The 144,179-nt window shown below is 40.6% G+C and overlaps 1 long non-coding RNA gene across 1 annotated transcript; it reads left to right on the forward strand.

Annotated features, from left to right (window-relative positions):
• Positions 1-7,701: 7,701 nt before the first annotated feature.
• On the forward strand, positions 7,702-47,816 carry LOC140523624 (uncharacterized). Its single transcript, XR_011973428.1, has 3 exons — positions 7,702-7,838; positions 46,491-46,619; positions 47,381-47,816. It is a non-coding gene; the product is annotated as an uncharacterized lncRNA (long non-coding RNA).
• The last annotated feature ends 96,363 nt before the right edge of the window (positions 47,817-144,179 follow it).

The following is a 144,179-nucleotide window of genomic DNA, read 5'->3' on the forward strand; positions in this document are numbered from 1 at the left end:
GCAGATGCTCAGTAAATGCTTTTGGGTAATTGAGAAAAGAGACTGAGATCAGTTGCATCTCAGTAAGAGGCATCTGGGTAGAAAAGAATAAGTCCTATCTTCAAATCCTGGATCTTTTACAGACTGTCTATAACCTTGGTCTAGTCACAATCTCACTGGACCTCAGCTTCTCTAAAAAAAAAAGAGAGGGTTGGACTTGATGCTTTCTAAGGGAACTTCCAACTCTAAACTCTGAGAACAAGACAGACTCTGCTGTCCCTTAAGGGGCGAAAGAAAGATGGGTTAAGGAAGGGGGCTGCAGAGAAAAACCAGATGCACAGCCTGGGCATGCTGCCCTCCTGAGCACAGGCACTATCTTGGGAGGTGGCTGCTTGGCACCCTCTCTACATGTCCTGGCAAGGGCCCAGCAGCAGGTGCTGGCTCAGTCTTTCACCCTTTTTCCACAGCTGACTTCCCTTTCTTCATTGTTGAGACTGTTATGCATTTTCTAGGCCCACACCTGCCTTGTCAGAGAGGTTGGCCACTTTTTTCCTACACCATCAGGCCTGGCAAGAACCCAGTGGGGATACTGGGCAGGGAACAGCCCCTCCTCACTTCTCCATTAGTGCTCTCCCAAGCAAGCTGTTGCTACTTTCTTCTGGCTGATATACACAGGGAGTGAGGGATCCTTTGCTGGAGGGGTATGGGAAAAAGAAAGGGCATGCTGAACCTGGGAGTTGATCCTCTCACCCTCTGGCTCAACCTCAGCCCCCAATCCATATTTGTGGCAAAATATAATGGGTGTTGGTAGTATGGGAGCTCTGGTCCTAAGAGATTGATGTAGCCTACTAGGGAGTGATGCAGTGGACGTGGAACCAACATCTTCTTGAGTTCAAATCCGGCCTAAGACACTTACTAGCTATGTGACTCTGGGCAAGTCACTAAACCCTGTTTGCCTCAATTTCTTCATTTGTAAAATGAATTGGAGAAGAAAATGGCAAAACACTACTCCAGTATCTTTGCCAATAAAACCCCAGATGGGATTATAAAGAGTCAGACACAAATAAAACAATTGAATAACAACAAATTACCTATGGACTCCAGGTCAAACTCTTTGACCAGGCATTCAAGGCCTCCCTCTCCTCCTCTGCAATACAAGCACTCTGCTCAAACTAGCTTGGTCACCTTTCTGTTCAAGGCTGAACTGACTCTTCCCAGGGGTATGACATCTCAGCTGGGCAGGTTAGTCTGCTGCTGTACCTGGGCAAACAAGCTGGTACCTCAGCTTCAGAACTGGTACCTCATGGAGGCAGCTGGGCTAAGTTGAACTAGTTGCTTAAGTTCTGGGCATGGCTGCTACTAGCCGGGGCCAGGCTTGTTTTTGGCCACTGGATAGTGGCTGTCCAGCTGAGCCATACGGGCCATGCTACTTCTGGGCAGCTGCTTCTAGACTAGTCCTGGAATGTCCCTCTGTTCCTGGGAGCTGCTTGCAACATCGTGCTGGGCAGATCGCTCATTTTCTGAGCTCCTCATGGGGCATGATGTCTGTGCTAGACAGATTGATTTCTCAGGATCACTCTTTGATGGGTAGTTGCTGTTGCTACCACTTCCAGTGTCAGGAGTATCTGGGCACTCCTATACTCTCTTCTGCTAAGAGTTAAAGTGCTTTCTTCAGCTGGAATGATACAGTGCTCATTTAGCCAGGACAATGAACGGTAGTCTAGGATTGACAGAAATCTCTTCTCTTTAATTTCTTAAGAATTAGCTCAATTTTGATGCTTCTAATCAGGAGGTAGAAGAAGTTTCCACTCTTCTGTTATATGATTCTTCCTCTCCAGAGCAAACTCCTTCAAGGAGCGACTCTTCCTTCACTTATGGTGATCAACCAGTTACCCTTCCCATATTCCTATGCAGATTAGTGGTTGAAGACAAAGACACCCTGTGCCCTTGGAAGAAGGGAAAGAAACAAGCATTTATTAAACACCAACTATGTACCAGGGGCTGTACTAAACTCTTTACAACATTATCTTAATTGAGCTTTGCAACAACCCTGGGAGGCAGGTGCTATTATGATCCCCATTTTACAGTTGAGGACATTGAAATAGCTGGGTCACACAGCTACTACGTGTCCTAGGCTGGATTTGAACTCAGGTCGTCCTGGCTCCAGGACCAGCGCTCTATTGACTGTGCCACTCTAGGGGAAACTTCACTGTGTCCTTGGCCTCTTCGTATAACACAGAGTTGTTTGAGCCTCAGACCTTTTCCAAGCTAAGAAATGTTTCTATTATATCTGAAAGGGCTTCCCTTTACATACCAATATTTTTGCTCCTTCTGACCATCAATTTTACTAAAGTCTAAAAGGGCACATCCTTACAATAAGAACATAGATTAAAAGATGAAAGGAGCAAAGTCTTCAAGGTCAATCCCCTCATCTTACATATGAGGAGATTGAGACCCAGATTTGCCAAATAAGTGATCTGCCCAAGGCCACCAGCAGGGCTGAAATTCAAACTCAGCTGCTTTTGTCCAAGGTACTAGGACTCAGATTGCCAAGCTTGCGTTTGAGTGAAGCAGGACCACGATGCCCAGTGGTTGAAAGGATGGAAAAGGGCAGGGCTCAAGGAACAGGAAAGTTTAGGGAGCAGTGAATTCTTTGGATAGACTCTAGGAGGATGAGCTGGCCTTGGGAAGCTAAGTGAAGCTGAGAATGGTGGGGTATTGGTTTTACCTAGAGACAGAGCCCCGACTTTGCAGCATCCTGCTTAGGCCTAGACAGCAAGGTGATACAGTGGATAGAGTGCTGGGCCTGGAGTCTGAAAGACCTGAGTTCAAATCCAGCCTTCAACATTTACTAGCTATAAGATCCTGGACAAATCACTTAACCTCTGTTTGCCTCGGTTTCCTCATCTGTAAGGATGATAATACTATCTACTTCCCAGAGTTATTGTAATGACCAAATGAAATTCTTAGTAAGTGCTATATGAATATTAGTGATTATCAGTAGCCTGATCCATTGTCCTTCTCCTTTTTTTCTTGCCCTTTGAAGTTACTTCTCTTCATTCATTCAGTCGTTGTCCAACTCTTTGCAACCCCATGGATTCTCTTGTCCAGCCCCCATCAAAATGTATTATATCCTATATAGCCTAGGGGTGTTAAACTCAGACTGAAGCAGGTAGCCATAAGAATCCCTATCCCTAAGGATACTGACTTAGAAAAACACATTAATATTATCTAGGTTTAATTGTATTTGTATGCTTTGCTTAATAGTCCCAAATTACGCTTTAATCTGGTTTGGGCTGTACTAGAGAATGTTGTGGGCTGGATGGAGTGGACCATGGTGTTTGACACCTCTACTGTGTCCAAACACATTCACCTGCACCTCTCCTCCCCTACCACCTCCCCCTACCACCCTACTCCCACTTTCTGAGAGTCAGTTACCTGATAAAGTAACACCCCCTCCCTCACTCCCTGAGTTCTCAGTGATAAACATGACAGAGCTCTCAAGTGACATATTCACCTGAAATTCCTTGGTGTCTCCTGGTTGTGTTGAATGATGGAGATGCTTGGGAGGCCCTTCTTCTAAACACTTTAAAATCGGGAGCCAAGATGGCGGAGTGAAAGCAACGACTCACCTAAGCTCCTGGAAAAACTCCTTTGGATATTTCTGGGGGGAGAGTCTGACCAGACTTTGGAGGTGTAGAATCCAGTGGGAGACGGACTTTGACAGATTCGGAGCCCAGGCTGGACTGGAAGGTCCACGGGAGGGATCTGTTCCGCGGGGGTAAGAGCCCGGCGCACAGCGCAGCGCGGTCGGCGCGGCAGGGCGGAGGTGACCCGAGGGGCCCGAGAGTGGCGGGCGAGACCAGCGGAGCAGGAGATAAGCCAGGCCGAGCCAACGATATCAGCGCAACAGCCTTTGAAATCTTCAGCCTAAAGACGGGACTTCAGTGGGTCACTACTTGAACATCCAGAAGCTGGGATGCAGGAGTGATCAGTAAGTGCTCTCCCCTCCCCCCCGATGACCGTGAGGGAACCATAAAATTCTTCCCCAGATTGATCCTGGATCAGTGGGAGCAGCAGAAAGGGGCGAGTGGTCTCGTAACACCAGAGGCTGGAGAGGTGGCAAAGGAGGATTCTTCCTACCGTGGTGGAGGCTATCTGGAGGGACAGACGACCCAGGGCAGAGAAAAATTCGCACTGAGACCCAAGCAAGCCTCAGCCCGGGAGACGAGCCCCAGGAGGGGCGGGAACACGCATTAGCCTCTAGGCGTGCCCCAGCCCTCCAGGGGAAAAGGGAAGACAATAGGGAAGCTGGGATCACCATCCCCCTGGACCTTGCCTTTGCCTCAGGCCAGCTGAGGAGATAGCCTGAGACCAGACCACACCTCCCACACACCTATCAAGCTAAACCCAGGGTTGATCTGGGAAACAACAACAACAACAAAAAAAAAGCCTGCTTTTAGCCTAGACAAACATCAACTCAACTTAAAAGATCTGTATCTTCTGACTGAAAGAACCAAAAGCTACAACACTCAGCCAACATCATGAATCGGAAAAAGCAGACGAAAAGTGAAAAAACCATAGAATCTTTCTATGGGGATAAGGACCAAAACACAAACACCAAAGAGGTCAGAGCTGAGACTGTACTTCCATCTGAAACCTCAGATGGGACTATGAATTTCTCGCAAGCACAACTAGATTACCTGGAACGTCTGAAGAAGGATATAAAAGAAAAACTGGCCAATGATTTTAAAACCATAAAAAAAGAATTCACTGATGAGAACATCAATCTGAAAAAGAAAATTGAAGAAATGGAAAAGGAAGTTCAAAAATTAACTGGAGAGAATAATTCCCTAAAAGGAAGAGTTAATCAAACGGAAAAGGAAACTCAAAACCTAATAGGGAAAATTGATCAGATGGAAAAGGAAACCCAAAACCTAACTGGGAAAATTGGTCGAATGGAAAAAGAAGTACAAAAATTAAATGGAGAAAATAGCTCCTTAAAGGGAAAAATTGGCCAGATGGAAAAGGAGATGCGAAAGCTAACTGAAGAAAACAATACGATCAAGATTAGAATTGGGCAAGTAGAAACTAATGACTCAATGAGGCAACAAGAGTCAGTCAAACAAAATCTAAAGAATGTAAACACTTTAAAATCACAGCATCGGCCCTCCTTGGGGCCGTGTGCATGTGCCCTGCACATGCCTATGTGAAGCTATGCAAGGGAAATACTACATAGGGCAGACCTGGCAAGTGGATGGTGTCTCCCTTCAGAAGAGATACTCCAAGAGGGAGGCTAAAATGCAAGTTCCCCGAAGGCAGGAAGTGTGTTCTGTGATGTCTTTGTATTCCCAGGACTGGGAATATACGCTGTTGTTGTAGTTCAATCTTGTCTGACTCTTTGTGAGCCTATTTGGTATTTTCTTGGCAAAGATACTGAAATGATTTGCCATTTTCTTCTCCAGGTCATTGTACAGATGAGGAGACTGAGGCAGATAGAGTTAAGGGACTTGCCCAGGGTCACACAGCTACTAAGTGTCTGAGCTCCACTTGAGCTCAGGAAGATGAGTCTTATGGTCTATAAGCCTGGAACTCTAATCCACTGTATTACTTAGAGGCCCAGGTAGGACACATATTGGGTACATAATAAATGCCTAGTATAGTAGAGCAGGAATTGGCTTTGGAGAGAAAATACCTGGGTCCAAGTTCATCCTCTGACAGTTACTACTTCTGTGACATTGGACAAACCACTTTCATTCTCAGGGTCTCATTTTTCTTTATCTGTAAAATGGAGGGTTTAGCTAGATGGCCTCTGAAGTCCCATCTACGATCCTAGAACTCTTTCTGATCCCATGGATTGGATTAGAGTAAGATGGGGAAAGGGAGCCCATGTACCAGATACTGTACTTTGGCACAGAAGGGTTGAGTTTCTTCACACCATTTGCTTGACAGGTGTTGGTAGTTTATTTAACAGTGATAATGAAGGGAGTAGAAGAAGGAGGGGCTATTTGCCTCTCACTTTATATTGAAACACCAATTGGCTCAGCCTTTGTGCCCTGAGAGGGGGTAATTAAAAGACATTTCATCAGGCTGGTTATTGCCAATTAACAAACACCAATATAAACAATTAATAAAGCCCCAGTGGGAGATGAGCCAGAGGAATCCCATCAGTAGTGAGTTAAACAGCTTCACAGTCTTCTGGTGGGCCCTGGGGCCATGGAACTCCTGTGGAGGCGACTGATGTTCACTACAGTCCTGGGGCTGAGCCACATGCCAGCCTGTAGCTTGCCTTGGTGAGTGTGGACTATGAAGAGGGAGAGGGAGCAGAACCAGGAGAACGCTGTACATAGTTACAGTCACATTGTGCAAAGACTGACTTTGATAGACTTGTCTCTTCTCAGCAGTGCAAGGTTCTAAGATAACTCCAAAAGACTCAAGATGGAAAATGCGATCCACATCCACAGAAAGAATTACGAAGTCTGAATGCAGATGGAAGCACTATTTGCTCTCTTTTTTGTTGTTTCTTCCTTCTCATAGTTCATGTCATTGCTTCTAATTCTTCTTTGCAACATGACTAATGTGAAAATATGTTTAAGTGAATGTATATAGAGACCCTTGTATCAGATGGCATGCCATCTTGGGAACAGGGGAGAGGGGAGGACATATTTCCTTCCCCCATTCCCCAAACAAACTTGCACTGGGTCACATTTACAATGAGGCACAGACAGTGAATTGTCCCCACCTGGACTGGATGACCTTAGATGGTGAGCCCAGCCACTTTACCAAAGACTAGCTTTCTTAAGTACTAGGTTTAGGTGTTAAACATTTTTAAACAGACTAGGATGCAGGATATCTTGGAAAGAAGATTGAACTGGAGGTCTGAGGACCAAGATACCAGTTTTTACCCTTCTGCTGATAGTCACTTTATAAATCTCAGTTTAAGTTTTGACCTATTGATTTGAAAGCTCCTTAAGGGCTGGGACTGTCTTGTTTCAGCTTTACATGCCCAACACCCAGCAGAGTGCTATATGCAGTAGGTGCTTAATCAGTGTCTGAGTTGAACTGACAGAGGTGTTTTGAACTGATAGTTGAAATGACAGAATTGAATGGTGTCTGAGATCTTGTTTGCCTGTGAGCTAAAGAATTATGTCAATGTTCTCACTGTCTTCCTAAAGACTGGGCAAAGTTGTAAGAGACAAGAGTTCATGATGATTTAATTGGGCTTGACATGGTAAGCAGATGTAGCCCCATCATGCACTAGGTCTTAAGGTCATGTGTATAGAGTTGGAAGGGAACTTAGAGACCACTGAGTCCAACCCTACCATTCTACAGACAAAAAACTGAGACCCGGTGAAATGAAGTCACTCTCCCAAAGTCATACAGACAGACAGTATCAGTATATATATATACACACACACATATATATATATCAGTATATTTAAACCCAGATCCTGCCGCGACAGCCAGTACTCTTTCCAAAGTACCAGGCTACTGTAAACAACTGGAGATCATCCAGATATACAGTACCTGGCCTAAACTTAAAATGCTTACATGATTTTGATAGGTATGCTGATAGACTCCAGTTATCCTGAAAAATCTTGGGTCATTTCTGACTCCACAGTTGTAGGATCCAAATGGACCTTCCTGAGGGTTCTAAGAGAACCTCTTTGTTTCCGTGTAACAGAATGTCCAGAGAATAGAGAAACTAGCTATCCCCTCATGAGAGGGGTGTACCTTGGGGTGCTGAGGTACCCAAGAGCCTCATCTAGCTCCTAATTCAAGCTCCAATACAGACCCAGGATTCAGGAGACTTTGCAGCACTGGTAGAAAGACAGAACAAAAAAAGGGACGAAAAGGAGGTGAGCAAACCTTGCTTCTTGAAAGAACTAAAAATCCATAAGGAGGTATTTAGCTTTCTTTGCTTTTAATGGGAAAGTGCTGTGGATCAATATGTGTGTCCACAGAGAGACAGACAGTAAGGATCGATATGGTCAACTTCCTACCTCTGCTAATGGAGGAGAGCCTCCAGCATGGATAATCCAGAGAGGCAAATACTCCAAATTTCATTCCACTTTGGCTCCATGCTGAATTCTGTATTTACCTTTGAATATGGGTGTGCCTGATATTTTGGGATAGAAAATAGGGAAGCTATGCTGTGAACCTCACTGAGGAGAGACCAGATATCTTTTTTCAAATTATGCTAAATAAACTCACTTTAGGGCACAGCTGACCATTTTGAAAACTTTTCTGGAATGTAATTAGTAGCTGAGAGTGAATGGGATACAAATGGCTAGAATGCATACAAATGTTAGAATGCCTCAGTGGCTCCTCAATCCATAGCAAATAAAATTCAAATTCATTATCCTGACATTTGAGGTTCTCTACAATGTGGCTTTACCTTACCCTTATATCAAATGATTCCCCTTCCTAAGTGACCCTAAGTGCTAATCCTTAGTCAAATTCTCCTGCTCATCATCCCTGGCCCTAGATGCATTCTCTATACGTTCCATACTTTCTACCTTTGATTGATGTTCTCTATGCCTGGAAGCAGGATTGAGGGCAGCAGTAGTGAAGAAGGCCCACCATATTGGTCAGGGGCAAAGCCATGGAAGTAAGTGATGGTAAAGACCAAAATCTTACCTTACCTTTGCTGTATTCCCACCCGGTGCAGGATTATGAGTTATGGGAACCATAGAGCTCTCCACTGCATGGAGGGGAAGGAGATTTTCTTGATTCTTGATGGAATTGTAGATAAATCTTTTCTGCACTTTTTACATTAAAAAAATCACTTCGACATTTGCCTTATGAACTTAAATCCTCACAAAGGATGCTATTGAAATACTGGATAATGTGGTTATACTCTTTTGTGGAAAGATAGAAAGAGGCACAGAATTTGGCAATGATCTTTCATCATGGAGTTGATAGTCTTGTGGGTTGACTATAATGTCATATGCATGACCCTAAATGTGGATCTTCAAGGTGAAGATGAAGGTTGGAAACATAGGCATGATGAAATGGAATAGGGAAACTTCCTAACTCAATAGGCACAAAAATAAGCAGGTATGAATGTTTGTGGTCACCACAGAGTAAGATCGTTCCTAATTAGCTAGTGGGTGTACATTTGAAGTTTCCATAGCTGTTTGAGATGAGCAAGACATCTAGCTTCTATCCATTTAGGACTGCTAAGAGTGACTGAAATTGATCCCCTCAGGAGGTTCACAGTAAGCACAAATTTTCCATTTCTTTCATCCAGCATTAAAAACCAGCTCTAGTAAAGCTCCCTACTGGGGTTGGGGGGAGAGTATGGAGAACTGAGGTAGTTGCCATTTTTGTCTTTGAATCTGTGCTTGGGATACAGTAGGTGCTTCATAAATGCTCCTTGCAAAAATTTTATCTAATTTGTATTTTACCTAGTTAAACTGCTTATTAAGGTATCTCATTCTATAGGAAGTTTTGATTGATTCAACATTAAGCAGGAAAGAAAGAAGAGAAGCCACTTAGTAATAATGGCTAGTATTGGTATGGTACTTTAAAGTCTGCAAAACATTTACAAATATTTCATTTCATCCTCATATACACTCTGGAAGGTAGGTGCTACTATCTTCATTTTACGGACGAGGAAATGAGATAGAGTGAAAAATAGTCCAGGGTCAAACAAATAGTATCAGAAGTTGTATTTGAACTCAGGGCCTAGGGCTCTATCCATCCAACTGCTCCTAGATAGGACCAGAAGTCAAATTTTTGGGTTTTCCTTCCCGATAAGGAAGGACTTGAGGTGAACATGGTAGCAATAGAAGGAACATGAGCTAGATTGACAGCCATCCTATCTGGAACTTGACTGGTAATAGAAGACCACACAGATGTTTCTGCCACATACTCCTGTTACACAATGTTCCCAAGCTTTACTTTCATGGGAACAGAAAATCCATAAAGAAAAAAAAGAGACTTCACAGTATACCTGTCTCCTTTGTGTGAAGGTTTCTGAAACAGGAGTTAAACCTAGATTGCAACAAAGAGTGTGACTAATGATTTCATGCTCAACTTGTGGACAAAGAGAACAGATGGTGTCTAGTGTGATCAGGCAGGTTCTGAACTAATCAAATCACCCAGATCAAAGGATAACCATGGATGATTTAATATCTACTGGAAGGAAGCCTTGAGTAGAGTCCTTCAGGCATCTTTCTTTGGTGGTATTTTTTTTGTTTTAACATTTTTATCATTGACTTGAAAGGGTGCATAGATCAATTGTTTATCCAATTTTGTAGATGACTTAAAACTAGGAGTGCCATTCATTGCGTTTGTGAAAGTCAAGATTTGAAAAGATCCCAGCCATTTAGAGCACTGGTCTAAATCTATTAAGATCAAATAATAGGGGTAAGTGTAAAGACTTGCTCTTAGGTTAAAAAAATCAATTTCACAAATGTGAAATGGGAGAGGTGTGATGTGATTCGTCAACAGGTTGGATGGGAAAAAATCATGGGTTTCACTGGACCATAAACTCATGATTCAATTCTGCATGGTTTAAGTGTCTCTTCTATGTGAAATAGCACAGCTAAGTGGCACCATAGTGCACAGAGTGCTAAGCCTGGAATCAGGAAGACTCATTTTGAGTTCAAATCTGACCTCAGACACTTACTAGCTGTGTGATCCTGGGCAAGTCACTAAACCCTTTTTGCTTCAGTTACCTCATCTGTAAAATGAGTGGGAGAAGAAAATAGTAAATCACTCCAGTGTCTTTGCCAAGGAAACCCCAAAGAGGGTCATGAAGAATGTGATTTCCAGTGATAAGCACTGGAAATAAAAAGACAAAAATATCCTTTCCCTCCCCATGCATTTGTATCCTGTGGCTCAGCATCCTCAGTTCTGGACCTCATCTCATGCGATCCCTCACACTTTTTGTCTTTAGCTTGTATTGCCCTCACCCAAAGTTGTCTCTGGGAAATTTCATAATATGGTTCTAATAAAGCTTATGTTTAGGTTTCCACAGATGTTGGTAAAAGAGGTCCCTAGATCCTGTATAAACACTGAAGTTATTGTTTTTTAGTTGTTCTGTCACGTCTGACACTTTGTGATCACATGGACGACAGTTTGTCCAAGTTCATGTTCATCATTTTCATGACAGTATCTATCCGTCTCATCTTCTGCCATCCCCTTTCCCTTTTATTTTCAATCTTTCCCAACATCAGGGTCTTTTCCAATGCATTCCATCTTCTTGTTATGTACCCACAGCATTTAAGCTTCAGCTTCAATATTTGATCTTCCAGTGAATAGCTTCGATTAGTTTCCTTAAGTATTGACTGATTTGGCTTCCTTGTTGTCCAAGGGACTCTCAAAAGTCTTCCAGCACCACAGTTAGAAAGTGTTGATTCTGCAGCAGCTGGCTTTCCTTATAGTCCAACTCTCATATCCAGGCATTGCTACTGGAAAAACCATGGCTTTGACGATATGGACCTTTGTTGGAAAGGTGATATCTCTACATTTTAGTATGCTGTCCAGTTTTTCCTTTACCCCACAGAAAATGCCAAAAACACACCAAGGACTCTCAGCACATAAATGATTAAGGCAACTCTCTTCTCTTTCTGTTAAGTCTCACCTTACCCCAATGTCCTAAAGTCCTCCTTGACTCATAAAACCACCCTAGAGTTTGAACTCCTCTCATGAGGAAAGAAATTTGGGGTTGCATAAGGAGGCAACAGTGTACTACCAGTGTGGTGGGTCCCTTTTCATCCTAAAGCCCCATATAGGCTTTCAAGATAGAGATACTCATTGTCAGTAGCTATGGGAACTCCATTAACCCAAAGGGTGATAGATCACTGGCAATATGAAAGCAAGATCACAATAATGAAAGGCACATAATTCAACTTCAGAGACTGGAGAGATTCTATGCTCTTTTCCTGCTGTTCTAGTTAAAAATCAAGACGTGTTCGCTAGTTATTTGATGTATGTGTATTGTCTCTTCAACCAGATGGCCAAGTTCTTAATAGGGAGAGGCAGGTAGGGAGGGATGGACTACTTCCTCCTTTCTTGTATCATATCATCACTAACTACTCTGGCACCTAAGCATCTAGGAAAGTTTGGTGAGTGTTTGAGGAAGGCAAACACTGTGTGTGTGTGTGTGTGTGTGTGTGTGTGTGTGTGTGTGTGTGTGTGTGTGTGTGTGTGTTTTGGGGAAGCGGTTCTGAAATCAGTGTTCAGGTACTTCTACAGCTCTTAATTCCCCTCCACTCAACAGGTTCAGAAGAGAATTCTCGCTGACTTTTGTATAAAGAGACCTTCCCTCCCCTCAACAGGCTTTGAGATGGATGTTCCTGGAATCATCTTCTCTTAACACCTGGTGGGAGAGAGTTGAGGCCTTTGCCTGGAAGGGGGAGCAAAACCAACTGGCTAACACAGAGACAGAAGTTACATAATAAACATTTGTTGAAATTGGAGGAAATTGCTGAAATAGCAATTCTGACCTCCATTAACACTGCCAGCTCTTCCATGAAGTCTTTCCAGGGTCTTTTACCCCAAGTTTGGTCACCATTTTTGTCCCTTCTTAGATACTCCAATGTGCTATCCCCTTCATACTTATCTGTGTACACATCATACCTCCATTGTGGCTGCTGTTTGTGTGTTCTCAAGGAGAACCAATGACATCAGGAAGATGATGTATTGGCTAGCAAGTGGATTGGACTGAGGAGAGGGAGGCTGTGTAAAATCACCAGCCTCACTCTCTCCTCCAGAGACATCTGAGTCCAGGATGACTAGAGATGGCTCCAGATGCAGGGGGAGACCTTGACCTTTTTAAGTTAAGGACATCCCCAGGTCTCAGTTCATCTGAGGCAACACCCATTCAGTGATTAAGGGTAGGTAAGAAATGAGGCAAAAAAGTGGCCTCTTACCGTCCATAAGCTCTACAAGGGAAGAGACCTCATCTAAACTTTGTCTCTCCCATCCTTTGCACAAAGTGAGTGTCCAACAAAGTTGTTCTAATCACTGAAGAAGTTTCTTTTTCTCCCTTTCCTCTCTCTATATATCAGATCTTCAATAACCATGATAAAGATGGTGATAATGACAATAGTAATAGCTATATAACAATATAATAAAAATAGTAATAGCTAGCATTTATTTAGCTAACTTTTCAAAGTTTGAAAAGTTCATTACATTTAGTATCTCACTTGACCTTCACAACAACCTGGAAGGTAGGTGCTATTATTATCCCCATTTTTCAGATGAAGAAACTGAGGTTTAGATCAGATGACTTGCCCAGAGTCACACAGTAAGTGTTTGAGACAGGATTTGAATTCGGCTCCAAAAGACTCCAAATCCTTCACTCTATCCATTATGTCACCCAGAAGCCTAACAGGTAACTACAACACCAAATAGAAGTTCTATCCCTAAGCCAGATCAATGAATTTGGGGACCAAAGTTCAATAGAAAGGGGGACTGACTAAGAAAGGGGGGCATCAGCCATGCATTTAGTCAAAACTTTAATCACCTCACATCTGGATTATTGCGCCAATCCCCTAAAGGTTGTCCCCATTTCCATCCATCTTGTGTACTCCAGGCTAGAGTGATCTTTCCTGAAATACAGCTCTGAGCACCAAGCTCCCCAGCTCAGATGTTTTCAGTGGCCCATTATCAGCTATGGAATAAATCCAGATTGCTGATTGTGGTACTGAAAATACATCATAAATGTGTCCCCATCCTCCTTTTCCTGTCTTCTTTTTCCTCCATTGCTCTAGGTGAACCCTGCACTAAAACTATGCTCACTGTCCCAACATATGAAACACTCATCCCACTTCTCTGCTTTACCCACATAGTTCCCTCTGCCAGAAATGCCATTTCTACCTTTCCACCCTATTGGAGTCTACATCATCCTCCCAAAGCTGTGTCCCTCTTCATTCTGGACTCCTTCTATGTCATTATATATTCCTCTGTCTCTATATCTGTGCCTATGTCCCTTTCCTAGGAGGAAAGAGAACTATGCTCTGCTGAGTAGCTCAGTTCAAGCCTCATCTCTTCCATGAAGCTTTCCTTGACCAATCTAATTCAGAGTAATCCTCCTCCTCTGACCTCCTGTGACCCTTCTTGTCTATACCACTCATTGAACACTTGTCCCAGTGGCTCCAAGATGCTGTAGCAGCTACAGTAACCACACCTTAGTAAACTGTCTTGGCAGACTGGCTAAACCAGGTTGAAGGTAATCAATGGGCCACAAACCCATTGGTGAGTTGGGGGGGGGGGGTTGCTGTTTACCCCAAGCATGTAAAAACTTCCCCAGTGGAATAGATGGAGAACAATTTGCTCCAAAGGCCATGAAGATAGTCAAAGCAGACACTGTGGAGTGCTTAGAGCTTGGTCAGACGTCAAAGATGCCAAGTTCATCCACTGTATCCCAGCCATCTTGACCTGTCTTGCCAATGGACTCCAATGACTCTGGAAGAGAGAGTGAGCTTGGTGACTTTGTGCAACTCTGTCTCACTTAAATCCAATTCATACACAAGTCAAGACATCAGTCTCTGATGTCATTGATCCTCTGAAGAAGAAGGGCATTATACTGTATTGTTATTTAACATTGGGTATATCCATACTTTCTCAGCAACTAGACTATGTCTCATACTTCTCCATACTCCCCATAGCAACTAACACCTAGAAACTGGGCTCACAGTAATTGCTCCATTGTCTTTCACTGACTTTCCTTGAGATGCAGGAGAGCTGGTACTGGAAGGCTGTAGTATCTACTACAGTGTTTCTTTAGGGAGATGACCACTGACTGGCTTGCTAGAAGACATTAACCTGGAGGGAATTGTTTGGACAGTACAGAGACAAGTTGAAATGTAAAATTCCTATTCAGCAATTCTGAAAATTGGATTCTATTGTGGTATTTTAAGTATCAACCTCCCAGAGTACAACAGTAGCTATAGTTGTGCTGCTGCATGTTTTAAGTTTTTCTGTCAATAAGTTCTTGTGGGTCTTATGTATTTTTTTAATTTAATGAAAAAAACATTTATTGAATTCCTATTCCTACCAAATTCCAAGGGCTATGCTCAGTACTGGGGGTGGATGACAACTACAGAAAGACAGTCTATGGTCAAGTTCACACTTGGGGAGGGGGAGAGAAAGATAACCTTATTAGAGCGTTCAACTGCTGAGTAAATGAAAAGATTTTTGAAAAGTTCTAAATCCTAAAAGTCATAAGAATGCAGCAGAGGGACAGATTGCAGGGCCCAGATAGGCATTTTTAGATTGTCAGAAGGTTCGATGATATTGGGATACTGTAGGGCATACAAGCAAGGCAAATAATAAAGCCAGGATATCCTTTAGTAAGCAGTGTCAGGGCAGATAGCAAGGTTTGTTTCAAAGGTCCATTTTACCTGAAGGAAAGGTTGGTGACTCCCATTAGCCCGAGTCATGTGAGCAGCCAAGCAGCCTGGATTGGTTTATAGGTAATTTGGGGCAAGAGTTGAGCAAGTCAGAGTTCAGTTGAATCTGATAAGAGATGTCTTTCTGTCTTTCTCTGATTACTAGCACCTGTGAATAATTTCTACAGTTGTTTATAGCATGTTTATATTATTGAAGAAATATTAAAATAGTGCCTAGAAAAACAAAGATAGGCATACAACACATACAACATACAACAGCTACAACACAAGGGTGGGGTGCAGGAAAGGGTAAAGAGACTGATTCAGTGATGATATTGTAGGGTTAAAGAGAATGACACTTTAAATTTCACCATCTGCAAAGTATTGATTGAGTGTTCTCACTTTCTAGTTGCTTTTCTGGCTAATCTTGGAACTTCAGCATTGCCTTCAACTTTTGAACAAGCAGGTACATACTTCTCTCTTGAGGAATGGCTTTTTCTCTCCATCCCCTTTACATTGTGGATACATTCTCTGACTACTTCTTAAAGAGGCCTATTCACTCAATGGGCATTACCTTCCTGGAAGTGTGTATGTCAAAAGGCCTAGCCTAAAAAGGCCAAGGTCTCCCATTGCATCCTCTGCCATCTCTAGTCATCCTGATGAATATCTGGTCACTGCATCCAGATGGCTCTGGAGGAGAAAGTGAGGCTGGTGAGCTGCACAGCCCTCCCTCACTCGAAACAAAGTCAAGTGCAAGTCATGTCATCATTGCTCTGATGGCATGGTCTTCTTCAGCAAGGAAGGAAGAACACAACAACAATACAGCAACAACAACTCAATGTTCATGTTCTGAGTCATATTTTCCAGCTTAGTGAATTGGTCTTTGTGGATGACATCTTTATTTTTACTTGTTTTCCAGCCATTTTCTTTCCAGTTGACAATCCATTCATTCATACCTTTGGCGATAAGTTAATTATCTGTGTACACAGTAAGTCTGTCCTTCTTTTGGGCCTTTGCTTTCTCAGTCCCTTTGGTAGCTACGGTTTGTCATTCAGAATGTGTACCAGTTCTGTTGAGGTCATGGTCTGGTCCCCAGTAGACATCAATACCTCCTTGTGCTCCTTCTCCTCCATTATTTTTGCAGGCACCCATGACATAAACAGTGTTAGGGTCTGATGCCCGGTATGGTTGCCTATACTGACTTTCAGAGTCTCTAGTCTCCCAGCCATAGTCATAGCTCCTTGGACTGTGTTTCCAACTCATCTTCAGTCTCTCCAAAGGACTGGAGAAAAAAGAAAACAAATCTGACTTCAGAGGTGGTGATGGGTCTTATGTATTTTCAGCAGTGCTTTTGTCTAGAAAAAAATAGCTGTCCTATACCTTATCAGCATAATACTGTATATCTTTCTATTCCTTTACGAACTCCCAAAGAGACCCTAGGCATGAGTCCCTGGGGTTTTAATTCTCAAGAGTCAGGGTATATAAAGCCAGAGGGTATTAGGCAGAACCTAATCAGAGAGGTCAGGTCCTACCATTGTTGAACCAGTTCTGTATGGGCATGTGTCCGGTTCTGAGAAAGATTTTTTAATGGAGAGGGAGAGGGCTTAATACCCCAGATACCCTGGGAGAATGGGAAGGAGAATACGTATTTATTAAGTATCTACTATATGTCATACATTGTATTTCACAAACAGTATCTTATTGATTCCCTCAACAACCCTGAGAGGTAGGTGCCATTGTTAGCCCCATCTTACAGTTGAGGAAACTGAGGTAAATTTAGGTTAAGTGACTTGCCCAGGGTCACATAGCTAGTACATGTCTAAGGCCAGATTTGACATGAGGTCTTCCTGTCTTGTTTCATCACTGTCCTCTGGGCCAGCTAGCTGCCTCTAGGGCAGCTGGGCCTAGGAGCAAATTGTTGTAAGGTTAGTACTTAATAAAATTTTAAGTGCTATGGGATCCCAGGCTCTCAATGTTGAAAGGAGTCTTGAACCAAATTGTTGTCCAGGCGAAGGTTGAACAAGGATTTCTTCTAGGACAAACAGCCCCAAAAAGTGGGCATTGGCCTCTCCTTGAAGACACCCTCTAAGGAGAAAATTATTGCCTCCCAAAGAAGTCCATTCCATTTTTGGACAACTTAAATCATGAGAAAGTGCTTCCTCTGAAACTTCCGCCCAATGCTCTGCTCTCTGTCCTCTGGGACAAGACAGATTCAGTCGAACAGGACAGCTTTTCAGCTATTTAAAGAAAGTCTTTAGGTCTCTACTCCCTCTAAATCTTTTCTTCTTCAGGCCCCAAGTTCCCAGGTTCTTCAATTAATCCTCCTATGGTTCCTTGAGCACCAGGTCTGTTAAACATTATCGCCTATCCAGAACACGGGAGTCTATGTACAGTGGGAGTGTGAATACAGATTCTGTTGTAAACTCTTAACAGTTTATCGGATTTGTAGAGAGAGGAGGGGAACAGAGTGTGCTGAGATGGAGAAGAAAGGAATGAAAGAAAATGAAACAGAGTGCTCAAGATAAACTTCAAGTCTTTCATCATTTGCATAGGTTTCATAGGATTTTTTTTTTAAGCTGGAAGGAATGTTAGAGAAAACTCTGGTCTAAACTTTTTGCTTTGCTCAGGGAAAGCCTTCTGTGGAGTAACTGTGTCCTAGGTCCTGTCACAAACACAGTATAGAAGCAAAATAGGTCATTAAGGGATGGAATGACCACACCTTCCCTCCCAAATACTGACACTAGCACTTATCAGGTCATAGATTTAATGCCAAAGGGAACTTAGAGGGCATCTGATCCATCTCCTTCATTTTTCAAATAAGGAAACTGAGGACTAGGGGGATTAAACAACTTTCTGAAGGTGGTGATGGTGGTTGTTCAGTTGTTTCAGTCATGTCTGACTCTTCCTGACCCCATTTGGGGTTTTCTTGCCAGAGATACTAGAGTGGCTTGCATTTCCTTCTCCAGCTCATTTGACAAATGAGGAAACTGAGGCAAACAAGGGTTCAGTAGCTTGGTCAGGTTGCAGCTGGTAAGTATCTGAGGCCAGATTTGAACTCAGATCTTTCTGACTCCAGGCCAGGCATTCTATCCATAGCTGCCTCAAGGTCACATAAGTAGTAAACAGCAGAACCAGAATTCAAACCTGTTAGGTTCGGTACTTTTATTGTTACACCCTCCCTCACCTGGACATCCTGAAGGTCACATATACAGAACTTCCCTCTGTTGCTGAGCACTTATTCCAGGATATGTTCCTATGACCAGAATAGACACTTGTCACCACAGCCAAGATCTCTTCTCATAGTCAGTGGTCTGACTCGACAATGTTTTGCTCCTATGGCAGGGTTCCTTCCCTGGGAAGGGTTCAGATAGGTCTCAGTCCCTATGGTCAATCAACTGAATCAATGATTCAATGAAAAAAACATACACACAAATATATACATGTACATACATATATGTGTGTGTATATATGTACATATATATACATATGTGTACATAAATATAAACAGATATACCCATACTATGTGCAGAGTACTGTATAGGTGCTGGGGTGCTAGGTAAGACCCAAAGCTAAAATCATATAGGGTTCCTGCCCTTAATGAGCTTACACTTTAGTATAGAAACCCTTCCATATACCTGGAGTCATCATCTTTTAATATTTAGTGAGGTATTGCCCTCACTCAGCTCTCCAGATTTTCCAATGTTTCTTTGAAGTTCTTTGCATGCGTGAGATCCCATATCCATGCTTCTCCATCCCTATCAATCAAAGGAGATAATATTTGTAAAGTGCTAAGCTTAGTGCCAGGCACAAAATCAGTACTTGATAAATGCCTATTCCTTTCTTTCCCTTTTTTTCTTCCCCCAAACCCATGATTTCAGGGACCAGACTAGATGTCTCCACATTTAGTAATTCCCTTGGATATCTGAGTGTATCTGGCCTTTTGTTTGTTTTTGTCACTGTGGGATTTGAAATGTCTCTGTCTGAGTTTCCTTGTTGGTGGTGAGATAAATTTGTGTTGCTCTGTGAGTGATTTGATCTGTATAATTCAAAGATCCTCATGAAATGACTCAAATCTCCTGGTAAACCTCATTTCACAAGCTTTATTTCTTGTTACTCCCTAACCAGGATGTTTTAGAAAACCTCTTTTCCCCCATCCTTCAAATATTATGTCTTTTGAAACTCAGCTCAAGCGCCACCTTCTATATAAAACCTTTTCTAATCTTCTCATTGCTAGTAAATCCTTCCCTTATCCATAGATGTGACAAGCAAAATATCTCCTCCTCTAATTTGCTTATGCTATTATCCTTTATGTCTAAATCATGTACCCATTCTGGCTGTATCTTGGCATACATTCACCCTATTGGAGTCTACCCCATCCTCCCAAGGCTATGTCCTTCTTCGTTCTGGACTCCATCTATTTCTCTGAGTCTTCCTCTGTCTCTGAGCCTGTGTCCTTTTCTGAGTAGGAAAAAGAACTATGTTCTGCTGAGTAGCTCATTTCAAGCCCCATCTCCATTCATCCCCAGATCACAGTAAATATTCCTGGCAAAGGAGTTGCAGAGGTGAAAGAAGCTAGAAAATCCCAATCTCCTTGGTGATGGCAGGAAAGTAACATTCATATAAATATATGTTATGTTCCTCAGTAGAACATACGGACCTCAGGGGCAGGGGTTATTTCCATTTTTATCTGTGTCTTCTCAACACCTGATACATAGTGGGGACTTGGTAAATGCTTGTTGATTGATTGATACATGGATTGAATAACCATCTTTTATTATGGTATAACAGAAACAGTATCTCCCAGGGTTTCCCTCTCCTTACAATGTGGAAAAGGCAACAAAACCAGGATGTGATTGTTCAGGGGTGGAACAAGCCATAAGCTGTGCCTCCCTTGATGCAGCATCCTAGTAGCTTCCGGATATGTTGATGAAACTTCCTGGTCACCTAGAGGTATAAAATGCCCTATTTATATGGGATCAATGATCCTTCCAACTTGGAGAATAGCTGAAAATATGCTGAGACACCACACCCTGCCCTGCTTACCAAGCAAATTTTCATATTGACACTGTGTCTACACAGTCTCTGCAACTACATCCTTGTTATATACCTTTATTATATCATGCTAGGGCTAGTAGACCTCTTTTTGTTAATTATTCAATGCCTAGTGAATTTTGTCCCAACATCAAACCTGTACTAACAGGGAGCTGATGTCAGCTCACTCCTATCATTTGGCATAGTCAGTAATTGGGACAAGATGACCTCATGGTTCACTTCATTTGAACTGTGAAAATCTGGAGAAGGTGGTCAAAGGATAATTAGATATGGTATGGTGGTACCTGGCCTCAAGGGCCCTTCTGGTTACCTATGGGATATCCAATCCATGGAACAGTAGCAGGATCTCGAAGGAGACTTCTAAAGAGAATAAACTGACCAATCTAGCATCCCCTGGTTGTCATTGATTATATTAAAGAAGTTGGGTTGACAGCAGGTTAATGAACTGGTCCAACTCGTTTAGCAATTAGAGATAGAACCCTTGGCTTTTAAGGATCCTGCAATTAGGGCTGCAGGGCAGCTGGTGGAATATAAACAGTTTGGGAGAAGAGATCTCTCCTGATGGGATAGAGACTAACAGATCAGAGCTAGAAACCCAATTATATGGTCTCTGACCCTGGCGTTTCGTTTTATCCCTACGAAATTAGTCATGAGTCAGGAGGCAAAGAACAAAACTTGGTGATTCAAACTAGTGGTTAAAATAAAAAGACCAAGATTTATCTTATTACTGCTCCCAGAAGGAGAGACATCTCCTCCACTGAGGCAGCGGGGGATGGAAAGGTCTTCACCACCTTTAAACTAGGTAAATAGCATGAAAAGTACAAAACAGAAATCTGATGAATCATTGGAGCAATGGCACCTGAGGGAATAGTCTAATGGAGAAAATGCTGAGACTCTCTCCTTAGCTGAGGTTCATGGTCGTCTCTGAAGAGTTAGTGCTAGAATCAGCTAAATCAATTAGTGTCCCTGGTCAGGGATGACCGATAAAGATGAGAGTAAAGTTCTAAAGGAAATAGGTTTGATAGATTAGATCTATGCTTGCCACCCTCATCCTCCCCCATGGCCACATGTCCCACACATTATGACCAATCTACCTCAGGGGCAAATTAGATCCTGTCCTCTGGGTAAAGCCCCATCAGAATGGCTTCAGACTTCAGCTATATGGTCTCCTTCACCATATAACTATAAAAGCATAGGGTAAACAACTGGTAAAAACTGATCAAGGACCGCTGTGACTTGTGCAAATATTACAGTCAGTATGAACTGATACTCTGAGCATGGGGTGGGGGAGGAAGACCAGAGTACAGTGCTTTGTTAGGTGGGCAGAAGGTAATAACACCTCTTTGGGTGTGGCTTCTGAAACATGGGGTTGATAAGAAAGCAACTGAAGAAAATTCAATGCCAGGGCACTGTGGGCACTTTAGCTGCACATAAGGCTAAGACAGTTAAGACCGTGCCTCACTTGTATTGATCAGGGGAGGATAGAGAAGGAAGACCATGGAAGAAAGAGTATCACTGGCTCTCTCTATGCATATTACTCTTAATGGAACCAAATGGAAACCCTTAGAGTTGCCCAAACTATCCCATGCAGATAACACCAAACAGTGTCAGGTCCCCAGGAGGGTAAACGATATTTCTTCTTCTCTATTTAGAATTTTATTTTTCCCCAACTACATGCAAAAACAATTTTCAATATTCTTTCCCAAAACTTTGAGTTTCAAATTCTCTCCCTTCCTCCCTCCCCACCCCTCTCATTGAGAAAGTAAGCAATTCCACATAGGTTGTACATGTGTAGTCGCACAAAACATATTCATTATATGGTGTGAAAAAATATATCAGAAAAAAAAAACCTCAAGAAAAATAAAGTAAAAAAAATGTGTGTTTCAATCTGTGGACAGGCACCAACAGTTTTTTAGTCTGGGGATTGATAGTATTTTTCATCATAAATCCTTCAGAGCTGTCTTTGGTCATTGTATTACTTAAAATAACTAAGTCATTCACAGCTGATCATCTTAAATCTTGCTGTTACTTTGTACGTAGTACATTTTACTTTGCATCAGTCCATGCAAGTCTTTCCAGGTTTTTCTGACAGCATCCTACTCATCATTTCTTATAGTACAGTAGTAATCTATCATAATGACATATCACAGCTTGTTCAGCTATTCTCCAGTTGATGGGCATCCCCTCAACTTCTAATTCTTTACCCCCAGAGAAGAGTTGCTATAAATATTTTTGTAAATATAGGTTCTCTTCTTTTTTGTTTTTAATCTCTTTCAGGAAACAGTTCTAGTAGTAGTATTGCTAGGTCAAAGAGTATGCATGGTTTTACAGCCCTTTGGGCATAGTTCCAAATTGCTCTACAAAATGGTTCACAACTCCACCAACAGCGAGTTAATGTCTCATTTTTCCCACATCCCCTCTAACATTTGTCATTTACCTCTTCTGTCCTATTAGACAATCTAATAGGTATAAGTTAGTACCTCAGAATTGTTTTAATTTGCATTTCTCTAATCAATAGTGAGTTTGAATATTTTTTCATATGGCTATAGATAGCTTTGATTACTTCACCTGAAAAATGATTATATCTTTTGGTCATTTATCAATTGGGGAATGGCTTTTATTTTTATAAATTTGACTCATTTTTTCCTATATGTTTGAGAAATAAAGCCTTTATCAGAGAAAGTTGCTTCAAAAAAATTTTTTTTGCACAGTTACTATTGCTAACTATATTTCCCTCCAACCTATTCAGTTCAATACTTTTAAAATTATTTCTCCTGGATCTATTTTCCAGGTCAGTTGTTTTTCCAATGAGATATTTCATGTCTTCTATTTTTTCCCATTCTTCTGATTTTCTTTTATTGTTTCTTGGTTTCTCATAAAGTCATTAGCTTTCATTTGCTCTATTCCAATTTTTAAGGAATTATTTTCTCTAAGGAGCTTATGTACCTCCTTTTCCATTTGCCCAATTCTAGTTTTTAAGTAGTTTTTTTTATTCAGTGAACTTTTGTGCCTCTTTTCCATTTGGTCAATTCTATTTTTCAGGGCATTCTTTTTCTCATTGACTTTTTATACCTCTTTTTACCACTTGTACTATTCTGTTTTTTCAAAGTATTATTTTCTTGAGTATTTTTTTGTGTCTCCTTTACCAAGGTATTAACTCCCTTTTCATGATTTTCTTGTATCACTCACATCTCTCTTTCAATTTTTTCCTCCACTTCTATTACTTGATTTTCAAAATCCTTTTTGAGCTCTTCCATGGCCTGAGACCAATTTATACTTATCTTGGAATCTTTAGATGTTAAGTTTTGACTTTGTTACCTTATTCTGAGTGTGTGTTTTGATCTTCCTTGTCACCATAGTAACTTTCTATGGTCAGAATTTTTTTTTTCCATCCTTTGCTCATTTTTCCAGCCTATTTCTTGACTTTAACTTTTTGTTAAAGTGGAGCTCTGCGTCCAGGGTGGGGTGCACTGACCCAAACTTCAGAGGTTTTGTACAGCTATTTTTAGAGATACTTCTAGGGACTAGTACGTTTTCAGTATTCCAAGATGGTATGAACTAAGTAGAGGTGCATTTACTACTCTTCTGGCTAGTGCTCTGGTCTATGAGTGACCACAAGCACTCTTTTCTGTCCTGGAACTGTAAGGAGTATCCCTGCCCCACTGTTACCACAAGCTCTGTTATGCTAGAGCTCCTCCTTGCCCTGAGACTGACACCTAGAACTACAATAATGATCCAAGTATGGTCAAAACAACAGTCCTGCCCCCAGTGCCAGTAAAGAGGCCTCTGTAATCTTCTGATCGACCACCTTACTGTCTGTGGGCTGAGAGCTCCAGAAACAGCTGCTGTTGCTGCTGATTCAGTGTCTCCCAAGGCCTCCTCCTGGCTGGCTGGGGCTGGGGCTGGGTCTGAGCTGGTGAGGCCTGCCTTGGACTATGATCCACTCTCACCTAGGTGCAACAGGCCTTGCGTGCTGAGCTTCTAAGTTGTCTTGGGGTGGAAAATTATTTCATGGGTTCTACCACTTCAGGAATTGATAGAATTATTTATAAGTGTTCCGAGGGGTTTGGGGGAGAGTTCAGGTGAGTCACTGATTTTTCTCCACCATTTTGACCCTGCCCCAAGATATTTCTTATTTAGTGAAGAAAGCTGGAGTACTTTGTTAGACCAACTCTTCTTTCCACAACCCTGTGTCGCCCAGGCATGCAAATGGCACCTGGCAGCTTCCAGTGGATTGCAGGGAGCTGAATAGTTTTCATTCTTATCACTACAGCTATTCCTGACTTTATCAGTAATGTAGACCATGTAGCACAGGCATAGGTTGAGTGGTATGAGGTTACTAACTTCACCAACGACGTTTTTCTATATTCCTGTGGTTGAAACCAGTCAGGAACAGTTTACTTTCAACTGGGGGGGGACCCTGGGGTACTTTCATAGTCTCCTCAGAGCTACCCGGACTCTTCATTATACTAAATCTGAAAAAGATAGAGACTAGGAAAAATGGTAGAGACTGGAAATAAAGCCCAGAACAGGCTGCATCCCTCTTTTTGTGGTATTGTCAAAAACCAGAGGTCTCCCACATTCCTCAGGGCAGAACCAGATCAAAATGTAATTGGGAAATAGTTTACCAAATAAATAACAACATGATAGTACACAGATAATGTTAATATGTGGTTTTCTAAGTTAATATGCTACCATAGGAATCCTTATGGAGTGACCCTTGTTTCTATTTTATTTTGGCATCATTTATGTGCACCATCACATTGATGACATTATATTAACTGGACAAGATGAAGCCGTGGTGACAGAGGCCCTAGATCATATGGTGGCCCATAAGAGGAAAAAGGGCTGGGAAATCAGGCCTAAGAAAATCCAGCATCCAGTCTTCTCAGTGGATTTGAGAAATAACAGGGGATAGGAAAACCCAGAGGATTTCAGTCACAGACCAGAATAAGCCTCTGACATTCACTTCTCTGTGACCTAAAAAGGAGGCTTATCAGACTCTTCAGGTTTCAGAGAATCCACATTCCTCACTTGGATATCTTCATGGCTCCATTTACTGAGCTACTTGCAGACTGGCCTCTTTCAAATAAAACCCAAAACAGGCTGCATCCCTAGACAATATAAAGCAAGCTGTCTGGTGCTCTCTCCCCTTGAATGCTTATGACCCTACCAGGTTCAAGTTTCTGGAGGTCTTTGTCCATAAAGACCGAGGCGGGGGGTGGCACTTTCGGCAGATACAAAGAGATGGCCAGAATAAACGATTATCATTTTCTGGAATCGCAGATTCCCTGAAGTAACCGCCTCCTTTGAAAAGCAATGGATTTGCTTGTTATGTTGTTACTGAACAGAAAACACAGAGTCATACCTTTGTCCAGAGTTGCCTGCTGTGGGTTGGGTAATGCCAGAAGGTCCCACTAACAAGACGAGTAAAATACAGGAGGATTCTTTCGCTAAATACAAATGATACATTCAAACTCATGTTGTTCCTGGGCTCTCCAGTGTTAGCACCCTTCACAAACAAGTGGTAGCTATGCCGGATGCTGAAGGCCCGTCTTTTTGCCATCAGAGGACTGTACATCCTGGAGAAATAGCTCAGGGCCCCCACTTGGCAAGATTGCTCTCCTCTGAGATAGTCTGGAAAACTCTTTCCCAAAAAGGGCTTGAAGGGCTGAAGGGGAGTATTATTGGGAAGTACCTTGCCATTTAATAGCATAAGAGAAGAAACACAATTGCTATATAATTATAATAAGCGTGCAGCTTGGAAGAAGCAATAGCTAGGAGGAGCATTGGATAGTACGCCAGGCCTGGGGTCAAGAGAACTCATCTTGAGTTCAGATTCAGTCTCAGACATTCACTAGCTGTGCAATGGTGGGCAAATCACTTAACTCAATATGAGCTATGAGTAGTTTGAAGGCAAACTACTCCATTATGTTTGCCAGGAAAATCCTCCAAAGAGGTCACCAAGAGTCCAATGTAACTGAAAAATAACCCAGCAACAACGACTTAGAATAAAGATTTCTCCTAGCTCACTTAGAGGTAAAATTCTTGATTGGCAAGGCCAGGGGATTGCAGATGGGGCGTTCTTACTTGACCCCTTTGGGAGTAGGGGGCAGCTGCTCCACAGAGGCCACTACGGGGGCAAAGATTCCATGTCTCTCCTCCGATATGGCTCCCAGAGAGAATGGTTTCCATTAGGTGAACCCAAAAATACTGAGGGGGTGATGATATTGGGAGAGCCTTGCTCTCAACTTAGATCCTGGGCCAGGTTGCATGAAAGAGGCTTATGTACTCTTAGTCACTTTAGTACAGATGACCCTGTTGTAGGATAAAGAATTGTTGACTATGCCAAAAATGTGATCATCCATTCTATGGCTGTGAGGCTCCTAGTGCTGCCCCTGCTCCTTCTCGCTGCTTTCTGTCAGAAGAAGAATCTGACCATGCTAGAGGTATCATCATCTGTACTATGGCTTTGGTATTTCTGGTGTTTCTCAGGCTCATCTGCTCATCACCATCACCTTGTATTAGGAGACCCACATTGAACTGCAAAGATTTAGGATCATCCACTACATGGACCAGACAAACACTCTGTATCTGAGACTTGGTCCTTCCAAATAGGGGAGAAAAGCTTAGGATTTTTGGCTTTTGTTCTTCTCCACACTTCTTTTTTGTCATTTTTTTTTCATTTCTTTCTGGTGATTTTTTGGGAATAGTTAAGTAGAGAAGCTACCTAGTTGTTGGTCTGTCATTTTCAATCATGTCTGAGTCTTTATGATTCCATTTGGTATTTTCTTGGCAAAGATACAGAAGCAGTTTGCCACTTCCTTCCCCTACTCATTTTATAGATGAGGAAACTGAGGCAAACAGGATTCAGTGACTTGTCCTGGGTCATATAGCTAGTAAGTCTCTGAAGCCAGATTTGAACACAGGAATATGAGTCTTCCTGACTTCAGGCATGGCACTGCGCCACCTTCCCCCAAGAGTACTTAAATGCTAGTTCTTTTAGATACTAAGAACCTTGCACTGCAGTAGTGGTATATGGTACCAAAGTTTCCTTCCTCGCTCCCTCCTCCTAACATAGGTTAGGAAAAGGAAATAAAGTCAGGATTTGATTGGGGAGAGGGCGTTCAAGATTCAAACTATGTCTCCCTTGAAACAGTTTCCTGGTAGCCTCTGGATGTGCTGATCACCTAGATCAGAGGTGAGGAATCTGCAGTCTCAAGGCCACATGTGGCCCTCTAGGTCCTCAAGTATGACCCTTTGATTGAATCCCAACTTCACAGAACAAATCCTTTTATTAAGGAGATTTGTTCTGTGAAGTTTGGATTGACTGGACTGCACTTGAGGACCTAGAGGGACACATGTGGCCTCGAGGCTGCATGTTCCCCACCCCTAACCTATATCTGCCTAGCTTGGTCGGTATCTAAAGCTGATACTGAGTTACCACACCCTGTCGGACTGAACAGACGCATTTCCATATGGAAATTATAAAACCAAGCCACTGTATACCAGTGCTACAGTAAGGCTAAGTAAACATCCTTTTGTTAACTATTCAGTGACTTATGAGTACTATATTTTGTCCCAACATCCAAATAAAACTATCAGGGTACTAGTATCTGGCCTTCCCCTAACATATAGCATTAACAGCTCTCACATTCTGGTTCCCTCCTGTCTTTTCAGTCTTATTTCCCTTTCCCCTTCTCTGTTCCAGTCAAACTTAACTATGAGTTCTTCCCTACATGTGATAATCTAGCCCCTTTGCCCAGGAATCTTCATATTTCCATGCCTGGAATGTATTCCCACTTCAGCTCGGCCCCTTAGACCCCCTTGTTTCCTCCAAAGTGTAGCTCAGGTGCCTACAGAAGGCCTTTCCTAATCCCTCAGATGTTAGTGCTGACCTCGTCTTAAAATCACTCTATTATTTTCCCAGTGCTTTGCTGTTGTTTTAATCTCAGCGCATGCTATATCTTCCCCCCAAAGAACTCCTTAGGGACTGAACTGTTTCGTATCTATCTTTGTAGCTCCAGCCCCAGCATAGTACCTGGCATATGTTTGTGGTTGTTCAGTTGTGTCCAAGTCTGTGACCTCATTTGGGGTTTTCTTGCAAGAGATGCTGGAGTGGTTTGCCATTTCCTTCTCCAGCTCTTTTGACAGATGAGGAAACTGAGGCAAACAAGGTTAAGTGACTTGCCCAGAGTCACACAGCTAGTAAATGTCTGAATTTATACTCAGGAAGATGAGTCTTTCTAAGTCCAGGTCCAGTGCTCTATCCACTGTACCACCTGGCTGCCCCACCTGGCAGGTGCTTAATAAATGTTTGTTGAATTAAAGAGTCTAACTACAGGCATTGAATAGGATAAGGATAGGGCTTGTGATTTCATTTGTATAGGGAACCCAGGTGATTAAATACTCTTTTGCCAAAGTAAATCTTTGCAACTTACATTCTTAGAGTTTTTCCTAGAGAAGCCAAAGGTCCAGGATCAAGCAACCAGCATGTGTCAGAAGCAGGACTTAAACCCAGGTCTTTCTGGTTTTGAGGCCAGTTCTCCATTCACTATGCCACACCGACTTTCATGTGACTCAGTGCATTAATGCTAATAATGAAGAGCTGCAGAGGCCGACAGATGGTTGCCTAGCAGACATGGAGGACTAGTATTAAAGTGCCAACAAACACTCATTCTATGCCCCCTACATGAAAGACACCATGCTCAGCATCAAGGCAGGATGGAAAGGGAAGGAAGACAGGCATTGTCTTCCTGGAGTCCACAAGGACTAGCATACCGGGTAAGAAAGCATTCAAGGGGATATAATACCAGGAGAGAAAGACAATCTGAGAAATAGCAAATGTATAAAGAGTAAAGAGGAAGCTATTTTAGAGAAAAGGCAGATTCCCTAAGTGCATGGAAACCATAGAAGAGACAGGATAATTGATGCTGGTGGTAGAGCTGCAGGAAGGCAGCCAGCAAAGAACTATGATAATAATAAAAGCAGCTGTTGCTATTACAGTGATTTAAAGGGCACACATCACTTTACATATGTTGTCTTATTTGATCTTTACAACAGCTGGGGAGCAGGGTACCACAGGTACTCAAATTATAGATGACATTATTACACATTATGATATAATGCCATCACATTACATGATTGCCCATTTTACAGATGAGAAAACTGAAGGTCTGAGAGGCTAATAATTTGTCTGTAGCCACCCAGGAAGGGAGAGTCATAGGTAGGATTCAGCCCCAGGTCTTCCCTGATTCCAAGTACTTTACTGCTCTACGAGAGGCATGACTTCCAAGAAAGTCTTGAAAGTCGACAAGGAGTGCTAGAAAAATTGACCCAAGTAGACCAAAACGCTCTGGAGAAGAGAAAACAAAGGAAGAAGCGAAGACCAGGAACCTTGTTGAGTCAGAGTTCAGCAGGCCATGGAGAAAGCAGGTTTGCTCTGAAGCTTGAAATGAGAATGTGAGACACAGGTAGAAAAGGGTTGCTTTCTTAGGATTTGGTGGATCTGTAGAAAAAGAGCCCAGGCTACAGCCATGGGTAGAAGAAAAGGTGAAAACAAAATATTTACAGTAGTATTTTTTATATTAGCAAAAGATTGGGGGAAAAGTAGATGCCCATTCACTGGGGAAAAAACTAAACATATTGTGGTACCTAAATGTAATGGAATATCATGCTACTGTTTTTGTTCCTGTTAAGTTTTTTCAATCATTCTTGATGACCCCATTAGGGGTTTTCTTGGCCAAGAGCCTGGAGAGTTTGGCCATTTCCTTCTCTGGCTCATTTGACAGGAAACTGAGGCAAACTGGGCTAAGTGATTTGACCAGGGTTCAACAGTTAATAAGTATCTGAGGCTGGATTTGAACTCATGATTCCTCTAACTGCACCATCTAACTGCCCCCATCATGTCACCATAAGAAATGACAAACATGATGAAATACACAGAAATATAGAAAGACATGAAACGGTGCAGAGTGAAGTAAGCAGAGCCAAGAAAACAACATAAAAAATGACTGCAACACTGTCCATGCACAAATCAAAAGTGAATATTGCAAAATTATAAAAAGCAAGCATGGGCCCTAAAGAATAGATATGAAAAGATACCTCTCCCCCATGTCCCCACTCCTGTACAGAGGTGAAAGATCCACAGATGTGGAGCACTGCAGAGATCTGCTTTCTTTATATATTGATCAGTTTGGCTCATTTTTTTTTCTCTTCTTTTTTTCTCTTTTTATTTTTGAAAAAATTCTTTGTTACAAGGAATGGCTTACTCTGGGAAAAGGGGGAAGATAGAGGAAGATGCTTAGACAATATAAAAACAAAAGATACAATTCTATTATTTTAAATGAATGGTTTTATGTTTAAAATGAATTTTTAAAAATGAATATAAAAAAATTGAAAACAATTTTGGCTTCAAAGAAGAGTCATGAGAAGAGCCTTCTTCTCCCCGCTCCTTTGCACAAGGGTGGGGGGTCCGCAAGCATGGAACTCAGCGTATAATGCCAAATTTTTTCAATGTATTGATTGGTTTAGTTGAATTTTGTTCCCTTAGGTTTTTTTGCTTAAAATATATTTTTTTGTTGATGTTGTCAGAACTAGCTCTCTGGGAGGGGGGAAAGGAAGGATACAGGAGGGAATTTAGGTAATGTTGAAGCAAAGGCATCAATGAAAAGAGAATGGATGGACCAGCAAAGATTGACTTGCTGTGGCAAGCTATGGGCTTGGGTGGAAATGAACTGCTTAGAGCCAATATTATTGTGTTAACCCAAATCAAGCCAAAGTAATGGGAAGATTGGATTTGTAATGGCTTATTCATGTATAGTTGACAAGTCAAGTTTGTACACTCTTAAGTACTGACTCAACTTCTGTCCAAAAGAAAATCCAATGGGAGAAGCAAATAGTGATAACTGACACGTATATGTGCCTTATAATTTGTAAGGCTACCCTGTGAAGAGATAAGTAGTGTGAATATTATTATTCCCATTTTCAGATGAAGAAACTAATTCTCAGAATGAAGGGATTTGCCCAAAGCCTCCTTTCTAGTGAGAAAGCCAAGATTTGATCTTGGATATTCTCACTTCAGATCCAATTTTTTTTCCAATAAAAGCACAGCTTCCCCTGTGGAAGAGAAAGGTTGAAAGGACACAGTCCCTGGAGGAGAAACCATCTGGTTCTCATAGGCAGGGATGGATAAAGCCAGAGAGACTTCTGTTTGAGGGATGCCTGGGCACAGGAGTGAGTGAACTTAGTGTGAGTTGGGTGATCCTGTGGTCATTTAACTTTCTTTAGACTCAGTTTCCTCATCTTTGAAATGCAGGCACATTTTATACATTTAGGCTACCTACCCCCATAGAATTATGTTGAGAATAGCATTTTTTAAAAGTTCAAATGACTATAAAATGAATTATGACTTATTAAAAATTGGTGAAAAGTAAGGATTCTCCCCTCTTTCATGGCTTTTATTTGTCAATGAATTGGAAACTATAGCAAATGATACAGAAAGGAAGGGAAGGTAGGGAGAATATTAGCATCAGAAATAATGAGGTCAAATATCATTTTTACAGATGACACGATACTGTCTTGATACATGTCAGGATAGAAAACCTAGCTGTCTGAACCCCAAAAATAGTGAAGACAAAAATGACTTCAGCAAGGTCAACTGGTATAGGATTAATCCACCAAAAAAAATTGCATTGCCATTTGCCAGGAAAAAAAAGACCAAGAAAGCATCCTAAAAACAGAATTGTGTCACAGAGTTTAGAGCTGCAACTGATCCAAATCTAATCCATTTCAGAAAATAAATCCTAACCATACTTACCCAATAAATGGTCATTTAGACTCTGCTTGAAGACCTCCAAAGATGGGGAATCCACCTCCCCCCAAGGCACTAATTCTGCCTCAGACACTTACTAGCTGTGTGACACTGGGCAAGTCACTTAACCCTGTTTGCCTCAGTTTCTTCATCTGTAAAATGAACTGAAGAAGGAAATGGCAAACCACTCCAGTATCTTTGCCAAGAAAATCCCAAATGGGGTCACCAAGAGTCAAGCATGACTGAAAAAAGACTCAACAAAAAAAGTTATGAGGAAATTTTTCATGATATCAAACCTAAGTTTGCCTTTTTGGCAACTTTCATATAGTTGTACCTGGTTCTGCCCTCTAGGGAATCCCTCCTCCATAAGATAGCCCTTCTAATTCTTGAACACGGCTATCATATTCCCCCTGGACTTCTCTCTTTTTCTTGCTTAACTCCTCTACTTCCCTCAATAGATTCTCATGTTACTTGGCTCCAAGACCCTTTAACCTCCTGCATTATTCCCTGCTTCTGAACTTTCTCCAGTTTTTCAGTAATTGTAAACCATGACACACATCAGACAAGTTACTGTCTGATCCCACATGTCTTCCCCATGCTGTACTTTGTGAAGTTGGTTTTCATTGATTGTTAATCATAGATCCAGTGCTATAGGAGCCACAGAGGTCATCTAGTCCAACCCCATGTTACAGATGAGGAAACTGAGGTCCAGAACTTGTCCAAGACCACCCAACATCAGAGGTGGGACTTCAGTGTAGGTCTTCTGTCTCTAAAGTCAGAGGCATTAGTGTTGTACCACATTTTTTTTAAACCCAAGTGCGAGACTTAATATTTATTTTTATTGAACTTCATTTTATAGATTCAGCCCAGTGCTATAGTCTGTAAAGATTGCTTTGGATACAGATTCTGTCATCCTGTAAGAGAGCTATCCTTTCTAGCTCTAGGTTATCAGCAAATTTGTTGAGCACACCATCTATGCCATTATCTAAATCACCGATAAAAATACTAAACAATGGATCAAGAGTTTTATTTTTCTAGCTTCTCAGTTCAGTGGGAGGGGATGGAAGTGGGAGGGAGACAATGTAAAATTTGAAGACAAATAAAATTTAGGTAAAAATATTTAAAAAATTAAATAGGAAAAGGCCAAGTACAAATCCCTGGGGCACCCCACTCCTACCAAATTGACACTGAATTATTAACAACTACTCTTTGAGTCAGCCCATTCAACAATTCCAAATCCATCTTGTATTATTGTTAAATCCATATCTCACCATCTTTTCTTTGAGAATAGTTGAGATACATTATCAAGTACTTTCCTAGAGTCTAGATAATACTTGTCTAGTAGTTGTTGGTGGTAGTGGTAATGGTCCTCCATTTGTGATATCACTAGAGTGAGGTCTTGACTTGCGCATGAATTAGATTTAAGTGAGACCAAGTTGTGTAAAGTCATCCAGAATCATCAAAGTCCAGATGATTTGTGATGGCCCAGGATGTAGTGGATGATTTTGGCATCCTCGTTGTCTGATCAAGCTCTAAGCATACATCTCCCACAAAGGGGGATATGTGCTAGCACCCTTCTGTGGGTCATATCCTCTGACTTCCTGCTGAAGAATAAGTACTTAATAAATATTTATCCATTAGTGAATATTGCCATTCTTTGCAATGCTACAGCAATTCAAGGAAACTAGGCGGCATAGTGAATTGAGTGTTAGGTCTGGAGTCAGGGAGACCTGAATTCAAATCTGGCCTCAGGTACTTATTAGCCATGGGACTTTGATTGAGTCACTTAACTTCTGTTTGCCTCAGTTTCCTCAACTATAAAAAGGCAATAATTGTAGCACCTAGCTCCCAGGGGTGTCATAAGTATCAAACGAGATATTTATAAAGCACATGGTATGCAGTAGGTGCTATATAAATGTTAGCTACTATTGTCATTGTTGTCATTGCTTGTTTTTGGTTCTCATCTGAGAGAGGCTGCATTAAAGTTAATTGAACACAGTGTAAGAAGGAACCTCTGCCCTCAGTAGACTATAAGAGCTTGTAGAAAACCTCCACTCTTTCTTTTTGAGTGCATCTCTTTGAGCTCTCTCCTAGACTTCCAATGGGTCAAAAAAAAGATAATTCTCTCCCCACCTCCTTTCTGCAAGAGCTGCAATAAGTACGTGGTGGTCAGATCATGTGCTTAGATAAACAAGACTAGACCTCAAGTCCCTGACTCCTTCTTTCTATGAGCTCCAGTCTCTGACCAGCAAAGGCCAACCCAGAGAGAGGGACATTCCTTGCTTCAGAAGCTTCTTCATGAGTTCAAGAGGTCAAAGGTACCTCATTCTTTATTCACTAACTAGCATTTCTTGGAGAAGGTGATCAGCAAACAGAATTCTGAATCAAACAGGACTAAAGAACCCTGTCTAGTTGGCCAAGAAATCTGACCCTTCTGGGCATTGTGGATGTGCCTCTGCATGTGAGATAAATAACAGCTCCAGTTATCTCACCAGTCCCACAGAGCTGTCTTTGTTTCTCAGCAGAGAATAATGAGTGTGATAGGTTATTGTTTTCTGTTTTGAATATTTGTTCATGCAGGCTTATGAGTCATGTCATTTAAGCGTTTCTTTTGTGGTGAAGAAAATAAATAGCTATTCTATCCCTAATGTCTACTGTGCATATTGGATACTTTTTCACTCCCTTTTGGGGAGATCCTAGACCTAAGCTTCATTTAGGAGATTTTCCTCAGAGTTCTACTCTAGGGTCAGGGTGTCATGAGTCAGAGAAAGTAAGGGATTCCTGACTCCCTTCCTTCCCACACTCTATGTGAGTCCAGAACTGGGGTCCTTGTGGGAGAAGCCTCCCCTGGGATACATATAGCTACAGGATTCTCCTAGTCTACCAATTTAGTTACCTTGTCAAAAAAAGGAAATAAAATTAGTCTGGCATGACTTGTTCCTCGGAAAGCCTTCCTTACTGGCACTTTGTAATCACCACTTTTTAAAAAGATATTCACTAACCATCTCTTCAATGATTCATTACAAAATTTCCCTAGGAATCGAAGCCAAAATTCAGAACTTATGGTTTAAAGACTTCCATTTAAAAAAAGAAATAGGACATTTGACCTTCTCTATTTTTGGAACATCTATTCTGTGTGATGTTTCAAATATAACTGACAGTGGTGTAGCACTATCATCCACTAATTCTTCTAGTGCCTGAGGATACAGTGTATCTGGGCCAGATGACTTGACTCTTCTATCCCTTGCTATCTAAATGCTGTCTTCCTATCTTTTTTCTTTTTCTTGAATATCAACTCCCCATTAGCCATTTTTTGTTCTGTCACCTCCAATGCAAAGGTCATTCTCTTTGGCAGAGAAAATAGAATAAAAATAAGAATTAAGCCACTCTCCTTTCTCTCTATATTCAGCTATTCCTGTCCCATCCACACTAAATAGCAATCCTATCCCTTTTGGGATTCTTCTCCTTCTCCTAAAACAGAAGAGAATCACTGTCTTTTCCATGCCTTTTCCTTGGGCTCCCTCATCCATTGTGGTTCATGCTGAGCCTTAGAACTGCTATATCTATTTCTACAGGACCAGGTCTGTGCTCTTATAATCATCCTCTCTTGTCTGCTTTTGCTTCTGTCTTCTCTACGTAAATCTTCCAAAATCTGAGTTGGTTGGTGAGTTCCTTATGCCTCCATAACACTCTCATCACTTCTTGTCAAAATAGATTTCCTCCATGTTTTTGGAATTTGATTTTCCGGTTTTTTCCTATTCTTTCCTATCCTTTTCCCTAGAGAGAAGAAGGGAAGGAGTGAGCATTTATTAAGCACTTTCTACTACTACTACTACTACTACTACTACTGCTGCTGCTGCTGCTGCTGCTGCTGCTGCTGCTGCTGCTTCTACTACTACTACTACCACTACTACTACTACTACTACTACTACTACTACTACTACTACTACTACTACTACTACTATTACTTCTACTACTACTACTACTACTGCTGCTGCTGCTGCTGCTGCTGCTACTACTACTACTACTACCTCTATTACTACTACTGCTATAGGCACTTTACAAATATTATCTCATATGAACTTCCACAACAACCCTGGGAGGTAGATGCTGTCTTCATCCCCATTTTATAAGTGAAGAAACTGAGGTATGTATAGTCTAAGCGACTTGCCCAGAGTAGTATAGAAGGCGTCTAGAACTGGATTTGAACTAAGGTCATGCTGATTTCAGGTCCACTGCTGTATCTCTTGTGCACCCTAGCTGCTTGTAGAATTTCAGTCCATGGGTTTCTACCTATCCATGCTCTGAAAACCTTTAAATTCCATTTTTCCCAGAAGCTAGTATGCATTCAAACTATGCCTGACTTTCTTTTGTAGCACAGACTCTAGGAGAGAGTAGTTCCTTCCCAAAGTTCCTCTCATTTCTACCCCAGCAACCAGTTTCTTCCTGTGAGAATCAGATCCAGGATAGAATTTGACTGTGTTGCTTCCTCTACCTTTTGAAAGACAAAATTATCATTAAGGTAAGTGAAGAAGTTATTAGCTGCTCTATTTTTTGGCACAGAGAGAAAGAGAGAGACAGATGGAGAGACACAGAGAGAGACATAGAAAAACAGAGAGAGCATTTCAATACATGTCTGGATAATTGAAGTCCTCCAGCACTACAATGAAAATTATCATTGAAATTTTTACATGCCTCTGTGTCAGACTTGGGATCTCTCTCCTGATGTTTTCCTCTATTTCCTTTTTATCTTCAGGCATTCTGTAGTACAATATGATAACAAATTTCTAAAAGACCAAAAAATCGTGAAAGAGAAAACCTCATTTAAAATATCAAGGAAAGAAACATCAAATATGTGGGAATTAACTCATCTAGAAATACTCTGGAACTTTTATATGGACTAGAGAATTACTGAAATAAGGGAAAGCCTAAATAATTGGAATTGGAATTCAATGTGCATGGGTGGGTCTGATTAACATGCTAAAATAACAGTCTTGCTTATTCTACATATTTGTCTCACTAACAATCAACTTACCAAAGGATATCTTCATAGAACTGGATAAAATAATTAAATCTATCTGGAAAAAAACAAAAGGACAAGAATAACAAAAGGCAAGCTAAAAACAAAAGCAAGTAGTCATCTTTCATACCCCAATTTTAAACATATTACAAAGTTATCATTAAAATCACCTGTTATTGGACAAAACACAGAAAATGAAATCATTGCAACAGAACAGAAATATAAAATACCCAACTAAATATATACAAAACATTTGCTTTTAACAAATATACAGAAAATAAAAACCAGGGAAAGAATTCATTATTCAACAAATGTTCTTGGGGAAAATTGGTAAGCAATTTGGTGGGGAAAGTATTTAGATCCACATTTCATAACATATGTTCAGTGAATTCTAGGGGATAATAGACTTAAGCATAAAAAAGAAACTATGAAAAAGATGGAAGAAAATGAAATAATGTGCTTAAGTCAATTGAGAAGAGGATATGATTTTTTTCATATTTAATATAGTACCAAACGGCACTTACACAATGGGTACACCAGACAAGGCTAATCCAGGTTCATAGTACTTTGTGTGTCCTCATCTATTCAAAATTATGGCTCATGAGCCCCTACTAATAGGTTCACTTTTTCAAGTAAGACATAGGATACAATTGGTTAAAAGCAAAGACATTCAATTATGACATGATAAGAAACAGAGCAATAGAACATTCTTTTCCCAACCTCCCTTACAAATTTGGTATGCATATTCCCTCAAATACATGCTCATTAAAAGAGGGAAAAGTGGACACAAATAGGGATCATGCAGGAGTGGGTAAATACATAGGTTAAACATGTCACGAAAAGGGAACATTTATGGAGAGGCAATTCACATTTTTGATGCTGCTGAATCACCTGTGCCTTCTGGGGATGTTTTCACAGCAGCTCTGCTTCCTACTGTCCTTTTGGCATCCAGGCATTACATTGCTTTTGTGTCTAATATTCAACGTTGTTCAGTTGGTCCCATAGTCACTTCTGATCACGTCCAGACTCAGTTCCACTGGGCAAGACATTATGGAGTTCCTCTCTGCTTCTAGTTTTCTGGCTTCAGCTGAAATCTTCCTCAGTTGAAGGGTTACTACTAGTACAGTGGTAAGAATTCTGGACTTGAAGCAAAGGCTTGGACCCCTGAGTTCTTTTGGTTCAGGGAATTCACTCTGCAAATCACCTTCTCTGGAACTTATTGACAGAGAGAGTTGCCTAGAGTACTAAGAGATTAATAAGCTCCTTGCCTATAGACACCCAGCCAATGTGTGCAAAGGCAGGACTTGAACCCAGGTCAACCTAGCTCCACGACTGATTCTGTCTTCTGAAATAACATTCAAAGAGACACTGATTAAAATCACATTGAGAAATCACTCCATATCCATCAAATTGGCCAAAATAATTTAAAACAATGAAACAATACTGGGAGAGGGAGGATAAATAAGTATACTCCTATTTTGCTGGTGGAATTAAAACTCATAGAATCTTTTGTGGGGAACGACCTGGCTATACAGAGCAAAAGTTGCAGAAATAATCATAATCCTTTGGCCCAATTATTCCATTGGTGGGAACATGCCCTAATTGTCAACAAAAAAACAATTTTTAAAGGTATTTTTGCAAAGACTGTTGTTGTTGTTTGTCCTTTGTTCTGGAAGAAGACCAATGACATCATGAGGATGGTGTCTTGATTTGCACATGAACTGGATTTAAGGGGGGCAGAGCAGTGCAAAGTCATCAGCCTCACTCTCTCCTTCAGAGCCATAGGAGTCCAGAGTCCAGTGGCAAGATGACTGACCATGTTGTCAATTGCTTTCAATGAGGATGAACATGGCATCAAGGTCAACTACCATACTGATGGTAAGTTCTTTAGTTTGAAAAGGCTACAAGCCAAGACCAAAGTGGAGGGAGTGTTGGTGCATGATTTTCTGTTTGCAGATGATTGTGCACTCAGTGCAACCTCTGAAGCTGAGATGCAACAAAATATGGATCAATTTTCTGCTGCCTGTGCTAATTTTGGCCTAATAATTAACAGCAAGAAAGCACAGGTGCTCCATCAGCCACCACCACAACATCCATACGTGGAACCATCAGCTACAACAAATGGAGAAGTTCTAAATGCTGTGGATAAGTTCACTTACCTTGGTAATGTTCTTTCCAGGGATGTACACATTAACAATGAGGTTGATGCACTCATTGTCAGAGCTAACTCAGTTTTTGGAAGGCTCCGAAGAAAAGTTTGGGAGACAGGCGGTATTAGACTGACTACCAAACTGAACGTCTATAGAACCATTGCGCTGACCTCATTGTTGTATACCTGTGAAACATGGACAGTCTACCAGCGTCATGTCAAGAAACAGAATTGTTTCCATTTGAACTGTCTTAGGAAGATTCTGAGTGTCACCTGGAAGGGTAAGGTACCAGATACTGAAGTCATTGCTTGAGCTGAACTGCAAAGCATTCAAACTATGCTTCAGAGAGCATAACTCTGATGGGTTGGCCACGTTGTTCGAATGCAAAATGTACACTTGCCAAAATGACTTTTATGGAGAACTCACATGGGGCAGGTGATCACATGGTGGTCAGAAGAAGTAATACAAGGACACTCTCAAGGTCTCTCTCAAGAACTTTGGATATGACTGTGTAACATGGGAGACGCTGGCACAGGACCACTCAGCATGGCGTGCCCACATCAGAAACAGTGCTGTGCTCTATGAGCAAAGCAAAATTGAGACAGCACAAAGGAAACACAGGATGCACAAATTTGGAGTATCTACCCCAAATATTCACACAAAATGTCTGTGCCCAACCTGTGGTAGAGCATTCCAAGCTTGTATTGATCTGACCAGTTGGACACACTGAAACTTTACTTTATCATGATTATGTCATTTTGGTCCCCTTCAAAAACGAAGGACAATAACCAACCGACTGTTCATGGCCCCTGCAAAGATGTTCATACTTGTATTATACATAATTAGAAAAAAGAAAAAGAAAACGAAAACAAAACCCGCTGGGTTTTGAAAATGAAGTCAGGTTACCCTGACTTCAGCATAAATGGTCTATCTACTGCACTATTTGGTTGCCTGTAGAATTCTAACCCGCAAGGTCCTGACTATCTATGCTGGGAATATGTTGAATAAATTGTGGTACTTTAAGGTGTCATTTTCTGGAAATAACATATTTTTCAAGTCTAGTCTTTCTTTAATGCAAGCTGGTTATGATCTAGCCATGCTCTTCCCTTTTAATTTGCTGTCTTTTCACTTCTCTCCTTCCTTTTTCTCTGAAACCCTACTTATTGGTGCTTCCCTGACTTCAGAGGTGGGAAACCTATTAGAACCACTGGAAGTGACCCTTCCCTTCCCTATAAAACACCTAGAGCAACTCTGGTCCAGGAGCTTCCCAAACTGCCCTAAAGTATGGAATAATTGTGCACCAGGTTCTGGTAGTAACTTCTTACACCATCATCATGGATTCCTACCTCTTGGGTCCACTGTGCTCAAGGTTCTCTGATGACATTTCTGGTTATACCTGCTTCTTGCCTTTCCTGGTCTTGACTTGGAAGTGTCAGTCCTGAACCCAGTGTGAGATTTATCAGGTTGCCTTTCCTTTATATCCCTTCCTTTCCTCCTCTTGAGGGTCTCCAGTTAAGTTACATGGTCTTCTTTGGGTGTCCCTATAAATACACCAAATGAAAGGGCTTATTGCTTTCTACATTGATCATCTCATCTAATTCTTCTGTGTAACCCCTTAGCAATGGATCCTGACAATAATGGAATATAAAAAATCAATTGAGATCAACAAGTACAGGGAACATAAAGATATATGGAAAGGCCATTATGAAACACTACAGAGTAGGAACAAAAAAAGATAAAGACCAGAGTACGCACTAATTACAACCACATAAGAGGAAAATTGAATGAGAAGGAATGAACAAAGAATTTTGACATGAAACTTAGAGCAAGTGACTAAAAGTGGTTATGATATTTTGATATTCATTTATGTGAATGCTGATAGTTGCAAAGCAAGTTCAATCGATTGTATTGATGTTCAATATTGTTTGTAGTAAATCAATAAAGAAAAAAATGAACTATGATTACTATGTAAGGAGCATGAACTATTGCTTCTCAGAGAGATTTGAGGACTGTTGTGAGAGGATCTGAGTATTCTCACTCCATTTTGTTAGTTTCTGTCTAGGGGCATAGACAAATGAGGGTAACCCTGGGAGAAGGATAATGGCTAAGGGAAGTGTTTATATGTGTACATCCTGACCCAAAGGTACCCCAAAGATTCTGGGCTGGCACACATACACATGTAGGCCTGATTTGGTGGGCTGGCCCTAAGAGGCATCAACTATTCTTTTTGACTCATGTCTCCAACCCAGAAACTTATCATAAATCTCATGAATAAAGCTTAGGTATGGCTTGTGTCCCAGTCTTCTTAAATGTCACTAATAGGGTCTTCTCCCACAAAAGTACTTAACGTATAATATGAATATCAGATGTGGGGTGGCCTTTTGGTTTCCTTGACCACTGAAACTTTATATATACAACACACAAAGGATGCACAGGAGCCCATGGACCAAAACAGAAATAGAAAACACCAAAATGGCCCCTTAGACTCATTAAACTTTGAGCCTTTCCCCATTCTGGGTAAAGACACCTTGTAGGAATGCTAAATGAGTATGTCCACTCATTTCAAACCTGTACCATCTGAGCAGTACCTGACAATGTCAAGGTCCCTCTTAGTATGATTGTGTACTGACCCTTTGTAAAGGATTTTTTTTTTCTTTTCCATAATACTCTTTCCAGTGGTACCTGTCTGGACCTGCTCTGCCACCTAATGCCTTAAGAAGTCTCTTCCCTGAGACTGAGCTCCTATGGATGTTAATAACTTACTTGAATTCATTCCTCAATAATTCATATATTCCTACCCATCATACATTCCATGTTGAGTGACTCTGAACCCTGGCTGTCATTATGTAAATCCTGTTCCTCATCCTCACCTGCCTGCTTCCTTATTCCCATCTGCCCAACCTTCTACTCCAGATCTACCTACCCCTTCCACTGTATTCTCTAGAAAGACTGCTCCATATGTAACAAACTTGCTTTCATCTTAAGCCTTTTTATTTCCTACTCCTTCCATCTCCTTGTGATCACTGAAACCTGGCCCCCTCCTGGTGACTCAGTTTCTCTTGATGCCCTTTCCAGCATTTGATGCATTTTCATCCATACCCCCCACTCACAAGTTGAAGTAGGGAGAGTTGGAATACTCTTGCTCACTATTGCCACTTTCAGGCTCTCCTGCTACCATTATAATCTTTCAGTAATCTTAGTAATCTCTTTTGAGATTCACATAATCCATATTTACTACTAAATCAAGATTCTGGTAGCTGTTTATTTATGGACATCTAGGACACTCCCTTTCTTTCCTCAATGAGTTCAATGAGTGACTTACAATCTTTCTCTCCTCTCCTAATCCTTCCTTCATACTTAAAGACTTCAATATACATATATATTGGAATATATATTGAGAAATTAGGGTGTTTAAGGGAGTATATACATATATATGTATATACTCCCTTAAACACCCTAATTTCTCAATTCCTTAACTTACTCATTTCCTATGACTAATTCAATTTACCTCACCCACTTCACTTCAACTATACACAGAGATAGTCATACCCTTGATCTCAAGATCACTCATAAGTGTTCTGCTTCCATGTTTATGTACTCTGAAAGTAATTTATCATTCCATCCCTTCCTATGCTTTGCAACCCAAACCCCTGTTCTTCATCTTTAGCCCCCTCAGTTCTTTCCCAGTCTCCCATCCCTGCACTGTTTACATTCTCCTCCTTTCTCCATCTTGATCCCTTGGTGAACCAGTTCAACTCTATACTGTTCTCCCAAGTGCCCTTCCCCCCTTATCCAGTCACTGATCTTACTCTGCCAAATCTCATCCTGGTATTATTCCCACCATCTCTTACTTTCTCCTACTTACATGCTGCTGAATGAATCTGAACAAAATCATGGAACTGTGTTGACTAGATTCATCACAAATTTATGTTACATAATCTCAACTGATGCCTCACTGCTGCAAGGCAATCCTTTTACACCTTCCTAATCAATTCACCATCCCACTCACCATAGCAGTCACTTTTCCAAATCTTTTCATTTCTCCTCAAGCCTCCTAAGGTTCCCCTGCCCCCATCCTCTAAGCTGAGAACTTTGCTTCATATTTCACTGAAAAAATCAAAGCCATTTGCCAACAGCTCCCTCTTGTCTCCTCCTCCTCATATCCCTCAGATCCTTTTTGCCACTGTCTCCTTTTTTACCTCTACTTCACATAATGACATGGCTCTCTCCTTCTTACCAAGACAAACCCTTCTATAAGTACAAGTAATCCTATCCTATCCCATATTCTCCAGTAGATTTGCCCTCTCTGTCATCCCTATGTTCTCACCAATCTTCAATCTCTGCCCGTCTAGTGGTTGTTTCCCTACTGCCTACAGATACAGCGATGTCTTCTCAATTCTCAGAAAACCGTCTACCGATCCCCACCAGCTCTCATCCCATATCTCTCCTCCCTTCTATGATTAAACTCTTAAAGAAAGTTGCCTACGATCAATGCCTCCACTTCCTCTCTTCTCACTCTTTTTAACTCCCTACAGTCTGACTTCTGTTTTCATCATTTAATTGAAACTCTTTTCCCCAAAGTTACTGATGATCTCCTAATTGCCAAATCTCATGGCCTTTTCTCAATCTTTATTCTCCTTGACCTCTCTGCAGTCTTTGAAACTGTCACTCACCTTCATCTTGATACTCTCTTCTCTCTAGGTTTTCCTGACACTACTCTTTCTTGTTCTTCTCTTACTTTTCTGACCATTCCTCAGTCTCTTTTGCTTGATTTTACTTCAGGTCCTGCCCACTAATTGTGTGTATCCCCCAAAGCTCTGTCCTGGGACTTTTTCTCTTATAGCTGCATACTGTTTCACTTTTTGGTCCCATCAGCTCTCATGGGTTCAATTATTATTTCTATGCCGGTAATTCCAAAACCTTATTTAGCCCTAACCTTTTTGCTGACCTCCAATCTCACATCTCCAGCCTATTAGATACCTCAAACTGGATATTCTTTAGATATTTTCAACTAAATATGTCCAGAACTGAACCCATTATCTTTCCACCTCCCAAACCTTTCCCTCTTCTGAATTTTCCTATTACTATCGAGGGTACCACCATCCTCCCAGTACCCCAGGCTTACAACCTAGGTAACATCCTCTACTGCAGAGGTATTAGACTCATGGCCCACAGGTACACACCTTGAGTACCAAGATGAAAATGTAATTAGGAAGTATTTAATAAAATAAATTAAAATTCAATGCAACATAGATACTACTAATATGTGGTTTTCTAAATCAATATGGGCTCACAGGGTTCTCTCTCTCTCACCACCCCACATCCAATCCATTGTGAAGTCCTGTCCAATTCTACCTTTTTAATATATCTAGTCTAAACCTCCATCTCGCCTCTGACACTATCTCCAACCCAGTGCTTGTCACTTTCTGTTTTCCCTGTCACACATACTTTGCTATATTTCAGTATAGAAGAATGAGAAGTATGGGCAAAGAAAAGCATAGGTTACATCACCATTCTCAGGACCCTCCATGAACCAGACATCGGAAGATGACTCAACTCTCTGAAATCCAAATAAGTAAGGAGTTAGGATACGTCCACCTCCATGGGAAATGACATTTAGATGCCCGCAGTAAGGGCTACACCCTGTAATCTCAAATTAATTGAGGGAGAAACTCATTAAATTATTCTGGGGTTTCCTTGATCAGCCCCCATTAAACATGTGTTCAGGTATGTATATTTTACCCAGTCTCTCTCTCTCTCTTCTCTTTTCCAACAAACCTAGTTCACTTCCTCATCTCTCTGCCTGGGCTATTATAATCATCTACCAACTGGTCTTCTTGCCTCCAATTTACTTTGTGTTTCAATCCACCTTTTATCCCACTGTCTGAGCAATCTTATTAATGAATTAATTATTATTAATGAATCATTCTTACCATGTCAGCCTTCCAAATAAAAAATCTGTAGTGGTTCCCCACTTCCTATTGAATAAAGCATAAACTCCTGATCCTGACATGCAAGAAGCCAGGACCAGAAGTTTACAGAAGGCCAATCTTTTCAACCTTAGCTACTTCATACACTTCATATGCTCTAGAGTTTAGATTAGTCTCCATCTGCCATTTTCATCCTACTTACTCTCACTGCTGAAGCCCAGGTCCCTTAAGAACCTCCCATTCTTCAAAACCCAATTGGTGGACTACCTCTTCCCTTTCCTAAAGGCAATGGGGTTTATTGGATAAAAAGCCTCATTTCTTCCTAGGCAAAATGGGTTCAAATACTGTCTCAGACTCTTACTAGTTATGTGATAATGCTTGAGCAGTATGGTTGAGAATAGTTTCAGGTTTTTTAATCTGTTAAATGGGGATAATGATATATGTATCATTAAGACCTCACAAGGTTATTATGAAGGAAGTCTTTTGCAAACTTTAGTCTTTTATTTATGAAGAGGCTCCTAGGTGGTTAAATGGTTTGCTTGATTCTACACAAATATTCCCCTTTCCTTGCTTTGAGATTCTGTCTGTATGTAGGAAAGGTGTTATGGAGTCATAAATAGAGTAAGGAACTTAGAGTCAGTGAATTGTAGGTTCACATCCCACCTCAGACACTTGATAGGTGTGATTTAAATGATGTGGGCCTTGGTTTCCTCATCTGTAAAATAAGGAGTTCAGTCTTGATGGCTTCTAAGGTCCCTTCCAGCTCTAAATCAATGATGCTATGACTTTGGGGGGGGGGGTGGTAGACAGCTAAGGGATATTCATTTTTCTGTTACCTAGTGTAATAGGTATGTGGTAAGTGTGCAGAGTACCTCTGGTAGCATTTCTCCATGGGGAGATAGAAGAAACTGAAGAGCTTGAGTCCTAAAGAGATGTGGTGATTTTGGAGGGGCTATGTAGACATTTACAACTGGATCTGGTCAGCTCACCATGTGTTGAAAAGGAGTCTGGCTTCAGAAACATCAAACATAGAGGGTCCGTCTGCTTCAGCTAGTTCCACTTTGCCTCCTTTTCTCTTGGGACTAACTCTGATGCTCACAGCATCAAGTGACAGATCCTGTTGTAAAGACTATGTCTTCTCCCCTCTGAGGTCTGTGGTTCTTGGTCCTTGGTCTTTTAATTTGTTATTTTCTGTTCTAGATGAAAGTTGTGGAGTTCATAATCTTGAGAGTTTGGGAAGATTTAGAAGAGGAAGAAAAACCTGGGAGTTGGAATCTAAATTCAGTTTTGCAGCCAGGAAAAGATCAACCTTTGAGACCCTGGCCCATGGTAAGCTGAGAAGTGGATTCCTTCAGCAGAGTTACTGCCTTAGGGCAGTTCAGTGGCTAGAACACTTGGCCAGGAGTTGGAAAGCTCAAGTTCAAATCTAACCTCAAACAATTACTAGCTGTGTGTGACCTTGGGCAAGTCACTGTTTGCCTTAGTTTCCTGATCTGTAAAACAGGGATAATAATAGCACCTACCTTCCAGAGATGTTGTGAGGATTAAAGAAGATAATAATTATAAAATACCTAGCACAGTGCCTGGCATATAGCAAACACTGTGTAAACATTAGCTATTATTATTATGACTTGAACTTGGTGGGACCAATGATATGTAGGAACTAAGCTAAGTTGAGCTTATTCCACACTCCCCCTCCAGACCAAGGTGCCAAGGGGAGAAATATTTCTACTTTGTTCTCACTAAATCTTTTAAATAAGTATCCCTTTTTAAAAGCTACCCAATGTTAGATGGTTAAATGGAACTGAGGGGCTAATCATAGGTCTCTAACAAATAGGTAAGAGCACAAATGATGGGAACTCAAGTCCACAGAAATAGAGAAAAGAAACTCTCCAATCCAGGAGCGGTTTGGCTCTCGAGAGTCAATTATTAAATTTTCATTGTGAGCATTTACTACTAGGAAATAAGCAAATGCTACAAATAAGAGTTTGGTTTGATGATTGCCCAGATTTAAGAAAGTTATGGAGAAAATGTCAATAATGCAAATTAAACTTAAAAGTGTGCCTTGTGAGTGTTTTTTTTTCTTTCAGAGAACCAGTTGTTAAACACTTACACGTAGCTTTGAGCCCCAGTCCTCTGGGTTATCCCCTGGAAAACTGAAGGAGCAGGTGGAACAGTCAAGCTCTGGGACAAGGAACCAGAGAGCACAAGTGACGATGCTAAAAGCCTTCTCCAATCAGTGTAGCCTTTGCAGAAGGACACTTTTCAGTCAAGCCTCGTTAAGGCATAACCTCTTACAGAAAACCAAATCACAACAACATAAAAAACCTTTCCTGATCGCACTAACTGCTCAAGCTCTCTTTCTCTTTCAAATTATCTTGTATTGATTTCCCTGTTAATTTTTTGTGTCCATTTCATTAGGATATAAGAGGGAAGGTGCTTTTTATCTGTTTTCCTTTTCGTACTCTCATTCCCTGGTAGTACCTTGGACATAATGTTCAGTTAATAAATACATATTGAATGGATTATATTGATGTGAGTTAATAATAATAATCTTTGCTGACATTTATATAGTTCTTCAAGGTTTCCAGAGTACTTTTTATAATTATCTCATTTGTTCCTTACAACTCTAGAAGATAGGGATTATCATCATCATCGTCGCCATCATCTTCATCCTCACTACCACCATCTTCCCCTCTACATGCACGTAGCAAATTTGTTTCACAATAAACAAGATGCTCATTTTTAACTCTCTGCCTATATACTGAAACAAATAAAATATGTTTTTAAGAAGTGAGTGAAAGAAGAGGAAGTAAAGCAATATATATAGATAGGAGTTTGTCAGAAAGAAGGAGGAGAGAGATAGGATCATAACTTGAAGGGTTAATAAGGTCTAATGAAGGGTTTGGGGGTATTTTTTTTTCTTTTCAAGAGTGGGAACATGTTTCTAGGTGATAGGGAATGAATCAGACTGGAGATGGAGGAGGAAGGAAGATTGAAGGAGCGAGCTACCCTGCTGAAGGAGACGGGAGGGGATGAGATCACTGGTAAAACAGAGGCATTGGCCTTGGTGGAAAGAATGACCATCTCATTATCAGAGAGTGAAGTAAAGGAGGTAAGAATGTGGGGGATAATGTCAATGGAGTTTTTGAGATAGTGAACACCAGAGAAGAGGGAGTTAGCTAGTGGTAGAGAATAGGCCTTTATTTTCTCAGTAAAGCATAAGGGGAGGCCTTGTAAATCTCAAGGCATTATTGAAACGTGAGTTATAGTGTTCTAACACTTCGCTTTTCCCCTTGGGCATCCACATTGTAGAATATGAATCTCTTTTCTACTTATAGTGTAGGCCCAGGTATTTTTGTTCGAGACAGACTAAGTGAGCAGGCCAAGGGTGTGTGTATATGCTTAGGTGGGTCTGTGTGTGTGTGTGTGTGTGTGTGTATGTGTTTAGGTGTGTGTGTGTTTAAGAGGGTGACACAGGGTGTGGGACTGGGTCTTTCCATCACCACCTTTTTATACAGGCGAGGGGTAGATGACAGGCAGACTGAAAAGGAGCTCTCCGTTCCCAAAGGTGCTACCTACTGCCTGCAGAGAGCCAAAGGGGTGGTGATAGGAGGGAAAGGGGATGCGAGAGAAAAAGAGGAAACAGAAGCTTATTTAAATGCAAATGACTGAAATACAACTTTCTTTATTAAAATGTAAATTTCACTTCAGTCTCTGACACCTTCTGTGTGTCACATCCACAGAACATGATCAGATATCAAAGCTCTGGGACTCCCAACCAGTCAGAAGACCACTGGAAGCTGCCTGGGCTACAAAGGCAGATAGGGAGGAGGAGAGACTTGGGTGAGCTGTTAGGCCCGGGGAGCAGCCACCTATGGGAGGGAGATAGTTGCTGAGTGAGCCAAGGTGGGATAATAGGTAGGGAGGGAAGGAGCACAGGGGACCAGAGAGGGAATTCTATTGGAAAAAAAAAATCCTATTGGCTGTTCTGAGCTCAGTTACCTCCACCTGGGCTTCTGTTGGGAAGATGGCAAAGTACAGAGCTTAATTTCCTAACAAGATCAAGAAAGAGATTGGTGTCTGGCCTCAAATCCTATATTGGGAGATAACAGTGATTGTTTTCTCAGTTGCCAGCATAGTAAAGGGAGTTTCCCATTAAGAGGAAGAGGAGGGAGGGCTAACGGAGTGAGATGGGGTGCTTCTGCTTGGGCTCTGTCTCTGGGTATATTTCTCAAGGTAAGCTTCTTTCCCTTTCTTATACCTTGTACATTTCCTATCATTCAGAACTGGTGAGATTTGGAGACCTCATACTTAGATTGACCAGACTTCCTGACCCTGATGGAGTGAACCCAGGCCATCTGCTTTTTCCCTGCCAGCTTTTGATATTTCCTCATCTTTCTCTACCCTCATCTTCCTCTCCTCCCTCTTCTATTCCCCTCCTGATATTTTTTCCCAGTCCTCTTACATCATTTTCTTTCTCCTATGCTCCATCCTGGAGTATGTCTTCCTTATGTCTGTTCTCTTTTCTCCTTCTTTCACCTCTATCTCCTTTCATTTTCCCTTTTCTATCCCCCTTTCCCCGTTTATAATCCATCTCTCTGTTTCTGTCTCTTTGTGCTACCTCTTTGTCTCTGTCTCTGACTTTCCTCTTTCCCCTCCTTTTCTCCTCCCCTCCCTTTCTCTGGACTTTTTCAAATCAGAGCTAGAGTTGAGTTATAATACAAAATTCACTGATGGGGAAAAGAGAGAGGGAGGCCAGTTCAAGTCTTGATTCTCCTACGTGTTTTTGGTATGATCTTAAACAAATGGCAAAAACTTCCCCTCTCTGAGTCCATATTTCCCTCCTCTGTAAAATCAGGAGATTAGACTAGAAACAGGTCTCTGGGGCTGCTCTGGCTCAGACATTCTGTGTTCCATGGATGTGCCTCCAGAAGTCTGAAGCAGCAGGGGTAGTGGGGGGAGGGGTTTCCCTAGCCTCCTTCCATCTGCCAAGCTCCAAATATAGGAATCTGCGTGGGGGGAGCAGAAGGAAACTTTGAGCTGGAAAGGGGGGGTGTCCATTTCCTTTATATAAATAATACCGGCTGCCACTTTGGCTTCCTAATCTGGCATTTGTGACGTCATCAGCTTCCAAAGAGAATTCAGGCAGTTTGGAAGAATGGCAGAACAGTGTCAAAGAAGGGATAGGCAGGAAAGGAGACTGAAGAGAAGGGAAGCCTTAGGTCAAAAGACAGTGGGTGGATAAGCCTTTACCACCTTCTTTTTCACCTTTCACCTTCTTCTTTAAATAGTAATATAAGTCATTAGTGATCAAGCCCAAAGATCCAATTACTTCTTGAAGGTCTCTTTCAATAATCCCTGTATGTTATATACCCACCCAGAATTTCCCTATGAACATGAGATTTGGGCTCATTTCTGTGGATAGCTCCTGAGTTCCCCCTGCAAGCATTCAGGCTAACAAAATATAACGGGTTGTCTCTAACTCAGCAACATATAGAATGAGTGAATATCTGAAGACTTTTATCATCAAGACCATTTTTTCTAGAGGGCATTGAGAAACTATCTTCTGATGAATCCTATCTTTGCTTTGAATTCATAGAATCCACATGACTCTTGGTACCATTGAAAGGATAGATGCAGGTTGCACTTGTAATAAAATAAAATAAAATAGTTAGTGCCATCTTGATGCTCATCTTGTAGTCCTCTCTCTAGGCCCAAGTGAGGCCAAAAATCTCCATCTCATCTTCTATCACCTCTAACTGAAATTCAGAATCACTTATCTCTCTCTCCTGTTGATACTCTTTCTTCTGTATCTGTCTGGTGTACGTTATGTACATTGGCTTCTTTCCAGGTTCAAGAGCAGCCCAGAATCATTGCAGTGAGTTTCTCCCCTCTCTGTCTTCTCAAGAGAACTTCTCTGAAGCTTTTTGGTGAGTCTGTACCTTTCAAAGGATGAACCCATGTATCAGATCAAGCCTGTGAACTCTCTCACCAACATGAAGTCAAATCCGTGACCATCTCTGCTACGGTAAAGAGGAAGCTGTGAACAGATTTCTCTGGGAACATGTCTGAGTGTGCCAGCTATAATAATGACAATAATAGCTGACATTTATATAAAGCTTTATGGTTTACCAAAGGCTTTGCTCATATTATCTCACTTGATCCTTACATGAGTCTTCTGAGGAAGGTCCTCAGAGTAGTATCACCTCCATTTGGATGGATGGAGTAAATGGGGTTCAGATATTACACAGCTTACACGGGTCCTGCTGCTAGCTGGACCACAATCCAATGATGAATTCAAATCCAGGACATCTCCACTCAAATCAAGGGTTCTTTTCACTTATTTCTTAATGTGTGGACATGAAAAGTGGAAAGATGAGCATATAAGATCATTAATAGAGAACCGGAAAATAACTCAGGGGCTGTCTAGTCCAGCATTATCATTTTACAGATGAGGAAACTGAGGCCCAGAGAGATTAAAAGTGACATACTCAGAGACATTTAAGTCATAAGCATCAGAATCAGGATTTGAACCTGCGTCCTCTGAGCCAGGCTAGGGGGCTTTAGAATCTCGACTTTTCAACTTGCTTATCTCTTTTATCTGACAGTACTGCAAAATGAGAATGACCTGACTCAGCGACTCTCCACTGACTCATAGCAGGTACAAGGGAGGGCTAGGTATTACAGGGGACTGGGGAAATAAAATAAGGGGAGGATAGAAAGCTGGAAGGGATATTAGAGAACAGCTCATCAAGTCCCATCCCCTTGTTTGACAGAGGAAACTAAGGAACGGTGAATAACCCAAGCCAATATAGGTAGTAAGTGACAGACCTGTGATTAACATCAACAACAAAAGCATTTATACAGAGCTTTAAGGTTTTGCAAAGCACTTTACAAAGGTCATTTCACGCTTCACTTAAATTCAATTCACCAGCAAGTCAAGGCATTACCCTGGTGACGTCATGGATCCTCTTTGAGAACTAAGACCTAACAACAGCAAACAGCAACCCAAGTCTTCAGACTCCCAAATCTGCTTCTCTTTCTACTGCATAGCACTGTCTCTATCGATAGATCCTGATCCACAAACGATTTATAGAATGTCAGAGCTGGAAGGGACATTAGAAACCATCTGGTCTAACCCTATTCCCGCATTCTACTGAGTTAGAAACTGAGGTCCAAAAAGCAATTATAGGGGTCTCTTATAAAGCTAGTGCTGCAGGGGATCCTGTAGGTTATCTAGTCCAGGAATGTTGTAAAGAAGAAATAAGCTAATGGTTATAAAGCACCTTATAAACCTTCAAGTGCTACATAAATTTCATTAATAGTATTATTATCATGCTTATTATAATTACTTCTTGCCTATAGTCACCAGGCCTCTAGGTCAGTGGGGACTTCATTCCCTGAGGTTTCTACCATCCCCCTGCTAAATCCAAGTGGTGTTTATAGAGCATTACAAAGGTATGCTGGTAAATGTTTAAAAACCTGACTTTTTACAAAAATGTTTATGTACATATTTTTAAGTTTAATCTGCATTGTTAATACTTTCTTAAGGCTAGAGTCCAGGACTCAGCCAATTAGTTCTTCCACAGGCCAAATCTAGTCATCAGCCTGTTTTTGTACAGCTAAGAATGGTTTTTACATTTTTAAATAAAGCTTTATTATATTTAACAATTGGTTCAGGCAAGACAGTCAAAGCTGGGTTCTGGCACACCCCTGATCTAGTTCTATGTCCTCATTTTTCAGGTTAGGAAAACTGAGGTGCTGGGATTTGCCAAGGTAATCAGAATCAGAGGTAGGATTTAAATCCAAATTCTCTGACTCCAAATCATGAGTGCTGAATGGGTGTTACCTCAGTCAAACTGAGACCTGTTAAAGACCTTAATTTGAAAAGGCCAAGGTCCCCCATTGTATCCTGGACCATCTCCAGTCATCCTGATCTATATCTAGTCACTGGACCCAGATGGCTCCAAAGCAGAAAGTGAGGCTGATGACTTTGCCCAACCTCCCTCATTTAAATCCAATTCACTTGCATGTCATGGAATCACCTCCCTTCCCATGTTTCTTCCCATGGCAAGAAGTAGTAGTTTAGGGTGGTATAGCTTGTTCCAAGTGTACCCGAAGAAGGGTTTCACCCAGGTCCCTTTGCCTTCATTCCTCTTGCTGGGAAGAAGATGGAAAAAGCATATAGATCTCTTTAACAGTTGATTGTTGAAAAGAGTCTCGATGCTCATAAACATATTATTAGTACAGGACTAGTCCACTCACACTATGAAGGAAAGCCAAAATAAGAATTCCCTTCCCCTGCTGAGTTTTCCCCAGAACTTCTATGCCGAGGAAGGGTTCAGACAAGCCATCATCCTTCATTCTCTGGGCTTTGCCACTATTCCTCCAATCCCACTTCAGCTCCCTTTTGTGTGTCATTTTCCACCATTAAAATGTGAGTTCCTAAAATGTGGGCAGGAACTATTTTTTGGTTATGTTTGTATCTACTGTATTTAGTAAAGTGTCTGGCATATAGTCAGTCAGTTAATCACCTGACATTTATTAAGTGTCTACTGTGGGCACTGCACTAAGCACTGGGTATACAAAGAAAGACAAAACAACCAGTCCCTGATCTCAAGAATCTAATGGAGATGTTTACAGTTCAATGTGTTCTATCATTTTCAGTCACATCTGACTCTTGGCAACCCTATTTGGGGTTTTCTTAGCAAAGATACTGCAGTAGTTTGTCATATCCTTCTGCAGGTCATTTTACAGATAAAGGAACCTGAGGCAGACAAGGTTAAATGACTTGTCTTACTACTAGCAAGTATCTGAGACAGGTTTGAACTCAGGTCCTCTAGAATCCAGGGCAGGTGCTCTATCTCCTGTGCCACCTAATTGTCCCTCACAATCTAATGGTCAGTGCTTATTGAAGCTAGTTATTTTGATTTCCTTTGCTTTGATGATGACATTCAATTATAGGATTCATTACTATAAGAAATCTTAGATCACCTGGTCCACTCTTCCCATTTTGCAGATGAGTCTTAAGGAAAGGAAGTGACTAACCCAGGATTACACAGCCTCTAATTAGCAGAATCAGAATTTGAACTGAGGTCTTCCTATTCTAGATCCTATGCCTTTCCCAATACGTCACATTATATTGCTTCTGAGGCAACTGGAGTTTGAAACCAGTTTAATTCCCAGTTCAGTGTCCTTTCTGCTTAACTAAATTAGAGAATGAAACCATCATGGGAATGGAGGCCTCCAGGGGAGTGCTAGGAAAAGCTCTCTGGAAAAAAAATGTACAAGGGACATTCTTTTACATTTAATCTGCATCACTAACATTTTTTCATCACCTTCTTAAATTTAGACAATCAAGAAAACTATAAGGCAAGCCTTCATTTGTGGTATTTGCTGACTTCTGAGGTGTAAATGATCACACTGAAAATTTATCAGATCTTCCAAGAAGGTAGAAACTGAGCCACAAATCTCATTGTTTTGGGACTCTCATCATAGGTACAGTTGAATGCCCCACACCTTTGTGAAGGGTAGGCAGAGTTATTGAGAGTAGGAGACAAGAGAGACTCAGTCTTGTTAGTCTCTTCTTGCTTACATCTTGAAGCGAGAAGATGGGAGATACCAACCTTTTTTCAGGTTACTGAAAAGAGAAAAGGACTCTAAAAAGAAGTCAACATGAGAAGAGCTGGAAGGATCCATCCCTACCTGCAGCTTACTACACTAGGGACCTCAGGGCATTTCCCCAGAGGGGAGATCTGAGACTACTTTCTCTCTTTCTTCCTTGAACTGAGTTACCTTGGGAGTTACCTAATGGAAGAGCTCCTTTGATCTATAGTATTTATAACATATTTTCATATTTTATGCTTTCTATGATTTCTGTTTTGCTGTTGACTTAGATTAATGGGTTTTTTTTGCTATTTGCTATGTGTGTTCATTGTGGAACTCCCATGTGGTTGGAATGGAGTTAAGTACTGGATTTAAAACTTAGGGTCTTCCTTTTCCCATTAGATTAGCTTTGAACCTGAAAACTATACTTTTTAGAAAAATAATATTTAAGGAAAAATATATATTTATATACACAAATATACATACAAAACATGCATATGTGTATATATGCATGTGTATGTATATACACTAACACATATATGGCAGTTAAGTGGCTCAGTGGATACAGTGCTGAGCTCAGAGTCGGGAAGACCTGAGTTCAAATCCATACTCAGACACTTACTAGCTATGTCACCCTGGGCCAGCCACTTAACTTCTCTTTGCCTCAGTTTCTTCATCTGTAAAATGGGGATAATAATAGTACCTATTTCCCAGAGTTGTTGTGAGAACAAAATGAAATAATAATTGTAAAGGGCTTAGCACAATGCTTGGCACGTGGTAGATGCTATATAAATGTTAGCTATTATTATTATCATTTTCTGTACCATGCCTAAGAGGAACATCTTGAGCATCCCACAAATGAAATAAAAGGATTTCTAGCAACCAGGAGCTATTACTCTTCTGTCACCTGTGCTCTCTAAGCTTAAGCCAATTTTCTCCTGGATTCTATATGAACTTATGAGAAAGCATTTCACAGATGTTGGAGGGGCAAGGAAAATGTTTTCTATCAATTGTTCTTAGCAAATGTTCTTAGTACCTTAGTAAATGTGATTTAATCATTTTTCAGTCATGTCTGACTCTTTATGACACCATTTTGGGGTTAAAACTGAGGCAAACAGGGTGAAGTGACTTGACCTGGGTCACACAACAAGTAAGTGTCTGAGGCTGGATTTGAACTCAGGTCTTCCTGGCTCCTTCTGCAGCTGGTGCTATGTACACCTTAGTAAACAACCCTTTCTAAAAGCCACCTGAGGCTTGCTGACTAAATTGTTTCTCAGCTAATAATTTTTTGGGAAAAGCACACTAGTTAGGGTTGAAGTTAATGATGTTAGAGAGTTAATACCATGATACCCCCTAGGACCTAGAGGGAAGAGACATTACCAAGTTCTGGGGACCTAACTTATTAATGGGAATGGGAGGTGGGGTGAGACGTAGAACCTTAAGTCCATAGCATAAAAGGGAGAAATGGTAAGATTTGGCAACTGTGAGGAGTCAATGTTAACATTCAGAGGTTCATGGTGTCATCAGCAAAATCTGGCAGAGTCACTGCCAAGAACCTTCAGCAGAAAAGGGCATTGAGCTAGAGGTCAGGAGACAAAGATTTGAATATCACCTGTACAGCTGACTTCAGACAAGGTATTTCCCTTCTCTGGCCCTCAATTCCTTTCCCTTTAAAATAAAGAGTTGAAAAACTGGACTCTAAGATTTCATCTAGTTCTCTCTCTCTCTCTCTCTTCTCTCTCTCTCTCTCTCTCTCTCTCTCTCTTTCTCTTTCTCTCTCTCCCTCTTTTCTCTCCTCCCCTTTCTTTCTGTCTTGTTGTCTTTCCCTCTCTCCTATTTTTTCTTCCTCCTCCTTTTTCTCCTCCTCCTCCTCCTTCTCCTTCTCCTTCTTCTTCTTCTTCTCCTCATTCTTCTCCTTCTTCTTCTTTTTCTCTTCCTCCTCCTCCTTTCTTTCCTTCTTCTCTTCCACCTCTTCCTCCTCTCTCTTTGTCTCTCTGTGTGTATCTCTCTTTCTTTCCTTCTCCCTCTCTCTCTCCCTCCCTTTTCTCTCCTCTCTTCTTTCTTTCTTTCCCTCTCTCCTCCTCTTCCTCTTCTCCCCTCCTCCTTCTTTCTCTCCTTCTTTTCTTCCTCCTCCTCCTCTCCCTTCATCCATCTCTATCTCTGTCTCTCTGTCTCTTTCTCTTTCAATCCCATTTCCTTCCATCCCCTCTCCCTCCAATCTGTCTCCCTACTCAAATCCTCCCTCAAGAATGAGTAGCAGCATAAATGCTACACTGAGATGACTTCACAGGTTGGTCAAAATTTTGAAATCATTCCCAAACTTTAATCAGAAGCATTCAGTGAAATCACATTGAGCCTTGGTATTATACCCCCAAAGTGAGTCAATAACGATGTAAGACTCATTCACTTCACCCCTCCCTCAGAGAGGAGAAAAAAAATCACATGATCGAGAACATCATTTCCTCCAGTGCCCTTCAAACTTTTTTGATAACACATCCTTCCTTATCAGTAAAAAACAAACGTTCAGCATGTACCCCAATATACATTTGTTTATGAATTATATACATATGCTACTGTACTGTGATGTGTATATAATAAAATATTCCAAAATAAAAATTTAAAGGAGGAAACATAGATGAAATATTTTAAATTAATGATACACTCCCCCTTTCTGTTAATAATATTAGTGAGGGTGATATCATTGAACATGCCTCATTATTTTTGAAGATCTTGCTTTAGTACATGGTGATTCTGCAATTTGAAGGTCTTATGCTCAGTTCAGTTTATTTGGACACTTGGTTTTAATTACTGTCATAGCTGGAAAAGCAATAAATGAATTCAAATGAAAGAAGAGCATCGTTGGCTTCCCTCACTAAATCATGATAGTCATTTTTCAATCCCATCCACCAATTATGCAGAGGTTTTTGCTGAAACTCAGCTAGTAAATTTCCATCTTCCCTGATGTCAATAAGTTATTCTTGCAAACAAATTGGAAGGTACTGCATTTTTACATTTTAAACAAATGGATTCAAACCCAACTGAAACTCTTTATTTGGAAGATTTTAAAATAGGTTCAGAAATTCTGTGCCTAAGTTCTCAAAGGGTGTATGTGTGAGTGTTTTTATAGGAAACACAGCATGGTTCAGGGCAACAAAAGCTTAGTTCCTTTTCTCCCCCTTGGAGAAACATTTATTAGTATTATAGTTCTAGAAAATTTTTGCTTTTTCAAAGAGGTTTCCCATTCACTCTGTTATCTGATTCTCAATAGCTCAGTGAAGCTCATATTCTTATCTTCATCTAAGGGATGGAATAAAAATAGACTCATAGGATTTTAGATGTCACAGATACTTCAGTAAACCCCTCCCACCTCATCCACAGAGGATGTCTAGGGATGCTTCTGGATATATAAAGAAACAAACAAGATGAAGAAACCAACATGAAGATGATCCAGGGGACCTGGAGAGGGGTCAATGTGCATGACTCTTGAAGGGAACCCAGTACACTTGAGGAGCCAATGCCAACTATAAATGCCTGTGTAAGGGTTCTATCTTCTTATCTTGGGATTCAACTATAATTACTCTAGATTTGAGCGATAATCTTTTATTCAGAGGCTTGGCTGTTCGAGAAATTTGCCAAAACAACCACTGAGGCATCTTACTGGTCATATCAAAAGCTTGAATTTGTTGGTTTTTTGTTTTCATTTCAATTTTTAATTTGTACATTTGTAGACATTCTTCTTCTTAGTTACAGACTGAGTGGCATTATGTGTCACTAGTTTAAAATAAGAGCTATCCTTTCCTTTAAATCCAAACTTCAGTTACCACTCTGGATGAGATAGGGATCATGCTAACTTGGAATCAGAAACACCAGGTTCCTCTTTAGATCAGTGATTTGCTTCCTTCAGAAGTTACTTCAAAAGTAGAACACAAGGGTAATATGACAATGTCCTCACCAGGGCAACAACATGTCCTCACCAGGACAAAATATAGGCATTAGGCAGGTTTCTCAATAAACTCAATCTTTGTCCTTGAGACCAAGATGCCTAAATGGGGACACAGCTAGCTGGGTAGCTCCTTCCTTCCCTTTTCTTCCCTTTCCTTCCCTTCCCTTCTTTCTTGTCTCCCCTAAAGCCTTGGACTCCGTGCACTCTGAAGCCCATGGATTGAGCAGTGAAAGGTCCCTGCCCAATCTCCACTCAATGGCTGGTTTTGGACCCTCCTGGCTTAGAGTTAATGTCAATAATAACAGTTTGTCTTTGAAACAACAACCCTGAAGCTCCTGCCCCTCCCAGAGTGATTTATCTAATTATTTTTCTTTTCTGTTAAAGGGGTCATCCCCCTGATTACCTTTTAAAAAGGACTATTCACTAAATGGGAATTACCTCACTTTAAGTGAGTACCTGAAAAGAACTTAGCATAAAAGGCCAAGATCTACCATTGCATCCTGGGCCATCTCCAGTCATCCCGATGAATATCTGGTCACTGGATCCAGATGGCTCAGGAGGAGAAAGTGAGGCTGGTGCCCTTGCACAACCCTCACTCACTCAAAACAAAGTCAAGGGCAAGTCATCATTTCTCTGATGTCATGGTCCTCTTCAAAAATGAAGGATGAACACAATAGAGAAGTTCTCACGAGCAGGTAAAGAAATTGTGTAAGCCAATGATAGCAGTCAACAATCACTGGTGATGGTTAACAGTCCTTGCCATGTCACATCCCTAAATCTGCTTATGTTATTCTGCCTCTTTGTGACCTAAAGTGTGGTCATTTCAGTTTGAGAGAGTCAAGAGAAAGTGGCAGTGAACTGAAGAGGTTCCAGTCAATTAAACTCACTCTTTCCACAGTCATTTACTTTTGGTAAAGTCATATGGTTTCTACTACTGAGCAAACTGCAGCATTTTCTTCTTCAGGTTAACAAAGTTCTTTCAGATTCCCTTCCTCCCAGATCTTGTTCTGCATCCAGCATACCACCAATAATTTCCTTTCCAAAATAAGGAGAAAACTTCTTCTGGTCTTCAATATCATGGGCAAAGCATCCTTAAAGACCAAAATTCACTGAGCAGTAAGGCAGACCTCTGGGCAAAGACATTCAGATATTTCTTGAAGACAGATCAATTAATTTCTTGGTAATGGACCATCAGATTCCATTATAGCTTTCTTAAAGTAGATGGGAGCCATTTCGCCTACTTCCTTTGGTAGAGGAATACACCATGTGATAGCGTTTGTTCATATTCACATTTGTTTCTAAATGGTTCATACTTTCATTAGCAAATATCTCAAGACAAAATATACTCCTAGGGTGAGGATCATCATTAATCATAAAGATAGAGACTGAACAAGTCAGATCATTAGTTCAAAGAGCTCCCAGTGAGGCACTTATCCTGCCACTGTAGGTCAGGGATACTCTGCAAGTTAAAGACTTAAAGAGTTGGCGAGAGTATTGACAGACAAGTCACTTGACTTGCCTGACCAAAGTCAAACAAACAAGTTGTGTCAGAGGTGGGATTTAAGTCCAATGTTTCTAATTTCCAAACAAGCGCTCAACCTACTGCACCATCCTCTTCTCTAATGATCTTCTGGTTAATTTCAGTCAGGCGTGTATGGGGTGGTCAGGGATGACTAGTACCGTTGGTATGAGGGCTTGCCAAGTCCTTTTCAGGGCTGCTCATCCACCTTTGGTTCCACCTGGCTCTCAACTTTCACTTGTGGCTCCAAGTAGCTGCAGCTCATGCAACAATTATTTGGTAAAATTATTTTGGCAGATGGCCTAAACCAGGTAGAGGGTAACCAATAAACCTCAGACCCATTTGTGAGGTAGGGATGTGTCTACCTCAAACATGTGAAGACTTCCCCTGGCAGAATGGACAGATGAGAACAATTTGTTCCAACGGCCATGAAAGTGACTGAAGCAGGTGCTGTGGAGCACTCAGAGCTTGGTCAGACATCAAAGATACTAAGGTCATCCACTGCACTCCAGACCATTACCAGTCATCTTGACTTTTATTCTACCATTTGACTTCAATTACTATAGAAGAGAGAGTGAGGCTGATGATTGTGCCTCTCTGCCTCACTTCAATCCAACTCATGCACAAGATAAGACAAGCCTCATGACATCATTAATCCTCTTCGAAAACGAAGGACAAACAACAAGAAAAATTTATTTAGTGTCTCTTATGTGCCAGGCACTATACTAAGCCTTGGGGCTACAAAGAAAGGCAAAAACTGATCCCTGTCCTCAGGTAGTCATAGTCTTGTGGTGGAGATAACATGCAAAAAATATGTACTAAAGAAGATGCATGCAGGATAATCAGTAAACATTTATGAAGCACCTACTGTGTGCCAGCCAATGTACTAAGTGATAGAGATGCAAAAAGAGGAAAAAGACAATGTCGGCCTTCAAGGAGTTTATAATATAATGGGGGATAAATTAGAGAAAACCAAAGGAGGGATGATATTCACATTAAGTGGGATCAGCTAAGGCTTTTCATAGAAGGTTGTATTTAATTTCACTTTTTTGGGAAGTCAAATTCTTGTCATATCTAATTAGGTTGTCATTGTTTTACCTCAGGCTGTGGCTGATGAAGGCTTCATACTAGAAGTGCAAATATTCACTCAGCCATTTTCTATTTGTTTGCTTGTGCTCACATTATTGTATTATCTGCAATCTGTTGTTTCTTTGCAGGAATCTTTTTAAAATTAGTTTATTTATTTTTAGTTTTCAACATTCATTTTTATAAAGGTTTGGAGCTCTAAATTTTCCCCCTTCCTTTCCCTTCCCTTTTCCTAAGATGGTATGCAATCTGATATAGACTGTACATGTACAAGCACATTAAGCATATCTCCACTGCAGTCATGTTATGAAAGAAGAATCAGAAGAAAAGGGAAAACCCACAAGAAAGAAAAAAAGAAAGGAAATAGTGTGCCTTGATCTTCATTCAGTCTCCATAATTTTGATAGCATTTTCCATCACAAGTCTTTTGGAGTTGTCTTAGATCCTTACATTGCTGAGAAGAGCTAAGTCAATCAAAGCTGGTCATGGCACAATGTGGCTGTTACTGTGTACAGTGTTCTCCTGGTTCTGCTCCCCTCACTCAGCATCAGTTTGTGTAAGTCTTGCAGGAATCTTTTTAAAGCAATGTCCTATTGATGAGGAATACTTTAGTTAAAACTAGGTAATATAATATGTAGGTTAAAAACTAGGTAACAAAATATTTTAAAACCAGATAATATAATAACAATAACAATAGCTAACATTTATATAACTCTCTAAGGTTTCCAATGTATCTTATTTTTACACCTAGGTCTCTAGTAGTGGGAATAATGAATGCAATTAAATGGTCATATTATTCAAATTCCCATTATTCAAATTTATACTTATATGTAAAATTCAGCCCAATGGAAATATGAAATGCAAATGGATGTTTCATTATTCTTCATTATTTGCACTAATCAGGACCTGGTTGTCTCACAAGACTTTGTGGTAGGTGCTGTTATTATTCCCATTTTCCAGATGAGGAAACTAAGCTTAAGAGAGGGTGAATGATTAGCAGACAATAGCATTAATAGCCAGGAACTGTGCTAAGCCCTTTGTAGTTGTTATCAACCCTGGGAGATAGGTACTGTTATTATCCCCATTATATAGATGAGGAAACGGAGGCAAACAAAACTTAAGTGACTTTTGTCCAGGTATTTGAGATTATAACTCCAAGTCATAATCCATAAATCCACCTAACTTGGCACAGAAAAACTGAAATACCTTACAATACACTAAAAGAAAAAGAAGGAGGGAAGGTACCACTGTCGACCTCTGCGCACTGTGGAATTCTAGCTCTTCCCTTAGGATACTTTGTATACCCTACATGACTGTCTGAAATACTAAGAGTGCTAGTGTTAATCCATACATCAAATATTACTAAAGTTTAACATATTTCTTTTTAAAGGTAAGAAATAGAAATTCTAATATTTTCTTTTCACGCCTCAATGGATTGCCATGTGCACCCCTTGGAATATATTCATATCACTTTACATCAAAACATTGAATTCCTTCATATCTCTTTACATCAAAACATTCAATTGCTTATAGTGATATCAAGTCAACCTGACACCAATTTTTACCCCTAATTCAATAAGAGGGAAGGAAGGAAGGAAGGAAGGAAGGAAGGAAGGAAGGAAGGAAGGAAGGAAGGAAGGAAGGAAGGAAGGAAGGAAAGAGATATAGAGAAAAAGAAAAGAAGAAAAGAGGAGATATAGAGAAAGAAAGAACAAAAGGTAGATATAGATATAGATAGACAGATAGATAATTAGAGCAAGCATTTATTAAGTGCTCAGTTCCTGTCAAGTTTAAGTGCTTACTACTGTGCTAAATGCTGAAAATACAAATACAAGAAAATCACATGGTTTCTAATCACAAGGAGCTTACATTCCAATAGGGGAAGACAAACATAAAGTGGAGATGGAAAGGGGAGAGACGGGAATCAAAGGTGCCCATGAGAGATCATGGCAGCTAGCTGGTGAGGAGGTAGAACATCCTGGAGAGAGGGCTAAGCTAGGAGTTAAATGAGCATGGCTGGGGCCCCTCCTGAAATGGTGATCCCTGCCAGGGAGCCACCAATCAGGAGAGAAGACCCTAGAGCATATAACTCTAATTCCAAGATGGGCAAGGTTACTGGTGAAGGGTTAAAGGAGTGTAGAGAATGAGCTGAGCTGAGAGAGGCCTGATTCTTTACAAAGGGCTAAGTTGGGAAGTGCCATGACTAACATAGCGTACAGAACAGAGAGCAGAGAGTGGCGTGTGTAATGGAGAGAACAATGAAATAACGAGTCAGGTGAGGTGGGTTCTCTGTCAACATTAGCAGAGACTAACTGGGTGACCAAGAGCAAGTCATTTCCCCCTCTGAGCTTCAATTTCTTGGTCTATAAAAAGGTCATAATAATGGCACTCCCTGCATCATAGTTGTGTTTCAACATGTTTGAAATGAGGGGGAGGGAAGAAAGAAGAAAGAAAAGAAAGAAAGAGAGAAAGAGAGAAAGAGAGAAAGAAAGAAAGAAAGAAAGAAAGAAAGAAAGAAAGAAAGAAAGAAAGAAAGAAAGAAAGAAAGAAAGAAAGAAGGAAGGAAGGAAGGAAAGAAGGAAAGAAAGAAAGAAAAAGAAAGAAAGGAAGAAAGGAAGGAAGGAAGGAAGGAAGGAAGGAAGGAAGGAAGGAAGGAAGGAAGGAAGGAAAGAAGGAAGGAAGAAAGAAAGAAAGGAAGGAAGGGATATAGAGAAAAACAAGCAAGAAAGAGACACAGAGAAAGAAAAGGAGATAGATGTAGACAGACAGAAAGCATTTATTAAGTGCTTGCTATGTGCCAAGCATTGTGCTAACCGCTGTGTGTGATTTTATGGAAAATGTGGCAAGACCTGGTGATGTATCAGGATGCCCAGGATGCTGTGATGCAGGGTTGACTTGTCCATTTCAATTCAGGTGAAGACAGAGGTAACAACAGGTACATGGTGTGGGCGGGGGGTGATTTTCACTCAGTATGGACATGGAATGGATGGTGGTGGAAGGTGAAACGGGAAGCTAGGATTAACAGGACTATCCTCCCCCAGACTCCAGCCCAAGGGAGGTATGGTAATCATTCTCTTATCCATGAGGCATTGAGGTGATTAGGGGAAGCAGTCATTTCTATTCTGTGGAGATGAGTAATCAGTGTAGCCTGCATGTGGAGGGGCTGACAGTCCCACATCTGTCTGAGTCATAGGAAGAATCCCTGCCCTGGCAGAGTGCCATGACTGACTGAGACACCTCCTTCTCCTTCTCCCTCTGTGTTGGGAGACAGAAACCTTTGCCTAATTTGCCCAATTTCTATGAAACAGAACCAGCCTGGGGAGCAAGGGAGAGATTTGGGGGCCCTCCTTGGGGAGTTGGGATAAGACAAGGTGATCCACTTGGGGCTACTAGAAGTGCTCCTGATATCATAATGTTTGCTCTAAGTAAATTGCTTCTGTTCCTTACGATGGCATGAATTTCCTACCAACATGCTAGATTGAAAAGTAAGTAGTGAGTTTCTAGAAGGACAGAGGCAAATGAGCTAAGGAGAAAATCTTGAGTCTGGGACCTGAGTTGTTGTTTGTCCTTCCTTCTCGAAGAGGATCATGACATCAGGAAGGTGATGCCATGACTTGCAAGTGAATTGGATTTAAGTGAGGCAGGGCTGTGCAAATTCACCAGTCTCATTCTGTCCTCTGGAGCCATCTGGGTCCAGCGGCAAGATATAGATCAGGACAACTAGAGATGGCCCTGGGTACAGCAGGAGGTCTTGGTCTTTTTAAGCTAAGGTCCTTCCCAGGACCTGAATAAAGTACTCAGGAAGCAGCAGAGGGTAATTAGAAAGAATGTCTTCCCAAGACCCAACAGTGTTCCTAATACATTTGCAAATATAGATGTGTAATAATTGAAGTCTCAGATAAAAGACAAGTTTTACCTGGTTGTGAGAGGGAAATCAGGAAACTGTGAAAGAATTCAGCCTCTCTTAATTAATAGAGAATATTAGTGAAGAGAATCTAAAAACACAGCTTTCCATGTTCTAGAGTGTTGTTCTAGATTGCTGGGGACCAGCAGAGGGCCTAGAGCACTAACCATAATAATCATAGTAGCTGGCACTTATACGTCACTTTAAGATTTCTAAAGTGCTTTACCTAGACATCTAGAAATTATAACTTCTCCTTTCTTCTTTCTTTTTCATAATTGTTATTTTATTATCATTTTTACTTATTAATTTATCTATTGATTATTCCATAACCAAGGGGGAATGTCTCCTATTAGGGTGGTCTTGTCCCATCATTAGGGTGGTGCGTGGCCAGATCTTTCTGAGTGAAGGAGCCCTCTTCCCTCCTCTCCCATCCCTAGAACCATAGACCTGTAGTTCAAAGAAACCTTAGAGATCATCCCTTTCAAACCCCTTCAGTTTACAGATGAGCAAAAGTGAAGACCAGGGAAGTTAACTGACCTACCCAAGGTTTGGTTATGTTGTGTTTGTCCTTAGTTCTCAAAGAGGACCAGGACATCAAGATGATGACATGACTTGCAGTTGACTTTGATTTGAGTGAGGGAGGGCTATGCGAGGTCACCAACCTCATTTTCTCCTCCTGAGCCATCTGGGTCCAGTGACCTGATGTTCAACAGGATGACTGGAGATGGCCCAGGATGCAATGTGAGACCCTGACCATTTTAGGCTAAGGTCTTATCAGATTCTCACTTTAATGAGATACACCATTCAATGAATAAGCTTCTTTAAGGAGTTACTCAAAGGATGGCCCCTTTAATAAAAAAAAAAATCAAACCGGAGGGGAAGACCCTCAGGGTTCCTGGTTAAAAGAGAAATAGTTACTATTTAGTATTTACATTCATTCTGTGCTAGGGCAGGGGACCCAAGGTCACACAGACACTAGGTGATAGAGTCAGAATTTGAACCCAGGTACATAGACACCAAAATTCCAAGGAGAGAGGCAGTTTCCTGTGACTCTTCATTTCAAAGCTCCTCCCACCACTACATTGCAGCTCCCTGTTCCTTACTATCTCCCTCAATGATTTAGTCCCCATAATGAGCTCAAAGAGCTGGATGACAAAAGGCAAGGCTCTTTCTCCACATTGTTAGCTCTCAACAAATACGTTCTTAATATTCAATTAGTATCTCCCCACTATGCAACAACAATTATACTGTGGAATCTGAATGAAGCACCTCGTTAATGAATTAGCACAGTATTTAAAGTGTTGGCTATATTTCTCTCTAAAAGGATAATATTTAAAACAACATTTTTAAAAGCCTTCACAGACCCATAGCTGGCAGCAACACCCCTTTTCTTTGCTGGGGCCCTGTCGTATTTCAAAGACCACCATAAATAAAGTCCTCCCATTGTATGCATATTTATTTTCTATTCTCATTTTTACTGTGAGCAGGAGGTACTATATGCTTTTCCAACACATATGCCTATGTTTGTACATGACTAATGTCTTCCTGGGACAGGTAAGTGGTGGAGTGGATAGAGTCCGAGCCCTGGAGTCAAGAAGACCTGAGTTCAAATATGACCTCAGACACTTACTAGCTGGGTGACCCTGGGGAAGTGACTTCACCCTGTTTGCCTCAGTTTCCCTATCTGTAAAATGAGCTGGAGAAAGAAATGGCAAACCACTGTAAGAAAATACCAGAAAGGGGTCACAAAGAGTTGGACATGACTAAAAACAATTAAACAAAAGCAATATTTTCTAATCATTAAATCCAGTAACTCTTTCTCAGTCTTTAGTCTCCTTGATCTTTCTGTAGGATTTCACATTGCTGATCACCTGACTCCTTACAGATGCTCCCACTTCCCTTGGCATCCATAATATGGCACACTCCTAGTTTTCCTATTTCTATGAGTGGATGGATGGATGGATGGATGGATGGATGGATGGATGGATGGATGAAAAGGCATCTATTAAACACTTACTATGTGTCAAGAGCTATACTAAGACTGGGGATATAAAAATGAACACTGTTCTTGCCCTCAGAGAATTTATATTCTAATCACAAACACATCCATAGGGGAATGTGGACAAGGAGGAATATTTCAGTTTCAGAAGTTATAGGGATGGAGAGCAGAACCATAGACATTGTAGATTGATACATCCTTTCCAGGCACAATGACAGAGTCATTACGATCATGGTTCCAGAATTGGAAAGCAGAGTGGCTTGGGGAAGGAGGTACAAATGCCTCCTGGTTAGAGTTTAGGCCTATATAATGAATGGATAAGGCAGCAACCGATCAGGAAGTTCCCTCTCTGACTACTTAACTGGCTTAACTAGTCTTCTAAAGGTATTCCCCAGGCTCTCTCTTTAGGCCTCTGCTGTCTCCACATTTTCTTCTTTGGCAGGTGCAACCATTCCAATGGTCTCAATGAGCAGCTTTTATTCAGATGATTCCCAAATCTTCAGTGTTCCAAATTTTTGTCCTAAGCTCTAGAACCATATTTACAACTGGCTGATTACAAGAAATATTGATTGTGTCAATTATATGCCTAGAGAATTGTTCTCTGAAACAGGCCAGGCCCTAGATCATGGAGACCTGACTAAGGACAATATTATCTGTGAGGTTAAGCCTCAATTCAAGTCCCAGTTCAATTTATATTAGCCATGTTTCTTTGTGTATATCATAACTTCTCAGAGCCTTGGTTTCTTCATTTGTAACATAGAGAACCCATCTTTATCATATTTTCAAACTATTTTTCTATGTCTCTTTTCTGTAGCCAAACTCCAGGAAAGAATCCTCTACACTCATTACCTTCATTTCCTCACAATTTGCTTCCTCCTGAACCCTTTGCAGTCTGGTTTCTGATCCCATTACTAGTCTGAAACCCTTATTACAAGGGTACCAGTGATCTCTTAATTGCTAAAGTACAATTACAGTTTTTTCCCAATCCTACTAACTTTACTTTATACTAACCTATTGCTCTAAAGTTTTCAGTACTGTTGACCACTGTCCTCCTCCTACATACACACTGTCCTTTCTTTGGTTCCTATATTCCCTTCTCCTCTGTTTCTCCTCCAAACTGCTTGGCTACTCTTTCTCATTCATTCCCCTTCATTGAATCATCCTCCATCTACCAGTCACTAAATGTGGGAGTTCCCCAAGGCTCTATCCTGGGCCTTCTCTTTCTCTATACTTTCAATGATCATGTGAGCTCCCATGAATTCAGTTATCACCTCTATGCTGAACTTAGTGCAGACTCTCAGTCACTTAGTCCTACTGTAGCTCAGAACTCCAGTGCTCAAGAGATCCACCAACCTCAGCCTCCCCAGTTGCAGGGATTCCAGGCATGCCCCACTATGCCCAGCCAAGATTTTGATGGCTCCACGAAATTATGGATGTGGGTATTCCTAACCCAACAAGGACTATAATCATTCTACACTTTCTCATCCTGAACTATTCTTCTCCATCTACTCATGTAAATCTTTTATAGAGAATTTCTCTATTGTGACTGAGTATTTTTTTTAACATTTCATGGCTCCCAGGGTAACCTAACAGTCAGACTCTCTTAACTTTTGCCATTGCTTTCTCTCCATGACTGGTCCATCTACTCTTCAATCATACATTTCCTGGATGACATCTTGTACACCACTTCTTTTATGCAAGTAATCGTTGATTCCATTTTACTACTCTGTCTCACTCCATTGTCTATTGGTAACCCACAATTTTAATTTTTTGGAAATCAAGGTCTTCCATGGTGTGAAGCCAACATAAGATACTCTTAATGCTAAATTGAGTTTTTGTGTCAGGGAGAAGTATAGGATCATTGAAAGTACTATATGATTTCCCAAATGGAATCCTATCTACTCTCCCTCTTCTTTTCAGTTCCAGGGCCAGCTCATGGGCTATCTGCATTGCCTCTCCAAGTTATGTGCACATAGGGAGGAACTCAAAGGAATGCCCAACCAACTGATTCATAGTCTGAACATTTTTCCTTTATGAGAGGGCTTAAGATAATCTCTATTGAGTGACTGCATATCTCATTGAAGAGGTCCTACAGTTTTCTGACTGTGTGAAGTCAGCACAATGTCATTTGCCACCAGAAGCATCATGAGGATCTCATCCATAGGGAATCCCTTTCTACTTTAGACTCTAGGCAGAACTTCTCTAACAAGGGCCTCTGATGAGCATGTGTTTCCCTGTTTTATACCTCATTTGAAATTGAAAATCAGATAATCTTGAACAAAGTCAGTTCTGTGGTTGCATCTGCTAAGTGTTGTGAATGATCTTGACATATGCTTGGGATATGCCTTGTTGAAGGAGAGTTTTTAAGGCTACATTTTGCTCTACCAAGCAAAGTACTTCTTTTTTACTTTGTAATCAACAACCAATAAAAACAGTGTGGGATTTTTATTGTCTACACCTTTCAGTCAGTTGTGTGACTGTGAAAATGTAGTCTGTTATAAAAAAATCTGTTAAAATCCTGTGTGTTTACTTCCCATATTTTCATCATATAAACCCTCAGTACAAGTGTAAACCATTCTTATAAAGATATTATAGGTGGGCACCTTTGAGTGGTAGCTACACTTTCTTCTTGGTCAACTTCTTTGGTTAAAAAAAATCGGCCATATTTTCTCCCATCCTTTTGGAAACTTTCCTCTTTTTAAGATATCTTGAAAATGGATCCTTTGGGCAACTTTAAAATACTGTTGCCTCAGAAGAGATTTCTTCTGGGTGTATTTGATCAGGTACAAATGTTCTTTAGGTTCAAATGTTCTTCATCTTGAGCATCATTTCCACTTTCCCACATAACCTAGTTTGAAGTAGGTTTGGGAGTCCAAATGTGGTGTTTCCACTATCATAGTTTCGGGAATAGATTATTATTGAAATAACAACAAAAAAAATTTTACAGATAGATTACCACATTGATTTTGCATATATGCATTGTCCTCCTTCAAGTTCCATCTATAAATGATTTTGTGATAATTCGGCTTACTTGAGTTTTGTAGATTATTGAGTTTCTATAGGCTGGATTTTCCCTCTATCATTTATTTTTGTACACTGCTTTGTCATTTCCACCACCCCCTTTCTAACACAATATATTAAACTGATATGTCCCTTGGCTGCCATGTCTCTTCAATTGGCAAAGAAATAGAGTATTTAATGGTTGAAATGATTTCTTGGTTCTTTTGGCTCCCTCATTGTGGTGACTGCTTTATGTTGGTTAATCTTCTGAAAGAAATGGTGGTAATCAGATTCATTATCTTTCCCATTGTCTATTTTTTTCAGAGTCAATACTTTGTTTAAATAGGTCATTATTAAATAGGTCAGGTTCCTATAATTGCATGTAATATCTTTTCATGTTTATTTACTCTTCTAATTGGGAGTTGATTTTGGTCTTTCATCTAAGCAGTCAATGGTCTGGCTGAGTATAGACATGTAATTTAAAAATAATTCACATATCAGTAACCAATTATTTCCTGCCTGTCAAGATATAATCCATTGTGTTTGACACTTATTACCTATGTGACTTTGGACAAATCACTTACTCTTCCTGTCCCCCAGTTTCATCTCCTATAAAATTAAAGGGATGGAAGATGGTTTGTGAGGTCCTATCAGCAGTAGATTTATGGTCCTATACTATGATGCTTATACTCAGAGGTGTACCAGTAAACGTTTAACAGCTGATCCTCCTGAAAAAAAAATATTGACACACTTTAAAGTCTTATCTTCATTGTTAACATTTTTCTATCACTTCTTAAAATGCAAACAACCAACAAAACAATAAATTAGGCCCTCATTTGTAATGTTTGCCAGTTTACAAGGTGAAAATGTTCAAACACAATTAACTCTTGAGAGTTGGCTCTAATTCAATACAGTTTATACTTGCTTTGTATGTAGTTTTTTTAAAATATATCTATTTATATATATAATGCTTTCCCAATGTAGCCTAAGTTCTTGCTGCATGGTAATATATCTTACAGGCACTGAAACTGGAGGGACTGAGTCTAGTTTTATTACTGAAGCTCTGGGACATCTGAACTATACTAGGGCAAAAGTCCTGAATGTTTGAACTAAGTTCAACACCATTACAGTGAACCCCTGGGAGGGAAAGGGGGCATCAGGCAGTCTCAGGAAGGGTAAACCCAGTCCCAAGGCAGAAATGGAACATGTCAAAACTTCTAGGCTGATTAGCTGTGGAGTCAACTCACTGAGTAGTTACTTCCAACCAGTGCAAGATAAGGACTCTCCTCAGTGCAAAACCTCTCTCTCTCTCTCTCTCTCTCTCTCTCTCTCTCTCTCTCTCTCTCTCTCTCTCTCTCTCCCCCTCTCTCTCTCTCCCCCTCTCTTTCTCTGTCTCTCTCCCCCTGCCTCGATGACACACTGGAGAGAGTGCTAGGCTTAGAGTCAGGAAAACTCATCTTCCTGAGTTCAAATCCAACCTCAGATACTTACTAGCTGTGTGAACCCTGGGCAATTCACTTCACCCTGTTTGCCTCAGTTTCCTCATCTGGAAAATGAGCTGGAGAAAAAAATGGCAAACCACTTGGGTATCTTTGCCAAGAAAACCCCAAATGAAATCACAAAGAGTCAGAAACAACTGAAATGACTGGACAACAAAATACACACATACACACATACACATATATATAGGACAGGGATGGTTTTAGTTTTTTCTGGGTATCCTTACAGCCTAGGATAGCTCCTAGCACATAGTAGGTACTTTTAGATGTTTGCTGATTGATTGATTTCTAGCCTGTAATATGCATTTGGATACACAGCTCTTATGGTATGTATATATGTGTGTGTATACATATACATACAAAAACATATATACATACCCACACATACACACACAGATGATGCAAATATGGCCCAGAACTGAATTTAACGGGGAGGGGAGGCTGAGTTGCATTTAGGGAACTAATCAGATGTGATTTACAATGACATCAAGCTTTTCCCTGAAGTAAAATCTCATGTTGTGTTTTATTTTGAGTTTTCTTTTAGCACCAATATTCTTCTGGTGATGCCAAATAGCTGCGAATCATAAAAAAACACAAACAAAACCACAATCATCAAAGTTATCAAAATCATGGATAATCCAACCAGTCACAGACTCATTAAAGAACCAAAGTCTGGTGTTCACAGTAGCCCATGCCCTCTGACTTTCTTCTTCTTCAAAAAAGTCTTCGAACTATACAGGAGAGAGGAATCTGGGAAATGTACATTTTCACACATTCACCTTTTAGCCCTAAAACACATTTTGCCAACATGTTTTTTGCAGTCCTTCTATATGCTAACATCTCCTTTAAACTCAATGGTCTGCAGCAAGTATATAGCGACCTTGATCAGTGGCCTTTATCAAGTTCTTTGAAGACTTTCTTTCTCTGTTTCTCCATTTTTGTAACAGATGTTCACATATAATTTGCAAGTATTTTCATGGGAATCTTTTATTTCCATCCAATTCAACAAGCATTTGCCAAGAGACTACTAGATATCGGCCACTGTGCTATCCCCTTAGAATGCAAAGACAAAGATGAAATTGTCGCTGCCCCTGAAGAGCTTATTTTTTTTTTTCTGGGAGAAAAGCATGTAGAAAATACGAAATACAGAGGCAGCCAGGTGGCAAAGTGGACAGAGTACTGGAAGACTTGAGTTCTAATCCAGCCTCAGACATTTATTATATGTGTGACCCTGGCTAGTCATTTAACCTCTCTCTGCTTCGGTTTCCTCATCTGTAAAATGGCGAAAATAGCAGCACCTACCTCCCAAGGTTGTTACGAAGATCAAATGAGACAATATTTGTAGTGAACATTGTAAGCCTTAAGGTGCTATATAGAAATGAGGTATGTGTATATGTATATGCATGCACATACATGTATACATATATGTATATAACATATGTGCATACATGTGTGTGTACATGTGTGTATGAGAACTAACCTTTGGAGGGGATCAGGAAGGCTCCTTCTACGACGTACACTTGTGTTGTGTTTGTCCTTGGTTCTCAAAGAGGAACATGACATCAAGGTGATGACATGACTTGCAGCTGACTTTGATTTGAGTGAGGAAGGGCTGTGCAAGATCACCAACCTCACCTTCTCCTCCTGAGCCATCTGGATCCAGTGGCCTGATATTCATTAGGAGGGTTGGAGGTATCCCAGAATGCAATGGGAGATCCTGGTTCTTTCTGGTTAAGGTCTTATAACATTCTCACTTTGAGTGAGATACCCATTCATTGAATAGACTTCTTTAAGTAATTACTCAAAGGATGGTCCTTTCAATAAAAAAAAAATCAAACTGGGAGAAGAAGACTCTCAGAGTTCCTGGGTAAGAGAGAAACAATTAGTATTTAATTTATAAAAATGCTCATACCCTTTGACCCAGCAATACCACTTCTAGGGCTATATCCCAAAGATATCATAAAAATGGGAAAAGGACCCACATGTACAAAAATGTTTATGGCAACTGTCTTTGTGGTGGCCAAAAACTGGAAATCAAAGGGATGCTCATCAGTTGGGGAATGGCTGAACAAGCTGTGATATATGAATGTAATGGAATACTATTGTGTTACAAGAAATGATGAACAGGAGGACTTCAGAAAAACCTAGAAAGATTTATATGAACTGATGCAGAGTGAAATGAGTAGAACCAGGAGAACATTATGCACAGTAAGAGAGATGAGCCTTGAACATTGATGAGGGTTTGCAAGAGTTAAAGGGCAAGGAGGGAGAGCATTCCAGGCATGGCCAGTACAAAATCACAGACGCTGGAGATAGAATGTCATGGGCAGCAAATACGGAATGGTCCACATCATTCAGAAGGTGGAATGCATGCAGACAGTGATGTGAAATCAGTTTAGAGAGATGTGTTGGAGTTAAACTGTGAAGGTCTTTAATTTCCAATAGAAGAGTTTGTATTTTATGCTAGAGACAGTGGGGACACACTGAAGGTTCTTGAGCAGGGGAGTAACTTATGTAGAGGGCAGCTAGGTGATGCCATAGTGCACAGTACACCAGGCCTGGAGTCAGGAGCACTCATCTTCCTGAGTTCAAATCCAACCTCATACACTTACTTGTTGTGTGACCCTGGGTAAGTCAAAACTCTGTTTGCCCCAGTTTCCTTATCTATGAAATGAACTGGAGAAGAAAATGGCAAAACACTCTAGTATTTTTGCCAAGAAAACTCCCAGTGGGGTGACAAAGAGTTAGACAGGGCTAAACAACAACAACAAACTTATATAGACCTGTGTATAAATAATATTAACTTGGCAGCTATGTTGGGCTGGAAGGGGTAAGGATTGGAGTCAGGGAGAAGGGAAAGAAAGGGAAAGGAGTAAACATTAAGCAACTACTATGTGCCAGGCACCATGCTAAACATTTTACAAATTAATCTCATTTGATCCTCCCAACAACCCTGGAAGGTTGGCGCTATTGTGATCCCTATTTTACAGTAAAGGAAACTGAGGCCCAGGGTCACAAACTAGTAAGTATCTGAGGTCTTCCTCACTCCAGGCCCAGCACTCTATCAACTGTGCCACTTAGATGCGATCATAGCAGTCACAACAGCTATCATAACAGTCCAAGCAAGAAATGATGGCGGCCTGAACTAGAGCAGTGGCCAAAAGTGATGGATGGGAGAGATGACACAGAGGTAGAATCAATACGACTCAGTAACTGATAGGATATGGTGGCAGGGTGAGGGAGAGGGAGGAGATAAGAATGTCTCTGAGGTTATAAATGTGGATGCCAGGAAGGACTGTGGTGCTTTCCACAGAAATAGGAAAGTTGGGAAGAGGGATGGGGTTGTGAGAAGAAAATAATGACTTCTGTTTTAGTGATGAGTGGGGACATATAGATGTGGGAGTCATCAGCCTAGAGGTGAACCCAGTAGAGTAGATGAGATCACCATTGAGAGAAGACAGGTCTCAGCTTATACGTCTCATTTCCCAACTGGCTATACTAGTTTGGGACTTCTCTGACTGATTTCTCCACCATCCATACCCATGGGTCAGGTACTTTCTCCTTCCCTCTCTTCTACCTTCTCTCCCTTTTCAGCTTCCTCTTCTTTATTGTCCTTTCCTCATTAAATTTTAAGATCCTTGAAGGCAGCCCTTCTCTCTCTCTCTCTCTCTCTCTCTCTCTCTCTCTCTCTCTCTCTCTCTCTCTCTCTCTCTCTTTCTCTCTCTTTCTCTCTCTGTCTCTCTGTCTCTCTCTTTCTCTCTCTGTCTCTCTTCTTCTCTCTCTCTGTCTCTTTCTCCCTCTCTGTTTCTCTGTATCTCTCTCCTTTCTCTCTCTGTCTCTGTATCTCTCTCTGTCTCTGTTTTCCTCTCTTCCTGTCGCTGTCTCTGTCTCTCTCTTTCTCCCTCTCTCCGTCTTTCTCTATCTTTGTCTCTTTCTTCCTGCCTTTCTGTCTCTGTCTCTCTCTTTCCTCTCTTCTCTCTGTCTATCTTTACCTGTCTCTCTCTTTCCTCTTCTTGATCTCTGTTGGTCTTTTCCTGTCTCACTCTGTCTCTCTGTCTCTGTCTCTCTCTGTCTCAGTCTCTCTCATTGACTAACTTGAGATCCAGCCACAGATTAGGGGTTAGAATATGGATGGTGATCTAGCAAAGTATGAATCAATCAATCAAAGACTAAGAAGAAGACAGGTAGGATGTGTGTGCCCATTAGAAGTGCCACAAGACAAGATGACCAAGAATCCAGTGTAATGGTATTTCTCACTGTCTTTGGCTGTGAGCTGAAACTCTCATTGCCAGCACTTTGATTGGCCTCTCCAAGGAAAACCTGTGAGACATCCACCACTTAGCAGCGGCTTCCTTCTGTCTCTTGGTTTGATTTATAGTGAGAATGTCAATATTGATTTCATTCACTTCCCCTACCACTGTATCAACTCATTAGTCATTGGACAAAGATCTTAGATTTAGCATATCAACAGTTAATGTTTATAGCTAGTCTAAAATGGAGCTATTCAGAGCATTCTTGGCCTCCATTTCTGTTTTCACACTCATAGCTGTAGTAACTGAGAAGGGGCTGCATAGGCCATTTTGTCTTTTGATTTGTTTCATAGGTTGCCATGACTAAAGAAAGAGAGAAGAGGAGAGAAAGAGAGAGGGAAAGAGAGAGAGAGACAGAGAGAGAGAGAGATGGAGAAAGAGTGTGTCAGCCTGCTGGGAGAGGGGGGGGTGACCCTCCCGGGACTTAGCTGGGCTGAACCTCAAGCAGCACAGACACAGTCATCACTGGGGCTGGACTTGGCTGTCTTTCCAGATTGGTGGAACCTAGCAGAGCCTGGATTTGGCCAGCCTAGACTGAGAGAAGCCAGGGCCAGCTCCATGCCAAGAAGAGGCATCAGAGAAGGATCTCTGACTCAAAGTTCCTAAAATCAAAGTCATCATCCCTCCCCACTCCTGGCTGCTTTCTATTTTTGTCCATGGCACAGACATTCTCCCAGACTCCAAGGCTGAAAATTCTAGTCACTTGTGACTCTTCCTTCTCTCTCACCCCCTACATCCAGACATTTTGCAAGTCATCCCAGTAACATCTCTGAAATAACACTTACATCTCTCCCCACCTCTCCACTCCCACTGACACCATCATTCCTGACCTAGCATGCCCTCCCTCCCCCACCTTCTTTTCTGTTAATTCATACCCTTCTCTCCCTTCAAAAAACTTCCTCAAGTGAATGGAGAGGAAAATAATAACAAAGCAAAAACTGAATGCTGTGTAATTATGATGACTAAGGTTGGATCCAAGAAAGAAATATGAGACTCTGCCTCTCCCTCTTTCTAGAGATGGGGGACTATGGCTACAGAACACTGCATGTGATGTTGAACTTGGTGGATGTATTGTGTAGTGTTGTTAAGCTCTTTTTCTTCTTTCTTAATTCTTTGTTTTAAGAGGTGGGTGCCTGGCATCAGTGTGCTGGGTCAGTGTTTAACAACTGACTCTTCCCCCTCCCCAAAATCTTCTATGACTATTACTATTACTATTACTACTACTGCTGCTGCTACTGCTACTACTACTACTAGTACTACTACTACTAGTAGTAGTAGTAGTACTACTACTACCACTACTACTATAATTACTGCTACAATTACTACTATACTACTACTACCACTGCTACTACTATAATTACCACTACTACAATTACTACTATACTACTCCAGTGACTGCTACTATTACTACCACTACGACCACCATTGCTACTACTACTATAATTACTACTACTACCACTACCACTACTATAATACTACTACAATTACTACTATACTACCACTACTTCTTCATCCTCATTGAAAGCATTGACAACATGCCTGAAAACATCATGCTAAAAAGCATGGGAGCAAGTACACAGCTCTGTTTCACTCCATTGGTGACAGGGAAGGCACAAGAGCATTGTCTACTATCCAGAACCCAGGCAAACATGCCATCATGAAATTGACGTACAATGTTGACGAACTTCTCTGGGCAACCAAATTTTGTCATAATTTCCCATAAGCCCTCATGACCAACAGTGTTAAAGGCTTTGGTCAGATCTATAAATGTTGTGTACAGACCTCTGTTCTGCTCCTGGCATTTTTCCTGGAGTTGTCGGACAGCAAACACCATAATGACTATTCCTTAGCCCTTTCTGAAGCCACATTGGTTCTCAGGTATATGACCATCTTCCAGGCGAACGATCAGCATATGAAGGAGGACTCTAGCAAGAATCTTGCCAACAATGGCTAAAAGAGAGACCCCCCCACCATGATTGCCGCAGGACAATCTATTCCCTTTACCTTTATAGAGATGGACAATAGAGGCATCCTTGAACTCCTGGGGGATAACCTTTTATTACCATATAACCTGGAATATTCCAGTCAGGTTTTGTGTGAGCAATGGTCCCCCTACCTTGTAGATCTCAGCTGGAATAGAATCAGCACCAGGGGTTTTGCCACATGAAAGGAGCCTAAAGGCATTCAAAACCTCTTCTTGTAAGTTTAGCTAAGGAGGGATTGACTTCAACCTGAGGTAAACAGTCAATGGCCTTAGAATTGATTGATGATGGACTGTTGAGAACACTATGGAAGCGTTCAGCCCATCTCTCTAGGATCATGTCCTTGTCACTAATCAATGTGGCTCCATCAGCACTGATGGATTGTGATGCGCCACAGGTTTTTGGTTCATAAATAGCTTTCAGGGAATCATAAAATCTCTTTGGATTGTTACTATCAGCATGAAACTGAATTTCACCTGCCTTCGTACTGAGCCAGGAATCCTGCATCTCTCTAAGCTTTGCTCACACTTTACTTTTGATGGAATAAAATGCTACCTTCTGAGAGATGGATGAACTATCCTGCTGGTAAATATTATGAAGTTCTCGTTTTTCATTTAGCAGCTTCTAGATTTCCCCATCATTTTCATTAAACCAGTCTTGGTGCTTGTGAGTGTTCTGGCCCCAATGAGCAAATTCAGTGCTGTACACTAAATCTCTGAAAGCTGCCCACTCCTTTTCTGCTGCACAGTTGCCAACTATATGTTGGCTCACCTTCTTCACACTCAGAGAAGAGCTATAATTTGTTGACATTAATTCTTCTGGTAGTCATTTTACCTTAGGGGCAGCACTTTTGATGAATGTGAATATCTAGCTTGAAAAGGATAAGTCTATGATCAGTCCAGCACTCTGCACCACATATTGCCTTTGTCACTCACATCTTGTCTGTCTCTTCTCCTTAAAATCACATAGCCTATTAGATGCTAATGTTTGCTGTGAGAGTGCATCCATTAAATTTTATTGCGTTTAGGTAAATGGAAAACAGTGTTGGTGATGAGAAGGTTATATGATGCACAAGTCTTCAGCAGTAAATGACCATTGCTGTTGCTGTATCCAACTCCCTTCTTCCCTAGGACTCCCTGCCAAGTCTGGTAGTCTGAGCCTACTCTAGCATTAAAGTCTCACAGAATTATAAGCTTGTCCTCTTTTGGCACATTGAGGATAAGGGTCTCTATGTCTTCATAAAATTTTTCTTTAACCTCATCAGGGTTCATAATGGTGGGAGTATAGGCACTGATGGTGGTGGCATGGCATTTCCCTGCAAGTGGCAATCGCATTGTTATGAGTCTGTCATTCACTCCTTTTGGCAGGCACATCACCTTGTCGACTAGATTAGCTTTGATTGCAAAACCTACACCAGCTTCACAGTGCTCCCCTTCACTGTGGCCACTCCAGAAAAATGTGTGTCTAGTCCCAGTTTCAGTAAGCTAGCCTTCATTTGCCAACCTTGTTTCACTCAGGGTTGCTATTTGCATGCAATAGCTGTTGAGTTCTCTTACAACAAGAGCATTTCATCTTTCAGGTCTACTGGATTTTGTGTAGTCAATAAGTGTGCACATGTTCCATGTGCCAATGGTAAGTGGAATCATCTTTGCAGATGTTCTTGTACATTTTTTTGTGTTTCAACCACATAGTGGGATTCACTGCCTGCCACAGTAATCAGGCCAGGGTTGGGTAAGCAGACAATTTTTAGGGCACCTTTTCTAGCCCCCTTCCTCACACCAGGAAGTGAGCAGTGCGATCCTTAAAAGACTGCTCAAACACCCAGGGGGCTGCCAAGTTCCACTGCTGCTTCCAGTGAGAAATGACCCTATGGCCTGGGCCACATGTGTGCAAGGTTGTGACTACAGCTCCCAGTGTATCTGCACCTGCTGCTTCATCACTTGCCTGTCACCACAGGACTTTGAGGCTTAATGGTAAAATCACACAGGTGATGTCTTTTGATTTGTGGGTAAATTGGATTTAAGTGAGGCAGAGCTGCATGAAGTTGTCAGCCTCGCTCTCTTCTCCAGAGTCACCAGAGTCCAGTGGCAGAACAGAGTCAAGACAGCTGGCAATGGTACAGGATGCAGTGGACGACTTTGGCATCTTCAGTGTCTAACCAAGCTCTAAGTGCTCCACATTGCCTGCTTCAGCTACCTTCATGGCATCAAGGTCAGGTACTGTACTGATGGTAAGTTCTTCAATTTGAAAAGGTTATAAGCCAAGACCAAAGTGGAGGGAGTGTTGGTGCATGATTTTCTGTTTGCAGGTGATTGTGCACTCAGTTGTGAACTCAAAGTCAGACAATGTCAAATGTGAACTCAGAGTAAGAGTTCAAATGCAGCCATGAAACTGAGATGCAAGTATGGATCAGTTCTCTGCTGCTTGTGCTAATTTTGGCCTAATAATCAACACCAAGAAAACACAGGTGCTCCATTAACCACCACCATACCATCCATATGTGTAACCATCAGTTTCCACAAATGGAGAAGTTTTGAATGCTGTGGATAAGCTCACTTACCTTGGTAGTGTACTTTCCAGGGATGTACACATTGACAATGAGGTTGATGCATGCATTGCCACAGCTAGCTCAGTGTCTGGGAGGCTCCAAAGAAAAGTTTGGGAGAGAAGAAGCATTAGACTGACTACCAAACTGAAAGTCTACAGAATTGTTGTGCTGACCTTATTGTTGTATGCCTGTGAAACATGGATAGTCTACCAGCTCCATGCCGAGAAACTGAATCGCTTACCTTTGAATCATTATAGCAAGATTCTGAAGATCACCTGGTAGGATAAGGTACCAGACACTGAGGTCCTTATTTAGACTAAACTACCAAGCATTTAAACTATGCTTCAGAGAGTGCAACTCTGATAGGCTGGCCATGTTGTTTGAATGTAAAATGTACACTTGCCAAAAAGACTATTTTATGGAGAACTCACATGGGGCAGGCAATTACATGGTAGTCAGAAGAAGCAATACAAGGACACTCTCAAGGTCTCTCTCAAGAACTCTGGATTGGGGGGAGAGGCACTGCCAAGATGATGGAGTAGAAGGATGGACCTGTAGAAACTCCTTCCCATAGCCTATAAAATACTTGTAAAAAATGACTCTAAACAAATTCTAGAGCAGCAGAAGTCACAAAACAACAGAGTGAAAGAGATTTCCAGTCTAAGACAGCCTGGAAGGCCAACAGGAAAGGAAAGGTCTATACCGTTGGGCTAGAAGTGGAGCTCAGCCCAGCCTTGACCGCACCCTGTGGCAGAGGCAGAGATCAGATCAGTCTTCAGCAAGCCATCAGCAGCAACAGTTCCCAGATTGCTCAACCCACAAATGCCAAAGACAGCTTCAAATATCAGTGAGAAAGCTCTTTCACCTGGCTGAGAAGAGAACTTGTTCTGGCCCTACTGGCAACAGCAACTGCAGCAGCAGAGTTCATTTTTGGAGCCCTCAGCTTAAAAACCCTGGGGAAACTGAGCAGCTGATCTGAGTCTCAGCCCTGAGTGGCAGTCCCAGGATGAGGAGGAACACTGGCTGCTGGAGCTGGTGGAGGCTCTGGACATGGAATCATACTTGCAGATCTTGAGTAGGAGAGTGGTTGTGGTTGCTCCCAGATGAAAGCACAGGTCAGAAAAGCAGCAAACTCTTCTCTCTTGATTGTGCCACCTTGGAGGAACTGAGAACTTACAGATCCCCAGAGTGTACTCTCCTCTTGACAAAGGACTCAAAAGTTAATTGGTTGGGAAAATGTCCAAAAAAGGGGAAAAAATAGGACTATAGAAGACTACTTTCTTGGTGAACTGGTATTTTCTTCCATCCTTTCAGATGAGGAAGAACAATGCACACCATCAGAGGAAGGCATAAAAGTCAAGGCTTCTATATCCAAAACCTCCAAAATAAATATGCAATGGTCTCAGTTCTTGAAAGAGATCAGAAAGGATTTTTAAAATCAAGTAAGAGAGGTGGAGGAAAAATTAGGAAGAGAAATGAGAGTGATGCAAGAAAATCAGGAAAAATGAGTCAACAGCTTGTTAAAAGAGACTCCAAAAAATGCTGAAGAAAATAATACCTTTAAAAATAGGCTAACTCAATTGGCAAAAGAAGCCCAAAAAGCCAATGAGGAGAAGAATGCTTTCAAAAGCAGAATTAGCCAAATGAAAAAGGAAGTTCAAAAGTTCACTGAAGAAAACTGTTCTTTAAAAATTTGAGTGGAGCAGATGGAAGCTAAGGACTTTATGAGAAACCAAGAAATTATAAAACAAAACCAAAAGAATGAAAAAATGGAAAATAATGTGAAATATCTCATTGTAAAAACAACTGATCTGGAAAGTAGATTCAGCAGACACAATTTTAAAATTATGGGACTACCTAAAAGCTATGATCAAAAAAAGAGCCTAGACATCATCTTCCATGAAATTATCAAGGAAAACTGCTCTGATATTCTAGAACCAGAGGATAAAATAAATATTGAAAGAATCCACCAATTACCTCCTGAAAGAGACCCAAAAAGAGAAACTCCTAGGAATACTGTGGCTGAATTCCTGAGTCCCCAGGTCAAGGAGAAAATATTGCAAGCAGACAGAAAGAAACAATTCGAGTATTGTGAAAATACAATCAGGATAACACAAGATCTAGCAGCTTCTACATTAAGGGATTGAAGGGTTGGCAATATGATATGCCAGAAGTCAAAGGAACTAGGATTAAAACTAAGAATCACCTACCCAACAAAACTTAATATAATACTTCAGGGGAAAAAAATGATCATTCAATGAAAGAGAGGACTTTCAAGCATTCTTGATGAAAAGACCAGAGTTGAATAGAATATTTGACTTTCAAACACAAGAATCAAGAGAAGCATGAAAAGATTGGACAATTTGAAACCCCATGCCCCAGTAAGAGAATCCAGGATTCTCAGGATCTCAGGAATCCAAGAGATATTGGAGACTGAGGGGATGCCTATCGATTGGGGAATGGCTGAACAAGTTGTGGTATATGACTGTGATGGAACACTATTATGCTGTAAGGAATTATGAAGGGAATGATTTCCTAAAACCCTGGGGAAATTGTATGTGAATTGATGCAAAGTGATATAAGCAGATCCAGGAGAATAAGCTATCCAGTACAGTAATACTGTACAGTATAGTAATCCAGTACAATAATACTGTAAAAAGGTTATCAACTATGCAAGAATGAGTCATTCTAATGAATACAATGATCCACCGCAATGCCAAAGAACTTGTGATAGAAAATAATGTCTATGTCCAGATAGAAAACTGATGTACTCAGAGTATAAATCAAAACATTTTTTCCTTTCTATTTTCTGTCTTTCCTTTTTTATTTATCTTACTTTTTTATTTGCAAAATGGCTAAAGTAGAAATGGTTTGCTCATTTTGATTGCTTGCAAAGTTGGTAGTGATTTTTATTGTTTTGTTTTATTTTTCCATTTTCCTTTTACATCTGTTAACATAAAAGAGGATATCCAAAACTCAAAGAGGAATTTGATTTTAATTTGATACCCTTAGGCATTACTGAGAAGCAAATATTCTCATTTAGGATTCTATAGTGTATGCCCCTCTGCTCATGTAGCAATACACTTTAACCATAATGCTGGTGGACTTTGGCAAGAGACATAGACTCAGTCTATCTTTAAAATGAAGACTCCATTTTACTCAAATCACAATATGAGAAAGAGATTATGTAATGGTAATTTAAATGGGGAAATATTTCATGTCATTAATAGGACCATGTGGCCTGCCTAGGTCACATGGATTCCTGAGTTATGTGAGTCTAAGTCACAGGGACTATGTCGTGGGAGGAGTTTGCTTAATTGATTGGAAAGGAAGGATAGAACAAGAAAAGGTACAGCTAGAGCAGAGCTAAGAAAAAGTCTTGAGCACAGTCAGAGCTAGGAAGGATACAGGCTGCTGGCAAGTTTAATGGAGCTGGTTTGTGGGGATCCTAGCAGAGGGAAGGCTTGGGGATGGTGTTGTTCTCTGTATTGTTATTGTGTATAGATTTTTGTTGCTATGATGGATTTGCCTTCCTGATGTCTGAATAAATGTTTTGGTTCTGCCTTCAAAAAAAGAAAGAACCCTGGATTTGATTGTGGGACATGGGAGACACTGGCACAGGACCACTCAGCATAGCCTGCCCACATCAGAAAAGGTGCTGTGCTCTATGAGTAAAACAGAAATGAAACAGCACAAAGGAAACATAAGATGCACCAATTTGGAGTAACCACTCCAAATGTTCACATGGACTATCTGTGCCCAATCGTGGTAGAGAATTCTGAGTTCATATTGGTCTGATCAGCCACAGTCGTACACATTGAAACTTCACTTTATTGTGGTGATGTCATTTTGGTCCGCTTCAAGAACTAAGGACATCAACCAACCAACCAACACTACTCCCACTACTATAATTACTACTACACTACTACTACTACCACTACTACTACTACTACTACTACTACTACTACTACTACTACTACTACTACTACTACCACTACTACTACTATTACTATTCCTACTAGTATTACTACTACCACTACTACTATTCAAATAGCTAATCCTCATGGGGACTGAATAAATTGAAGATTCTGCACATGCTCATAAGGGTTGACCTCATTGACTAGTCTCCTTTTACATATACAATAATAGAATGTCTTCTCTTCAAGAGTACACCCCTCTCAGATGATATAGGTTTTTATCCCCTACCCCCTAGATTTCTGTATTGAGTTTAAATTACCAATAGAGAAGCCTGTATTTTACTACATGTTCTATAATCCTCAGTTCACCCTTGGCCAACCAGGAAATATCTTGTTGACATGCCAAGACTAAGGGCATCATTCATATTTTCACATGATCACTTAGCTAACTAAGTCTCCCTTTCTGTCATCATTTCCTGCCTTTGCCTCAAGATGGCACAATGTTCTTTTACCTCAAAATTCAGAATAATTCAACTTGGCACACAATTCATTCCGAAAGATCACAACAGATACTTTATTTTTCTTTAATAAGGACCTTGAATGTTCAGGTGATGGGACTGTGCCAGAAATCATAGGGGGCATGTGGTTTGTCCCTGTCTTTTCCTTCTGTGTTTCTCCCCTCTCAGCAGTGAAAAATTTCTCCTTCTCTTTTCCAGAGGATTGCTAACAATCAGACTCAAGCTTTGGTTGCTCTATGCTTAAACCCAGCAATCTGCTTCCTGTCACAAGTATGGGATTTCACTAGGAAGTCTTACTTCCCTAGCTTAGCTTCAAGTTTTTCAACTGAGAGATTTCTTCTTCTGCCTTTACTTTTTTAGTTTTCAAATACCTCTGCTTAGTCCCTGGGTCCTAGGATTCCTCTGAGACATTCTTATTTGGACTTAACTCTTCAAGCAATGGTTAGCCATTGAAAGCTTTAAGCAGGGAGCAAGGGTAAATCGGTGCACATGGCAAAAACAATGTCAATGTATCAATATACTACTACCTCCATCACCCACCAAGGATGTACTGTGGCCAGCTCACTTGGGATCCCAAGATCTGATTGTTAGGAGGCAGAGCCAAGATGGTGGAGGAGAAAGATGCAGCTACTCTAGCTCTTCTCCCACAGCCCATGAAATACCTGTAAAAAACAAATGACACTTAACAAATTCTACAGCAGCAGAAGCCACAAAACAACAGAGTGAAAAGATTTTCAGCCCAAGGCAGTCTGGAAGGCTGAGAGGAAAGGTCTATCACATGGGGCATGGAGCAGAGTGCAGCCCACAGAGCCCAGCCCAGCCTTGGCAGTGTGGCGCCAGCAGGGGCAGGACTGGGGCAGGCCTTCAGGGTGAAATCCCTGGCAGCAGCTGAGGTTTCCAGATCCCTCAACCCACAAAGCCAAAGACAGCTTCAAAGGTCAGAGAGAAACTTTTTCACCTGGGTGAGAAGGGAGCAGGGTCCTCCCCTAGCTCTGGCCTCAAGCAGTGGCAGCAGCAGCAGCAGTATCCATTTTTGGAGCCCTCAGCCTAAATACCCTGCGAGAATTGAACTGCTGATCTGGGTCTCAGCCCTGAGTGGTGGTCCTGGGGTGAGGAAGAGTGCTGGCATGGTGGAGCTGGTGGAGTCTCTGGAAAGGGAATTCTACTTGCAGATCCTGGGCAGAAAAGCTTTGGTAGTTCCCAAACCAGAGCACAGGCCAGGAGAGGAGTAAACTCTTCTCCCTTGATAGTGCTACCTTGAAGGAACTGAGAACTTACAGCTCCCCAGAGTATACCTTCCTCTTGATAAAGGACTCAAAATTCATGTAACTGACTATGAAAATGCTCAAAAAATGGGGAAAAAAATGAGACTATAGGAGGTTACTTTCTTGGTGAACAGGTATTTTCTTCCATCCTTTCAGATGAGGAAGAACAATGCTTACCATCAGAGGAAGACATAAAAGTCAAGGTTTCTGCATCCAAAACCTCCAAAATAGATATGCAATGGTCTCAGGCCATGAAAGTGCTCAAAAAGGATTTTTAAAATCAAGTAAGAGAGGTGTAGGAAAAAATGGGAAGAGAAATGAGAGTGATGCAAGAAAATCAGGAAAAGTGAGTCAATAGCTTGCTAAAGGAGACCCAAAAAATGCTGAAGAAAATAACACCTTTAAAAATAGCCTAACTCAATTGGCAAAAGAAGTCCAAAAAGCCAATGAGGAGAAGAATGCTTTAAAAAGCAGAATTAGCCAAATGAAAAAGGAAGTTCAAAAGCTCTTTGGAAGAAAATAGTTCTTTAAAAATTAAAATGGAGCAGATGAGTGCTAATGACTTTATGAGAAACCAAGAAATTACAAAACAAAACCAAAAGAATGAAAAAATGAAAAATAATGTGAAATATCTCATTGGAAAAACAAAAGACCTAGAAAACAGATTCAGGAGAGACAGTTTAAAATTATGGAACCACCTGAAAGCCATGATCAAAAAAAGAGCCTAGACATCATCTTTCATGAAATTATCAAGGAAAACTGCCCTGATATTCTAGAACCAGAGGATAAAATAAATATTGAAAGAATCCACCAATCACCTCCAGAAAGAGGCCCAAAAAGAGAAACTTATAGAAATATTGTAGCCAAATTCCAGAGTTCCCAAGTCAAGGAGAAAACATTGCAAGCAGCTAGAAGGAAACAATTTGAGTATTGTGGACATACAAGCAGAATAACACAAGATCTAGCCTCTTCTACATTAAGGGACTGAAAGGCTTGGATTCTGATATCCCAGAAGACAAAGGAACTAGGAAGAAAACCAAGAATCACCTACCCAGCAAAACTGAGTATAACACTTGAGGGGAAAAAGTGGTTATTGAATGAAAGAGAGGACTTTCAAGCATTTTTGATGAAAAGACCAGAGCTGAATAGAAATTTTGACTTTCAAACTCAAGACTCAAGAGAAGCATGAAAAGATAAACAGGAAAGAGATCTGATTGTTAAGTCTTCAGACAGCATTTACACCTCAGGAATCAGAAAATGCTACAAACCAAGGCTTGATTTATTGCTTGTCTAGATATGAGAAAGTGAAGAGGAAAATGTTAATAATTCAGTGGTGAGTGGAAGAAAAAAAACAGTTCTGAAATCAAGAAGACCTGAGTTCTAATGTGACTTCAGACACTTACCAGCTGTGTGACCCTGGGCAAGTCACTTAGTCTATATAAGGTTATAAGTCACCTCAGTTTTCTCATTTGTAAAATAAGGATAATCACATCACTTACCTCCCAGGATTATGTCTATGTGCATATGTATATGCATTATATATATGTATATACACACATGTGTCTTATATATTGGCATGTGTGCATATGCTCATACAGATGTGTGTATACGCACACACGTGTATAGAGATGCATGTATGCATACATGCACAATGCATATATATGTATACACACATGTGTATATGTGCTTATGCATATAAGCATACACATATGTGCATACACACATGCACACATGTATGTTGTTTGTGTATATATGTATATGTATGTACATATATATATGTGCACATACATGTGTGTATATCCTTCCTTTAAGGGGAAAAGTCTCCAGACTTCCCCATATGAGGCTGACATGAGACCTGTGAATACAAGCCTTAGTTCTTTGCCTTATCATTTGTTCTTTCCTGTTTTGAATGAGAGGGATTGGAGGTTGTTATGAATTTCGTGAGTTTCCAAAGGTCAGGAGAGGGAGCCACCAAGAAGTCTTGGAGTAGTTTATGCTGAGTTTTTACAACCAGGTCATCCAGCATTGAGGCCCCGATGACTGAGGAGTGACCTCTGGGACCAGGCAGTGGCTGCTGGAATTTGGATATGAACTTTGTGGGATCAAACTGAGTTAAGTCTGAGCAGTCTTTCTGGACCTACACGGTAGAAGGGAGAGTATGCCCTGAAGGCACTGGGGGCATTTGTCTGTTAGTACTTTCCTCCTATATTCTCAATGAAAATATCCCTTTGTAAAAGTTTAATGGGGCAGCTAGGCAACTCAGTGGATATAATGTAAGGCCTAGAGTCAGAAGGACCCAAGTTTAAATTTGGCCTCAGATACTTGCTAGCTGTGTGACAGTGGGCAAGTCACTTAACACTGTTTGCCTCAGTTTCTTCATGTGTAAAATGAGCTGGAGAAGAAAATGGCAAATCGCTCCAGCACCTTAGCCAAGAAAACTCCAAATGAAGTCACAAACAGTTGGACATGACCAACTGATTAAACAACAGCAACCAAAAAAAACCCTATTTGATGTTAATTCATAAAATGGAACTAGGCACTAATAACTACTAGCTAATAGGGTGGGGAACACTTCTGGATGAAGGCTCCAGCCATAGCATTAGAGAAAGACTCTTATGAACCCTTCAGGGTATTCCTAGGACCCTAGGGTGGGGGGGATGTCGTTGGCCAAGCTCCTTAAGAGTGGAGTCTGAGCTTAATAGCTACATATACACTGTGGTTGGGATAGATATGTATTTCTAGAGGGAATCAGGATGGGTCTGGAGAACTTTGGCTAAGGATTAGGTTAGAAAGCTAAGGTGCCACTCAGTCTGGATTTTCTTTTTGTATGCACTTCTAATTGCCATACCCTGGTGTATTGTTCCTGAATGAAAATATTCTCTTTTCTTCTGTAAATAAACCCTAGAATGCAAACTCCTCTTCAGCAGCTTGTGGAGATCAGAGAGGGGAAAGAAGGGCTAGACTTGGCAGCAAGAGACAATGATCCTGGTGATGGGGTTGGAAAGGTGGGGGATCCAGGGACCCCTCAAGGACCAGAGCACAGGAGGGGGTCATCTGGAATGAATTTGCAAACTCAAGCATTCTTGAAGTCAAGTTGGCAAAGATTTATTGTTACCCTTTTCAGCAGGCAAGGGTTTTTAAGGAACCTTCAACCACAGAGGGGTACAGTTAAAGTTTAGATAGGATAAACTATAGTAAAACATGTGCCAAATATGCTAACTGGGTGATTCAGGGAGGGATTAGGGAGCGGTTAAGGAGTGGCCAGTTCCTAAAGGAACATGCACTTTTAGTATCTACTGCATAGGTATTTTACCTAGAGCTCATCAGGAAATAGCCCAACGTGGGGCTACGTGGAGGTGTAGTTTTAGGTCTGCAACATCACTAAGCCAACTGATGGTCAGAGCTGAATGAGAAATACCCAGGATACTCCCATCAATGTCTTGTTTTGAGAAGATAAATGTAGGGAGTATACATATGTCTAAATCTAGGATGCACATAATGAGGAGTCCAGGATGTATATGATAATCCAGTGAGTAGTACATATCTTTACGAGCCAGCACACAGCCAGTTCAAACTAATAAACTCTATACATGCAGGTGGCTACTTTTACAGGGAGACAGATAAGTGTTTTGCTGGGTCCCACTCATGATTAGGCACAGTGTCCTAGAGTTGGAGAGAAACTTTAGGGATGGTGTTCCGAGGCTAGAGAGAAATGTGATTTTAGAATTGGGGTCCAAGCACAGGCACCCAAGCACCCCATCATGAACAGCAGCAGAGGAAGGGAGCTAGCCCACAGGGGTTTGGGCACAGCTGACATTGAAACCTACAAAGCCTCACTGGCCCCATGAAACCTAGAAGGTCTGGGGTTTGGATGATTTGAGTTGATGGCCAGGTACAAATGAAGTCTTAGGAAATAGCAAAGGTAGATCAAAGCATGCAAACAGAAGAAAACAAAGTCAAAGCTCTTCCATCAAAAGACTCCAAGAAAAATGTGAATTGATCTCAGGTCATGGAAGAGCTCAAAAAGGATTTTGAAAATCAAGTAAGAGAAGTAGAGCAAAAATTGGGAAGAGAAATGAGAGTGATGCAAGAAAATCATGAAAAACAAGTCAACAGCTTGCTAAAGGAGACCCCAAAAAATGCTAAAGAAAATAGCACTTTAAAAAATAGGCTAACTCAAATGGCAAAAGAGGTCCAAAAAGCTAATGAGTAGAAGAATACCTCAAAAAGCAGAATTGGATAGGCAGAGCCAAGATGGCAGAGTAGAAAGACACATATATTCTAGCACTTCCCCCACAGCCCACAAAATACCTGTAAAAATTGACTCTCAACAAATTCTAGAGCAGCAGAAACCACAGAACAAGACAGTAAAAGAGGTTTCCAGCCAAAGGTAACCTGGAAGGCTGACAGGAAAGGTCTATCTCACAGGATGTGGAACAGAACAGAGCCCAGCCCTGTCCAAGCAATTGGGAAGAACACCACCTGAACAGACCTCTGGGGCAGAATTCCCAGCAGGGAGGGTCCCAGATCCCTTAATCCACAAGCAACAGAGAAACTTCCAAAGGTCAATGTGGGAAGGCTTTTCCAGCTATGTGAGAGGGGAGTGGGGTCCCCCCAGCACTGGCCCCAGGCAGCAGCAGAGGCAGTAGCAGAGGTGGCGGCAGCAGCAGCAGGCAGCAGGCAGCTATGGTGGCCGTGGAAGCAGCCTGAGTCTATTGTCCAGGCAGCTTAGCTTAAAGCCTCTGGGAGAATTAAGCAGCTGATTTGAACCTCAGCCCTCAGTGGTGGCCCTGCCGCCACTCAGAGGCCCCGAGGAAATTGAGCAGCTGATCTGAATCTCAGCCTTGAGTGTGGTACTGGGGGGAGGAGGAGCATTAGGACCCTCCTCTTGACAAAGGATTCAGAAGTCAAGTAACTGACTGGGAAAATGCCCAAAAAAGGGAAAAAAATATAAGCCATAGAAAGTTACTTTCTTGGTGAAAAGGTGTCTCCTTCTATCCTTTTGGGTGAGAAAGACCAAAGCATACTGTCAGAAGAAGTCAAGGCTTCTGCCTCCAGTACCTCCAAAATGAATATGAAATGGATTCAAGCCACACAAGAGCTTGAAAAGTGAGTCAGCAACTTGCTAAGGGAGACCCCAAAAAATGATGAGGAAAATAGCACCTTTAAAAATAAGCTAACTCAATTGGAAAAAGAAGTCGAAAGCTAATGGGGAGAAGGAGGCTTTAAAAAGCAGAATTAGTCAAATGGAAAAGAAAGTTCAAAAGCTCACTGAACAAAAGAGTTCTCTAAAAGAGAGACTGGAATTCAGGGAAGCTAATGACTATGAGATAAACCAAGAGGTCAAGAAACAAAACCAAAAAATTGAAAAAACAGAAGACAATGTGAAACATCTCATTGGAAAAACAACTGACCTGGAAAATAGATCCAGGAGAGACAATTTAAAAATTATGAGACTACCTGAAAGCCATGATCAAATAAGAGCCTAGACATTATCTTTCATGAAATTATCAAGGAAAAATGCCCTGATATTCTAGAACCAGAAGGCAAAATAAATATTGAAAAAAATCCACTGATCACTTCCTGAAAGAGACCCAAAAAGAGAAACTCCTAGGAACATTGTGGCCAAATTTCAGAGTTCCCAGGTCAAGGAGAAAATATTTCAAGCAACTTGAAAGAAACAATTTGAGTATTGTGGAAATACAATCAGGATAACACAGGATCTGGCAGCTTCTACATTAAGGGATTGAAGAGCTTGAAATATGATATTCCAGAAGTAAAAGGAACTGGGATTAAAATCAAGAATCACCTACCCAGCAAAACTGAGTATAATATTTCAGGGGAAAAAATGGTTATTGAAAGAAAGAGAGGACTTTCAAGCATTCTTGATGAAAAGATCAGAGTTGAATAGAAAATTTGACTTTCAAACATAAGAATCAAGAGAAGCATGAAAAGGTAAACAGGAAAGAGAAATCATAAAGGACTTTCTAAAGCTGAACTGTTTACATTCCTACATGGAAAGATAATATTTGTAATTCTTGAGACTTTTCTCAGTATTTGGGTAGGCGGAGGGATTATACACACACACACACACACACACGCACACACACACACAGTACAGGTTGAGTTGAATCAAAAGAGATGATATCTATTAAAAAATTAAATTAAATTAAGGACTGAGAGGGGAAAATATTGGGAGGAGAAAGGGAGAAATGGAATAGGGCCAGCTATCTCTCATGAAAGAGATAAGAAAAATCTTGTTCAATGGAAGAGAAAAGGGAGGGGGTGAGAGGGAAAAAGTGAAGCTTACTCTTCTCACATTTGGCTTCAGGAGGAAATAACATGCTCAATTAGGTATGAAAATCTATCTTACACTACAGAAAAGTAGGAGAGAAGGGGATAAGTGGGGCATGTGGGGGATGATAGAAGGGAGGGCAAATGGGAGGAAGGAGCAATTAGAAGTAAACACTTTTGGGGAGGGACAAGGTCAAAAGGGAGAATAGAATAAATGGAGGGCAGGATAGGATGGAGAGAAATATAGTTAGTCTTTCACAACATGACTTTTGTGGAAGTCTTTTGCATAACTACACATATATGACCTATAATGAATTGCTTGCCTTCCCAGTAGGGATGGGTGGAGAGGGAGGAAGGGAGAGAAGTTGGAATTCAAAGTATTAGGAACAAATGTTGAGAAACGTTTTTGCATACAACTGGGAAATAAGAAATATGGGTAGTGGAGTATAGAAATCTATTTTGCCCTATAAGAAAATAGAGGAGATGGGGATAAGGGAAGGGCAGGGTGTGATAGAAGGGAGGGTAGATTGGGGGAAGGGGTAATGAGGATGCACTATATCTTGGGGTGGGGGAGGGGAGAGATGGGGAGAAAATTTGGAACTCAAAGTCTTGTGGAAACTAAAAATAAAAAATAAATAAAATAAAAAAGGAAATAGCAAAGGTTAAAAACTGTGAGGCTGAAGACCAAGTCCCCTGAATCAACAAGAGGGCCCAGCGTTCTGGAAAACTGATAAAGGTTCAAGTAAAGGTTAAGATTCAGAAGGATCCTTCATAGACTTTACAGTCATTGCTCCAATGTCCCTTTAGACCTTCTCTCATCTATTCTCCAGATGGTCCTGTTGGTTCAGCCAAACTAGCCTGAACAGACCTTAGTCATTCTCATCTGTGAAATTATCTTTTTGACCTTGTTTAACTGTTATGTTTTATATGACAGGAAGTAAAATGCCTGGAGTTAAGAAGACTCATCTTGCTGAGTTCAAGTCTATCCTCAGACACCTACTAGCTGCGTGATCCTGGGCAAGTAATTTCACCTTGTTTATCTCAGTTTTCTCATCTGTAAAATGAGCTAGAGAAAAAAAATGGCAAACTGCTCTAGCATCTCTTACCAAGAAAACCCTGAATGAATTAAGAGAGTTGTGCACAACTGAAACAACTAAACAACAGCAATAAGAACTTTAGGTGATTATTTTGAAATGTTAGAGGTAGGGGGAAAAAGAAAGGCTTGGGGGGCCCCTTCAAGAAGTCAGGTGCTAAAATAGAAGGTCAATTCACTGAGAGGGAGGAGGTCTCAAAGAAGGAGCCAGAAACATCTCTACACAACTGGTTTGAATTGAGGGACTGAAAAAAAAGAGTTTGGATGGATCTTGGAAATTCAGGGAAGTAAGAAGCAAGATTTGTTGTTGTTGTTGTTGTTCTGTAATAGTATTTCTACAAGGAAGCAGGGGGTGGGGGGATATGGAGATGAAGAACAAAATGATTTCTTAGGGACTTCAATGTCCTATGTCCATTCAGCTTGCAACCCATGCACATTTTCTCAGTCTTCTTGCTCATATCCTGCTCTAAATCCTCCACATGAGTTCTCTTTACCCCATGAGATAAGGGCTTTCCTGTAGGTCTTTTAATATTTCAGGGACAACGTGCAGCATTCCATTTGTCCCTCTGTTATCTCTCATTTTTGCTACATAACCTGCCTGCCTCCTTTCTGATCCCTGATTTCCTGAGTGCTCTCCCTTATGTTCCTCATGCTCAGACCATCCATGGTCACAAGCCTGTCATCTGTCATGTGTCCTTTGGGCACTCCCTCTGCCTGCCATGATCCTGTGAGTAGATTCTGCTGGCTGAATGCTAGCTGGGTACCTCACTTTCTCCATTCCTGTCTGTCTCTCCCTCCCCTTCCTTCTCCTCTCCAAAGGGAGGTAAATTTGGATTGCCAAAAGCTGCCCAGTTGATCTGGCTTTTACTGCCTCCTTTCTTTTTCTCCTTTCCTTCCCTTCCCTTCCCTTTCCTTTCCTTTTCCCCTTCCCTTCCCTTCCCTCTCCTGTCCCCTGTCCCCTCCCAAAACCTTAAACCTACTACTGTCTGAAACTGGGACTCCAAGGGGCCCCTGCCAAGGGCTCCTGAACCCCCCTAGCTTTAGAGTGATTATCAATAGTACTGTTGCTGTTTCCCACCCAGCCTGATGTCTTTGTTTTCTTGACCTCATTAAAGGGGCCATGCCCTGGCTATTTCTTAAACAGGCCTATTCAATGAATGGGCGTTGCCTCACCATAAGTGAGTGCCTGCAAAGACCTTGGCTAAAGGCCCCAAGGTCTCCCAGTGCATCCTGGGCCATCTCCAGTCATCCTGATGAATATCTGGTCACTGGATTCAGATGGCTATGGAGAAGAAGTGAGGCTGGTGACCTGTACAGCCCTCCCTCACTCAAAACAAAGTCAAGTGCAAGTCATGTCATCATTTCTCTGATGGCATGATCTTCTTCAGCAAAGAAGGACTAAAATGGTCCTACCTGCCACACTCTTCTTCAACTCATTCTTCATATCCTTTGGGACCCTTCCTTGTTCTCATCAACCCTGCCCTGGTCTTCCTTTCCTCCCTTCAGAGTCTTCCTCCACTGTTGTTCCCTATTTAACAATTTCCTATCCATTGCTATTTCCCTTTGTTGTTGGGGCATCTAGGTGATGTAAGGGATAGAGTACCCAGCCTGGAGTCAGGGAAGACACGTGTTCAAATATGACTGCGGATAGTTATTAGCTGTGTGAACCCAAGCAAGTCACTTAACCTCAGTTTGTCTTGGTTTTCTCATTTGTAAAATGGGGATAATAATAGCACTTACCTCCCAGGGTTGTTGCAAGGATGAATTGAGATGATAATTATAAAGTGCTTCCTTAGCACAGTGCCTGGAACATAGTAACTACGATAAAAATATAAGCTATTGTTGGTGTTTTTGCTGACCCTGTAGTTCAGAATCTCCAAGTTGGAAGGGAGCTCAGAGACTCTCCCAATCTAATCCATACTACATCAAGAACTCCCTCGTCAGCATAGTCAGGCCTCTCCCATCCCACCCTCAATCGCTTTGTCCAGGCTACACATCCACAGTTCAACTGACCAGTTCAGCCACACATGGTCTTCTATCCTTGAATCTCTTCCCCTTGGATCTTATTGGGATCAGATCATGCCAAACCACAACTCTGGGACTGTATCACAGTGTCACCTGATCAAAGGCCTTTAGTGGTTTCCTATAGCTTGTAGGATAAAATACAAATCCTCAGTCTGGCATTTCAAGATTTTCAATAATCTGACTCCAACTCACCTTTCCAGCTGAATTTCCTATTATTCTCTTTCATGTGTTCTATATTTAAGCCAAATTGAACTACCAAACTATGTTGTTGCCCACACTCAGAAATGGGCTGGAACTAGTTTTTATTGGTATACAAGATCCAATTATTAAATTTTCTATAAGAGCATTTGCACCTCTGGAATTAGTGAACTGCAAATCATGACGTGATTTATTGTTTTGTTCATTGTTTAGACCAGGGGTCAGCAATTGTTGCTTTTGCTATTCAGTTGTACCTGACTCTCTGTGACTCCAGTAGGGATTTTCTTAGCAAAGATACTTGAGTAGTTTTCCATTTCCTTCTCCAGCTCATTTTATAGATGAGGAAACTGAGGTAAACAAGGTTAAGTGACTTGCCCAGGATCACACAGCCAGTAAGTGTCTGAGACCATATTTGAACTCAAGTCTTCCTAACTCCAGACCCATCACTCCATCCATTGCACCACCTAGATGCCCCAGGGGTTGGTAAATTATGAGTTATAGTTTACCAACCACTACTCTAGACTTAAGAAAGTGGTAGAGAAAATAATGCAAATTAAGCTTAAAAGTGTGTTGTGCAGGGATAGAGTCAAAATGCCTCAGAAAAGGCAATGACTCACCTGAGCTCTCCCCAAGCCTCTAGTTTAAATGATGACATAAAAAAAAATCCTGGAGCAACAGAATCCCCAAAAGGACAAAGTGAAATAATTTTCCAGCCCAACACAACTTAGGAGGTCAGCAGGAAAGCTCTGTCACACCTGGGTGAGAGTGGAGAATAATGCAGGGCAGGCCCCGCCAGGTCACACCCAGTCCCAAAAAATCAGGAGCAGGACTTGGGAGCCACTAAATCAGCAGCAGCAGCAGCTGCTTCCAGAGCTCTCAGTCCGGAGCGTAGGAGATTCTAGGGGTCTCTTTGATAGCACCAAGGCAGGACTCTGTTGCTTTGCTCATACTCAAATATGGGTCACAGTCCTGGGTTGTAGTCCCAGGGTGAGGAGGAGCATTAGCATAGCAGAGCTCACAGCCACAGTGGAGGAAGGACCATCCTCATAGTTCCAGGGCAAAAAAGAGTCCTTGTGGTCACTCATAGACCAGAGCACAGGCCAGGAAAGTAGTAAACACACCTCTGCTTTGATCGTACTACCTTGGAAGAACTGAAAATTTACAGATCCCTAGAAGTATCTCTGAAAACTGCTGCACAAAACCTATGAAGCTTGGGACAGTGTTCCCTCAACCCTGGAAGCAGAACCCCAATTTAACAAAGAGTTAAAAGTCAAGAAATAGACTGGAAAATGAATAAATGATGGCAAAAAAAATTCTGACCATAGAAAGTTAGTATGGTGAAAAGGAAAATCAAAACACACACCAGAAGAAGATAACAAAGCCAAAGATCCTACATTCAAAGACTCCAAGAAAAATATGAATAGGTAAGAGCTCAAAAAGGATTTTGAAAATCTAGTAAGAGAGGTAGAACAAAAATTGGGAAAAGAAATGAGAGTGATGCAAGAAAAGCATGAAAAATGAGTCAACAACTTGGTAAAGGAAACAAAACATACTGAGGAAAATAACACCTTAAAAAACAAACTAGGTCAAATGATAAAAAGAAGTATAAAAAGTCAATGAGGAGAAGCATTCTTTAAAAAGTAGAACTGGCCAAATGGAAAAAGAGGCACAAAAATTCACTGATTTAAAAAAAAAATCCTTAAAAATTTGAATTGGCAGAATGGAAAAGGAAGTACAAAAGGTCACTGAAGAAAATAATTCCTTAAAAAATTAGAATTGAACAAATGGAAGCTAATGACTTTATGAGAAATCAAAAAACAAAAAAACCAAAAGAATGAAAAAAATAGAAGGCAATGTGAAATATCTCATTAGAAAAACAACTGACCTATAAAATGGATCCAGAAAGAATAATTTAAAAATTATTCGACTACCTCAAAGCCATGATCAGAAAAAGACCCTACATACTATCTTTAAAGAAATTATGAAGGAAAACTGTCATGATATTCTACAACAAGAGGGTAAAATAGAAATTGAAAGAATTCACCAATCACTTCCTGAAAGAGTTCCCAAAATGAAAACTCCCAAGAATATTATGTCAAATTCCAGAGCTCAAGGAGAAAATAATGCAAGCAGCCAGAAAGAAACAATTCAAGTATCATGGAGTTATATTCAAGATAACACAAGATTTAGCAGCTTCTACATTAAAAGATCAGAAGTTTGGAATATAATACTCTGGAGGGCAAAGGAGCTAGGATTACAACCAAAAATCACCTACCCAGAAAAACTGAGTATAATTCCTCAGGGGAAAAATGGACATTCAATGAAATAGAGGACTTTCAAACATTCTTGATGAAAAGACCAGATCTGAATAGAAAATTTGACTTTCAAATATGATCCAAGAGAAGTATAAAAAGGTCATACATATAAGAGGAAAGTGTTCGTTCCCACTTCAACTGATGCCATCACTGAAGGCCCAGATACCACAATTCATGAAATCTCGAAGTATTAAGTGAACAGTTAAAGAATTTTCCTACAATTCCACCACAAAGTCAAGTAGAAATGATAATAGAGCTTAAGTCAAATTGCACAAAGGTCAATGATACAACACAGGAAATATCTTGATGGGTTAAAAGAATCATACATATGAGGATTCTAGTTTGGTTGTTGGAGTCAAGAACTTGAAAGGGAAGTACTTTTAGGGGTTAGAGTAGATAAGGTTTGAGCTCCCTTCCCCCACCACTGACCATAGCCAGGACCAGAAGGAAATAATATCTTCAGCTGAAAGAAAAAAGACACACCAAAAACCCATGGTTGTGGAGAGAGAGAGAGAGAGAAAGAGAGAGAGAGAGAGAGAGAGAGAGAGAGAGAGAGAGAGAGAGAGAGAGAGAGGCATACCTAAGAGAAAGTTCATAAAGATTCTGTAAAGAGATACTTTGAGTTCCAAGTGTTACCATGCATGTTCTCTATATTTTTGCTTCATTAATGTTGTGTTCTGTGTTTTAGCTCACTGTTTCCAAGGACCTGCGTGCATCTACAAGGTGGGGGGGCACCCCAAGTTTTATAGGGGGAATTTTTTTGTATTTTGTATTTGATTTTGTAATGTTCTTACTATGTCTTTTCAGTAAATACTTCTTTAAAAACTAAAACAAAGTGCATTGAGCAGGAGAGTTGGTTAATAGACATTTACCAGGTAGAACAACAGTGGAGGAAGTTACACATTGTGCTGATTGGATCCACTACAAATTTATGGCAACTAATCTTGACTGGGCCTTCACTGTTGTATGGCACTATTGTTAATCTTTCCTGATTGACTGTCATACTTTCTGTGACAGGTGTTCTGGACCTTCTCTCCCTCAAACCCTTAGCAAGTCATCTCTTATTTTACTACTGTCATTCCCTGATTTGACATTCTCAGGGCAAGACCTTTGAAGCCTGAGGAATTCTGGATAGGGACTGTTCAATGAATGTGGGCCTCCTTGCATCTCACATTCCCATGGTAACAGTGAGAAAATGATGAGTCAGGGGAATTATACTGAGAAAATTAAGGCCACCCACAATGTGCCAACTTATCTCCCCTTCTTCATAACTTATTCCCTTTCTCTCCCTTTTTATCCAGACTCTAGAAAAGAGATGATCCTCCCACTTGCCAAGGCCTTTTCTTGTCTCCTTGATTCCATCCCCTATCATAAACTCCAAGAACTTGCCCCATTCATCATCCCTACTCCCCTGACTCATCTTTAATCTCTCCCTGTCTACTAGATTTTTTTCCATTGCTTAAAAATATGCCTAGTCTTCTTCTATCTTTAAAATCCTTCCTTCACTATCGCTTTAAAGTATCATCCTATTTCTCTTTTCCCTTTCACTGCCAAAACTGTAGCTCTTATTAATACTTCTTATTAATATACAAACCCAGCACCTGACTCAATCTACTCTCTTCAAGTCTACCAATGACCTTTTAATTGTTCAGTCCAATGGCTTTTCCTCATTCCTCATTTTCCTTTGCTTTTTGGCAGAAGTTTGTACCATTGGTCATTCTGCCCTCCTAGATACTTTCTCTTTCTTTAGCTTCAATGACACTGCAATTTGCTCATTCACCTCTTATCTTTCTGACTGCCTCTTTTCCAGTCCCCTTTGCTAGATCATTATCCATTTCCCCATCCTTTAATGTTGAATGTCCCCCAAAGATGCTGTTCTGGGTCTATTTGCTCTCCTCTAACTATAACAAACTATAGTTAGTTATAAGTATAACTAACATATATAACTATATATATGTATATATGTATGTAAAACTAATCACCTCTTGGTGATTTATCAGCTGCCATGAATTTAAATATCTGTATGCAGATGTCTCCCAAATCCACATATCCAGTGATGAAATAGACACAGGGAGAATAGAGAAAAGTATGGTAGAAAATATGGATCACATTTGAGAAATGAAAGAAAACAAAGGCTTCCTACTACTTAGATGTTATTCTTCTATTATAAATATATATATGTGTGTGTGTGTGTATAATGAATAGTTTCTTCCCAAAAAGAGATGGAAGGCAATAAGATGTCCAAGTATCAAACATCACAGAATAGTTTTCAACATTCACTTTTATATGATTTAGAGCTCTAAATTTCCCCCCTTCTTCTCTTCCCCCCTCTCCAAAATGGCATGCAACCTGAAATAGCCTATACATGTACAATTACATTACACATATTTCCATATTAGTAATGTTGTGAAAAAAAATCAGAACAAAAGGGAAAAACCATGAGGAAAAAAAAAGAGAAAATAGTATGCTTTGATCTGCATTCAGACTCCATACTTTTTTCTCTGGATGTGGATAGCATTTTCCATCATGAGTCTTTTGGAATTGTCTTAGATCGTTGCATGCTAAGTCAAAGTTAGAAATCACACAATGTTACTATTACTGTGTACAATGTTCTCCTGGTTCTCTTCACTTCACTCAGCCTTTCCAGGCTTTTCCAAAATCTGCCTGCTCATTATTTCTTATGGAACAATAATATTCCATTGTAGTCATATACCACAACTTGTTCAATCATTCCCCACTTCATCTTCCCCTTTAATTTCCAATTCTTAGCCACCACAAAAAGAACTGCTTTAAAAATTTTTGTTCATATAGGTCCTTTTCCATTTTTTGTGATCTCTTTGGGATACAGACCTAGTACTGGTATTGCTGGATAAAAGGGTATGCACAGTTTTATATCCCTTTGGGCATAGCTCCAAATTGCTCTCTAGAATGGTTGGACCAGTTCATAACTCCATCAACAATGCATTAGTGTTCCAATTTTCCCACATCTCCAATATTTATCATTTTCCTGTTTTGTCATGTTAGTCAATCTGATAAGTGTGATGTGATACCTCAGAGGTATTTTAATGTATATTTCTCTGGTCAATAGTGATTTAGAACCTTCTTTTAATATGATCAGAAATAGTTTTAATTTCTTCATCTGAAAACTGCCTTTTCATATCCTTTGACCGTTTGTCAGTTGGGGAATGACTTATATTCTTATAAATTTAACTCAGTTCTCTATGTATTTTAGAAGTTAGGCTTTTATCAGAGACACTGACTGTAAAATTGTTTCCCTGCTTTCTGTTTCTCTTCTAATCTTGGTTGTATTAGCTTTGTTTGTGCAAAAAATTTTAATTTAATGTAATCAAAATTATCCATTTTGTATTTCATAATTTTCTCTATCTCATGTTTGGTCATAAATTCTTTCATTCTCCATAGATATGACAGGTAAGCTATTCCTTGCTCTCCTAATTTGTTCTTAATATCACCCTCTATGTCTAAATCATGTACCAATTGTTTTTTGAGGAAGATGATATTCTTTTTTTTAATGCTTATTTTATTTTGTCTTCCATTCATTTATTTATTCTCACTTTTCAACATTTACTTCCACAAGATTTTGAGTTCCAAATTTTCTCCCCATCTCTCCCTTCTCCCTCACCCAAAGACAGCATACAGTCTGATTACCCCTTCTCCCAACCTGCCCTCACTTCTATCACAACCCCCCGCCTTCTCTCATCCCCTTCCCCTCTATTTTCTTATAAATCAAGATAGATTTCTATACTCCACTGCCTGTATGTCTTATTTCCCAACTGCATGTAAAAACAATTTTAATATTCATTTTTAAAACTATGAATTCCAACTTCTCTCCCTTCCTCTCTCTCCACACACCCCCATTAAGAAAGCTAATAATTTGATATAGGTTAAACATATGTAGTCATGCAGAACACTTTCATAACAGTCATGTGAAAGACTAACTATATTTCCCTCCATCTTATCCTGCCCCCATTTCTTCTATTCTCTTTGGACCCTGTTCCTCCTCAAAAGTGTTTACTTCTAATTACCCCCTCCTCCTATTTTCTTTCCCTTCTATCATTCCCCTTATCCCCTTCCCCGCTCCTTTCCTGTAGGGTAAGATAAATTTTCATACCAAATTGAGTGTGCTTGTTATTCCCTCCTTAAGTCAAATCTGATGAGAATAAAGTTCATTCTTTACCTCTCACCTCCTCCTCCCTCCATTGTAAAAGCTTTTTCTTGCCTCTTTTATGTGAGAGAAAATTCACCCCATTCTATCTCTCCATTTCTTCTCCCAATATATTCCTTTCTCATCCCTTAATTTTATTATTTTAGATAGTATCCCTTCATATTCAACTCATCCTGTGCCCCCTGTCTATCTGTATAATTCCTCCAACTATTCTAATACTGAGAAAACTCTGAAAGGTTACAAATTATCTTTCCATGTAGGAATGTAAACAGTTCAACTTTAGTAAGTCCCTTATGATTTCTCTTTCCTGTTTACTTTTTCACACTTCTCTTAATTCTTCAATTTGAAAGTCAAATTTTCTATTCAGTTCTGGTCTTTTCATCAAGAATGGTTGAAAGTCATCTATTTCACTGAGTGACCATTTTATTCCCTGAAGTATTATACTCAGTTTTGCTGGGTAGGTGATTCTTGGTTTTAATCCTAGCTCCTTTGACCTCTGAAATATCATATTCCAAGCCCTCTGATCCCTTAATGTAGAAGCTGCTAGATATTGTGTTATCCTGATTGTGTTTCCACAATACTCAAATTATTTCTTTCTGGATGCTTGCAATATTTTCTACTTGACCTGAAAACTCTGAAATTTGGCTACAATATTCCTAGGGGTTTCCCTTTTGGAATCTCTTTCAGGAAGTGATCAGTGTATTCTTTCAATATCTATTTTTCCCCTCTGGTTCTAAAATATCAGTGCAGTTTTCTTTCATAATTTCTTGAAAGATGATGTCTAGGCTCTTTTTTTAATCATGGCTTTCAGGTAGATCAACAATTTTTAAATTGTCTCTCCTGCATCTAGTTTCCAGGTCAGTTGTTTTTCTAATGAGATATTTCACATTGTATGCTATTTTTTCATTCTTTTGGTTTTGTTTTGTGATTTCTTGATTTTTCATAAAGTCATTAATTTATATCTGCTCCACTCTAATTTTTAAGGAATTATTTTCTTCAGTGAGCTTTTGGACCTCATTTTCCATTTGACCTTTCTGTCTTTTAAGGTATTCTTCTCTCCTCATTGATTTCTTGGATCTCCTTTGCTATTTGGGTTAGTCTATTTTTTAAGATGTCATTTTCTTCAGCATTTTTGAGGTCCCTTTAGCAAGTAGTTGACTTATTTTTCATGATTTTATTGCATGACTCTCATTTCTCTTCCCAACTTTTGCTGAACTTCTCTTACTTGATTTTCAAAATCCTTTTTGAGCTCTTCCATGGTCTAAGACCAATTCATATTTTTCTTGGAGGCTTTGGATGGAGGAGCTTTGACTTTGTTGTTTTCTTGTTGTTGTATGTTTTGATTCTTCCTTGTCACCAAGGTAAGATTCTCTAGTCTGATTTTTTTCTAGTTTTTACTCATTTCCCCAGCCAATTACTTGAGCTCTTTGCCAAGGTAGGACTTTGCATCCAGTGGGGATGGAGGAGTGTACTGTCAGCTGATCAATCCCTCCACAATCTGTGGGCCTAAAGCCCCAGAAACAGCCACTCCTGCTCCAGCTGTCGATTCTTCTACCCCCTCTGCCACCCTGGGACTGGGGCCCAAGGGTTTTACTCTCTGAAGCTGGTCCAACAAGTTTTTTCACTAACCTTCCAAGTTTTTCTCAGCATTTTGGGGTTGAGAAGTCTGGAAACTGGCAAGGCTGCCAGTGATTCAGTCTTCCTGAGGCCTGTTTGGGTCGCATTTGTGCTGGTGCAGCCTACACTGGACTGTGCTTAGCTCCCAGCCCAGCATGACAGACATTTCCCATTGACCCTCCAGGCTGCTTTGGGCTGGAGATTTGCTTCACACCATCATTTTGTGGGTTTTGCAGCTCCATAATTTGTTTAGAGTCATTTTTATAGGTATTTGTAGGGGTTTAGGGGAAAGCTTAAGTACATCTCTGCTTTTACTTAGCCATCTTGACTCTGCCCCTCATATATCCATTTTGACCTTGTCTTGGTAAATGGTATAAGATGTTGGTCTTTGCCTAGTTTCTGCCATACTATTTTCCAGTTTCCCCAGAAGCTTTTGTCAAATAGTGAGTTCTTATCCCAGAAGCTGGAGTCTTTATGTTTATCAAGCAGTGGATTACTATAGTCATTGACTACTGTGTCTTGTGTACCTAACCTGTTCCACTGATCTACCCCTCTAAAATAGAGTACCTCATAAGAGACAGGAAAGAATTTGTTGATAATATGGGATTCATATTTCAGGTGGACCCTAGCCAGATTTCACTTTGCTCCCTAGCTATCTTCTTTAAGTAGTCATGCATCCCTGTATGGATCCTCTGGTCTCTCTTACCTTGATCCTCACTCTCCAGTTGTGGAACCATAATAAAATCAATACTTGCATTACTCCTGGGAAAAGTTTATCGAATATATCATGACTCACTGTCCTGGTAACTTTCCAAACTAACATACTTCTCCCTGGTATATGGGAGTAGGAATATATGGGATACTCAGGGAGGACTAGCACTTCTGGTATGAGGTCTTGCACAGTCTTTTCAGGGTTGCATATTCACCTTGGATATTCACCTTTCACCCAACTCTCCCCTGTGACTCCAAAGAAGCTGTAGTATATATAACTGCCACACCCCAGTAAACCATCTCAGAAGATGGGCTAAACCAGGTTAAGGATACCTGACAATCCTCTAATCCATCAGTGAGTTAAGGGGGTGTCTACCCAAAGCAGGTTAAGACTTCCCTTTGTGGAAAAGATGGTTGAGAATAGTTTGTTCTAATGACCACAAAAGCAGCTGAAGCAAGTACTGTGGAGCACTTAGAGCCTGGGCAGACAACAAAGATGGCAAGGTCATCCACTGCATTCCCAGACATTGCCAGTGATTGTGGCTTTCATCCTGCCACTGGATTTTGATGACTTTAGAAGAGAGAGTGAGACTGATGACTTTGTGCAACTCTATCTCTCTTAAATCCAATTCACCCATCAGTCAAGACATCACCTGTGATGTCATTGATCTTCTTCAAAGGACAGACAACAACCCTCTCCTTGGTCATTAATCATATACATACACACCCACACATACATGCATACATATGTGTGTATACCTATATATACACATATACACGTATGTATATATATGTACATACACATATATGTATATGTGCTATTAGAATGTATGCCCCTTGAGAATAAAGACTACTTTTGCTTTTGTAATTGTATTCCCAAATTATCATAGCCCTTGGCACACAAGTGCTTAATAAATGTTTTTTCCTTTATTCATTCAGAATTACCTATCTATACGCAGTCAGACCATTGACTAATTGGAACAGCAGGTCTCACATTTTTAGTCTGAAAATCTCTTTATAATATTAAAAAATCATTGAAGATCTCCCTCAAAAAGCTTTTACTTATAAGGGTTTTGTCTATATCTATAATCCATTACATATAGAGATACAGATATTATATATAATATTTATATGTTTATATAAAATATTATCTTTTACATTAGAAACTAAATCATGTTTAACTTTAAAATATTATTATTTTAAGTATTATGTTTATGTTTAAAGTATTATTAATTTTTATTAATTAATCAAAGTATTATTATGAAAATGATTTTTACTTCATGCGTCACTTGAAAGGGTGTTAGGGACCACATTTTAAGAACCACTGGATTAGAACAAAGGTCAAAGTCAACATTAAATTACACTAATGATGGGAAGAAAATGCTGAAAACAACTGCAGCAATTTTGAAATGACCTCTTCAAATGGGCCAAAATATGGTAAATAGGAAGAGGCAGAGATATTGCCCTTGGTGATCACCATTTATTACAAACATTTCACCTGTACATTTCACCAAAAAGAAAAGGTAAAAAAAGGTCAGAAACTACTTTAGGCATCAAACTCTTGATCTCCTTACTAATCATGGAAAGAATTGTAAAACACTGTGGGAGAGGAGGTTAGCTGATTAAAATCACATCACATTATAAAACAGTGAAAAACAACATAATTTGAAAGCAAGTTTAGAGATTAGAAGTGAGGATGGAAGGGGAGACAAGATGGACCCAGCTGAACTCTCCCAACAGTCCCCTCCAAACAACTTTAAAATAATGCCTCAAATTAATTTTTGGAGTAGCAGAGGTAACAGAAGGTCAGAGGGAATCATTTTTCAAGCATAAAACAATTTAGGAGGTCTGCAGAGGGGTCTGTAATACCTGGGTAGATGCATGCCCAGAGCATGATACAAGAGCCTTGGTGGTGGCCACAACAGCAGCAGCAACAGGTTCAGGAACTCTCAGCCCAGAAACAATAAGGGAGCTGGACAAGTGACCAGAGATTACAGGCAACCCTTTGCTGACACTGAGTGCAGCTGGCGCTGATTGGCAATTGGCCCATAAGTAATTCTGGGTCATAGTTCCAGGAATGAGAAGAGTACTTGTTGATCAGTCACAATGGAGCAGGGACCCTGGTCTCAGATTCCAGGCCAAGAGGAGCACTAATACTTGTAGCTGCAAGGGAGTAGGGGTGCTTCCTGGGTAAAGACCAGAGCACAGACCAGGATAACAAAGACCACACCTTTCCCCAAATCACACTACTTTGGAAGCACTGAAAACTCCCATAACTGACTCTGAAAACAGAAACATGAAAAGTCTGAAGCTTGGGACAGGCAAGCAGAGCCCAACTTTAGCAGAAAGTTCAACATGAAGAAATCAGTTGAGAAAATAAGCAAACGAAAACAAATAAACAAAACACCTTGACCATAAAAAACTATTACCATGGCAGGGAAGACCAAAACATAAACCTAAAAGAAGCCAGCAATGTGAAAAAAGCTACAAAGAAAGACTTGAAGAAAAAATGTTAATTGGACCCAAGGCAAGCGGGAGTTCCTGGGAAATGTAAAGAAAGAGAGAAGAGTGGTAGAAGAAAAAATTGGGAGAAGAAAGTGATGCAAAAAATTATGAAAAGATAATTGTGATACCATAAGCAAATTAGGAGAGTAAGGAATAATTTACTTGTCACATCTATGGAGAAGGAAGGCATGTATGACTAAACAAGGGATAGAGAGCATTACAAAATGTAAGATTTGACTATATTAAATTTTAAAAATTTTGCATAAACAAAATGCAACCAAGATTAGAAGGAAAACAAAAAGCAGGGAAACAATCTTTACAGGAAGTATTTCTGATAAAGGCCTCATTTCTCAAATATATAGAAAACTGAGTCAAATTTATAAGAATATAAGCCATTTTCCAGTTGATAAATGTGAATAAAAGAATATGAACAGAAGTTTTCAGATGAAGAAATGAAAGCTATCTATAGTCATATGAAGAAATGCTCTAAATCACTTTTGACTGAAGAAATGCAAATTAAAACAACTTTGAGATCCCACATCACATCTGTCAGATTTACTAATAGGACAGAAAAGGAAAATAATAAATGTTGGAGAGAATGTGGAGAAATTGGGACACTAACTCACTGTTGGCAGAGTTGTGAACTGATCCAACTATTCTGGAGAGCAATTTGGAACTATGTCCAAAGGGCAACCAAATTGTGCACACTCTTTGATCCAACAATATCACTCTAGGTCTGTATTCCAATAAAATCATAAAAAGGGGGAAAGGCCTACATATACAAAAATATTTATAGCAGCTATTTTTATGGTGGTAAAAAACTGGAAACTGAGGGAATGCCCATCAATTGGGGAATGACTGAACAAGCCATTGTGGCATACCAATTTAATGGAATACTGTTGTGCAATAACAAATAAGGAGCATAATATTCTCAGAAAAACCTAGAAAGATTTACATGAACTGATGCAAAGTGAAATGAACAGAACCAAGAGAATATTATACACAATAACAGCAAAATTATATGCTCACTAACTGTGAATGGCTTAGCTCTTCTCAGCAATACATTGATCCAAGACAATTCCAAAAGATTCATGATGGAAAATACTAACCACATCCAGAAAAAGACCTGATGGATTCTGAATACAGATTGAAGCAAACTATTTTCACTTGGTTTATTTTATCATGGATCACATAAAATATATTTCCATATTAGTCTGTTTCTTCTTTCACAACATGACTAATATGGAAATATGTTTTACATACTGCACAGATATAATTTATATCAAATTGCTTACTGTTTTAGGAGAGAGGGAGAAAAATTTGGAACTTAAAATTTTGTATAAATGAATGTTAAAATCGTCTTTACATATAATTGGAAAAAATCACTATTTTTAAAAAGAGGATTAACAGCTTAGTAAAAGAGGCACCAAAAAATACTCAAAAAAAATATCACCTTAAAATACAGAATTGGTCAAATAAAAAGAGAAATACAAAAGTTCAATAAAGAAAATAACTCTTTAAAAATTAGAATTGGACAAATGGAAGGTAACAACTTCATAAGACTTCAAGCAACAATAAAAACAAAATAAAAAGAATGAAAAAAATAGAAAAAATGTGAAATATCTCATAAAAAATAATAACTGACCTGGAAAATAGACAAGGAAAGATAATTTAAGAATTATTGGACTGAAAGTCATGATCAAAAAGAGAGCCTGGACACTATATTTTGAAAAATTAAAGAGAAAAACTCCCTGATATCCTAGAGCCAGGGGGCAAAATAGAAATTGAAAGAATCCATTAATCACCTCCTGAAAGAGTTTTCAGAATAAAAATACTTAGGAGTATTATAGCCAAATTTCAGTGCTCTCAAGTCAAGGAGAAAATATTGCAAGCAGCCAGAAAGAAACAAATTAAATTTCATGGAACCACAGTCAGAATCATACAAGATCTAGCAGCTTCCATGTTAAAAGAGAAGAGGACATGAAATATGATATTTCAGAGTGCAAAGAAACTAGGATTACAACCAAGAATAACCCACCCAGCAAAACTGAGTATAATTCTTCAGGGGGAAAAGGGGTATTTAATGAAATCGAGGACTTCCAAGCATTCCTGCTGAAAAGACCAGAGTTGAATAGAAAATTTGACATTCACACAGAAGACTCAAGAGAAGCACGAAAAGTCAAAAAAAAAAAATGAAAGAGTAATCATGAGGGCCTCAATAGAGTTAAACTGTTTACATTCCTATGTAGGAAGATGATACACGTAACTTTTAGAATTTTATCATTATTAGGGTAATGACTTCAAAAAAAAATGTAGATGCGAGAAAGAGGGATGCATTGGAAGAAGGGGGAAGGGAGAAGTAGAATGGGGCAAATTTTCTCACATAAAGGAGGCACAGAAAGATTAACTTTGACAGTGGAGAGGAAAATGGAGTGTGGAGTGGCAGGTAACGCTTGAAGCCTAAGCAATCATCAAACTTGGTTCAAAAAGGGAAGTGTGTGTATATATATGTGTGTATACACACATATATAGAGTTGGGAATAGAAATCTTTCTTACCCAATAGATAGGAGGGAGTGGATACAACAGATAAATGATAAGGGGGACCACAAATTGAGGAATTCAGTGGCCAGAAACAAGACAAACTTTTGATAAGGGACAGGATTAAAAAGAGAGAGAGAATAAGCAGAGAAAGCTGGATGGAAAGATATACAGTTAGTGATCATAAATGTGAATGTGAATGGGATGTACTAACCCACAGAATGGCACTGGATAGCAGAATGGACTGGGAACCAGAATCCAACAATATGTTCTACACACAAGACACACTTGGGACAGAAACACACACACAAAGTTAAAGTGAAAGACTAGAACAGAGTCTATTATGCTGAAGTGAAAAGGGCAGGGGTAGCAATCATAACCTCCAACAAAGCAACAAAATTAGACCTAATTGAATGAGATAATCAGGGAAACTACATTTTGCTAAAAGGTACTATGGTATGAAGCAATATCAAAAAATTTACAGCAAGTTTCTCTGATAAAAGCTTCATTTCTCAAATATGTAGGGAACTGAGTCAAATTTATAAAAAAAAAAAAATAAGAGGCATTCCTCAATTCATAATGGCCAAAGGATATGAATAAGCAGTTTTCAGAAAAAAAATCAAAGCTATCTATAGTTACATAAAAATGTTCTAAATCACTATTGATTACAGAAAGCAAATTAAAACAATGTTTTTGTTGTTTTTCCTCACACCTATCAGAAATAACAAATGCTGGGGGGAATGAAGAAAAATAAGTGCATTAAGGAATCGTTGGTGGAGTAGTGAACTGGTCTAACCATTAAGGAGAACAACTGGAAACTATTCCCAAAAGGCTATAAAACTGTACATGTCCTTTGACCCAGCAATACCACTACTAGGTCTGTACACCCAAATAACTCCAAAGAAAAAGCAGAAGGACCTACATATATAAAATGATTTATAGTAACTCTTTGTGTGGTGGCAAAAAAATTGGACACTGAGGGAATGCCCATCATTTGGGGAATGCCTGAATAAGTTGTAGCGTATGACAAAGGGAAAGGGCGGTTTCAGAAAAATATGGCAAGATCTATATGAACTGATGCAAAATGAAATGAAAAGAAGTGGGAGATCATTGTGCTCAGAAACAACAATGTTGTCATGATAATCAACTGGGAAAGATTTGGCAACTCTGATACAGTGATCGAAGACAATTCAAAAGGACTAATGATGAAAAAATGTTGTCCACCACTATAGAGAGAGAACCAATGAACTCTGAGTGCAAACTGAAGTATACTCTTCTCACTTTCATTTTTTCTTTCCTTTTTTTGTTATATGATTAATACAGAAATATGTTTTGCATTATTTCATATGTATAATTGATATCATATTGTTTCCCTTCTCAGTGGGTAGGAGAGAGTTGGGAGGGAGCGAGAGAATCTGGAAATTAAAATGTAGAAGAAAAGAATGTTTAAAATAAATAAATAAATTTTAAAAGAAAACAAGTTTACAGAAAACTTGGCATGAGATACAAATAAGCAACACACTCTTAAGATTCTTCATATATGAATCTGGCAGAAAGACAGCAAAGAGAGGTAGAATGGAATAAATCCATCAAATTCATGAATGTTCTTCTAAAAATAAACATTTGGATCTTAACACCTCAGCCCTTGATTGGCAGAAATGACATTTGGAGATGAAGTTGGGATGACCTGGATTAGATGTACTGATGAAACCCATGCTGGTGGGTGACATCTGGAAAGCACTGAGGGCTCATATTACAAGCTATGTCTGAGAAGGGAAGCAGAAAAGATCATTTACTTAAGGGAATTAGTCAGGGAAGTTCTCAGCTTATTTTGATGAGTTTACTGAGAGATGACCCTAGGTTTAGAAACTTTGACCATTTTATTGTTGTTCAGTTGTTTCAGTAACCAATCTTCTGTGACCCCTTTTGGGGTTATCTTGGCAAAGATACTGGAATAGTTTGCTATTTCCTTCTGCAGCTACTTTTATAGATGAGGAACTGAGGCAAGCAGGATTAAGTGACTTACACTAGGCTCACACAATTACTCAGTGTCTGAAGCTGGATTTGAACTTGGGTCCTCCTGATTGTCCATACTTCTCCTTATAGTGTATGAAATACACTATAGTGTAGAAATGGCCATTGCTGCTTTGATAAAGGGACAAAAGAAAATTCCTGAGTTAGTCTTGGTTACTGGAGTTGCCCTGGGTGAATTGACTGTCTTTTGCTCCCTTTTAGATGGATTTCGATGACTGGGGCTACCACTAAAATCATAGAATCACAGAATTGGTTGGGATTTGACCTCAGACGCTTCCTAGCTATGTCATCCAGGACAAATCATTTAATCCTTCTCTGTCTCAGTTTCCTCAAGTGTAAGATGAGGATCTTAATAACATCTACCTTCCAGGTTTGTCATGAGGAGCAACAGATAATATTTGAATAAGTACTTAGGACAGTGGCTAGCACACAGCAGGTTTTAATTCATGCTTATTCCCTTCCCAAGTTGGAGATTCAGTCTCCTACCCAGAAGAGGGGAAATTACTGATCGACATAGTTCTTGGAGAGAAAAGAGATTGTCCGTGAGGCTTTTGTAAATGATCCTCTAAGGCAAACCACATCTGTGTCTATATAGGAATAACTAAAGGTCACAAAATCCTTCTGGGTTTATCATTTGTGGATCACAATAGCATTAGACCCAGTGGAAGAAAAAGGAGTCTCTCATACTTATGTGAAGGTCAGATATGATTTCTTGATAAATGCAACCACAGAGGTAATTCTGTCCAATGACTCTCTGATTATTAATTTGAAGTGACATGTAAAGCTAGGAGTATACAGTCATCAAGTCTTTTCTACTGTCATGGAGGATATTCAACATGTGGAGAATGTCCAGCACAGTCAATCAATCAAGTATTTGTTAATAATTATACTTTAAGGTTTGCAAAAAGCTTTGCATATATTAACTCATTTGAGCCTCACAACAACCCTGTGAGGTAGGAGCTATCACTATCTTCATTTTACAGATGGGGAGACTGAGGCACAGTTAAGTGACTTGCATGGGATAACATAGCTAGAAAGTATCTGAAGCTGGATTTCAAGTCAGGTCTTCCTGACTCCAGGTTCTGTACTTTATCTTGTTGTCTCTATGAGCCCTAACTATGTGCCAGACAATGCACTGGGTATTAAGGACACAAACATAAAAGTGAAACAATCCTTCCTCTAGGAACCACTAAGTTGCACAGTGGATAGTATGCTGGGAAGACGTGAGTTCAAGTCCCACCTCAGACACTTAGTAGTTGTGTGACCTGGGCAGGTTGTACAACCTCTGTAGCCTCAATGACCCCAACTGTAAGATAGGGATAAATAACAGTACCTACCTCCTAGGGTTGTTGTGAAGATCAAATGTTATAATGTTTGTTGGTGTTTAATAAATGCTTTTTTCCTTCCTCTCAAAGAGCTCATATTCTATCAGAAAAACATGTCCAGATATATGTATATGCAGAACGAATATAAGATAAAGACAAAGTAGGTTAGGCAAGGAGAGTTATCAGGTGTCATCTTGATTTATTAGAGTAAGGCAAATTAAAACAACTCTGAGGTTGTTTTACCTCACACCTATCAGAAATGACAAATGCTGGCAGGAATGATAGAAAATAGGTACATTAATGAACTGTTGATAAGGTGGTGAAATGATTCAACCATTCTGGAGAGCAGTCTGGAACTCTGCCCAAAGGGCGACAAAACTGTGATCCAACAGTATCACTATTAGGTCTATACCCCAAAGAAATCAAAGAAAAAGGAATAGGATCTACAAATATGAAAATATTTATAGTCACTCTTTTTGTGGAGGCAAAGAATTAGAAATTGAGGGGATTCTCATCCACTCGATCAATGAGACAAGAAACTCCCTGAGGGACAGAGTTATGTCTCTTCCTCCATTTTATCTCCCTACAACACCCCATGGAGAGGTTCACACTTGGGAGATCAGGACAAACTTTACTTATAAGGGGGTGCTTGAGCCAAGTCTTGAGGTAAAAGATTCCGAGAAAGAATTGAGGGAAAAAACCCTCCAGGCAATGGAACAAGGTGGGCTTCTTATGCAAAGGCAGACACAGAGTCACAGTCAATTTCACTGGACCAAAGAGTGGGGGAAGGGCGATAACAACGGAAACGTAGTTTGGGGCCAACTTGTGATAGGCCTTAAAAACAGAGGAATTTATACTTTATCCTAGAGGCAATAGGAGTTTATTGAGTAAGACAGCCATATGGCAAGAAGAAGTCTTTATAAATGGTGAGATCCTTCACAATCAACCAAAGAACATAAACTGCCTAAATGGTCTACAAGCCGCACTGATAGAGAGAATGCCTACACTGATGACATCAAAGAACCATAAGCAACCTCGTTTGGTTGCGCTTTGCTTTATTGCCCTTCACATATATTGCATTTTTTTTACAAATTGAAGGTTTGCGGCAAACTGTGTCAAGCAAGTCTATCAGCATCGTCACATTATGTCTCCATGACATACTTTGGTAATTCTTACAATATTTCACACTTTTTCATTATTATTACATTTGTTATGGTGATCTGTGATTAGCAAACTTTGATCTTACTATATGGGGGTGCCACAAACCATATCCATGTAAAGCAGAGAACTTAATAAATGTTGTGTGTTCTGACCACTCCACTGACCAGTCTGTCTCCCTCTCCTCAGGCCTTCCTATTCCCTGAGACACAACAATATTGAAACTAAGTCAATTAATAATCCCACAATGGCCTCTGAATGTTCAGTGAAATGAAAAATCGAATGTCTCTCACTTTAAATCAAAAACTTAGTAAGGAAGATGTGTTGAAAGGCATGTCCTAGAACACTGGAAAGCTAGACCTTTTGTGCCAAACCACCAAGTTGTGAATGCAAAGGAAAATTTGGTTGTTGAAGGAAATTAAAAGTGCATTTTTTAGCAATAAAGTATTTTAATTAAGGTATATGCATTTTTAAGACATAATACTATTGCACGCTTAATAGACTACAGTATAGTGTAAACATAACTTTTATATACGCTGGAAAATCAAAAAATTCATGACTCACTTTATGGAACTATTTGCTTTATTGCAGTTACCTGGAACCAAACCTGCAATATCTTTGAGATATGCCTGTATTGAAAAACCCCAGACACATGAATTTGCTTCTGTGTATGTCTACCTTCTGACTCTTCTTGAAGAAATATTCACAATGCACAGGTATGTGGCTAACCAGTGATCTGCAAGCCTCTGGCCTCTTTCACTGTTAATCTTAAGCCATCTGTTGTCCATCTTCCTGCGACCACCTTCACATCGGTGTGCATAGCTCATGGTTCATAGCCTTAAGAGCTGGAAAGGATGATATAGATATAGAAGAGATACAGATATACAATATAAAATATAGATATAGATGCAAATATAGATATAGAATAAAGACATAAATGTATATATGGATATAGAATGTAGATGTAGATATAGAATAGATATGAATGTAGGTATAGAATAGATATAGATGTAGAAATAGAGAATGGATATAGATGTAGATATAGAGAATAAATATGGATACAGATATAGAATAGATACTGGTGTAGATATAGAATATAGATATAGAATAGATGTAGATGTAGAAATAGATAAAGAATAGATATAGATGTAGATGTAAATACAGATATGGAATATAGATGTTGATATAGAATAGATAAAGATGTAGATATGGATATAGAATATGTACATAGATATAGATGCAGATATAGAATGGATATAGATGTCGATACAGAATAGATTTAGATGTAGATATAGAATATAGAGGTAGCTATAGAATAAATATAGATATAGATGTAAATGTAGATATGGATATAGAATATGTAGATATAGATATAGAATAGATATAGGTACAGATGTAGATATCTATATATATAGATATGTATGTATATATGTGTTTATGTGTATGTATTTTATATCACACACACACGTGTGTGTGTGTATGTGTGTGTGTGTGTGTGTGTGTATCTTCCTATTCAAAGTCAGGTTCTTAGAGAATTACTTTGGCAGAAGTAATAGGATGGAGGGGTGAAAGATGTGAGGCAGGGAGACCAAAAGCAATAATCTAAATAAGAGGTGATAAGAGTCTTTATGTTATTAGATTTTATCTTATCATGAAACAAAAATCCCCCTGAGGGCAGGAGCTGTATTTCTTCCTCCTTTTTAATCTACCCACAATTTCTCATGGAGAGGAAGCATGAAGAAGCCAGCCAGTACAGAACAGGTACACAGTATTACGTAGCACAAAATGAAATGGAGAGAGGGATGGACTAGATGAGTACAAAGGTCTCAAGAATCCATGACCCTCCAGAGGTCTAATTATAGTAATTGCCACATATTAACAGGACCTTTTGTTGTTGTTGCTCAGTCACATCTTATTCTTTGCAACCGCATTCGGGGTTTTCTTGGCAAAGATACTGGAGTGGTTTGCCATTTCCTTCTCTACCACATTTTACAGATGAGGAAACTGAGGTAAACAAGGGTAAGTGACTTGCCCAGGGTCACATAGCCAGGAAGTGTCTGAGGCCAGATTTGAACTCAGGAAGACTTTCTGACTCCAGGTCTGGCGTTCTATCCACTGCATGATCTAGCTGCCCTAAAGAGAGTCTTATAAACCATCTAATACAGCCCTTTCATTTTACAAGTGAGGAAACTGAGTTAAGTGACTTGCCCAGTGTCACACAGCTAATAAGTGTCTGAGTCTGGATTTGAACTCAGGAAGATGAGTCTTCCTGAGTCCAGAACCAGCACTCTATCCACTGCACCACTTGGCTGCCTAGTAGGGAGAACTGCTCAAAGGAGAATGATGCTTGAGTTAGGGGAGCAGGTCCAGAAGAGAGCAGCACAATGATATCAGCTGGAAAGAATGATAGTTTTACAGTGGTAGAGGTATGATACTCCAAGTGGATGTTCCCTGAGTATGGGTGGAGGTGTGTATACATACACACGCACATATGTGCACACAGATACATATATATACAATGCATATATACACTTATATGCGTGTGTGTATATACATGCATCAATACATGTGTGTATTTTATATGCATGCACATATTCGCATGCATGTGCATACACATGTGTGCACATGCATATATGTGTGTGCACATGTGCATATATACATATGCATGCATTTGTGCGTATATATGTACATATATGTGCAGCTAAGTGGTGCAGTGGATAAAGCACCAGTGCAGGAGTCAGGAGGACCTGAGTTCAAGTCTTACCTCTGACACTTGACACTCACTAGCTGTGTGACCTTAGGCAAGTCACTTAACCCCAATTGCCTCATCCTGGGTCATCTCCAGTCATGCTGATGAATATCTGGTCACTGGATTCAGATGGCTCTGGAGAAGAAGTGAGGCTGGTGACCTGCACAGCCCTCCCTCCCTCAAAACAGAGTCAAGTGCAAGTCATGTCATCATTTCTCTGATGGCATGGTCTTCTTCAGCAACAAAGGAGAAACACACATACACACACATATATATGCACACATATGCATTGTATATGTACGCACATACACACATACATATGCATATACCACAAACGTGCATATGCATGCATATGTGTGTATACATATGTGCACACATGTATATATGTCCGTAGATATATACATGCATGTGCACATACCCATGCCTGTATACATGCATGTATGTGTGTGTACATAATACATATATACGTATACATACACAATATACACATATGTATGTATATGTGTGTGTTTGAAGTGAACTCAAGACTTGTTATCACTTTATTTACATTACTAGTTAATTAAAATACTTTCTATAAACCAAATGTGTTCTACGACCAACAGGTAAAAGTCAAATCCAACATTGGAGGGTTGTGAGCTATAGTTTGGAGAAGACTCTGATCCATATAAGGATAGGGGCCACAGGCTACACTTTTGCAGAAATAAGTAGCATAAGAAGGGAATCCAACATCTGATCACTGACTATCCTTAGGAGGCTTCAAACATCTCCCTCCAGGAGGGGAAACTACCCTGGGACACTCCAAGGTAATTTCCTTGTCTAAGGTTCTAAAATGTAACTGCAAAGGGAATCACAGCGTCACTGAATCTAGGAACTGGAAGGGGCCTCAGCAACCATCAAATCCAACCCATACCAGCAGAAGAAATCCCTACTACTTCATGCCTCACAAGTATTGTCCAGCTTCTGCATGAAGACCTGGGAGTGGGAGCTGCTACCTCTTAAGGAGAGCCATTCCACTTTTGGAGAGCTACAATTTGTCCAGCTAGGTGACTCAGTGGATAGAGAGTCTCATTTTCCCAAGTTCAAATCTGGCCTCAGACACCTACTAGCTGTATGACCCTGGGCAAGTCACTTAACTCCTTGCCTCAGTTTCCTCATGTGTAAAATGAGCTGGAGAAAAAATGGCAAACCACCACAGTATCTTTGCTAAGAAAACCCAAATGGGGTCACAAAGAGTCAGACATAATTGAAACAATTGAACAATAAATAGCACAATGCCTAGCAGATAGTAAGTACTTAGTAAATGCTGGGGGTTTTTTACTATCTCCCTTCGTTCCATCTGAGGCCTCATTGATTCAGTCAATCCACAGCGCCAGCTTTTCCTCTCAGAGCCAGTTCAGTGACCCTGCCTTTGGCCTTAGGATTTTTTTTTCATCTTGCTCTCTTTACTAAACTACCAGTGAAAACTTAGGCAAGTCCTGTTTTTTCATCTACAAAATGAATGGGTTGGACCAGAGAGCCTCTAAGGTCCTTTCCAGCTCTGAATTTATAATTCTGTGACTGCTACCTGAGACCCTATGCCTCCTAGACTTTCTTGACCTCTGAGTTAGCTTCAATCTCTAAGTTCAGAGATGCTCAATAACTGAACCTTAATTGCCTGTTACTCTGTACCTGTCATTGCCACCATCTTCAGGAATCCCTATCTTTTTCTTCTATCCCCTGCCTCCACTCACTCTCCCCTGTAGGAATCCTCATGAAGTTGGACATGGACTGCTCCATTCATCATAACAATTATTCATTTAGAAAGCCAGATGACTAGCTATGGTCCTCCACTGGGGAGACAAATGAAGAAATACAAACAACTAATGAGAATAGTTCCCATTACCAGAGCCATAACTGGGACTTTGACCCAACACATTGAGTGGGTGAAGGGCACCCTTCCTCTTTATAAAAGTCTGACCCATCATCCTTGCTTAGTGATACTCTGATGACCTATAGCTCAATTGTCCCTCTCCTTTGCTGAGCCCTAGACTACTACTCTCCTTCAGGAGCCTATTGTCATAGCAAACCTTTCCCAGGACCTTTTGGTACAAGTCTAAACCTAGAAGAAGCTGGGTCATTTGCCTGAAGCTATCCAGTGACTGGAGAGCTTTGTGCTAAGTCAGGAGACCCTGGTTCTAGTGCCAGGGACACTATTCAGTAACATAATTATTGTTACACTCTCCAGGGAAACTGAAACTTAAAACACGAGTCATTTTATGAGACTGCTAAATCAGTCCTTCACCTTCACCTTGGCTCTACACTGTCTAAACACCTACAAAGACCATATTTCCTGGTAAGCCAGGTTAGGGGCTAGGCTAATCTCCTCTAAACATGGCTGTAGGAGCTGCAGGTGAGACTCTGGCTGAGGATTTCTTGAACTCATAACAAGTCCTCCTAGGCTGGAGATATCCGTGTTAGGATCAATAACTACTCACCTATGCTCAGGAAAGGAACATGAAACAAAAGAGAAAATCAGAAGCCCAAGGCCCAAGCTCAGGCTTGCGTAAGCAGGACATGTGCCTATTTCATGTGCTCAAAGCTACCGTGCTACCAGGGTTGGGAAGGTTATACCTCTCTCTCCTCCCTATAAGAAGTCCAAGAGAGGGAGTCATGTGCTACACATTCTGGAGAGGAGAGAGAGGCACAGAGGAGGAGTCTTTCCTTTTATAGTCTGCTTTAAAAGGATGCTGCTTTCCGAATCAGTGACTAGCCATCTCTGACACCTCCCCTTCCCCAGGGAACCCTGATGGTAGAGGACTACTCTGTATTTGCTGGGTTATCCCAAAGCACCAAGTCTTTTAGGGCTAAGCACATGTCTCCTAGGAAGTAAATAAAAAGCAATCCCAGTACTCCAGAGCACAGTGGGGGGTTGGGGGGGAAGCTGCCTATAAGAAGCTAGTCCAATGGGACTAAGTAAGAAAATCCAAGAATGTCTGTCTTCTCTGTGAGTTGAGAAGGAGCCAGCCCTAAGGTCTTTAGAACCACCTCTCACTGACATTTGTGAGAGGGAAAAGTAAAATAGTGAGCCTGAGCATGTGTCAGGAAGAGAGGCAGAAAAAAACAACCAGGCATGAAGTAGACATTTCAAAAACACAATTCGAAATATCACAATATCACAAAATGTCAGAGCCAAAAGGAAACTTGGCCATACCATTAGGATTCCTTTATTTACCAAAGGAGGAAACTGAGGTGCAGGGAGGGGGAGTGATTTACTCATGGACACACAATGAAATAATGAACTAGAGCCCAGGTCTTCTGACATAAAATCCAATTTTTTACACAGCACACTCTACTATCTCTCTCTGCAAAGTCCTAGTTCTGATGGGAGAAATACATACCCTGCTCTCAGGAAGTTCCCCAGTTTGATCATGAGCCAGAATTTAACATTAACTAGCATTTATTCACAGCTTTAAAATATATGAAATATCCTTACAACAACCCTTGCAGGTAAAGTGCTAGTATTACCTTCATTTTACAGATGAAGCAGACAGAGATTAAGTGACTTGCCCAAGGTCATACAGTCAGATTCCAACCGTGGTCTTTCTAATTCCCAGTGTTCTACTGTTCCACCAAGTTACATAAAATATAATTATGAAGATGATGGAAGACAACAGGTAACACATGCAAAAGCAAACCTTAAAGCTATGGTGATGAGGATGAGGATGATAATGATGATGATGATGATAATTACAAGGGAAAAGACAAAGGAGGAGAAGACAGGATAGGATAGGAAGATAGGAGGCCAAGAATGGAAAAAGAGAGAAGGTTGGGAAGAGAAGAGAGGAAGTCATCCCATGAATTTGGGAGGTTAGAGTTCCAAATAGTTTTGACAGAATTCATTTGGCAATAGATTAAGCTTCAGACAATTCAGATCCTTCCAATCCACAAAGCACCGCCTTTCTGTCATCCAGGGATTTCCAGCCAAATACTAGGGGGATTTCTCTGGAGCTCTTGGGAGAGCTGCCCTGAACAGAATGGATTCAAGAACCATAGAATTTTGAGTCATTGAATCTATGCCTTTCATTTTACTGATGTGGAAATGGAGAATCATTAGGGTTAGACATTCTGGGGTGGGGTGGGGTGAGGTAGGGGTACATGAGAGAAGTGGTCAGTGGGGTTTAGAACTTTGGAAAGCAGAGACAGGTGCTATTGTCACCCCTAGTTTACAGATGAGGAAATTAAGGCAGACAGATGTTAAATGACTCTCCAGAGTTGAAGGTAATAAGTGTTTGAGACAGAATTTGAACTCAAGTTCTCCATAGTCCTAAATCCCATGCTTCATCTACTTTATCACCTAGCTATGTATATCAAGGGTCTGGGGGGCCTGATTCAGCCTAATGTGTTTCCTTTAGAAGGAATCAAGTTCCCAGATTGGACTCCATGGCTCACTTCTGCCACCCTCCTAGCAAGTCTCAACCTTTCATTTTCTCCCTCCTTCCTTTCAAATTCAACCATCTTCTATCCCTCACCCTTCACCCTGGATGGCTCTGCTCTTTTTCTCCAACCCCTAACAACTCTCCACTGCCCTCTATTACCCCATCTTTCTACCTGGGATGTTTTACTGGAAAGCTACCTGACCTGAAAACCAGGAAATGGGGATTCTAGATTTGGCTCTGTCAATAATTGGCCATGTGACCTTGGGCAAATAACTTCCTCTGCCTGGACTTGTCTCTCTAGAGTGTTGACCTAGATGAGAAACTTTCCTGCCCTGACCCTCCCTCCAACCTTCTCTAACCTTTCCCTCCTCCCCCTCCTTGGATCACATTCTGGGGTCTCCTCCCCACCCTTGCCATTTGCTCCTTTTTTGGGTCCCCTTATGAGAGGTGATGGAGCAGGCCAAGGTGGGGTACAGTCAGTTAGGGCCAGGTAGGGGGAGGAGGAGGGAAAGGGCTGGGGTGAGAGGGCGGGAGATGTAGTGGAAATTGGCTTGGGCACCTGCAGGCTGGGCCAATCAGCTGGGGATTGCTTGGGAAAGCTGCTGGCATCTGCGAGAGAGAACCACAGGGAGGCCAAGCCCCATCTTCAGAGGCAATTTGGAAACCTTTTCATTTCTTCCTTTGTGAGGAAAAGGGAAAACAAGGCTGATTTCTCTTCAGATAATTCGCCGGGGCGCTGGAGTGCATTGTAAATGGCTGTCTTTAAATCCAACAGGCAATTTGCTGAATTTCAGAGCTGGCGTGGGCATTGTTATTTGCCAGGCCCCCTTCCCCGGGCGCAGATCGCTCCCTCTCCGCTTAATCCTCTCTTTAACTCTCTGCATAATTGCCCAAATGGTGTGTGTGCTCCGGGGAAGGTTACTGAAGGAGAAGAGGGAAGGAAGGAGGGGGAGCCCTCAGAGACAGCCTGCTGCTGTGCAGCCAGCCCTGGGAGAGGGGCTCTCCCAGAGAGTGGGGCGGGGCAAGGATGCGGGGAGCCAGGGATGGGAAGGAGACCCGAGAGGAGGTGGGGGGGGGGACCTGCAGGAAAGAAGGTTGGGGAGGGGGAAAGTGGATGGGGAAGGGTAGGAGAGAGAAAGGAGAAGAGAGGATGGAAAGGGCAGGGAGAGGAAGGGTGAGAGAGGAGAGGATGGTAGAAGGGAGAGGGGAGGGGGAGAAAAGAGAAGGAAGGGAAAGGGAGAGAGGATGGGGTGGAATAAGTGAAAGGGGGAAAGGATGAGGGAAAGGGAAAAGATGGAGAAAGAAAAAGGAGGAGGAGAGAGAGTGGAGAGAGAATGGGAGATTGGGGAGGGAAGAGGGGGAGGACTTAGAGAAAGGTTGGAGAAAATGCAAGAGGAAAGATTGAGGAGAGAAAGTATGGAATGAGGGAGGGATGAGGAGGATGTGGGGAAGGGAGAAAGAGATGTGGGAAGGGAAGGAAGAGAGAGAAGATAGGATAGAAATGGGAGGAGGGAAGAGAGAAAAATGGAGGAAGGAAAAAAGAGAAAACAGAAGGAGGAGGGAGAAGGGAGTTTTTAGGGGAGGGAAAAGCCATAACTAGGGGCAGCTGGATGGCTCAGTAAATAGAGCACTGGGTCCAGAAGCATCACAAAGAATTGGACATGATGGAACAACCAAGTCATAACTAGGGCAGGGCAGCTAAGGTTTTATCCCCTGTTGGGAAAATTGCCCCTTGGGTGGCAAAAGTATCTCTCTAAAGAACTCAGGCCTGGTGATAATGAGAGCCTGGTTGGAGGAGGAGGATGGATCCTGACATTAAGGCAGGGATCTTGCAGATGACTAGATCATGCTAACGGAGGTAAAATAAGCTCCCATTTGATTGTCTTGCAGGATTCCTTAAGCAGAGGCTGGACTCTAGGTCAGCCTAGGGATGGGGAAGGGGTTCTAGTGCTCCCATTCAAGTGAGCCTATACCTTAAGTGCTGAAAGAAGTGGTTCAAGGGCCCCCAGGCAGTGTGTCTTGCTATCTGGGGAGTGAGGGCAATCAGGAACTGACCTGTGAGGAGCTAGGCCCTTGGTGTGCAGTGAGGAGGGAAAGGGGAGACAGCAATTTGTCCTTCCTGGATCCTCTGCTTCCCTCTTCCCTAGATGCTCAAAGCCCTTCCTTCCTTTGCTTTGAAAAATTTCTTGAGCTCTGAGGCCCCAGGGATTGATCAGGAAGACCATGTTGTAGGAAAAGGGATATGGGTGGATATTCCAAGAATGCCAGGCCCCTACATGAGCTATCCAAAGGAGAGAAAAATTCACCCCACCCTCCACTGCCTCCCAGTCTTGGCAGTATGGTTCACCCCAAGAAAGGGAAATGAGGGCACTTTAAGTGTAGCACAAGGAGAAGGATGTAGCCTCTCAGGCTCTGGTGGAGGGCCATATGGGCCTTCCTAAGAATGCCTCTATTTTCCTCTTTCCTCTCCTAAGTAGACTTTCTTTGCTGAGCTTTGAGTATGTTTCTGTATGAGTGAATGTGTGCCAAAGAAGAGAGCTTTTGGTCAGGGTCTTACTAGAAGGACCACATGGCCCCATCTCCCTGCTCAGCTGCCTACCCTGAGCTATGAAACCTTCCCCTGAAGCTGGCTTTGCTCTTATATTAACTCTACATCCATATTTCCCCCTCTGTAAAATGATGGAGTGAGACAAGATGGTCTCTCAGGCTCTTCCAATTCCAACTGTGAGCCTGAGATTTGGGATCCATTTGATTCCATCCATCTCAGCTCAGCCTCAATTTCAGTAAAAGCCTTCCAACACTTACTGGGTGACATATGGCAAATCACTCCCCCTCTAAGTTTCAGTTACCTCTTCTGAAAAAAACAGAGTTGTACTAGATGATTCTCATGGTCCCCTCCAGCTTTGATGTTGTACTTTAAGAGTTAGGTTTGGGTTTGGTTGTTTATTTCTGAATGGGGAGAAGAGGATGGCTTTAAGCACAATTGAGCCACATCCTTAAAAGCTGTTTGCTCATAGGATTCCCACTTGCCCTGACCCTCCAAAACACAAAGTAATCTGGAATGAGAAATGTGAAGAAACAACTAACCTCAGTACCTAGTTGTCAAGAACAGTTACTTTAAATAGGAAGCTACCAAGTGGTCTGATTCCCCAGGGGGAGGAGCCTCCCTAGGAGTATTGGTCTTATAGTGTCCTACTGTCTCTGTCACCTCTTGGAGTCATATTCGAACATGTTAAAAGAGAATGCTTCTTGGAAGGCTTGCCCTGGCCTTGGTGCTTGCTTTAGGTGCCAAAATTCCTAGTGATGGCTCTAGGGAAAAGAGAATTAAGGTTGAGTAGGGGTGGAAGGGAAGAACAGGACTGAGGAACAGAGGATGGGAGTCGGTTGTGTGAAATATGGAGAGAGAATGAGAGAGAGTAAATGAGGAAGATTTGGAGACAAGATAAAGAAGATAGGGAAGGAGAGTGTGGGATGAGGAAAGGAAAGAAGAGTGAGGAGGAAGAATGTGGGAAAGAAAGAGGATAAGGAAGGGAAGGAGAAAAGAGAGGATGGGAAGAAAAATGAAGAAGGGAGGAGGAGAGGGGAGGAGGATAGGGAGGAGAGAGAGGAGAAAGAAAGGAAGGAGGGTGGGAGTGGGGAGAGTCATGGGGGAGGACGTTAGGGGAAGAAAAGGAAGAGCCTAGGGTTTTCCCTTCACTCTGAGCTTTATATTCCATTATTTGACAATAGGTGGGGTGTTTTTGCTTTGCTTTGTTTTGTTTTGTTTTTGAGGGATGGGATGGTCATCTCCCAGGGAAGAAATAGTCCTGATGAAGACTTAGGTGGAAAGGAGTTTCCTAACACACCCTGCCAATTTCCTAACACAGTCTGTCAGTGAGCTGTTGGCAGTAGAGATTCATTTTGGATTTCATAATAGACAAATGATCATTCTGGGAGTTATTAGTGGGCTAAAGCAATCTCAACCCTGATCAAGAACCAAGCCAAGTCAGCAAGCATTCATTAAGTGTCCACTATGTGCCAGACTTCATGCTAAGCATTGGAGATATAAAGGCAAAAAACCCTTCCAAAACCCAGTCTCTGCTCTCAGGGAGCTCAAAGACTAATGGTGGAGATAACATGTATGTCCAAACAAGATCTATACAAGATAATTTGAAGATGATCTCAGAGGGAAGGCACTAAGGTTAAGGAGAACGGAGGAGGGTTTCTTGCAGAAAATGGAACTTTGGCTGAGACTTGCTGGATATATGGAGGGAGAGAGTTCTAGGCATGAGGGAGAGCCAGTGAAAATGCCCTGAGTAGGGAGATGGATGGAGTATCCTGTTGGAGGAACCCCAAGGAGGCCAATGTCTCTGGATCATAGAGCAAATGGTGAGGAATGAAATGTAAGAAGACCAGAAATGTGGGAGTTGGGATGAGGGTGAAAAGGGCCAGATTTGAAAGGCTTTTAAAGCCAGAGGACTTTAGATTTAATCCTGGAGATTAGAAGGAATTAAGAGTTTACTGTAGAGGGAGGTGAGTTGGTCAGACCTGGAAGATCACTTTGATAAATGGAGGATTCGCTGTAGTGGAGAGAGACTTGTGACAGAGAAACCAAGCAATTGTCAGTTCAGATATGAGGTGATGGGGGCTTATACCCCGTTACTTCCCTTTACATCAAATCTAAATTTCTCCTTCCAGTGACCATGACTCCTCTCCTTACCTGGTATATCTCCCCATTGCCAACCCATCTCATCCACCTCTTTTCTCCTGAGCCTCCAACATGGACTTTTTAGTCAATCCCCAACATACAATTCTTCCTCTTCTAAGTCTTTATCACCCCTCTACATGGAATACTCTCCCCTCTATTTTTCCATCAATCCATAACTCTCCTTTACTCCTAAACTAAGCAAACAACTCTGGGTCTCCCAGGAAGGATTATCCTTGATTATCCTCACCAAGCTTTGACAATTCATTTACTCTGTGTTCCTTTTAAGAACTGAGGTGGTACTATTGGTTTGTACTTGTTTGTTTTATAAAAGTTTTTAAGGTGATTTATAAAAACTAGGTGATACAGTGGACAGATCGATGGTTCTGGAGTCAGGGGGACCTGAGTTCACATTCTGCCTCAGACACTGACTAGCTGTGTAACCCTGGGCAAGTCACTTAACCTTGTTTGCCTCAGTTTCCTTATCCGTAAAATGAACTGGAGAAGAAAATGGCAAACCACTTTGCCAAGAAAATCCTAAATGGATTTTCATGACCTAAATTTTCATGACTTTCATGACCCCTAAATGGGGTCATGAAGAGTTGGAAATGACAGAAAACAACTGAACAGCAACAAGACCTTTTACTAGGTCTGTATCCTGTGGCCTATATACTATTAGACATGAAATTCCCCATGTCCTCCTTCTGTCTCTCCCCACTGTGTTCCACACAGGAATCTACAGAGGGGTGGAAGGAAGAGGCCAAAGCTGACTCAGCCCAAAGGCACAAGATACCTATCCATATTTAAAAACAAAAAACCTTCCCCACTAGACTGCCGCTGTAGTTAAACTCTGGGTTAAGGTGATGTCCAAAAAAGACTTCTATTAAATTAAGCATTAACTGAAAGTCAGGGTAATATAGTTGTAAAAGCAGTGGTTTTAGAATCTGAAGAACTTGGGGTCAAGATCTGGTTCTGGCATTTACTAACCATGACCTCAGAATCAACTCCCCTCTCTGAGACTCAGTTTCCTTCTTTGTCAGATGGAAAGACTAATACTTGAACTACCTATATGACAGGGTTGTCATTAGAAAACTGCTTTGTGACTCTTAATGATCTATAAGAATGAGAGCTATTACATTCTGTTACCTGGGGTGTTGTTATTTAGTCAATCAGTCATGTCCGACTCTTTGTGACTCCATTTGGGGTAGACACTGAAGTGGCTTGTCATTTCTTTCTTCAGCTCATTTTAGAGATAAGGAAACTGAGGCAAACAGGATTAAGTGACTTGTCCAGGGTCATACAGCTCGTAAGTGTTTGATGGCACATTTGAACTCACATCCTCCTGACTCAAGGGCTGATGTTCTAGGCACTGTGCCACCTACCTGCCCTGTTATCTGGGATGAGAGAAACATCATGAAAAAATTCACAATATTAGTTTGTTATTATTCAATAGACAACAGAGCTCTGAGAGAATGGAATATCAAACTTAGATAAATTTTAACCAGCTGTTTTCATGACATATCTATCCATCTCATCCTCTGCTGTCTTCTTTTCTTCTTGCCTTCGATCTTTCCCAAAATCAGGGTATTTTCCAGTGAGTCTCTCTTCTCATTATGTGGCCAAAGTATTTAAATTTCAGCTTCAGTATTTGACCTTCCAGTGAATATGAGATAGCAAACTTTCTCTTCCCTTCCAATAGCCTGATTCTCCCCCTACTTGTTTAATCACTCCTCTGCCTCTTTTGATTACTCCCCTTCTTGTTTCTACCAGTTAAATGAATGTGGGTGTTCCCCAAGGTTTAGTCTTTGGCCACCTTCTACAATACCTATGATCTTCTGACTGATGTCATCCACAAGGATAGGCAAGGGAGGAAGAAATTCATCAAGGCACACTTTTAAATTTAATCTGCATTGTTAAGATTTTCTTATCACTTTCTTAAGACTAGAAATCAATAAAACAAGACCTGATTTGTATTGTTTGTCAGTTTCTGAGAAATGCCAGTGTTTATGAAAGCCAGTTTAAGCTGGTTCCAGCACACCATTTGATTTTAGAAGACTGCAGGCTCAAAATGCAAGTTGTCCCAAAAATTTTACTGAAGTTTGAACCTTTAATGACTTAATTATTTTGACTTAATTTTTAATAACAATGAATTAATAATTTTGCAGTCTAGTAAAGCTTAAAATTACACTCAGACTTTTGGGACACAAAAAACTTTGGGGATATAATATGGCAGCCAAAAAAAATGAAGTATCATCTTAGAAAGGCAGAATGTCCTGAATGAGAAGACAGTTCTACTATGCTCTACCCTGGTCTGTGCAAATGTAGCATATTCTGTTCAGTTCTGGGCATAGTATTTTTGAATGTTCATTGTTGTGTTTGTCCTTCATTTTTGAAGGACAGAGAAATGGTGACATGACTTGCACTTGACTTTGTTTTGAATGAGAAAGGGCTGTGCAAGGATCATGTGACAGTATATGGAATATTTAGCCTGTAGAAGAAAAATCTTAGAAAGAATTAAACTGTCTTCAAGTGTTTGAAAGACTATCATGAGGAATAAAGATTCAACTCATCCTATTTAAACTCCAAGGAGTAGAATGAGGAGCCATGGGGAGAAGTTGTAGAGGCAGATTTAGGTTTAATGTCACAAGGAAATTCCTAAAAAAGTAATACTAATTAAAAGTGGAAAGGACCACCTCAGAAGGTTCACTGGAGAGAGGTCTTCAAGCAGGGACATTCACTGGGGGTATTGCATTGAGATGCTAGATGGGTTCTGAGTGACTTTCCAATGCAGAGATTCTGTCTCCAAAAGTGAACTCATCATCTCCCTGCCAAAACCTGCTTCTCCTCCAAACTTCTCTATTCATTTAAAAAAATGAACATATTTTATAGATATCTTTTGTTCTTATATCACCTAAATTTTCTCCTGTTTATCCTCCCTCTCTTTTCAGAGAGCAGTCTCTTATATCAAGAACTGGGGAGGAAGGGGCAGGGATTTGTCAAAACCTATCGATTGTTATTCAGTCATTTTTCAGTCATGTCTGACTTTTCATGATCATATTTGCAGTTTTCTTGGCAAAGATACTGGAATGGTTTGCCATTTCTTTCTCCAACTCATTTTACAGATGAGGAAACGGAGGTAAGCAGGGTTAAGTGACTTGCAAGGATCACACAGTTAGTATCTGAGGCCAGATTTGAACCCAGGAAGCCCAGGATTCTGTCCACTGCACTACTATCCTAACTGCTCAAACCCTCGTGGGGGAAAAGTCTCAGTACCTGGGAAAAGCTGATATTACACAATGTTCCACCCTCTGTGGGTTCTCTCCCCAAAAGACTTGGGAGCAGTGGGGGTGGTTTCCTCTCACATCACTTCTTTGGGATCAAACTTATTCCGTGTTTCTGTACAACATTCATTTTCAATTATTTTATGCAAACTTCCCTGTTTCTGTTGATGGCATTGCTATGCTCCCAATCATTCAGGCTTAAAACCTTAGAGTCATGTCTGACTTTTCCCTCCTCCTCACTCTCATCCCTACATCCAATCAGTTACTAAATCCTATCTTTATATCATCTCAGGAGTTTTTCACTTCCCTTTCCGGCTTCCATGGCCTCTAGCAATATTAAATGGTTATTACAGCATCCTTTTAATTGATCTGGCTTCCTTCAGTATCTCTCCATTTTAATTCATCCTTCATTTCTTGGCTAAAGAAATCTTCATAATGTGCATATCTGATCACATTCCTTCCTGTTACCAATAAATAAATAAAGAAACAAACGAATGAATGAATCAGCCACAAAAAAAACTTCAATGACTCTCTACTCTCTACAGGATAGAAGTCCAAACTTCTGGTTTGGCATTAAAGGCGCTCTACAATATGGCCCCTATTTATTTTTCCCAGTCTGTCACCATATTTCTCTATTCCTTCATTTTAGCCAAGCTGGTTCACTCACCAGCTTCTCAAGCAGTCTTGTAATCTCTGCCTTCATCCCACCTGCCCCCTCCTTCTCTTTACTACCCAAGTCCTGTAAAGCCTTCATCTTAAATCTCACTTCCATGAAGCCTTCCCTGAAGATTTTAGCCTTGAGTGCTTCCTCCCTCAGGTAAGTTTCTACAACAATTGCTGTCTGTACAATCTATTTGGCCCTTAATCATGCACTTTTCTTTCAGAAATGCTATTTAAATTTTTTTTCTTCCAAGTGTTACAATGTGGGATCTCTGTTATCTTTCCAACTAGACTGAATCCCATTCCGTTACAGAAGTTTGGGAGAATAAAGGAAGCTCCCCCAAAAGAATCTGACAGGTCATTAGCCATAAAATAACAAAATATTTAGTGTGGAGGTCTAGATTTGGAAAGAGACCCTAAAAGCCATCTAATTCAGCTTCTTCCTTTTACAAAGAAGGAAAATGAAAATCTTAAAAATGAAGTGATTTGTCCAGGTGGGATTTGACCCCCCAGTCGTCCAGGCTCTAAGACCAGCATTGTTCCATAGTGTGTTTCCATTACACCATCCAAGGCCACAGGCATTTAGGACAAGGAGAAATCAGTGTACAGCCAGGTAAGTCACAGCGACCTTAGGTGTGCTAGGCTTCAGGCTACAACAAAAGGAGAAAAGAGGGCAAGAGGCTCTGCTTGGACTTGATACCCCTAGATGCCACCAAGTTCTCATCACTCTTCCAGGTTCATTGGTGGTCTGCTTGGAGTCAAAGGACTCCTTCACACCAGGGCAACTAGATAAAGAATGTGAAGGTCATAGGTTTCTAAGAAAAGAATGGAATACAGTTATCCCTTCCACATCGTGACTTTCCCCATCACAGTTTTGATATATTGTGGGTTGGCATAAGAAATTAAATGAGAACGGTAGGGGGGAGTTTTGCAGAAGCCACAGATGACATAAAAGACCAGCAGACAACACAGAAAAAGTTTAGAAACTCAGAAATGCATAAAATATATGTATAGTATCGCATAGCATCAACATATTTTATCTTTTATTACCATAATTATTCAGACTTCTTCTTTAGTACAAAGGGAGGGCCAAAAGAATTTACACAGATTTTCCAGATCCTGAGGGTACCATGTCCCTAACTGTAACCCCCCGTGATGGGGAAGGGATCACTGTATATCTCTGATGTCATAAGCAGGAAATGAGACCCAAACTGTATGGTCAAGGGACCTGGAAGCTTCTAGAAAAAGGAAGGAGGAAGGGTGCCTCCCTGAAAAGCTCAGAGAAGCCCTCCAAACAGAAAGGTTTTTTGAAATATCATAGTATTAGCCTCCCAAGGGCAAGAACTTTGTATCTGTCATAGACTTGACAAAGATCTAGGTATATAAATATATTGAAGTTTTTGTTGTATATTGTATGTGTGTATTCAACACTTAATAAATGTTTGCTGAATAAATAAATGAACAGACTTTGTTCTGATCTCATTTTAAACCTCTTACTTCCACTCCAACACATCGTCTTGGGGGACTTTGAGATCTCTAATCGTTACATATATTCAAAGTCACATTGTTTAGCCCATATCGTACAAATGCTGTCTACCCATCGTTCAAGGCCTGGCCATTGACATCTCTATCGTGAAGCTCCCCCTGACTACTCCAGCCCTTCCTCATTTCTCCCAACTCTTAATTCCAACAATTCTTAGTCAGTACCGCATAATTCACCACACTGTTACATACAATCTTATGCTTTTTTGTTTGTTGGATTGTTTTATCTCCTGTATCTCTTCAACTTGACTGTCACTTAAGCGTTCCAGGCCTCAGTTTCCTTATCTGTAAAATGAAGGAATTGGACTGATTCTTTTCTAAGATTCCTTCTGGCTGAGACTTCCGCCTCCTAAAGGTATGGTGGGGTACAACGAAAAGACGGCAGGATTCAGATCAGACACCGTCAGTTCCAGCTTTTGTACTCATTAGTTGGGTGACCCTGGACAAGTCAGTGTGTTTCTTTGTGCTTTGTTTTCCTCATCTATAAAATAGGGTTAATACTGCTTGCCCTGCTGGCCTCGTAGTGATATGGTGAGGAAAGCCAGGCTTACATTGTGAACCACAAAGTCCTACAGAAATTTGATGGATTGTGTGTATCCTATTCCCCCACATGGCTGGTCACACAGTAGGAACTGACTTCAATACTTTAAGAATCCTGGTTTCTTCACTGTGGGTGACAATAATAGCTAACATGTACATGGCACTTCAAGATTTGCAAAGTGTATTATGTTTGTTAACTCATTTAACCCTCACAACAACACTGTGAGTTCGACAGCGTGCCCATTTCACAGATGGAGCTGGGACTAAAGCTGAGAGAGGTCAAGAGACTTACCCAACATCGTACACCACATAAATACAATCTCTGAGGCAGGATTCTAATTGAGAATCCTATGTTCTTATCTCCTATGCCAACTACTTGACTTCTACCAAAGCACATCACAATCCCTCCACCCAGTGGTGTGTTAGTAAATGTTTAACAACCCTCTTCCCTTCTCCAAAATGTGTGCACAATATACTTTGGGGTTTAATCTGCATTATCAACATTTTTTCCATCACTTTCTTAAGCCTAAACTCCAGACAATCCACAAAATAATCAAAATGTGATTTGTAGCTTTTGCTAATTTCTGTCTTGTAAATGGTCACATGAAAATTTAATAATCATTTCTCTAAAGGCTGGCTGAGCTGGCTCCAGCCACACCCCTGCCTCTATCCCTTCATGAGTTGTAGCCACTGGAAAAATCCATTCATCTCATGACTGGCCCTTTGACAGTCAGCTTGTCTGTACTTAGTCAGATCAGTCTTGGACCAGAGTCCATCAAGAGACCAACAAGATGGTCTTTGAAACCTTTTCCAGCTTAGTAGGAGATGCCCTAGAACCCAGGCTCATCTCCACACCATGAAGAGGACCTGGGAGTTCCATGTGGATGGATAGACTGATGTGGCATCTGAATGCGGAGCAACTGAGGTGAAAAGAGGTTGTCTAATTTCTAATGAATGAAGCAAACCTCAAACCTCTTCATGGGTGAGACCCCAGCAGAGCCCTCTAGAACCACTCCCAAGAGGCACCTTCACCTCAATGCCTCTGGCACATGAGGAAGGATTGGTCCTGCCCCTGCCATGAGGTTCCTGTCCTAGGCCCAAGCTCCCATCAGGCAATAGTCATCCCTCCCAATCTCCAAGGCACTTCTGGTTTCACTCCCACATACAGAACCAAGTACATAAAAGCTTCTGTAGGAAGCTGCTGGCTTAGGTAGAAAAAGTCTGGGGACTCTTTCTTGAATAAGAGGATAGGGGCCTTAGCTTAGAACTCCAGCTGTACCATTCACTCTTAGCGAAACCACAAGTCATTTCATCTCTGTGAACCTCAGTTTCCTCATGGGTGTAAAATGAAAACAATAATTCTTGAACTGTCTGATTCTCTGTTATTGTGAGGAATGCCCTTTAGTCATAGGAAGGATCACTGATCCTTCTCTCTGCTCCATCAAAGGAGAAGGTGTTGGTGATATGGCCAACCAGGGGTCCCTCTTTCCATCAGCCATCACCTGGTGTGGGGAAGGGGAAAATACCAAAGACATCATCCCTTTCTCTGTTCAGCAGAAGATGGAGTGAGTCTGAACACATCTCCACCCACTCACTACTCCACCCCTAAACCAGCCTGTGACAAGGCTGGTGGGTCAAGCGCTCTAGGACAATGCTAGCTGAAGAATGAGGTAGGTCCAATGTTCCACCTCTGAGCAGCCTGGAAGGCCTGGACAGTGTGACCATCTGGACCATGCGTTGGCAATCTGGTCCGGATGGACTGGGAGGAGTTGGGCAGGGGCAAACACATCAGTGTTTATTAATTTTCTGGCTCGTTGAATCTGGAGGCACATCCAAGTACGTGTGCAAGTGTCATTCAATCTATTAAATAATTCAATCTGGGGAGAACCCGGGTGTACAAGTGAACATTTTGATGGGCTTTAAATTTTAATTGCTGCGGGAAGAGAGATTAAGCCGGAGGCGGAGAGGATTGGGACCTGGATGGGAAGAGATGAATAGATGTCTGTGTTTGCTGCGGGGAAAGGCAGTGAGGCAGTGTTCGGGTGGGTGCGATATGTTTCTTGAATGACAGACAGCAGTGGTGTAATGGAAAGAATGCTGCATGTAGAGTCAGGATTCAATCCTTGACTCTTGTCCCATGTGCCTTACCTTGGGTAAGTCATTATTCCCTCATGTTGAAGTTTCCTCTTGAGAGTCTGGATCTCAAGCTAGGTCATCTGACTCCAAAACCAGCATTCAGGGTTATTGAGGCTCAAACTGGTTAGTAACTGGTGAAAGTGCTATGTAAACCTCTATTTACCTATCAACTGTTATATAAATTAACATAATTACATAAATAATAATAAACAAACTGAAGTGTCAGGGTGTCATGTTCCTTCCTGCATTGGTTTAAGACTTGGATTGGAAAAGCATCAAGGGAACTCTAAAAAGAGGCAAGAGTATGGTGGGACAAGTCATGGTCTGCAGCCTTACAAACTGGTCAATGGGTCACTTCATGAGAATCCCATACTGCAATGCTACCCTTAAAAGACCCTACAAACTTCCTTATTGACCTGTGGAGAGAATGTTTATTGGGCTTTAGTTTTTAAAAGATTATATATTATGCTTCTTTCCCCACCCCTGGTAGAAATAGGAATTCTCTCATCTCATCTCAGAGATGCCTCTTTACTCTCCTGGAATTGCCAGTTAGATGGGGAAAACAGTCTCTGCCCTAAAGGGTCTGCCACTCTGATGGTGGAAACAATTTCCCCATTGGAGCCCAGGTTAGGAATGCAGAGCAGATATTTACAGATCCTACAGAGATAAGACTGCTCTCCAAAGTCCAGGTCTCTACTCTTTGATACATTCTATCCCTTGGTTGACCTGCCTTGCAAATCCATGTCTCTAGACTTGACTTGTCTCCCAACTTTCTGTCCCACATCTTCACTTCTTTCTCTGGAACTTGGTTTTCTCCTCTATAAAATGATGGGATTGAATTAGTCTCTAATTCCTACTTTGACAGTTGTGATGCAAAATGTAGGCAAATGTGTGGTATAGCATAGGAATGTAATGGAATATTGGATGTCTCTGGAGTGTTCATTTTCATTTAGTTTAGTCTCAGCTCAGTTTTTAAGTCTTTATGGCTCAAAACTACACGTCATTCATTTAAGCCTCAGTTTCTCCTAAGGTGTACAATGAAGACAACAATACTTGAACTGTTTGTACTCAGGAGAGAACGAGGCTGATGACTTTGCACAGCTCTGCCTCACTCAAGTCCAATTCACTTACAAGCCAAGACATCACCCTCCTGATGTCATTTGTCCAACCACTTGAACAGTTTAAGCTTTGCTGGCTTAAATTTGCCCTAAGTCTTTTGGGACAACCTATATTATTGCACCATAAGACATAATGAAAGATGGTATCAGAGAAGCCTGGGATAACTTGTATGAACTGATGCAGAGTGAAGGGAACGGAGCCAAGAGAGCAAGTTATGCAATAACAGCATTGTAAAACACAGCTATGAGAGACTTAAGAGCTCTAATCAACACAGTGACTAATCACCATTCCAGTCACCAAACAGATGGATCATGAAGCATGCCACCCACCTCCTGACAAAGGCGATAGACTCGGAGTACAGAAGGATATGGCTAATTTAGAATTTCTTTTGCTTGAGGGTACTTGTTTATTACAAAGTTCCCCCACCCCCATTTGAAGGTGTTGAGGTGAGAGGAAGAGAAAATAAATACTTGTTTAACTAAAGCAGAGGGGGGTGGAGGTGGCATAGTGGTGTTCTAGACCTGGAGCCTAGATAACTGAGTTTGAAACCATGTTCTGACACTGCCTAAACATGGGAGCATGGGCTCTATCCACCTCTCTGAGTCTTAGTTTCTTCATCTGTAAAGTGGGGGTAACGATATTAGTACTCTCTACCTTACAGGAGTATTGCAAGAGAAGTCCTAGAGAAATGTGCTATTAAAATATTGTTTCTACCTGGATGTTCTGCCAGTATCTCAGATTCAAAATGTCCAAAATAATAACTCGCTTTTAGATTGTTTCCAGGATTCTAAAGCACTTTCTTCACAATCACCTTGTGAAGCAAGGATTGTATCATTACCCTTAGTTTACAAAAGAGGAAACTGAGGCTCCAAAAGTTGAAGCAAAGTGTCCTAATTAAGCAAAATGTCCTAAATAAGCAATTAAACAATTTGATTAAGCAATCACACACTCAGTTTTGGAGCCTGGATTCCACTGTATGTCTTCTAGCATCAAGGTTTCAGGGTTTTTTCCATTACACTGTATATCCTCTAAGCTTATCATCTTTCTCCTAATATCTCTTCTTTTCCCTGACCTCCATATAGAAGGGCCACTCTGCCTTTCAATCAGTCAGGCTTATAAGATCACAGAATTTAGATCTGAAAGCTTAGAAACGTCAGTCATCTTTGATTCCTCTTTCCTCTCCTTCCCTCCTGACCCCAATCTGATCAGCTTCTCATCCTAGACACTGTGTCCTCTGTTCCTCATACCATGACACCAGTCTCTTATCACTTCACACATTCTAGTCTCCCTCCATCTCAAATCCATTAGTCACACCACTCCTAGGGTAACCTTCATGTACAAGTCTGGTCCCATCACGACCTGAACAAAAATCTTTAGTTGTTCACCAAAGCTTACAGGATAAAGCCCAAATTCTTTATCAAATAATTCTTTATCAAAGCCCCCACAATCAGTCTCCCATAATTCAGAGCCCTGGGTTTGGGATCAGAGGATCTGGATTCAGAACCTGAACCTGCTATTTTCTCTCTTTGTTACCGTATGCAAATCTTTTAACTTTTCTGATGTTTCCTCCGCAACAAAATGGCTAGATTATTTGGATTAGTTGGTGTCTAATGTCCTTTCCAATTTCAAGTCTTATGATCCCACCTTTCTAGTTTTAGATTCCATTCTTCTCCCTACGAGTTCTGATCAACGCAGTGACTCATCACAATTCCAGCCATCAAATATATGGATCATAAAACATGCATCTATTTGATGTGATTAGTCGCTGTGCTGATCAGAGTTCCTAAGGGTGGTAATTCCATTCCAAACTTCAACTCTTCACTCTCCCCCAATAGCAGGCCCATCTCCAATCATCCTGATTTATATTTCATCACTGGACTCAGATGGTTCTGGAGAAGAAAGTGAAGCCAGTGACCTTACACAGCCCTCCCTCACTCTAATACAATTCACTTGCAAGTCATGGCATCATCTTCCTGATGTCATGAATGGTCCTCTTTGAGAATGAAGGACAAACCACAACCCCCAATCATTCCTTGCTCAGTCCTTTCTCTAAACTATCGCCCTCCAACTGAAATGCTCTCTCCCTTTCCCCCTTCCCCATACAACAATCCTATTCATCCTTCAAGGTTCAGTTCAGCTCCTACTTTTTCAAGATTAACCATACAGATGAAAATGTATCTCTCCTTCTTGCCCAAATCCAATTAAAGTATATATTGCTTGTACTACTAACTGAATTCTTTTCACACACTTCCTTGTGACATCTCTTACATTTTTATCTTGTACTTTTAAATTTTGCATGAATTTAAGCCTTGTCTCCCAGCTAGACCATAAGTTCTTTAAGGATGAGTATCATATCTTATTTTTCTCTGTACTCTTCACATAGTGTCTTGCACACAGTAGGTGCTTGATAAATATTAAGTGAATTACATCATTGAATATTAGAATTGGAAGAGATGATTTGGAGAGCATTTAATCTCACCCCTCTCCAAAGGCAGGGATCCCCTCTATATCATCTTTAACAGGTTATATATATATATATATATATATATATATATTTTATATATATATATATATATATATATATATATATATATATATATATATTCAGGATCTGGTTGAATATTTCTAGGGACAGGGAACTCACTATCTTTCAAGATGGACCATTTTGTGTTTTGGGACATGGATTATACTAATTTCTGAAGTAAATTGATGGAAAAGAGTCATTTGGAGATTGTGCTAGAATGCTGGGGAAAGGTCTGGATTAATTTGGGCAACCTCATGCAGTCATAGACTTTCACTTCTCGGCAACTCTAATTGCTAGGAGCAATGGATAGAGCACTGGTCTTAGAATCAGGAAGACTCATCTTCCTTAGTTCAAATCCGGCCTCAGATGCTTAATTGTGTGACCCTGGGCAAGTCACTTAATCCTGTTTGCCTCATTTTCTACGTCTGTAAAATGAACTAGAGAAGGAAATAGCAAATCATTCCAGTATCTTTGCCAAGAAAACCCTAAATGGGGTCACAAACAAGTGGGCATGACTGAAACGACACAAGAACAATTTTTAGGAAACTTTTCTTTAGACAGACCTGAAATCTGTCTCTCTGCTACTCCCATTCATCAATCCTGCTTCTGCTCTCTAGAGCCAAACAGAACAAGTCAAATCCTTCTTCCCCCTGATAGCTCCTCAGATTAACAAATAGAGCAATTATGTCTTTTCCTTTCCAAGCTAAACATCTCCTGTTCTCACCCACTCACTCCCAATGATCATCCCATCACATAGTTTGGAATCTCCTCACTTTACTGACTACTTTTCTCTGCATATACTCCAGTTTGCCAATGTCCTTCTTCCAAGAAGGCACCCAGAACTCAACGTCCTGTTCTAGAATCCCAGAGATGGTCGAACCAGCACAGGGGAATTGTTATCTCCATTCTTCTGGATATTTTGCCTTTATTCTTGAAGCCTAAAATGGTATTACATTTTTCGGAGGGGGCTGCCATGTCTCACTCTCATTCATATTGGACTTGCTATTCACAAATGCCCCCTGGCTAAAGGAACTGTTCTCTAACCACATATTCCCTATCTTGTACTTGGGCAATTGAGTTTAAAAACTCAATCCAATACAATCTAATGTGCATATAATTAAGTACATACTTTGTGCCCAGCACTGACTGAGTGCCAGTGGTTCAAAGACAAAACAAAAGATTACAAAATGGAAAATACATTTTGGATCATTTTTTCCAGGGTCCCTCCCAGCTCTAAGATTTTATAGCTAGTAGTATTTATACATTCATCTAACAAGTATTTATTAAGCACCCACTGTGTGCAAGACACTCTTCTAGAAGCCAAGGATACAAAGACAAAACATAGAATTACAGATTGGAAAATACTGTAACAATAATCCACAGAGAAATTGAAGATTATCCTCTGTTCTGGGGTCCTTCTCAGTTCTAAGATTTTATGGCTAACAGAATTCATATTCATTCATTCAACAAGTACTTATTAGGCACCTACAATATGCCAGGCACTGTGCTAGCTGGTGAGGCTGGAAAGATGACAACAAAAAATAGCCCCTCTATTATAGAAATGTATGTGTATCCTTCTTGAATTTCATTCAAATAGAGCCAATCCTTTGTTCCACCTCAAGATCTTTTCCAAACCTTGATTTTTTCCATTTGACATGTTAGCTCTTACTACCAGCTTCATGTCAATGTGGAAATCTGATAAGCACACTATTTTTCTACAAATCTTTGATAAAAATGTTGAAGAGTCCAAGGCCAAGGGACAGATCCTAGATACCACCAGAGGCTTCTCCCCGAGGTGACAAGCCATTAATGAATGCTCTTTGAGCCTAGTCATTCAACCAGTTCTGAATGTAAGTGTACTATCATCCAGCCCATATTTCTCCATCCATCCATCCAGTGAGCCAGCTAGCAATCAATCAATCAACAAGTATTTTATTAAGCAAGTCACTTCTCTATTATAGGCCTCCACTTTTCTCATCTATAAAATGAAAGGGCCGGACTAAATCTGAGCTGTCAAACACTCAGCCCAAGCCACGTGGAGCCCACAATGTTTCCAGGTGTGACCGCACCATAAACAGGAAATATTTAACAAAATAAAAGTAAACATAACAAACCATAAGCAATATCACATTTTAAAATTAAGTCAATATATGATTCATTGAGATCATTATGCATGGATTAGTGACCCCCCAATTTCTATGTGAGTTTAACATCACTAGACTAGATGACCTCTTCAAGCTTTGACCACCTCTGATCCTTCAAGCTCTGACTACTTCATCCAGTGATGAGATATAGATCAGGATGATTGGAGATGGGCCTGCTATTGGGGGATAGGAAAGAGCTGAAGTTTGGAATAGAATTATTCCCCTTAACTACTTACAGTAGGTGTGTCGTTTGGTCTGGGTTTCTGATTTCATTAACTGAGAGCATTTCTGGTAAAGAAATTCCCTCTACCAATACAGATCACATAAGTAAGTGCTCTCCTCAAATCTTAGAGGATTTTTTTATACAATGAGAAGTTAAATACCTTACCGGGGGCCAGAGTGGGTGAGAATCAAGTCTTCAAATGAGTTCTTCTTGACTCTGAAGCCAGCTTTCGATCCACTATGCCATGTGTGACAAGGACCATTTCATAACTATAGTTATGTTTTTTATGGATATGGTGATGGTTAACACTTATATGATGCTCTAAGGTTTACAAAGCATTTTATACATATTATCTCATGTGGGACTTACAAGAACCCTGCAAGGTAGTTTCTGCCTACTAGTAACTCAGAGGACGTGGAGAACAGAGACCCCCAAACCATAGAGGTAGAAGCATCTTACTTCCACCCTTACTTTCTCTGGCTACTTCTGTGAGATGGGTATAGGTGTCTCTGCTACCACTGACAGCTAAATTAGAAGTCACAATGATTCATCTGTTCAGGTCATCTCTTCCATCCTTCATCTTCTAGGAAGGTCTCATCCTTCTTTTAAGCGATCCAGACCTCCTGATGAGTCTTTACTACTAATAATAATGATAGTATGTATGTATGTATGCATGTATATGTATGTACATGTGTATCTTTATATCTATGTATAAATAAATCTGCACTTAATTGTAGCCTGGGGGGGAGAGAAAAGGAAAAAAGAACAAAGTAAAAAGTGTGTAGCAGAGAACAAAAGAAAACTTACAAGGAAGAAAAGAAAAGATGGATAGCTCTCAACACAACATGCAGTATTTATTACATGTGCTTTCTTGAAATGGAAATTTATCCTATATGTTTTCAATATTCTTTTACATTCTGCTATGCATATGACATTTTTTCTTTTCTTATTTTGTATTTAAGCTTTGATATTTAAGTTTATATTTCTTTTTATTATTGTATATTTAAGTTTTAGAAAAATAAAATTTTAAAAATAATAATAGCATTATGTGACACCTACTATGTGCCAGGTGTGAGAAATGATGCATTTGGACCCTTACTCTATTCCAATCAATATTCATCAGTTTGACATTTTACATAAAACATATGAAAATAATTAGATAAGATAGGTTCTTAGAGTAGGCCTTTATAATGGACCTCAGAATTTAATGCAATGTTCACTACTTGATTTCTAGTTATGAAGCTTACTTGTGCAACCACAAGAATGCTGACAAAGATATCTCCTTCTGTCCTCCTTAAATTCCAGTAACAAACCAAGCATGGGTGTGATGCCTTGAATGCTTAGGAAAATCCTCCAACTCATTTTTGTACCTCAGGATCATTCTCTCGTCTAACATTAGAAAGTGACCATCTGATGATCACTTAGTCAATGGAGATGCTCCATGCTTCACTCAGCCTGTGATCCCTCTGTTGATAGATCATTTCTGACCCTCAAAAGTAAGGTCTATCAACCAATGAGAATCTGTATTTTACCATGCCTCTTTTGCACATTTGGGTATCAAGCTCTATGAAAATAAGGTCCTGAGGACCAGGGGCATCTCAGATCATGAGGAAGATCTGGGGTCCACTTCATTAGAGGGAACCATGGACCCTTTAATAAAGTGCCATTGGCTCAGAGGTCTACCTCAGTGATTTTTCTTGCAGGCTGGGCAATTATAAAACTCGCACAGGTATTAGGCTAAGTGATAACATAACACTTACAAAAAGTATCTCGTTTGATCATCAAAATGACCCTGAGAAGTAGATATTGTTGTTATCCCTATTTTACAGTTGAGGAAACTGAGGCAAACCAAGCTTAAGAGACTTGTCCAGAGTCACACAGGTAGTAAGCAGCTGAGGTAGGATTTAAACTCAGTGCTCTTAAAATGCCAGATTATCCAAGAAGAACAGGAGATAGGCCAGGCCTCAGGATTTGAGAAAAAAGGAATTGGATGTGACTTGTCTCATGTCCAATTTCTCTGCCATCTTAGGGCCTGGGGGTGGAGAATTCCTGTGTCCAAGATCCTAAAAATACTCCATGATAGATCAGCACTGTCTTCCTCATAAGCTATCAGAAACAGCATTTGGTTAGGCAATCATTTTAAGCTACGTCATAGGACAAAAACTGCTTCTCCACAGCTAAAAATTAAAATACCTACACAGAACCTAATAACAAAAGATCAGATTTATACAACACTTAAGGTTTACAGATTCCTTACAATACCTCGCAAAGGAAAATAGTGTAAATATTTTGTAGTTGTTCAGTCATGTCTGACTCTTCATGATCTCTTGGACCATACTAGATACTAGAGTGATTTACCATTTCCTTCTCCAGTGGGTTAAGGCAAACAGAGGTTAAGTGACTTGCCCAAGGTCATACAGTTGGGAAGTATCTGAGGCCAAATTTCCACTCGGGTCTTCATGACTCCAACCTCAGCATTCTATCCACTGAGCCACTGAGCTGCCTCCAATGTAAATATTACTGTCCCCATTTTCCAGAGGGCAAAACTGAGGTTCAGAGAGGTTAAAGTGATTTATCCAAAGTCACATCGATAGTAAATGTCAGGGCAGGACCTCGAACTCAGGTCTCTGAACTCCATGTTAGAAGCTCTTTCTACTATGTCATGCTGCGTCTCAGACCTATGTTGTCAGAACTGGAAGAGATCTTAGAACTCCTCTAATCCAACTTTCTCATTTTTTTTCCTTTTTTAAAATTTAATTAATTTAATAAATCTGTTCCTTCCATTCATTCATTCATTAAAAATTATATTAAAGACCTACTAAGTGCCAGGTACAATGCTAAGCACAAGCTCCTAAATTGAGTCTATACACACACACACACACACACACACACACACACACACACACACACACACACACACACACACACACACACACACCATGAAAAATAAAGCACTGAATACATAACTGCATAGTATGACAAAACAAATTTTCACATTAGTCATGTCCTAAAATGTATGTTTCTTTTTGCACTTTAGGCTCATCATCTCTCTGGCAGAAGGTGAGTGGGATGATTCATCTCCATTCTTTTGGACTCATGTTAGCTGCCTCATTTCCATAGAAAAGGAAACTGAGGCCACGAGAAGTTTAATAGATGATTCAATGTCACACACTCATTTCTACAAAGAAAAAGTACTGGATTTCAAGTCAGAGAACCTAGGTTCACATCCTATGATCCTGGAGAAATCATTTTGATCACAGCCTCCATTTTCTGAACTATAAAAATGAGGATTTGTTGTTGTTGTTGTACAGTTTTTCTCGTTCCTGTTTGTGACCTTGTCTGAGGTTTTCTTGGCAAAGATACTGGAGCAGTTTGTCATTTCCTTTTCCAGCTTACTTTACAGATGAGGAGGAAACTGAGGGTGAAGTGACTTGCCTAGGGTCACACAGCTAGGAAGTATCTGAGGTCACATTTGAACTCAGGAAGATAAATCCTCCTGACTTCAGGCTCAGTGCCACCTAGTTGTCATAAAATGAGAAAGTTGGATTCAATGACTTTGAAACTCTAGCCCTTCTCTGTATCCTAAGAGCCTACAGGTAAAGAGTAAGGGTGCCCTCCCTTGGCCCTTCCCTTCACACCCCACCCCCCCCAGGGAGACTGGGGTGAGGAAGAAAGGACAAATTAGACAGAGTATGAAGTCAAGAAATTCAGTGCTTTGTCTTACCCCGCCCTATCTCTGGCCTCCCCCTTCCCTCTGCCAGGCTGGCACTGCAAGCC

This window comes from Notamacropus eugenii, chromosome 2, assembly GCF_028372415.1.
Source record: "Notamacropus eugenii isolate mMacEug1 chromosome 2, mMacEug1.pri_v2, whole genome shotgun sequence".
NCBI classification, from domain to species: Eukaryota; Metazoa; Chordata; class Mammalia; order Diprotodontia; family Macropodidae; genus Notamacropus; species Notamacropus eugenii.